The sequence below is a fragment of the Populus alba genome, chromosome 1 (assembly GCF_005239225.2).
Source record: "Populus alba chromosome 1, ASM523922v2, whole genome shotgun sequence".
Taxonomy (NCBI): Eukaryota; Viridiplantae; Streptophyta; class Magnoliopsida; order Malpighiales; family Salicaceae; genus Populus; species Populus alba.
This window is the reverse complement of record NC_133284.1, coordinates 34,288,651-34,432,829: the sequence shown is the minus strand read 5'-3', so window position 1 is coordinate 34,432,829 and position 144,179 is coordinate 34,288,651. Positions and strand designations below refer to the sequence as shown.

Here is a 144,179-nt window from a genome sequence, read left to right as displayed (position 1 = left end):
AAATAAAATAATAAAGAGCATGGAAATCGCAGCCTTCAAAAATCAAATCTCGCAATCTGCTAATGTTGACCTTCAGTCATTCCGACTTGAATATCTGGAGCTACAGAGATCCAATTGATGCAAACTTAATTATTATTTTTTTAGCTCAAAGGTCTATCAACGATCCAAATTGCTGCAAAAAACAATGTCATATGAGGGAGAGATGATTTTTCAAAGATGACAACTGAAATCTGCCAGCAAACAGGTTTCGTGAAGAAACAAGTCCAAATTACGTTCCGAAACATTTAAACCGATATCCAAGTTTTTATTTCAGCAATTTAGCTTCTCTAAGTAAAAAATTGAAGATTTCATGCAAGGCTATTTCTTCTTTTTTAGGAAAATAGTTATTGAAGTACTTAAATGTAAACTATCTATATAAGGAAGGATTATTTTGTAAAATAGAAACTAGGGTTTTCTAGGATATAAAAAGAATGAGAGAAGAGAAGGGGGGAGCCAACCAAGAAGAGAAAAATGCCCCCTTCCTTTAAGAAACCTGAAATCATGTATTCCTCCTTCTTTTTGATTAGTTGTTCAACAAACATGCAAGGCTAAACTCTTTTTCTTGGTTGCAAGGATACAAAAACCTTCGGATTTCAAGAATTATGAAATTTATTTTACCTTTTCTTTCCAGTATGTATGATGAAAATATTTGTTCTACTATGCTTATTCTTCCTATTGTTGTTTATTTTAATTACTAGAGCGGACTCTAAATTATTATTGTAGACAATAGACTGCGGACAGTTATGTTTTCTTGATTAATCAATTTATCTAGTTCTTAAGGATGCCATTGAATTAAATTACTAGTGTAGACATTGTGGTTGTTTGATGGTTAGGGTTAGTTATATGGTGGATCTGTTAACTAACCAATATTAAAAAGAGATAAATATTCTGAATATAAATTGATGTCTCATTTTCATGATCAATTCTGATTTCTGTAGGTGGACGTTTACTTGTGACCAAGGTTTGTTCTCTTGATTATTTTCTAATTTTATTTAATTTCGCTTAATAGTTTTCAGTTTTTTGTTGCTTCAACCTAGTTAACGTCCAAACTCCCCCCAAAGTATATATCATCTAGCATAAAAATCTGACTTGAACCTTCCTCATAGGATCAGCTCCTTGCTTGCTCTATACTATCTTTTATATTGTGTTTTAAGCTATGGTAATTAATTTGTACAACCATGACATCACAACATACAATTAGAGCATTGTACATCTATTATGGTGTAACCTATTACACAGGATAAATCTATACAACAACAGACATAATATTTTTCTGTTTTAAAACACATCCCATAATAGAAAGAGAAAAAATGGTGTTTCAATTATTATTGAATATGGTGGGGTATATTTGAATAGAGAGAGAGAGAGAGAGAGAGAGGAGATAATAAATCTTTTTTCTAATTTTTTTCTTGTAATTAATAAATAAGAGTAGGGATGTTAATATTTTATTATCCCATTGCAAGATAATAATGAAAAATTGAATATGGGTGGTTTCAATTTTTTTCAAGATTTTTTAAGTTGTGTTATTTTTTTAAATAATAAGATTAATTTTTTATTTGTTTATGCTCTTATTTTTTTTGCATATGTCAATTTAAGAAACATTTTTGTCCAAAAATAGGAAAAAGGATATCTATATATAAAAAAAAATGAAATATATACAAGAATATGTAAAAATTTAAAAAATCTTAAAGAAATGTCGTAAATTTATTTAGAAAAGGCAAGAAATTTGTTAATGTTTTCTATACAAGATTTTTACTTCAAATAATTAGTGATAAAATTGTGAAAATACTTTAGACATATGGGATTTTTATGACTTGTGTCCTGATTGATAAATACAAATTCTTTGTCTCGTTGAGTTGTTCCTAAAAAATCAATTTTTTTTTAAGAATATAAACACTATAATATTTAAGTCTATAAATATAAAAAAAATAGAATAATGTAAGAAAAGTTAAGGGGGTGCATATATGTCTAATGGCTAGAAATTAGATAGCTTCACTTGATTTTGGCTTAACTTTTTTTTTTTTTTTTTTTTTACGTGGGTGTCCGGACCAGCTTGCGCGCACCACGACTAATCTCACGGCTCATTGAACATCCTGCAAACCCAGTAAGCATGTAAGGCACCGCGGGGATGACAGGCGTGCACGGTGAGGTTTGAACCCAGGATGCAGAGGAAGGGAACAAGTCCCTTCAACCGCTGGGTCAAGACCTCAAGTGCATGTACCCTTGCGTGGCTAACTTTATGGCCCGGCTTTCCATGTCCTATGCCCTGTGACCGGTTATATTTACATACTCGAGCCTTAGAATTTTTTCATGAAAAATGAGAATGTATTGGTATGTTACTATTGGTTAGCCATAATGGTCATTAGTTAATTATATGATGTCATGGTTGTTATGACATGCATTCTTTTGTTGTGTTGTTAATTGTTGTGTCATGAATATTTGTTTTGCATAAAAAAAACTTGTGTGTTTATAAAAAAAAAATCATGTATATAAAAAATTTGTGTAAGTGACTGCTGAAAATCCAAAAAAAAAAACAAAAACATAAAAAGATGTCCATCAGATCAAGATTGAACAAACCATGCAAGTATCAGGTGTCAATCTAAGAATTCTAGCAGTCTGGGCTGGAATTTTGGACTGCAAGAACGGCTGGTGTTTTGTTTTTTTATAGAAAAACTAGTGCACCATGAGTTAGTACAACGTCGATGGCTTGTATCAGTGTCCACGAAACACACACCCAGCCGATACAGTTTCCAAAAAAATGGAATCTACCATGTACAGAAGGCAGTTAGATGCATAATTAAACGTCATTAATGCTCCATGCACAACACGGCCAATTATATAGCAATTCGTAGTCAAAGTTCCGGTCTGGTTTGCTTCCAAGTGTATGGGGTATCATGCTGCATGCAGCCCTACAAATATACCTCTAAAATTGGATTGCATTACCACAATCCAAGAACCAGAAACCCTCGCATACAGAGAAGGAGAGAAAGAGTTTCTTCTCTTGAGAGGGGATCGAAAATAACTGCGTAGAGAGATCATGGCTTCCACTTGCTTCGGTAGTGTTCACCCAGGTATTGCCATGATATTTGTTCAGATCGTGTTCGGAGGGATCAATATTTTCTACAAGCTCGTTATCAACGATGGCATGAGCATAAGGGTAGCTGTTGCTTATCGCTTGCTTTTTGGTGCAGCCTTCCTGTGTCCTATTGCTCTCATTGTTGAAAGGTACGTAATTAATGGTTATTATTTACTTATTTTTTTTATGTTTCAATAAACTTATAGTTCAATGACAGTACTCTTGCTTCTTGCATAACGTTAAGTCTTATATTCGAGTCACACCTTCAACAATTAATTTCACTAGAGTAAAATATGTGCGCGCGCGCGCTCAAGCTCCTTTGCTCTCGCCATGCATATATATATTCCTGTTCATTTTCCTATTCTCACTCGTGCTCTAGATGTGCAAGAGTTTTTGGGTTTCATACATGGTTATGATCTCCTTTGAAGAAGCACGTAATATTTAATTGGTTAATATTAAAACTAAGTTTTCTAAAATACCTCGTTTTTTAAAAAAAAAACAAAAACAAAAGAAATAAGATGAAAATAACAAGAATAATATAAATATAAATTGAATTGAATTATATCTTATTCAAATATTTAAATTAAATTTATTTTTAATTAAATTCACATGAAATATTATAAATGAATTCAAGTCGAGGAGATGCTCATTCCAAACAACCTGCATAGAAATTCCAACACTATTTATTGCTATTTAGGAAGATACTTTATTATGCTATTTAATTCTTCTCTTGTATCCATGAACCATTTTGTTGACATGCAAATCAATTCTTCTTGACTCATTAGGACAAATATACATACGTTACAGGAATGTAAGTCACTCGTATATATTCGTATGAACCGTTCATCCATATCCATTCCGGTATATATATGGTATCATTCCTAGTCACTCACCCACAAGAAAAATTATATACACACACTTAAAGTTTTTTTTTTTTTTTTCATAGAAGCTCGATCATTTAAAGTTCATGGAATCCACATTTTATTATAAAACATTTGTTGGTAAATCATTTTTATTGCAACTAATTAAAACCTGACAATTCCTAATTTTCCCTTGATTCATGAGTTAATATCCTTTTAATTTTGTTTTGGCAGGAACAAGAGACCAAAGCTGACATGGGTTGTCTTCTTTCAGATATTCTTCCTTGCTCTATTCGGGTATGGCCCTGCGCGTGTGCGTGTGTGTGTGAACAAAGACCATAGCTGACGTGTGTAGAATTAAACTAGTATTAAAATCTCATGTCGTTTCCAGAAAATCTAGCTTTGGGATTCTTGAACAAAACTTCTTAAGTTCAAATCTTGAGAGAATGAATTTGGAATTTAGGAATCGATGAGGGTTTTCTCTATTTTATATTTCAAACCAGTTACACCTTGTCTTAAATCAGAAAAAAAAATTCCGAAATATTCATAGATATTATAGTATTGATCATGAAAAAGATGGTGAATTGTTTTTTTTCAGGGGATCAATATACCACAATTTATACCTGGCAAGCTTAAACTTAACATCCATGACATTTGCTGCAGCTTTGTATAATCTTAGCCCAGCATTTACGTACATAGTTGCCCTCCTTTTCAGGTGAGTTTTATTATTATTATTAAATCTAATATCTATATATAAAAAAATAAGAACATTTCTATTTATATTGAAAAATATTTCTTTTGTTTTATCTTTCTTGTTGCTATCCTTTTCGTGTATCTGTTTTATAGTTACCGTTTTGATCACCATAAAATTATAAATACGGTCAAACTAGACCTCCAAATGGAGCCATAATTTACTAGAAAGGCAAAATAAAATAACTCTTTCGTTGTTTCTTCAGGATGGAAACTTTGTCACTAAATAATGCACGGGGGATAGCTAATGTGGCAGGCACTGCAATATGCATAGGAGGCGCAATGCTGCTTACATTTTACAAAGGCATTGAGATCAACATCTGGCACACCAACATTAATCTTCTGAAATATCATCATAATCCTCACCAGAACAATGTAGGATCAACGAAACAACAAATGTTTGGCTTGGCAATTGCTCTGATTGCATGTGTGTTTTATGCTTTTTGGGTGATACTTCAGGTAAAGTAAGATAGATTTAGATGATTTGGTCATATATATATATATATATATATATATATATATGCCCTTATGCTCAAGTCAAGTGATTGCCTTTGGGGTAATACATGCCGGTTTTTTTTTCTCACCATTATAATTTAGTCCTATAAATATTATACAAGAACCTTAATCGTAAAATTATAGGAAGATTTGAATAAAATCTTACAAGAGTGTAGGTACTAACATGCTAAAAAACTAGTTCAACACAAAAACTTAAATTGTTAGGTGAAGTCTCGAAATATAATTTATATTATTCTTTATCACATCATCTCAAATGAAAACTTTTTAAACTTGAAACTTATATATACTCATTCTAACTTGTGTTATTAATTAATTTTAATTAGAAGAGAAAATGAAATGGTGAAATTTAAAGTTGTGATTATTTAGTTAGCAAAACTTTAATATTATATTAAAAAATTATCTGAATTAAAAAAAACTTATATTAATAGATGATATTTTAAGATATAATTTATATTATTTCTTATTATAAAATTATCATCATCTTTTAAAACTATAGGATGTTGTTCATCACGTATATGGTAACAAGTCACCATACTATTACTTATATTTCTTATGTTGGGTTTAATGACAGGCGAAAATTAATGAGAGGTACCCATGCTTCTACTCCAGTACAGCTTTGATGAGTTTGATGGGATCAATTCAGGCTATTATTTATGCACTTTGCTTTGAAAGGAAATGGTCTGACTGGAAGCTTGTATCGAACATCCGCCTCATTTCTGTCATTTACTTGGTAAGTACCATTATAAATATTAAGATGCCTTAGAGTGCATGCCTCCCTAAGAAAAGAACAACTTATATCATGTATAATTAATTAAATTTGTAGAGTAATTCATGCCTTCCAAGCAATCTAATTACGATCCAATCCGAATCACATTTAGAGAAATTCTAATGCCTGGACTAGATTGTTAAAGAACCATCTCAACTTAATAAATAAAACTATTAGGTGATTATTTTTTAACACACCCTCTTAAGTGAAAGCCTTATGAACTTAAAATTTACACATACTCATATTACTTTGTGTTTAATTTTTATCAAATAAATAGAAATTGTGAGATTCAAACTCATAACCGCTTGGTTATAAAGGCTCTAATACCATGTCAAAAAATCATCTCAACCTAATAGCTTAAACTGTTAGGTGACATCTCAAGATATAATTTATATTATTTTCTAATATAGATGATTTTATATCCTAACCGAAGCAAACCACGATCAAACATGGGATTTCATCCAAAAAAAAAAAAGTTATATATAAAGTTGAGAATTGGGTTTTTTTGATCTTGTTGGAGTTGGTTTGCAGGGGTTCTTAGCATCTGGGCTGAATATCACTTTGATGGCATGGTGCATAGCTAAAAGAGGCCCATTATATGTAGCCATCTTCAATCCCTTGATGCTTTTGGTTGTGGCATTGGCAGGTTCCCTGATCTTTCAAGAGAAACTTCATTTGGGAAGGTGCTTAAACTTTCTTTTAACCACACAAGGATTCTTAACATTTAATTCTTACACGCTTAGACAAGTATCCCTAACATTTAATGCAGCTCACTTGTCAATGTATTTTGATGGAACAGCATATTGGGGGGAGTGTTGATCATAACTGGATTATACACTGTGCTGTGGGGGAAAAGTAAAAAAGCGAAGAACAAAAATCAACCTGCAGTGTTGCCAAACAATTCTGATCAGGAATCAACAGAGGTTGCTGTTACCCCTCAATCTGAAATCAATAAAGATAGCGCTGTGTAGATTAATTAATCTTTGTAATGCTATAGTTCATGACATTGTAATTTAATTGCATGCCTAGAAGCATATCAGCGGGAAAGAAATAATGGTTGCATTCCGTTCATCGACCGAAGAATTATATTAATAATTCTCCTTTCCAGGCCTGTAATTGCTGAATTATATACAATGGTGAACTGTTAGAATTTATAGTTTAATTTGCGTTTCATCGATGGTTAATTCTTAATTTTATGTGTGTGTGTGTATTGGAATATGTTATTTTTCTGTTATGTATTTATAAGACGTGGATTACTGTATATAGGATTATTTTTCTAATACTTTCATTTACTTGTAATTTAATTCTTAAAATTGTCAAATGCTTTGTGAATCTAAATAAATTCACTAACGTATTGAATGTAGAAGCAAAGTTTAACAAGTCCTTCCATTCCAATATTAGAAAATTTTAAAATAAGGACAAAATAATTTTTATCGGTAATGTCTGATTAATAGTGATAAAATATTTATGTTGGCAATTTCCAACATTATTACCACTGGAAAGAATTTGATTAGTAATTAAAGCTGGAATCACAAACACAATAAAATAATTAAAAAATGTATTCTATTGGTATTTATGTCGCCATTATTTTCCAACAGATTTACTAACGGTATTTTCTATCACAATATTTCATCAAAATTTTAATTGGTAAATTTAAACGTGTTATAACCGACATCAGTCTCATTCTCCTCCTCCTCTTGAACTGCAAATCAAAACAACAGCTCCTCCTAGTCAATTTGCCACAAATCTAGGCCTAATTTTCACAAATACAGCTACTCAATAGTTTGTAGTGTCAACATCATTGTCTTTATACCATTTGTTTTTAAATATTCCCTACACCAAGCAATCAAAATTACCCATTTATATTTTAAGATAATGTATTAATATTTTTTTAAGTATTTGTAGCGTAGTTTTCTTGTATATTTAAGTATTTCATAAAATTTTCATATATAATTAAAGTTTGATTTGTATGTTAGGATTTGTTTGTAATTTGGGAAAATCTAAATTTATTTGTAATTTGATGAAATTGATTTTGAATTTGATTTTATAACTTAGGTGTATTATAATAAATAAAAAATGATGGGTTATTAAATGCTTAACAATCACATTTTTTTCAATTTTATTGATATGTTGGAAATCTTGGGAAATTGAGTTTTTATGAAATCGATAACAATTAAATGGTATTAATTTAGATTGAATAAGTTTCAATTAAACAAATGATAGATGATTAGTTGGGTACCGATTAAATGTTGTTAATTGGATTTATTCATTTAATATTTTGACATATCATTATGTTTTTGTACAACAATAATAATTAGTTATTAGATTGAGAATTTATTTTTAATTATCAAAGTTGAATTTTGAATTGATTGTTACATTATTAAGAAATTTTATCATCATTATTCTATATAGGTTTTCTAAGTAATGAATGTTTGTTATCGGATGTACCGAGATTCACACTAAGGTTGTAGAGGAAACATTATTGTAAAGTGGTTAAAAGTTTTATTAATTTTGCACTTATAAATATGAAGAATATTAGTGGGGGACAAATTAGATGCCCATATGTGAAGTGTGAAAAAAAAATCAACAATAAGATGTTGTGTTGATGGATCTTCTAAACAAATGGTTCGTTAAAAAATACTTGTGTTGGTTTGCACACATAGAACCCTATATTCCTTACAAGATCGTGTTATAAAGAATTATTCGCTCAACATCTAGTTCTAGTAACATATCAGACCATGTTAGAAGGAATTGTTGGCTTAACATATAGTTTTAGTAACATACATACAGTTGTAGATGATAATAACAATTGTTACAGGAGTATGGTGATGAATGCAAAAAGAATGAATCATGATTATCCAAGTGAAGGCCCATGTGTAGAGGAAGTACTAAATTTTGATACAGTTAGCTTTTTTGAACTTTTAAAAGATTAAGATGAATCATTATGGGATAGGTGCACAAATTACAGTAAATTATCGGTCATTATACAAGTGTTTACCATCAAGTCCAATAATGGTATGAGTGATGCTAGTTATGATAGCATAATTGAATGAGAGAAAAATAATTTTACTTGAAAGTAATAGACTGAAAGAGCATTTATATACTAAATAATTCATGATGAAACTCCTTAGCATAGGAAACCAAAAAATTGATATGTGCTTAAATTTTTATATATTGTAAAACGATGAAATATAAATTTAACCAAGTGCAAAACATGTGGGCATGCTTAGTATAAACCCAACACGGATAAGGGAAGGACACTTGTCGCATATAAAAAAATGAGATACTTCCAAATCACTCCTAGATTGCGAAGGTTATTTATGTCTCTGAAAACATCCAAGCACATGACATGACATTATTCATATTATACAAAGAATGGAGTCATTGTGCACCCTTCCGATAGTGAAGCTTGGAAGCAATTTAATAGGGTGCATTCTTAGTTTTCAATGAAACCACAGAATATGCGTTTTGGTTTATGTATAGAATGGTTCAATCTATTTGGGTCATTTGCCGTATCATATTCTTATAGGCTGGTCATACTAATAATTTACAATTTGCCCTGGAGAATGTGTATGAGGTTGAAATTCATGTTCTTCTCTATAGTCACATTTGGCCCTTACAATCTAAGTAGGAATATATATTTTTTTACTTCAATTATTGATTGAAGAATTGAAACAATTATGGGCATTTAGTGCTTTGACGTGTGATGTTGTGCAAAAAGAAGTTTCCTGGTTTTGGTGTGATCTAAAATTGGGTAAAGCAAAATATATATATTTTTAAGCTTCTTTATTAGAAGACTATTTTCTTCTATCATGATTTGGATGTATACACATTGAGAAGAATGTGTTTGAAAATATTTCTAACACGGTAATAAACATTAAAGGGAAATTGAAGGACAACATAAAAGTTAGAATGTATATAGCTTTATTTTATGACCATCAGAATATGATGTTGCCTAATGATGGGGTACATATGACAAAGGCCAAAGCCATATTTTCCTTAGAAAAAAAAAGGGCACAATTTCTTGTTTATGAATGGCTTAAGAGACTATGATTTCATGATGGATATGCTTCAAACATAGTATATAATAAAGAGTCATGACTATCATATGTTTATGTAAATACTTATTCCAATTGCATATAAGAGTTTATTATCGAAAGGGATATTGGATGCACTAACAGAGATTAATCATTTTTTAGAAATGTTTTCTCGAACAAATTTATAGGAATGGATATATAGATCCTTAAACTAAGTAAACGATATATCAATTTATTATTTTTATTTTCAGATTTCATTTCTTTATTTTTTTAATTCAAATTCTCTGTTCTTTATTTTATTTCAATATCTTATAGGAAGATTAAACAAAATTTCCCTTGTGTTCCACCTAGTTTTCATGATCATATTATATAAAAAAAAATTTGTGATAGTAAAGTCAGAATTATATTTTTGAAGTTCCAGCAACCGACCATATGGCATTCACAACACATTGAGCAACTTAAAAGGAACATCACTAAGACAATTTGTGAACTTGAGATGATCTTTTCTCCCTCCTTCATTGACTCAATGGAGCATTTGCTTATAAATTTAGTGTATGAAGCAAAATTTTGAGGCTTTATACAGTATAGATGGATTAATCCTTTTGAGAGGTTAAGGATTAAATGCATCATAAGTTAGTAATGTGGTTTTTAATATTTTTAGTCATTCAATCTATACATGTTTACCTTTATGTAGGTACTTATTCAACCCCAAGAAAAATGTTAAAAACAAGGCGCATGATAAGGTTTTAATATGTAAGGCATATACTATTGAAGATATTTCAATATTTATCTCATATTATTTTGAACATCGTATGAGAACAAAAATCAACCACGTTCCAAGACATGATGGTTGTGGTGAATTGTTTTATAGTGGGAATTTACCAATATTTTCACATTCTAGTCGATCATTATTAAAGAATACAATTTTAATAATATCTTAGATAGATATAGAATTTAGACAAACATAAAATTATGTATTATTTAACTATCATGAATTGTGACCTTTTGTTAAGCAAGTCAATTTTATAATTTTTGAAATGATAAGTCATTTTATCTTGTATTCTTATTTATGTTAAATAATCATTAACCTCCTTATAGGCAACATCATAATTTTTTGTTATTCCAAAATCAGTATCTCAAGGAAACTCAAATTTTTCAGATACACGATAAACAATTAGCTACATGTAATAATTTGTAAATGTAAAAAAATACCTTCACTTTACTTCTTTTTTTCTCAACCATTGATGGTTGTTGTCTATAACCAAGTGTACAATATGGGAGACAATGCTAGAAGTTTGACATTACTATCTCTAGGTCCTAAAAAAAAAAGATGTAATGTTATAATGGGTATTTCATTAATAAATATGTATTTCATACTAAAGATTATAAAGAAGGTAGAAATACCTATAATTGTCGTGTTTGTGTTAAGAGATCAATTTTTAATGAATTTGAAGTTGATTATTATGGCAAGTTAAAAAAGGTCATTTAATTACAATACCATGGGGCACAACTACATCTTCTTTATTCAAATGTTATTGGTATGAGAACAATAAAGGAATTAGGATAGATCCTCACCATGGTGTCGTTGAAATCAATAAAATAGGTAAAATAAGCAAAATCAATATTGTTTTTGTATTTGTCAAATGATGCCAAAAAAATATATTACGCATACACTTCTTGTTTTAGAAAGGATCGTAATAAAATTAATTGATTATTCATTGTGAAAATCAAACCTAAGAATCGTTTCCATGTTGTTCATGATAGTAACAATGAAGTAACTAGGGGAGAAGATGTGTTTCAACTAGATGAGTGAGTTAATCCATATTGAGTTGCTGCATCAACCGAATTAGAAGAAGATTTAATTTTTCATGTTGTAGAGAATCTAATGTTCATATTGATATTGATGAGTTAAATGATATATTGAATACCAGTAAAAATACAAGAGATGATGAAGATGAAGGGATCAAGCAATTTCAATTCAAATTAAACAGTGGATATGAAGAAGATGATGGACATGAAAATAATGATAATGAGAATTCAAATTAAACAATGGATATGAAATGATTTTAGATGTAAAACATCATTTTGCAATTAACATATTTATTGTCAGTTTATAATATATTTAAACTTTGTACATTTATCAAGTGTTTATTGTTATGACTATGGTTTTAATGTGTTATAAATGCATACATCGTTGTTGCGTAATTAGGTTTGATAGGGATTATATCAAATATATAAGAAAATAAATTACTATAAATTTACAGACAGAATCCTTGATGGAATATAAAATCATCAAAAAAATTACTAAGAGTTAAGGAATAATTCTGGTATATAAATCAACAAATAGATTCTAAGACAAATTATTTTCCATCAGTGATATTAAATATCAATGCAATCATCAACATACAACAATATCATCAAAGAATTACAAAGAAGAATTAAGGAATTTTTATTCTTCGATGGTTTTATCGACAATATATAAAATCATTGAAGAATTACAAAGAGTTTGTTAAAGAATTCATAGGATTGGATTCACCGACAGATATACTGACAGATGAAAAGTCATTAGTGAATTTAGAAGTTTTCAAAAGAGTTTTAAAATTTTTAGATGATCAACAAATTCACTAATGATATCAAAATTTTCCTTGGTAGTTCTGTTAGTGATGTGCACTACTGTGCTCCCCCCCCCCCCATTTCTTCTCCTCCCTATAAATCATCTCTCTCTCTCTCTCTTCAATAGTAAAAGTCACTAGTTCTATCTCTTCTCTAAATCTAAATAGTGGTTTCTCTCTTCTCCAGACAATGGTCTCTCTCTCGTCAAGGTTTGATTTCTTTTAAACTCTTGGATTGTACTGTTGACATGCTATGTATTCTTTCTTTTTTTTCATCTTTTTTCCTATTACATGTTACCTATTATTTTGTTATGAATCATTCTTCAATTATAATTGCATTTTATCACTTATTTTTGTTTGAAATTGAAAAATCCAAAATTTAAAGAAAGATAAGGTTTATGCCAATTTTTGGAATTTATGTTGATTTATGACATGAATAGGCTATAAAAGAATTTCTCAATAGTTTTATTTATTGATTTTTAGATGTGATTTTGATTTTTAATAATTTAGTTAGTTAGTTGAATAAAATAATCTGATTCTTAAGTAATTACATGCATAAATTACTAATTTATTTATTTATTATTAATTAGTTTTAAAGTGTTTTGATAAACTAAAAAATAATTTATTTTAGAATAATAATTTAAATATGATATTCATGTTTCTATATTCCATTTGCCTATAATAAGGTTAGCTGGTTCAAAAATCATTCCAATTAACATGAGGTCAAATTCTCAATTTTAGATTTTGAAAGGGATGAGTTATTAATATAACATTGTTATTAAACTTAGTTTTGATTATGAGTTGAATGGATAAGTTATGAATCGTATAAGAGTATTGTAGTAATAAATATGGTAATGTATCAAATGTTGTATTGGATATCATGTTATCAATATGATAACCTTGTGACCATTTTTAATTGTTTATAAGCATTGTTTTGGTTTATTGTGTTAAATCAAATATAGTAATATCATGGTTTTTAGTAGTTCATAACCTTTAAACCTTGTTCTTTAAAAATATTTGTTTAATTCAAACATACCATTAAATTAATGATTACATGTTTATATAGTCAACCATTATTAATTGAATTTCAGATTCACAAATATGAAAGTTGTGTGAATGATAGCATCAACAATGAAATTGTCAATGGAAGTTCCTTTGTTTCAATAGAGCTAGTTTAAAGAGCATCCCAAATGGATGCCCATGATTGAGGCTTGGTAGGGGAAGTTTAAGGTTAGTACATGAATACTCATAGCACAACTAGGTAAGTCTTATCGTGTTTTTAAAATTTAGAAACTAATTAGTTTACGAAATGATTGCAAGGAAGTTTTTTATGGGACGAGGCAAAGTCTAGGATGGCAAGGCAAGTATAAGAAAATCATAGCACAACTAGGTAAGTCTTATCGTGTTAGGTTTAAATTTTTTGTTGAATTGTAATTTTTTTTGTTATATATTTTTGTTTAATAAATTTCTGAATGAGGTTGCATGATTTTTGGTATAACGCACACATCTATGCTAAGACATATGCCGAGTCAGATGACTTTGAGAAGTGGAATAATTGTAGATCTCTGTACATCACTGAGAGTAACTAAGAGAGATGTTTAAAGTTCTTCACACCAGTGGACCTGATATAAATATAGCCCATGATATGAGTTTAGGATGTAATGTCTCAATCGTAAGCACCCTACAATCCAAAGTGAGTCAGCCATCACGAGTTGTTGAGGAGTTGGTTGAATAATGAATTGGTGCTCTAAGGGCCAAAATGGAGGCAAAATATGAAGAAGAAGAAAAAGGCAACAATGAGAAGATATGATTACATATGTGTCCAGTCATTATCTCCCTTTATAGACCTTCATAAAATTCTCCTTCCCCTCCATCTGCAACCTCTTCTTAATGCTTATAAACATTTGTAATTAATTTTTATAGTTAAATTAATAATATTAAATGTATTCTTCAAGTGAAGATTTTTTTTAATGTTCTTTAATGTTGTTTAATATCAAATTATTTTGATAGCATTAAGAAAAACAAATTAGTACACCACTCACTAACGACATAAAACTCTATCGATTATTCCATCAGTAAAACATGTCAATTTTCCTTCAAAGAATTACATAGAGTTGCTAAGTGTTTTGATATAAACCGATAAAATCACTAATAAAACATGGTTGTCGGTGATTTTGATAGGTATCTATAAGAAAGATAAGATGTATTACCAATTGGTAATATGTCAAAAGTTCATTGGTAATATTTACCAACTAATATACCAACATAAATCAGTCATCAAATATTTTTATCACCAATAATAATATCATGTTGGTTTAACAATTAGTGATTAAATCAATAGAGAAATTACCAACGAATGTGAAATCACCGATGTGACTCTAGTTGATGACATGATTCTATCAGATATCACAACAAGAATTCACAGTTTTACTGACGGAAATATTCCGCCGGTATGTGATTGATAGTGTATCGGTAAATTATTTACCAACTAAATTACCGATGGAATACGTCTGTCAGCTTACCTTTCGTCGGTGATTCCACATTCGGTCACTATATCGGTAGGCAAAACAAAAAAAACCATTTACCGACGGTTTTACAGACGGAATTTGCACGCCAAAAAAAAAAATTTCCCCGCTTCAAAAATACCGACGGATTGTTATTTCATCGGTGATATCACAATTCACCGATGGTTACTTTCCGTCGGTAACTTTGTCGGTGAATTGTTGAAATACCAACAGAATATACCGTCTGTAAAGTCGTCTGTAAATCCATTGGTGAGTCATGAAAACACCGACCGAATTTAGCCGTCTGGAAATTTGTTGGTGATGGTCGCAGCTACTGTCTAATGCCGACGGATTTAGTCCGTCGGTAAATCCCTTTGCAATTTTTTTTATTTTTTTTATAATTATTTAGAATACATAATATAAAATTATATAAATTAATGGTAACAAAAACCAATTATGCAAATAAAATTTATATTAAGCATCAAAAACAAAAAATGAAAGATAAATAATATTCATTATAAAATGAAATTGTTCAAAAAAACATTAAATGAAATTTTAAATGTAAATAATGTTTATCAAAAATTAATATAAAGGAGGTTGAGGAGGATCAGGAGGAGGAGGCTGGTTGTTATGCGGCCAACTTGGATTGGGTGCATATGTTCGCCTTGTGCCATGTTGATGACCATTTGACGAAGCTCTTCATAGGCCGTTCTTTGAGTTGTGTGTATGCCTCTGATAGGTGGTCGCACCTTTGCTGCAACGCCACAAACTCCTTAGATTGGGAGCTCGATACTGATTGGGAGCTCCCGACGGTTGAAGCAGTACGGGTCGTTCGCAAGTTGTCGGCCCTAGTGTTGGAGAGCCCGTAAACCTGATTTTTATCGGATCCACCGGACGATCCAGCCTCCATCCACAAATCCGGATCGAATTCCAGATGGGTCGAAGGATCGTCCCTGTATGTCTCCCTCAACCAATTATTATATGTCTCCTGAAAATAAATAAATAAATAAAAAGTAATCATCATATTCAATTCAATAAACATAATAATAACTTACAAAATAAAATGGTTGAATAAACATACCACAAAATGTTGAGCGCGGCTGTCAACGAACTGTTGCACCCGCTTTTGGCGGTCTTGACTCCGCACGTGCGTCTCCACAAACAGCTCCATAGGGCTCGGCTCACGTCCAAAAGACGTAGCCTATAATGAAAACAATTTATTAACAACAAATTAATTTAACGATATATGTCATTTAAATTAATCTTACCATCCGTTTCGCATGTGCAGCAAACAAAATGGAGCCGCCGGTGTGCGTTGTCACCGAGCCATGAATTGGCCGATTCCAGTTGCCAGCACCGGACTGTGAGCATCATGTGAACCGCTCAGAGGTCACGTGCTCAAGATAGTGCGGCCATATATCCTCCAGGATGTATATCGGTTTGAAATCCCTCCAAACCGCAACATTGTTTCAGCCTTGGAACCCCCTATCTTTCGCATTTTGTTTTGCTTTTTTTTGGGCTTCGTACCAAAAATCACGCAACCTACTTAACGCAATCAAAAATTACATTTTGAAACATAAATTTTTTTGTAAAAAAAAGTTGTATTGTTTTCGATGTTACCTAGTTGCCGCGTGATTTTCCCGCACCCTCCTTACAACATTGTTATGTTCCTCGTTCCAGTAGAATCGATTCTGTGTATAAAAAATAATTTTTAAAAATGTCAATAATTTATTTACAATTATATTAAGAATTTATTAGAAATAAGCTGAAAATTATATATTAACACGCACCTCAAATCTGGAAAACCATGCATTGATTTGAGGCATTCATTCAGGATGCCTGGATATCTGACTCCATTGAAACAATGGAATCTCCATCGACGGTTTAAACGCCGATGATATTACTCGGGTGGCCTCAATGTTTGTGAACCTGAAAAGAATTAAAATTAATTAAATAGTGACTTCATAAATTTGTTTTAAATTTTTTTTTAAAAAAAAAAACTAAAACCTTAACAAACTTACATTGAAAGATCGTCCTTCCATTGTGCCTCGTACTTTCGGGTCCATCGATTCTGCTGCGAAGGCACGCCGCTTCTGCGATGTGAAACATCGCTGGAAGAGGCAACATCAGCTGACAGCGCAAGTGGTCTAGGTGCCTCTTCTTGAGAGGCACTTAAGGAAATATCTTCGCCGCTGCTAAACGAACTAGATGCGACCGTACATGAAGCTTTGGTTTTCATTCTCTGCATCTAACCAATTTTATATAAATAATTATATAATTCAATTCAAATATTAAAAAACAATCGGCAGCATCTCCCCTATACTTGGATACTACCCAAATCCACAAACCTGCAAATATTAACAATAGCCACAACCAATTGACCCAATCTATACTAATTATTCCAACATATTCAATTACTAATCCTAAGGTAAATTCAACATTAACAAATTACAATTCAACAAATTATTCAATAATTATGTCAATACAACAAAACTATAAATTCAAAATAAATAGAAACAATTAAACACAAATCATCAAGTTAGAGTAAAATTAATAATTCTTCCAACATATTCAATTACTAAATCTATGATAAATTCAACATTAACAATATTAATTCAACAAATTATTAAATAATTATGGAAATACAACAATAAAATATATTCAATAAATTAAAAATATATATATATATAAACTAACAATTAAAAACATATGCAATTACTAATTATTCCAACAAATGCAATTACTAATTCTAAGGAAATTCAACATAAACAATATTAATTCAACAAATTAATCAATAATTATATATGGCAATACAACAATAAATTATATTCAATAAATTAAAAAAAAATAGACTAACAATTAAAATCAATGGAAATAATTAAATACAAATCATGCAATAATAGAGTAAAATTACTAATTATTCTAACATAGTCAATTACTAATTCTAAGTTAAATTCAACTTTAACAACAAATATCCAATAAATTAACTAATACCAATTATGACAACACAACAATAAAAAGTATTCAAAAAATTAAAAAAACAAAAAACCTACATTAAGAAAAGGAACGAAATATACATACCTTAATAATGTGTCCAATTCAAAACTTTATCTACATTACAAAAAAATACACCAAAACAACTAAAACTAAAATAAAAGAAAATAAAATAAAATAGAAAAAATCACATACCTTTTCATATGATAAAGATTCACAACAACTAATCTTGCTAGAGATTCAAGGTGAAAGCCTTGAAGGATTGAGAGCAAAAAATTCAAATTTAGAGGGCAGCGGAGGAGAAGAAAAAATGAAGCGAAGCGGCAAGCGCAGGAAGTTATATGGCAGATTTACCGACGGATATTAAAAAATATTATTAATTTTCTAAATCCGTCGGTAACAGGTCAACAATCCGTTGGTAAGTCTTGAATTTCGCACCGAATTTTTTAATTACCCTCCAAATTTTTCGCGGTCCGTCGGTGATTCTGTCGGTAATCTGACACGGTCAGAGGTGCATTCAATTCACACCCTTTGGAATTCGCGCATTCCGTCGGTATTTTTATCGGTAAAATTTGCCCACCGACAACTTACCGACGGACCAATTCTGTCGGTATTTACGTCGATAACGTCGTCGGTATGGACGTCGATGATTGTGGTATTTCGGTGTAATTATTTTCGAACTCTCTGTGAGATGTCGACCGACTGGTGTCCGTCGGTATGGACGTCAGTGATTGTGGCATTTCGGTGTAATTATTTTTGCTCTCTATGAGATGCCGACGGACTGTGGTCCGTCGGTATGGACATCGGTGATTGTGGCATTTCGGTGTAATTATTTTTGAACTCTCTGTGATATGCCAACGGACTGGTGTATGTCAGTATGGACATCGGTGATTATGGCATTTCGGTGTAATTATTTTTGAACTCTCTGTGAGATGCCGACGAACTCCGTCGGTATGACATCGGTGATTGTGGCATTTCGGTGTAATTATTTTCAAACTCTCTGTGAGATGCCGACGGACTGCGGTCCGTCGGTATGGACATTGGTGATTGTTCAATGTACAAGAGGTGTTGTGTTTGTATTTTCTATTAACCTTCCTACAAAAAATTTAATGATAAACTGTCCATCGCACAAAACAATAGCAATAGTGCTTAAACAATAAATATATATTTCATATTACAAAATATATCATCCATAATGTAAATTACATGAAGAAAAGGGTTTTACACAGGGCTTCGTTTTGATAGTTAGTCAGAATTATCTTCTTCTTCGTCATCAATTGAATAGTCATCACCTTCATCGCAATCTTCAATATGGATATCATCTTCTTCATCGACATTTGCTTGTCCGCTAGAGCTCAAAACAATGTTCAACTCCTCTACGTCAACATCAACAAGACTATCATCGAAAACACGAAAATTTGAATTTTCTTCCAATTCAATTGAAGGAGCAACTCGATATGATTCAACCAACTCACTAACTTGAAAGACTTCATCCCGCACACTTGTTTCTTCGTTCTCATCCTGAACAACCTCGACACGACCCCGTGGTTTCGTTTTTAAAATGGACAACCAATCAACTCTTGATCGATCCTTTCTAAATGAAGGGGTGTATGTGTAATAAACTTGTTGACATTGCTTTGCGAAAACAAAGACATCGTTTATGTTGCGGAGTCTAGCTTTTGAGTTGATTTCGACCAAACCATGGTGTGTATCATCTCTGATTCCTCTATCCGTCGTGTCATACCAATAGCATTTGAATAAAAACACTGTATTCTGCTCGCTATGATATTGTAGTTCGACAACCTCTTCTAATCTACCATAATAGTCAACTTATAACTCACTACTTATGGATCCTTTAACACAAACACCGCAGTTGTATGTCTTTCTTCCTTACCCGTATTCTTCAGTATGGAAAACATATCCATTGACAAAATACCCGTTGTAGCACTTAACTTTTCTTTCAGGCCCGAGGCTTAGTGAAGACAATGACTTAGACACACTTCTTCCCATTTGATAAACCTTGTATACGTGTAATGTACATCAATAAATGGTAAATGAACGAGAATCTCGTAATGGCATGCATACGTACAATAATTTTTCAAGTTAGAATGAGTTTGTGATAGTGCTTACATGTGTTCTGAACCATGTGGCAAATTGTTCATCTTGTAATTGAAAGATCTGGGAGTCAGTCAGCTGCGAGTTATTGGAGAGAAAATATTGTCGATGTTGCTTGCAAGTGATAATGAGTGTATGATTTCACAATATATAATTACCAATATTTTACTGACAAAGTTTAATTAGTATTACACATATATAAACTTACTGAATAAATGGTTTCAGCTCATCACAGTTAAATAGAACATAGTTGTGTGCTTGTTTGAATTCTATTTCCGACAAATATCTTCCTCGTACGGCATTTTTAGGTGTGGGTCATCCAGTTTTGGAGAATATTGACAAGTTCCCACTGGAAGGCACTTCACCACCATCATCATGTAGTGGAACGCGATTGATTCTTGTTCTCAGATGAGGTTCGAAATAGTACAAGATAAATGTTGAGATCTCTTCAACAATATAGGCCTCGGATATCGAAGCCTTTACATGCACCTTGTTCTTAACCTTTTTCTTGAGATTAAACAAGTACCTGCATTGAATTACAATTCAAGTATTTCCAATTAAGAAAAACATATAAAATACTTTTAGATATGAATTCCATTGCAACTGTAATATTTAACCGTTCGAATGGGTACATCCATTTATACTGGACCGGTCCTCCAGCTTTTGCCTCGAACGGTAGATGTATAGGGTGATGCTCTATTGAGTCAAAAAATGAAAGAGGGAATATCATCTCAAGTTTGCATAGTGTCTCGATGATATTCATTTAAAACCTCTCAATGTGCTCAACATTCAACTTGTTAGAGCATATATCTCTGAAGAAATGATTGATCTCCATCAATGCATCCCATATTCCCTTTGGCAACAAATCACGAAAAGCTAATGGGATGAGTGTTTGCATAAACACGTGGCAGTCATGACTCTTCATTCCATACAATCTGCAGTCCTCTATGTTAACAAGCCTTAATATGTTCGATGCATGTCCATCCGGAAAACGTAAACTCTTAAGCCATTTGTAGACTAGCAATTGTGCATTTTTCTCTAACACGAAGCTTGCCCTCGGTTTTGCGACCCGTGACTCCTCATAACCAACTCCATATTTTTACGGTTATAGTATAAAGCTATATCCAATCTAGACTTGATGTTGTCCTTTTTCTTCCCCTTCACATCCATGACGGTGTTGAAAATATTCTCAAACACGTTCTTTTTTATGTGTATGATGTCAAGGTTATGGCGGAGAAGATTGGTCTTCCAATAAGGAAGCTCCCAAAAGATATTTCGCTTTACCCAATTATGGGTAAAACCAAAACCAGGAAACTTTTGCTTACCTGATTGAAGGCCAAACACAATGTCACCGTACTCTGATGCAACATGATGCAATTCTTCACTAGAAAGACGTGGGGATGCAACATCTTTTTCAATTCTACCAACAAAGAAATCTTTTATGTTCTTTCTGAACCTGTGATTAAGTGGCAAGAAGCGACGGTGACAGTCAAAAAAAGAAGCTTTACCTCTGTTTGCTAGCGTGAATGCCTTGTTGTTTTCCATGCAGTATGGACATGCGAGTTTCCCATATGTGCTCCAACCAAAAAGCATTCCATAAGCTAGAAAATCATTGATAGTCCACATCAAAGCCGCCCTCATAAGAAAATTTTGTTTCCTCGATATATCATAAGTCAGAGCTCCGGAGGACCACAACTGCGCCAGCTCATCAATCAACGGTCGAAGACAAACATCTATATTCCGCCCCGGGCTGCTTGGACCAGGTATGACAGTAGATAAAAACATGAACTCCGGCCTCATACACATTCCCGGTGGCAAGTTATAAACTATGAGTATGACCGGCCAACAAGAATAGGGAGCAGCAAATGACCCAAATGGGTTGAATCCGTCTGTACACAACCCAAGACGGACATTCCTTGATTCAGCTGAAAAGTCAGGATGCACACTGTTAAAGCGTTTCCACGCTTCGCCGTCAGAAGGATGCACCATCACACCATCAACCGCATCATGTGTTTGGTGCCATGTCATGTGCTCAGCAGTCCTTTGTGACATGAATAACCTCTGCAGTCTAGGTGTGATCGAGAAATATCTAAGTTTTTTATACGCCACTAGAGTCTTTCCCCTGCCAGTTCTGGGTTTGTAACGGGAATGCCCGCATGTCATACACTCGGTCATCTTAGTATTTTCAAGGTAGTATAACATGCAGAAGTCAGGGCACATGTCAATTTTCTGGTATCCTAAACCAAGGGGTTTCATCATGGACTTCGCAGCATAGAAGTTCTCTTTCAGCCTGTTCCCTTCAGGTAAAATGCTTCTTGCCCAATCAATAATTTTGTCATACCCGGCCTCACTCAGCCCGTGATCTGACTTGATGGTGAACACCTGTGCCATGACCGACAATTTACTGTGGTTTGTGTAGCCATCCTATAATGGTTCGTCAGAATCTTTCAACAAATCAAAAAACCTAGTTGCCTCTGCATTAGGTTCTTCTTCTACGATTGGACATTGACTAACATTACCTTGATTCATTCTCATTGCATCCATAACCATGTTTCTGTAAGGATTAGTGTTGTCATTTGCCGCTTCATGCACGTTGCTAGCACTAAAAGTTGACCCAACACCGTTTCTCCTATTCTCCTATTACTAACAAATACCTCTCCATGTGCATACCAACACTCGTAATCCTCCACAAACTCTTTGTGTAGAAGATGCATCATTACAACATCTGGATGCAGATACTCTTTATTTTGACACTTCCTGCATGGACACCTAATACTGCCTCCAGTGAAATTTCTGGGAATAGATGTTGCGAAATTAATAAAACCCTGAACCCCGTTACAATAATCCATCATCCGCAATCCTTAGGGTGAATCTAGATACATCCATGAACGATCATTCATGACTTCTATCGAACCTCTATAAAATTATGATGACATCATATATATATATATATTAATTAACTAAGTTAGGTAAATAAACTTGTAAATATATTACTTTACCTCGAGATTATCCAACAAAAAAATCATAACTTCTCATAAATATTAAATATTCATTATCATTTATCAACGTCCATACAAATTAATATATATATATATAAACCGAAATTACCACTCTGCAATACCATCGATAAAACTTAAAAAGGACTCATTAAGCAAGCTATTAATTATTTCAAAACATAACATGTAATTCGGTAATTCCACAAAGTTTTAAAAATTTACAAACAAATATAATCTTACAAAATCTAAAACAAACCATAACAGGTATAAAATTATACATTCATAAACTACAAGTTTGTTTGAGAAATAACAATAAAACATGTACATCTACTAATAAAAATACATATACTAAAAAAAAAAATTTACATTTAAATGTTAAAATTTAAAAAGATAGAATTACTTACAAAAATTGATAAAATCCGTCGGTAAATCAGAACACGGATGTTGTGACCACAAAACTTCAAGAAATACAACTGTTGAGATGAGAAAGATTTTTGTTTGGGGGCGAGGGGGGCTGGTTATTTGCAGATGGGGAGACTTAGGATTAGGAAGAAGAAGGAGAAATGGGAGGGGAGAGTGTCGGCAGGGCAGCCATATATTCACTTTTTCCGACAGACTCACCGACGGAATAACACCGTCGGTGAATACGTCGATGACTCCGTCGGTAATTGTGACGGGGAATCGACACGTCACCGCACGGACCCGCTTTTCAAATTCGTTGGTGATTCCGTCTGTATTTTTTACGGTGAACCGGTCACGTCACCCGTACGGTCCCAGGTTTTGAATCCGTCAGTGATTCTGTCGGAAAAATCACCCGCCAAAACCTCCGCCTCAGGTACCCGCCCTTTTTTCATTAATTATGAACTTTCCGTCCATAATTCGGTCGGTAATTACTAGCGGAACTTTCCGTCCGTAATTCGATCGGTAATTACCGATGGAATTTCCGTCGGTAATTACTGACCGAATTACGGACGAAAATATTTCGTCGGTAATTTCGATCAAAAAATACCGACAGAAATATTCCATCGGGGATTCTATTGGTATTTAGCGAGTTTCTGGTAGTGTATATTTTAACAGATGGATAAACAGCTTTTTTGTCGATGGAATATTCCATTAAAATAATTCATTTTTCTAGTGGTGTTCAAGCCTAGTTTTAGCTTAAAGATCATGCCAATCCTCTAAGCTCTTTTAGGGCTTGTTGTGCTATGTTTTTGTCTCTTATCTTTTCTTGTTTTAATTGGCTTATTGTCATATCTCATTTTATTTTACAAATTTACTCATTTTTATGACAAAACTAAAATCTTAATCCTTTATCATATTGATTTTCATATTTGATTTTAACTTATATCTAAAAGATTTAAAAGCTTACAATGTACTCAGTCTCTATTTTAAATTTTTCTTGTGTTATGTATTTACTGAATATGGTTTAAGATTTTATTTCTTTAATGTGTACCAAGGATAGGTAAAAGTAACATCACTTACTTTCCAATAGCATCATTAAGTTATGTCAATCTTATTAAGTTATGCCAATTTTATTACCTTGAAAATATAAAACAATTAGGAAGAGTGATGGGGTTGTCTTTCCTTCTCTTCATCAACATTAGTTATTGATGTTTGAGTATTAAATTCAATGAAACTATGTTCAAATAATTAGGTTGTGGAGTCTAATTGTTATCATGTTATTACTTGGATTAAAAAAACAATATTACATGGTCATGAAGTTTGCAATATGAATTCAATGATATTATCAATGCATGTAATATGCCTTCTTTTTTCGGTTTTTAAGCATATTTATATATAGAGAGAAAAATCATGTTACGGATCATTTTGCTAAGTAAAGAGTTCTTAAAGAAATTGATTTAATTTCATGGTTGTAACTTTTTTAACTATAGAGTTTTTAATGTTTGAGTGAAGTTGTTATGCAAGTAAATTTTATAACTCAACTGACTTTTGTATTTGTTTCTTTGTTAAACCATGTTCTTAATTGTTATAACAGCTCCTTAATATATCTCTTGTACTAATTCATTAAAAATATTTTTTTTCTCTTCAAAACTCTTTTTTCTTTTCTCTTTGATTTGAGATCGGAAGTTATTAGAAGAAAATGGATCCTACAATTTTTCCAAATAGTGAAACCAAAAAAACTAACACCAATAGACAAATTATACATTCTCTCTATTGTGCTCAACAGCTTTTTATACCAATCCGGGCTACAACCACACCTTATCTTATAATGGTGGAGACGAAAGTGTAGCTTTATTATAAGGATATTACAAGTTAAAATCCCCTTCTCCATCTCTTCCAATAGGGGGAGAAAGATGCAAATGGCTTCCAAATATCCACTTGGAATTTTTTATATATATAATTAATGCCTTTACAAGGGAATGGCCAGTGGTGGTAGCATGCATGAAAAGCAAGAACCTAAATGTTACACTAACAATGGGCCCTTTGTTTCCGCTTGCACTGCCTGTTTCAACTCCAAGCATTCTGTGTCAGCTTCAGCTTTTAAACTGTTCTCATCATTCATTTTCTCTTCTTTTCTTTTTCCCCATAGAACACTATAAAGTCCTCCGACCAGCATGAGCCCACCCAAAACACTACAACACAAGAAAGTGGACAAAAGAAATTAAAAACAATATAACAGTGGCTAATTTAGAGCATAAAATTGATGCTTGAGACAGAAAACATTATATTAATACTTATGCATGAGGGGATCCAATCGAGAATTTCTCATATATTGAGGATCGAATTGAGAAATAGTGTACAACTTAAGGTTAAGACTTCTTCCTGTGGATTACAAAGAATTGAGGTTAAGTACCTTCCCAGAGTGATGATCTCGCATAGGAGAATAGAAGAAAAAATCATTGTAAAGACCAAAGTGAATGGAGTTGACATGGCCAAGAAAACTGGCCCTTTCTTCTCTATAACCCATGCTTGCAAGTAAAATGTAACACCAGTCACGACAACTCCCTGTCACAATTTGCAGAAGTTATATTAAATTGACATATCAGTGCTGGCAAGGTTTAATAACAGCTGTATAATATCACCTTAGGGACTACAGTGTGATGCAAAGAAGATACTATAAAGAGTGAATAGATAATTTACACAGTAAGCTACAGCAAGAAGTCTGACGTTCCAGCCCAGCTCCCACTCATGAGGATCTCTTTCAGCGGCGACGGCAATGGCAAATAGCTGAATTGTGCTTAGAAAGCACTGAAGAGTTATGAATAGAAGCTTTGATGGGTAATTTTTCAAAACTCTTACCTGTCTCAAAACAGTGAGCAAAGCCATGATGAAATACGTACACAAAACTAAAAAGTTAGAACTACACTTTAGACCCTGTGTTTCACAATATACTCCTTCAGCCCTCATAATTTAAATTTCACAATATTAACCATTCTTTTCTGCAAAGTTTCAATATGGCCTTTTGTGGTTAAAACCTAATGGAAGCAAATCAATGCTCATTTTTTTCCTAAACTATTAAGGGCTGAAGATGAACCTTGTATAAAGTACAGGGGTTGGAATATAGTTTATTGAATTATAAAAACGTAGGTAGAGGTACCTGCAACATTTCATACAAAAAAAAAAAAAAAAAAGGTACCTGCAACACTAGCCATAAGCCCCATAAAATATTGGACAAGAACAAGAGGAAGCAACCCTTTATCCTGGTTTGGCTAGAAGGAATATGACTAATAATTCCTTGGCTGTTAGGGCTCCCAGAGAGATGCTGAAGGCACAAAAGATTAAAGTGAGGGCCCTTGTATAAGGCCAGGGTTGTTGCGCCAGCTATACATGCTACTATCCCTGCAATCTTGGCAATCCCTGACACCGTCTTAAATTTCAACACCTCCATCCTGTAATTTCATACTCTATAAGTTAATCCAAAGAAACCTGAAGTTTAATCGCAAAAAAATAAAATAAAAAAGTTCATATTTGCAGATACATGAAATGATAAGTAATTATTTCATTGCTTTTGTTTCTTAGCTCTAAACTACATTGGGTATCTGATGTATATGCTTCTCCAGTCCACAGCCCCCACGCTACAATACGAACCAAGGTCACTGTAATCAATCAAGTCTTACGTGTTCAAATTACAAATTTGGTCCAATTTCTATAAAGAAAAATTCGGGGAATATATAATTAAAACTAAAAACTTGCAATTGGGTCCTTGTGGAAATCAAATAAAACTAGCTTGCCAATCTCCATGCATGATGATTAATTCTTAAGAGATTACTAGCTAGCTGACGAAAAGGTAAAGTAAGTTCTGATGTTGGTGCTAGCTATAGTATAAGAATCCTAGATTTCGAATGGAGAGAAGAAAATTGACAAGAATCCTTGATTTAAAATGGATAAAAGCAAAGTTGACGAGAATAACAAGCTGATTGTATAAAATAATGGCAGTCAAAAGGACGGTTAAATTGTTAATAAATGGGGGAATTTTGATAAATAATTGATATCATGAAAAAATAAAAGCTAAAGAGCAATATTTTTCAAAGCAATTATTAACATACATTTGAATCAAATCACTTTATTAACTAACATTTGAATCCAATTCGATCCGTCAAATATATAAGCAAAGAAAAGGTGTTAATATCCATTTAATTTATTTACTATATTGTACTAATTATTATCCATCTATTATTTAATAAATGTTCTTTAAGGTATTCCTACAGAATTTATGCCCATCAAAGTTTAGTGGTAGGGTTAAACATCATAGCTAAATTCGAATAAGCAATCTTACCAAAATGGGTTAAGTGTCTTGCTCATTTTAGATGCTTGTATAGCAACAGTTTGAAGAAGCACCATGGGTTCATAGATCTCCAAGCACTAGTGCTTGAAGGTAGGTCTCGAAGTGGGAAAACATGAAATTTCTTTGAAGGTGTGCATGAACATTATGTCGTGCCAAGGTGGTGAACATCAATTTTTCTTTTAATGATGAACGTGAGACTCGAAACCTTAAACGAATCAGTGTTTCTTGCTTTTTCAAGAAACAAATCTATATATGGACTCCGAAGCTCGTTTGTGTTGATGAACAGCACCTTGCTTGTACTTAATAATGGAAGTTTGGCTGTTATTACCTGAGTAGAAGTGCCAAGAAGAAAGTGATGACAGGAAGGCAGTTTGAAATTGCAGCAGCCAATGTCGCCGTTGCATAGACGATGCCAATACCAAATATATCCAAGCAGAAACTAATTCTGATCAAATTGAAACCAAAAAAGAAAATAACATTTTCAAATTGTTTGGACACTAATTTGTTGTTCAAGAAAAACATCGAAATACTCTCAGAACATTGAATATATATTCAAATTGTTTAAAAACCAAGGTCATGCATGTTGATCATGGCAAGGACTCGTAGAACTCTAGAAAAAAAGTAGTTGTAAACTGAATTTGAATACATACCCAAATAGAGCGAGGAAGAAAATCTTGCAGAAGGTAACAAACGATAGTGGTGGTCTATTTTTCCTATAAAATTAATTCAAGATTAAATAATTATCAACTTAATTTCAACATCTTGATTAACAAAGATCAAGATGATCATACCAAAAAAAAAAGAGAAAGAAAAACATGGGAAATTGAATAGAATTATACCATTCGAAATAGAAGGCAAAAGGGGCTAAGAAAAGAGTTGCCGCAGCCTGTCTGTAGAAGACAAACACATAGTTGTTCATACCACCATTGAAAGCAGCCTTTGAGAGCATGAACATGCCACCATAGATTGATTGCACTAAAAGCACAGCCAAATAAGGCTTCTTTTCACCCATTACTCAATGAAAAGATGTATATATCAGAGCTTCAAAAGAATTTTATATAACCTAGCTAGAGCTTCAATATGGTTAAAGCTACAACAAATGTTGAAAGATAGGTTGCATGTTTGGTGATGTTGAGCAAGGTTTATATAAGTGTAACATTCAAAGGGTAATAATGAGAACATCCGATGAAAACTACTGGCCTCTTCTCTACTGGGACGTGTCTGGCCATGATAGGAGGCTACTTTATTACCATAATAAGGGACCACCTAAAGGTTTGGTATAATGGTGTCTCTATTCACTACCCAGGCAGCGATTTTATTTCGAATTGGAACCTTTGATAGCAACTTGAGTGAACCTCTTTTCACGAGGGCCTTGGTGGTATATACTACTATAATTCTAGTCTCTCATCGTGTGAGTACATTTGCATCTCGCATCCGTAGTGTATTTGTATTTTTCTCAAGAGGTACCTACTTCTCCTTCGTTTTTAGAGAAAACTAGATATGTATGACGTGCTATAATGTGGGCTAGCTCAATTTTTTCAGTGTAGAAAAAAATAAGATGATGCAGATGTTTTTAAAAAATTAAAAAAAGAGAGAGAGAGAGATTTTGATCATTGACTTCATTATTTCTAATAAGCTTGCATAATTTTCATAATATAAATAAAAACTGCAACCATAATAAATAGAGTGACAAAAATAATTTATAGCAAAAAAAAATTCTTAAACTGACTCAAGCCTATCCAAGTTAGTATGTTAAATCTATGACTTGGTCATGATATTAAGATAATCTCATCAAAAACAAATTGATTAAAATAATAAAGCTTAAAAATTAAACAATTTAATGTTGAATGGCAAAATAAGAAAAAAATTCATTCATAAAAAGCAATGAAAAAAAAAATTGAGTCAACCTGAGCTAATCTGTTAACCTTATAACCATAAGCATAAAATTAGGATAACTCCATAGACAGAAAAGCAAAAAAAATAAAAGATTGAAGATCAATTCTAAATAAATTAAATATTGAAGAATGAGATAGGAAAAAAATCAAATTGAAAAAGAACCTAAAAAAAAAAAACCAAAGCTAATTTGTGTTAATATCCAAAACTCGTGACCCTTATCATGAGCCTAGGACTAATTTCATAGAAAACAACCCATAAAAAATAACGAAGTATTATTCTCAACTATAAAATGATGAGGAAAAAAATTGAAGGAAAAAAAAAAAAGCAATCAAAAAGGGACTTAAAACAAAACAAAACATATAGCAATAAAAGAATGAAGATTAAATTTGAAATAAAAATAAATCAAAATCAAATGCTAAGGGATGAAATTAAAAACAAATTCAATTATGAAAATGATAAATAAATAGCAATTAAAATAAAAGGAACCAAATTTTATATAAAAATTAAATCAAATCAAATGAGGAGGGAATAAATTGAAGAAAAAAAATTAATCAAGAAAAAATAACAAATATATAAATAGAAATAAAAAACGATCAAATTAAATTTAAAAAATTAATTAATTTTTTATATATATTTTGTTGAGAAAAAGAGAAATAAAAAAAAAAAAACAAGAAAGAAATTCACTTGTGCGACACCACCTATCCATATAAGACTGTTTAAGGGTATAATTCAACTGGTCAGACCCTAAGTTTGCTATCTAGATATCACTAGTTCAAGTCCCACAAACCTTAAGGCTAATAAAGGCTTACATGGTTGTTAACTTCAGAGTCCGTGAGATTAGTCGAGGTGAGCGCAAGCTGACCTAGACAATCATATTAATAATAATAAAAAAAAAAAGTGTTCACAACACTATCATTTTTTTTTTTATTTACGTGGATTATCCGGACCAGCTTGAGTGCACCTCGACTAATCCCTACGGGCTCTAAAATTAACGATCAGGTAAACCTTCAATAGCCATTAATATTAACAACTACAGGGCTCGAACCTGATATCATAAAAAAAAAAAAAAAAAAAAAACAAAAACAAAAACAAATCTTTAAAAACTGGATCACCTACAATATGTACAATATGGTTCCTATCATTGATTCTCTAACTCATGTAATTAGTATATTTGAGAACATCAGAGACAAATCAGCCTTTGTATTTGAAAAATCAATCGTTGCCTGTTTTGTTTAAACACCAACATCTATGTACTTTGAATAATGTGTGTGTGCTAACGTTTGTAACAGACAAGACAAAAATCATTAAGACTTGTATACATTTGGTGTCTCCTCTCCAATATTTTTCTCTATAGAATGAATAACATGTATGCTTTTTTATCGAGTTAAAGAGGTGAGCTTGGTCTTGATGGCGACACATAAAAATTAGTTTGATAATACTTGAACATTAAAAAAAAAAAATTGTGGAGAGGTTATTTTGATATTACATAGTAACAAAAGCTGCAAATTTAACCATGGTAATTAAGCTATCTTTCCCTTAATAACTATTGATTCAATTAAATAAAGTTGATTAATCTTATATATACAAGCAAAGTTAATCCATCTAAAAAAAATCTCCCCCATATCCCAAATACAAGAAGGATTTTAAAAAAAAATTTCCTTTTAAGATTAATTAAAAACTAAAAGTTATTAGTCATTCACTAAGACATAATTTACTATAGATTAAAACACTGAAATAACTGTTTTGTCCTTCTAAAAAGACCAACAGCCTAGCTATCAAGTATAATATGATTTTCTTCATATGACTTATTGGTCATTTCAAAATTTATTTGGACAAATTCGCCTTGTTATATTTTTTTGACATAGTCAAATAATTTAATTATCCTTCAAAAAAAAAAAAAAAGAATATTAAACTTGCATAGAGGACTTAATTACTCTTAAACTTAAAAAATCTAAAGTTGTTGTCCAAGAGCTTATTCATCTTTTCATTATGTTTTATTATTATTATTATTATTATTATTATTATTATTATTATTATTATTATTATTATTATTATCATCAAGTTCACTTAAGCAGCTATTTAGTAATTTAAAAATATATAAATATTATTAAGAAAAGTATTAGATGCATGTCAATTGTCTCAACATCCTCTCTATAATTAATACAGCTACCTGTGTTATTAATGGGCCTCTAGTTTGGCATTGATGGCTTTTCTTTTTTCATTTTTTTTTCTTTCTTTCTCGATTTCCATGCTGGCCATTTAAAACTTCAAGTCAGCCCTTCAATTTCTTTTCTTTGGATTTGATTTATATTCTTTTAATTATTTTTTTATATGAAATAATTTATAAAATTGATTTATTTTTCAATTTCATTCTCTTTTATTTTATTTTTTTCATTTATTAGATTTGGTTTTCATTCCTTTTATTATCATATATTTTATTTGAGATAATTTATAAAATTGAATTATTATCTTCAAGTCAGCCCTTCAATTTCTTTCCTTTGGATTTGATTTATATTCTTTTGATTATTTTTTTATATGAAATAATTTATAAAATTGATTTTTTTTTCAATTTCATTCTCTTTTATTTTTTTTCATTTATTAGATTTGGTTTTCATTCCTTTTATTACTATATATTTTATTTGAGATAATTTTTAAAATTGAATTATTATCTTTTACAACCTCCTTTGATTTTTTTTTCTTATCAGATTTAATTGTCATTTTTTTATTGCTATTTTTTTACCTTGAAAATTTTTTTAAATCAAAGATACAACAAAGCCCCTATATGAAAGCTTCATAATTTTCCTCTTTTAAGAGCAATTAAATTATTTTACTATCTTGAAAAAAATAAAAAAAACCAAAAACCCCTCTTATAAAATCTTATTTTTCTTAAAAGGTAATTAAGTCTTTTTCCTATTTTTTTTTTAAAGGAAAAGATTGATTTACCTCTATTTAATTTATTTATACCAATTAAATGACTATGTTGCCCTTCAATTTAACTGCTTTGATTATCACCGTAGAAGGCAAGAATATTATTATACTGTAACAATCCACCTGCGACGTGGTGAATCACTGTGCTTCCTAGCTGTTTTTTACAATAAATATAATATATAAAGGAAACACTTGTCTATAGTAAGAGCAGAACATAAAGTATGATCAGTTAAAATTTCCTAACTTACTTATGTATAGCTCGTCTTCTTTTTGCTTTACAAGCTCCCCCCTCCAAACCCAGAATTAATGTTTTTTTATTGCATGTGGATTAATCACTTTACTTATTTGCGATAGAAAACTGACGACCCAAAGTCTGTAAGCCTCCACTCAACACAGGTAATATTTCTTTATAGAAATATCTTTTTTATTTTATAACAATATATGATCTCTTCCTTTCTCCATATTTTATCATTTTATGATTCCTTGTATAAACTATTATATTATTATATTAAAGAGTGGAGACCATGCACTAAAATTCATTTAATAGATAGGATTTACATGGGGTGAAATGTTCTGCTTTTGTTGATGTTTATGCGTATTTTTTGGTACGTGATTGATGATAAAGTAATTAAAGATTAGAATTCCCGATGCCCTCTTTTCATGTGGCTGTTTGCTAAGGATCCGATTTTATAAGATTACTTTTTTAAAAGGCATGATAGTTATTATTATTAATTATGTAATGGCCACATTACATATCATAAAGAACTCTTAAAGCTCCTCAAAGAAAAAAGGAATTCGATGATACCATATTTCAAGGCTTCGAGAAGAAGAAACATGTTTCAAGACATGTATTGCCGACAGGTATTGTTTGGTATATATTGACAGAAATATAAATAACATTATTTCTGTTAATAAAAATAATTAGCAAAAAGAATTTCATCAATAACTCTATTAGTTATCACTGATTTTTTAATAATGAAGTTCCTCACGGAAAAAAAAAAATCGATAATACCAATATTTCAAGACTTCAAGGAGAAGAAACATGATTCAATAACTTTCATCATTTTTAACCATCCTCGTAAAATGTGAGTTCATGGCAATGCTTGAAATTTCATATCCTGAAAATATTATATTACTTCGGAAGTAATTCTCAATATTTACTTAATGAAAAAAAGATCGACACAATTAAAAGAAAAAATCTATAATATGATACACTAAAATCCAAAAACAATTTATAATTTCTACATAGATATGAAAATAATTAATTTGTTTTATTCTTTTTTTTTCTTTTTTCTTGTCTTTATCTAACTTCTCATGAATAAATATTACTTTTAAAGTAATATAAAATTCTACCATGTATCTTTATTTGGTTTAATAATTGTGTCACTTTGAATTTTATAGTTTAAAAGAGAGCTATTGCTTTCTTAATAGTTGATAATTGAGTCAAATTAAATTGCTCCATCCATTTCATCTAGATTTACCGTTAAGATATCTTATATGGTATCTACCTGACAACCATATTCATATCATTAGTCATAACTTGTATCAATTATCAAGTATGCCAGTGTGCATTTTTCACATAAAAATTTCAAATTCAAAGGATTTTTTTTTTAGAAAATGAATGAGCACAACTTGTGTGTGTGTGTGTGTGTGTTGGGAGGGGGGGGTTATTGGGGCCTCGATCCAAATAGCTCTAGTTGTCCTAGACTTGGTCCAAGCGACTAACCCTTCTGGTCACCTTGGGCCTAGCTCGAGTGACCAGGCGTTATGTTTGCTCAAGTCTAGATGATAAGACCTGCTAGTTGTTAGGTTTAGGAGACTAGTACAATTTTCTTTTCTCTCTATCTTTTTCTCTCACATTTATTTTCCTTATACTATACTCATAATTTTATTACACAACATATATAAAAAAATTTTGTCTCGCACACAATGTTTTTGTAAGATAGACACCATTTTCTATCACCAATAACTATATTTATGTGGTGCCTACCAGCCCATATGAACACCAATAAAAATACATATACTCTGTCACACAAACACGGCATACTAATTTCTCTTCTAATCACACACCAAGCATAGAACCCATGGCAAAAGATCACACTAAGAAGGAAAAGTTTTTCTAGCATACAAAGTCTATAAGACTGCAATGCCCGAACACTCTGATGCTTGAGTGTCTCTTATCCTAACAAGAAATCAGTGTTATAAGAACCACTCATCAACAAGGTTTGCTAGTCGAGCAAATTAATTTTTCTATGAAATTTTTTTATGACTATATTAGTGGTGTTGTCTATGGAAAACATAACAATAAGTTATTTCATTCTCTTTCACTCTTTATCGAGAACACTTTTCATGGGTGACGAAACTTCAAGATGAGGGAGGGTAATTGATCTCCCTACTATAGGGATTTCAGCTCCCCTAAATCTCAAACAACTCTCCCAACAGGTACAACTGCTCAATTATATTGTTATGTTGATACAATTATATTTTGCACTTTTTCTCCTACATAACAACAAGCACCACTAAATATGCAATGACAACTCTAATTCCTTTAAAAGACAAGTTAGAATAACATGCAAGCAAGTAATGCTCACACTTCTACACTTAGAAGGAGTTACACATATTGTTCTTAAACAAAACATTTCAAATAATCCAGTCCCCATCAATCTCCATCTGAGTCTCACTCATGCACCAGAAAAATACCTAGGCATGATGCAAGTATACAACCTTTATCAAGTGGGAAACTCTCTATTTTTAATGGAATTTTACACACTCAACTCTCCAAATACCTTTTCTCTACAAAGGCTAACTTAGACAACTACAAAGGACTTATAAACCCCTGAGAACACATACAAAATGTAAAAAGCATAGTAAAGTTTGTCACACAAGATAGTGATTTTATGTGTAAAGTTCTTTCAATAATATTTTATCGATCTAAACAAGCATGGTACCACATATTAAAGTCTAGCTATAATCTTCACTTTCATGATCTTAGCTCCAAACTCATCTCTTATTTTAGCACAAGCATTTGGGATTAAAAAAAAAAAAAGCACAGGGAGAAGATGAAAGCACCAAGGCCTATATCCAAAGGTTTAACAAAGAGATGTTCAACATGGAAAGACTCCTTAAGTTGATTGCCACAAGAGTTTTGATTAATAGAGTTTATAACTATTATTTATGGGAAATGTTGTATACTCTTCCTAAGCAAAATCTTTCCAGCATCAAACACGTAATGAAAAATTATATCAAGGTGAAAAAAGCCAACCCAACCAGACAAAGACACCTTTATTTCTAAACTCTCATATAAGATCATCCAAAGACAGCATCAAGGGGCACACCCATGATTGTCTCATATTCTCCAAGCTTATGATTACATCTTTAACCACCACACGGGTTGACGTGCTAGCTGCCATCATAATAAAATAATTTGTGTAATAAATCCACCTCTCATGAAAATGGCAGGAACACGAGAAACCCTAAAAAGTTTTCTCTTTTACAAAGATCAATAGCATGACACTAAGGAATGCCACACCCTAAAAAAACATGAAAAGATTGATCATTAAAGGCTATCATCACCAGTTTACGGGAAACAAAAAAATAAACAAAACAAAACCTGAGCATGAAAGGAAAGAAGTCTACAAACTTAATGATCTACTTAAGATCAAATAATCACCAAATTAGCTGAAGAAAATTGTATCTTTATTTTTTGGATTTTTTAAATAAAAAACAATAGTGTCTCTCCATGTCTCCATCAAATCTTCATAATGTATCTCAATGGAGAGATCTTCATGTCTCCAAATGTATCTCCATAAAAAGTATCCATTGCGAGATCTCCATGTTTCCTCAAAAATCTTCATACCTCCAAACTATCTCCATAAGAATTTGTACGGTGAAATCTTTATGCCTTTAAACATTTCTCCAATATCTCTAAAAGGATCAAGGATCCTTTTTTAGATCTCTATGATCACTTATCTTTATAAAGATCAAACATCCTTCTCCTAAAAAGTTAACAAAAGCCAAATGCATGCATAACATAAAAGATGTGTGCATTTTTCTTTCAAGTGAATATTTTCACATAAACGTATATGTAACATCTATACAAATCAAGTCTTCATCCCCCATTTTTGTTTACTAAATCTTTCAAATACATTTTTAAAAAGACTTGCGGGACAATTGATGTATTAAAAAAAATATTTGAGTTGTTTAGGTCAAGGCCCAAACAACCTTGGTTGCCTAGGACTAGCCGGAGTGACGAGGCGCTAGCACCTACCTAGGCTTCTGCGATCAAACCTATTGGTCTTCAGGCACAAACGACCATTCGTCTAGGCCTCACGTAGCAATAGATATAATTTTCTTTTTCTCTCACTACATTTTTATTCTCTCTTTATCTTGTTCTCTCACATTCCTTCCTTATAATGTAATGACAAGTTTAATACGCAACACATATAATTGTTCTGTCTCACATATAAATTTTTTCTATCACCAATAGCTATATTTTTGCTATGCCTACTAGCATATATAAACACCAGTGAAAATAAATATATTTTTTCTCACATATATAATACACCAACTTCTTCTTCAATCACGTATCAGGCATAGAATCAATTATGCAATATCACATTAACTAATGAGCCATATTGGTTGACCAATAACACAATTCCATTCTCTATGAAGAAATTACAAGTTTGGGTGTATAGGTACACCTAGTTTCCAAACCAAGGAGTACAATGTTTTTTTGGCATACCAGGCCCACGATCCTGCAACGCTTAGATATGCTTCTTTACACCTTTTATATTTTATTTTATTTTTTGTTTATTATTTTCTCCATACATATGTACAAGTATTAACTTAAATATTAGAGTATCCCCTGTTCCAACAGGGACCAGTTGTATAGAAACTACGCATCAGCTCGGTTCGCCAATAAAAAATATTAATTTTTCTATGTAAGGTTTTAGATATGACTTGATTAACAACAAGATCCAATGGATGTGGTATAATAAAGATAAAGAACAAATGGACTCTTCACCCATCGAATGGATGTGGTATAATAAAGATAAGGAACAAATGGACTCTTCACCCCTGTTAAACCCATGAAACATGTGGACATACATATGGAAAAAAGAAAAGGAAAAAGGTGTAGTCCTTTAATTTAGGTCAATTAAACCTCTCTACTATAATTTTTAAGACCCTACATCCAATAACATCATAGTACATAGCATTTAGTATGAAATGGAAATCATGTTTAATTGTAAGTAAAATACTTGATTTAATCAAATATTATAACAAAGGACCAAGGGTGACACCCACTTGCATGTGTGACTTTTAGCCATATCATGTATATGCGTGGTTGTGAGATTCAGCAATATTGCCTTCAAATTCTCAAGTTTTTTTTTTTCTCCTTCTAGTTTTCTTCTTCTTCTTCTTTGGGGCGTCAATCTCAAGTTTTATGGATGATTGAGAGACAGATAGCAACAGCTTTTGTTAAAGCAAGAGAGCATCTAGTGGTCAGAAAAAAGACTCGCATCCCTGAATCTTCTTTGAAATGTCTACACGGTTTAATGATCACGTTTTCTTCGAGATATACACATTATTAGAATATGCTAATTCAAGATATAGCATCATTTTCTCATTAAAAGGACTCCGACGTATGGCCCCAAATCTTGTTTGAACATGGTCAACATAATATATATGGTTAGTTAGAAACATTGAATGTGATTAAATTTTCATGAAAGATCGATCAAATATTCTTTTGTAAGAAAAATTTGATTGCATCGTATCAGGGACAGTACCAAAAAGCAACAAATCAAATGGTCGAACAATTTTTATTCCGCTACCATGGAAGCATCGACTGATAAATTTGCAGTAGGAAACCATAGTGAAGCATATTCTTGTTGCAAGTCTTGCAGGGTAGAGAGGTTAATGGTGGAATTTCTTTCGATGCAAGGAACACCGGCATTTGAGGTTTTTTTTTTTTTTTTTTTTGGGAGGGGGGGGGTTTAAATTTTAATAAGACTAATAACTTTTTTCCTAAAACATACTTACGTACGTACACCTTCGTTTATTTTTATTTTTTTTTCATGAAAAACTAGAGTACTACTTCTCCTAGTCTCAGTATAGGATGGCTGAAGACACGTCGGTGTCAAAAGAGCGATGCTCATCAATGATCTCCCTACCAAGAAATGAGAAAAATATTGGATTCTTTTGACGTGACAAATAGGTTGTGATGGCTACACAACAACTTTAGGTTTAAAGGCAAAGGCAAAGAGATGTTGATAACTCAGAAATCCAGTTGTATACAAGTGAGAAAGCCGGTATCTTTTCCATGGCCAGCTTCAAAGCAAATTCATTAACATCCGTGTGTGTGGGAGTATAATTATTTTGTTTTTTAAAGTGTTTTTTATTTAAAAATATATTAAAATAATATTTTTTATTTTAAAAATATTATTTTTATATCTGCGCATGATCTAAAAATACTAAAAATATATTAATTTTAAGTAAAGAAAAAAATAAAAAATTTTAAATTTTTTCAAAAATATTTTTAAAACGCAACAACAAATAGATGTAATAAGATATATTTGTCAACAATGATCGATAAAAAGAGAGAAAAGTATGGTAAAGTTAAAGAATAAGGAGACGAAATGATATGGATGGATTATTATCATCCATTTAATGTGACTAACAAAAGAGAGAAGGGAATGATAAAAACCAGTAAATATTAAAAATTATATATTAAGAACGGGTAAGAGAAGATTTAGGAATTATTTGTTTTTATGTTTTAAAAATATCTAAAAAAATAAAAAAAAAATTATTTTTTATTTATTTTAAATTAATATGTTTTTATTTTTTTAAAATTATTTTAATATGTTGATGTTAAAAATAATTTTTATAAAATATTATTAATATATATTTAAAAAAAAATTGAAAAATAATGGAAACTACGTTAACAAAGATGGTATAAGAGATAAGAAAACCCATCATTCTTGTAAACGTCCCGTCTCTTGTCTCCATCCAGCATTCCCTGAATGTCTCTCTTGACAAACGTGCCTTGAAGTATCGATTTTGGCACGAGAGCACACATCCAGCCGTAAAGCAGAAATTTCCCTCCACGTAAAACCAAGGAATGTGGATATTTCCTCGAGAAGCTAGACCAGTGCCATCAACTCTTTCTTTTTTCAACACTCACCGACTTATATTCTATCATACTTTCTGAAACCTTTAAATTTTTTTAAAAAAATTAAAATTAACATTGTTAGTTTTTTTTACTTTAATATACTAATATATAAAATATAAAAATATATTTTAATGTATTATCAAGTAAAAATATATTTTGAAAAACATTCTAAATGATAATTTTAAATATAACTAGAGCATATTTGAAATTGTGATAAAAATTATTTTTAAAGATATTTTTTGTTTAAAAAATTATTTATTTTATTTAAAAAAGTAATATTTAATATTAACTTGATAATTTCTATATTCGTGACATAATCAATGAAGTTATGTCTATAAATCACAGACCACAAAGTCTTTCTTTAATTATGAAGCGTGAGTTGATTGATCATCAGGTGATTATGACACTCGAAAGAGAAAAAAGGGAGGTCGGAGATGTATATCTACAACTCATAATTTGATTCACAATTTATCTTTTAGGTCAAACTAATCTTAAATCTTCTTTTTCAATTTTTATGGTGGACGGCAGAGTTTCATACCCGGCCGAAGTCTACTCTAACCCCAAAGCCTAGGTCCAGGTTAGTTAGGTAAACTCACGTATCAGTGAATTTATTCATAAAAATTAAAATGTTATTACTTTAGAAAAAAAAAATTAAGGTTAATTCAATCAGAACTCACTCCAGTTTGATTAGGTAAACATCTATTCCAATTTTATTTTTTAAAAAAAAAAACCTTTCTAAACTGATCCCCAGTCTATATAGGCCACTAGGTTGGGCTAATTAGGTTTGATAAAAGAATATATATATATATATAGCTTATTTATTTAATTGAAGTAAAATTATTTATTATTTATTAGTCTTGATGTAAATGCACATAACTTTTTTTTTTAATTGGAAGATTTATTTTTTATACTTCAAAACTACGCTGAAAATACCAAAAGAAATTCCAAGAGACATAAAGTAGCAAATGCCATACACTTCCATATTCAAGAGAATGCGAGCTGCCGTCCAATTCAAGAATAAAAAAAGAGAGAAATCAAAATGAAGAGAGTGTAGTATACAAGCCAAAAGAAAAAAAAGAAAGCTTTGAGCATTGACAAGGAGACCTTGACAAGTGATAATTCATCACGTCTAGAGTCCATGTATTGATGTTGACACCCCATGCAAAAGACCTACTTGTATATATTATTTTCTGAACCAAGAACTAAAGATTCAAAAGATTTGAAAAGGAAATTGAATGAGGACCACCTTGTTATGTGACCCATGCATCATCATGGAACCATCATGAACCTATCCTATAGCCAATTGAAACGCAACACTTCATTCGAGGTTGAATATGCACTAACCTCCATCGATTCTTTGGCCTGTTGAAGCAATGTGATTCTTATGCGTTATATTTTATCAAAATATTGAAAGATTTGTATATATGATGATTGATTGAATGTGTGCTGATACGTTCTTACGAAAGAATTTAATTATGGCATATGAAGAGAATGTCAATTCCACTTCATTAATAGATCCATTACAGTAACCGAAAAAGCAGAGAAAAGCATTGATGGGTCCAAAGAATCAGTCCTCACATTGCATCGGGTAAGTGTGCGCTGAGGAAAGATTGCACCGGCAACTTAAAATCTAGGGCTTGATATCAAGGCTCTCAATTCCGTTTCGGTAACTATTTTATTTTTTTTAATTGAAATAAAATGTTTCAGTATCGGAGTGTTTTGACGTGCTTTTTCGGGATTGTATTGTTCATATATATATTATGTAATACAAACACAATGCCAAACAAATATAATTTTAAAATTTAAAATATTTCTAAATAGTCAAGATTAAATATATCTTTAACTTAAACAAAATATCAAAATATTATGAAAGTAAAATATTTTAACAAAAATATTTTAAATATAAAGTTAGGTCAATGTTATCAAGTGTCTAATGAAATCTAAAACATCCTTTGTTTTGCTCAAATTCCTACAAAATATAAACATGAAAAAAAAACAACATGAATATAAACCATATATATTAGTGATAAATCTAATTTTAAAAAATTAATATTATTGTTAATGAAAATAATAATAATAATTTTCAATATTACTATTAATATCATTGTTATTGAAAATAGTAATGAAAAAGAGTTTTTTTATAATCGGGTGGTTTAATTAATGAAATTGAGCAAGGTTCAATTTGATTCAATAGCTTTTCAAGAGCGGAACGGAACATATGGAATGAAACCGGAACATTTCGGGTGGAATTTAGCCGAAAAATCCGGAACGGACCGAGATTTAAAATGAGATGAAATTTGTTCCGTTTTGTTCTGTTTTTTGAATTAGTATAGAATGTTTCGGCCATTCCGGACGGAACGAAACAGAATTGACAACCTTGCTTGATATCAATGAATACATTGTTTCTGCTTCTAGGAGGCGATAATCGCCACAGCCACCAAAACCAAGGGCGGAGCTAAGGAAGGGGCAAGTAGGGTCCAGGCCTCTCCAAGATATTTTAAATTTTTTTATTAGGTAATTAAGTGTGAGTTGGAGGTGTTAACTCTCCCTTGCCAAATAGGTTTGCCTTTTAATTTTTAACTTTGTATTTGTTCTGTCTTCTAGGTCAGGGGCGAAGCTAGAAATATTTATAAGGGGGGGTCAAAATTAATATAACAAAATATAATATTTGTTTTAATTTATTGTACATGAGTTGTAAGACAAAACCTGTATAATTTAGTTTTATTCAAATAACTTACTACAAACATATAATGACCTTTATATAAGGTAAAATGTTTGGAACAATATCAAATTGAGTCAAAGTAATGAAATTAATTTCATCTTCATAATGTATCTATCACTTTAATGTTGTTAGTCTTTATACCTATCAAATATAAACATACAAAGTATATAAGAAACACTAGCTAAAGAGAATCATTATTTATGTTTGATAAACTTTGAAATAAAACAAAAAATAATAAAGAATGATTTTTACATATTTATTTTAATTATGCTCATAGTTCTTTTATAGAATAAAAATCATTAATTATCATATCAATTGTGAATCTTTCAGCAATTTCTTTTTATATATAGACAATCAAATAATTCACAAGAAAAACACCCTCCATCCGATTGCGAAGTCTTGTTATAACAACATTCATCACTAAAAAAGCTCGTTCAGTAAGTTGTGAGTTATCAATATTGATTTTTTTAAAAAAAAAATCAATTCTTCTTATTTTGTTCATGATTCAACCTAAAAAAAAACATATATCGTAAGAAAAAAAAATGATAATTTTGGTGGCTCTACTAAAAACAAAATATATATAAAAAATCCAAGGATAATCAAAACAAACCAATAAAATATATCTAATTAATTAGAAAATAAAAATCACTATAACAAGAATTCAAAAAACCAATTGATAGAACTAGCAGATCTGAGAAAACAAAAAAGCAAAAATGATAGAATTATATATATATATATATATATATATATATATATATATATATAAACATCATCAAATTATTAACAAACATCTCAAAACAAAACAAAATTAGATTTTAAATTTAAGTTACCTTATTTTGTTTGTTGAAAGATAAATTAATTGGTGGCTCTACTTTAATTTTTTTGTAGAAAAATTTTACTTGTGATTTATGTTTTTATTTTTGTTTTTAATCGGCCGCAGGATTTATATTATAGTAAATTGATGGCTCTATTTTTTATTTCACAAAATAATATTTTTATATTTTTTTTCTTTCCCACAATTATCAAAAGTAAATTCAAAAGAAATCAAAAGTAAAAAGCCATACTTAATTTCAGGCTTACTTCTTTAAAATAAAACATCTCCTCACAATTAATTACCCAATAATACCTAGCAATTAAAAACAAAATGTCTTGCAGGGGGGGCCCGGGCCCCTGCTTGCCCCCCATTGCTTCCGCCCCTGTTCTAGGTGGTTGCGTTCCATGTATGGTTCCTTTTATTGACCAAGATACACACACAAATTATTTTCCAAGTCATTTATAATAATTTTACTTTATTTTTATATTAAAAAAAATAAAAATGACATGGCAAAATTTGATTGATAGAATTTTTAATTTTAAAAAGGTGACCTTATTAACAGTAATTAAATGGAACTTTACTTTTAATTTTTTATTTACTCTTGACCGATGTGAAAAGAAAAAAATATAAGGTCATTACCTTATGTAACCCTAATATAAATATTGCAGCTAATGAAAACACAAATCATGAATAAAATTTTTCTACAAAAAGATTGAAGAAGAGTCACCAATTAATTTATCTTTCATCAAATAAAACAAGGTAACTTAAATTTAAAATCTATTTTTTTTTATTTTGAGACGTTTGTTAATAATTTAATGAGGTTTTTTATATATATAATTATACCATTTTTGCTCATTTGTTTTTCTCAAATCTGCTAGTTCTACCAATTGTGTTTTTGAATTCTTGTTATGGTAATTTTTTTTAATTAATTAGATATATTTTATTGTTTTATTTTGATTATGCTTAGATTTTTTTTTTATATTTTGTTTTAAGCAGAACCACCAAAATTATCAATTTTTTCTCACAATATATGTTTTGATTTTAGAACATGTCATCCAATCATGTACCCAATCATCAAAAGTTAAAGAACATGTCATTGATTGCTGATTTATGTCAAGGATTGGTTGAAACAAAAAAATCAACAATTTATCTGCTAGTTGACAGGTTGATTCGACTTATTTTGCCTTTTCCTGTTTCGACAACAACTACTAAACGAATTTTTTCAGTAATAAAGATTATTAAAACAAGACTTCGCAATCGGATGGAAGATGATTTTCTTGTAAATTATTTGATTGTCTATATGAAAAAAAGAAATTGATGAAAGATTCACAATTGATATGATAATCGATGATTTCTATTTTATGAAAGAACAACGAGCACAATTAAAATAAATATGTAAGTTATTTGATAGATATAAAGACCAACAACATTAAAGTGATGGATACATTATGAAGATGAAATTAACTTCATTACTTTAACTCAATTTAGTATTGCTCCAAACCTTTTACATTATAATAAAGTCATTATATGTTTGTAGTAAGTTATCTGAATAAAACTAAATTATACAAGTTTTGTTTTACAATTCATGTACAATAAATTAAAACAAATATATATCTTGTTATATTAATTTTGGCCCCCTGGCCCCCTTAATAAATAATTCTAGCTTCGCCTCTATTGGCAGCAACGTCTCTTGATAGCCAATTTCTTTGACCACTTGATTATTATTATTATTATTACTATTATTTTATAATCATCGATGGTTACATTTGTTTAATATAAGGTTCACAATCTTAAACTCTATTCAACCTTGATATTTGATAAGATATTGACTTTATTATCTGAGGATAAAAAGTTCCCCTAATTGGGATTGTTTTTCTTGCAAGTATCTAAGACTATCTTAGTAGATTTGGAGTTCTTTAGATTGGGAAGAAATCTAAATACTTAACATATAAATCAGCTATTATCTCAAAAAAAAAAAAAAAAAAACCTTTTTCTTTTTATGTTCCTAAATTTTTAACATTGTCAGTGGCGTTGTCTATGAGAAACTCTATAAAAGCCATAAAAACATTTTCCCCTGAGTACAATTATTAATGGCAGAAATCAAAACATCCTATGAATAGGATGAATTACTGATCTTCCTACTACAGCAGATATCCTAGCTCCCATACAATTGATTCTTTAACAACTGGTGGAACAAATACAACTCCTTATCTAGGCAGTCCTAGCAAGCCAATAAGTGAGAGAGAATCCACCACCACAACTTACAGCTCCCCCTCAATAAATTGTCGCATCTTAACACTCACCTCCATGATAAAAACCTCACCCAGTGTCCATAGATGACTATTATATCTAGAGGAGTGTGGGCAAAATGATCCTAAAAAGGACACTCAACTTTAGAAGTTATCAAAACATGCCAAAAAGCATTCATGTCCTTAAATCACTAGGGCACGAAGTGGTTATTCTAGGCGTCCATCTGGACAATGTGAGAAAAAGGCAGTTCACCCATCACGTCATTCTATACAACACATATGCATGGCATGAAGTTTCCCTAAACCCGATAGAAGTAGACACAATAAAAAACCAGAAGAAGAACTCATAAACGAAGGTGTTTACACTACTTATCATATTAGAGATTCCCCTCTGTGTATACGGGTTCTATACACGCACATACCTAGAGATTACCTTACCACCAAAATGGCTTCGGACAGTTATTATGGACTTATAGACCCTAAGGAACATATACAAAACATACACTGCAATCTAGAACTAGTTGTTCAGGACAATCATACCATGTGTAAAATCATCCCTACAACTTTCAGAGGCTTAGTAAGAGTATGGTAATACAACTTGAAACCAGCTTCAATCATCAACTTTAATGATCTTTGCACCAAATTGGTGGCACGCTTCATCATAAGCATCCCAGTCAAAAAAAATTCAACTAAACTCTTTGGAATCACCTAAGTAAAGAATGAATCTACTAGGGCATATCTTAAATGATTCAATGAAGAAATGTTTAAAGTTGAAGACTTGATGGAACCGGTAGCTTCGGAAGCCCTCATCAATGGAGTAAAGGAGAAAATTTTATGGAGTGTGTTATACGCTCTGAGAGTAAAAAGAACCATGGAAAACAACATACGGATTGAAGAGGTGAGTACACTACGTCGTGGTCCTTTCCATTTTACCAGAGACAAACAAGAAGAAAGCTTCCCTAGACAAGGTCGATCACCCAAGCGAGACTACTCTCCTAAAAGAGATAGTAACTCTAAGAAGAATCAGAGGAAACCAACTAAGGAACTTTCGTTTTTTTTATTTATTTATTTTTTTGTTCTAAAATCAAGTGTATCCTATTAGTAGCGGATCTTTTAAAATTTGGTGAGAAATTTGAAATTTTATAATTTATTTCTTTGCGGATAAATATAAAGTTAAAAATAAAATCACATAAGAGTTTTGTTTTCATAAATATGGTGAAATCTTTTGATTGAAAGTACTCAAATAACCTGACTTATTTGTTTTATAATAGTTTTAACATAGTAAATATATGCAAACTTGTGCTCTTTTAAATAGGAAATAGTGTAAAAATTTATTTCCTAACCCAATTTTAACTATATATATACTTTTTAAAATTTTAACAGAGTCAAATGACCACACTCTTTATATATTCGATCCATCCTTAATTTTTGTGTCAATCGCACGGTGAAACTAAGTTAGTCTTTTTATGATAATCCAACACGAGATATTTATATAAAAATTATAAGATTTATGAGAATTTTACTTTTCAAAACCTGACTGGTAAACTCTAACATACTAAAGAAGAAATATAACCCCTCAACCATCAAATCAATCCTTTTATATTTAGAATTTTATAAGGTTTTTTTAGAGCTTCGCCAACTTTTTTTTTTTTTATTTCAACATCCTCTCTTCTTTTAGGATTCAAATGTGTACAAGGTGCACGACAAGAGGAGGTTGCCTAGATGGTGCCAGTAAGGGCTGGAGCTGCATTCACAGTGCAAGATTTAATAGGCAAATTGTGCAATAATTTGTGTGATTAGCTAGTTCATGTTGGAACGAATATGGGAGGAGACGATGGACAATCCAAACCAAGCACTTGTGAACTTTGAGCCCAAAAACAGGCTAGGAGACTATAGCCTAATAGATCTAAAATATATAGAAAAACCAATCCATTAGACCCAAAACTATGGACCAATTTTCATGTAGCCCGTAATCCAATAACACTAAACCACATGCAAAGCACGTGAGTTAGGGTTTTGCAATGGGTTTAACACTTCTATCCTTTCTTCTTCTATCACCATGTGAGAGTGTTTTCCTTTCGACAAAGTTGAAAAACCCTCACCACTACCATCACCAAAAACCCTATCATGGATTGAATCAAAACCCTAAAAGAACCCTAAACCTAAACCTAAACTATGATCATCTCCAAGCCCTTTTCTTCAAAAACCCTCCTTTCACTTACTTCAAAAAACCCATCTTCTTCACCATTATTGCCATATTCAATTTTCATCTCGCACTTCTCAACATCATCACTAGCACCTCATTACTCCTACTCTCATTCGCTTTCCGACTCGAAAAATGTTAGGGTTTCAGTGTGGTGGGATATTGAGAATTGTAATGTGCCAAGTGGGGTTAATGTTTTTAGAGTGGCTCAAGCTATTACTGCAGCTCTTAGGGGTAATGGGATTAAGGGGCCTGTTCAAATTACAGCTTTTGGTGATGTTTCGCAACTTTCAAGGGCTAACCAGGAAGCACTTTCTTCGACTGGGATCAACTTGGCGCACATTCCTAATGGTTTTTTCTTTGATCATCTTGGATTTTTTTTAAAAAAAAATTTCTGGCTTGTGTATTTTTTTCATAACTGGTGGTAGTTTTCTTGTGGGGTATGTGAAAAGAATTGGAATTGGGTATTGATTAAGCTGGTGAATCGATGGAAACGTTAATGGATATTTGTGTATGGTGAAACTGATAGTGAATATTCTTGTTTAATTTTGGCCGTTTATTAAATAAAGTTTCAAGCTTTTTGTGAGTTTTTGGCAAGTGGATTTCTTTTTCTTTCAAGTGAAAAGTTTGAGTTGAGTATTAGAGTTATGCATGTTTTTATTTGATGAAAAGTGTGTCATAAATAAGAAGGGAAAAATTAACTGGTATTATGTTGCTGAATGTGCTACTGGGATATGATTTTATGAGTTTCTGCAAATACCGGGAATGAAAAATGCTAAATGGTGTGTTGTGGAAAAGCTAATGCCTTTTGCGTTGAGGAAATTGCAGGTTCATTAGAATTGTTAGAATGGCTGAGAGTGTAGGATTTTTTGATCTTCAAGAAAATACCTTGATGTCCTGAAATTTACTCAGTGTTCTAATGGCTCTACCGCTTTTGCAAAATTTCTGGTTATGCAGGTGGAAAGAACAGTGCTGACAGGTCTCTTCTCGTTGATCTTATGTGTTGGGTTTCCCAAAATCCGCCACCTGCCCATCTTTTTCTGATTTCTGGTGATAGGGACTTTGCAAATGTTCTACACCGTTTGAGGATGAACAACTACAATATATTGCTTGCTGCTAAAGATACTGCCCCTAGTGTTCTCTGCAGTGCTGCAAGCATCATGTGGCAGTGGGATTCTTTGGTCAAAGGGGAAAACCTATCTGGAAAGCATTTTAACCAACCCCCTGATGGTCCCTTTGCCTCTTGGTATGTCCATTATAAGGGACCACTGGAAGACCCCTTTGCAGTTGTTGAGCAACCAACATGTTTGAAGGTCAAGGATAAAACTGAGGGTTCAGAGTCTGCAGTTCGTCCTATTCCGAAAGCAGTTATGAAGCAGCTTTGTCACATTTTGAGTTCATGTCCAAAAGGAATGTCAATTACTGACCTTCAAAGCGAGTTGGCAAAAAGTAGTGTGCCTGTTGATAAAGACTTGTATGGATATAAAGAGTTCTCCTGCTTTCTTTTATCCATGCCACATATATTGAGGCTCAAGAGTGATGGTGATGGTCGATTTGTTGTACATTGTGCCCCTACAAAAGCTCCTGAACCATTTCAGCTCAATCCATGCAAGTCTACACCTACTGCTGTTAACAATGGAAGGCAACACATTACCAGGTCTTCAAAGTCAAATGATGAGGACATTTCTGCTTCTGGATCTGTGGATGGGAAGTTGTCGTTGCCTTCTTCTCTTAAGCCAAATTTAAAAGCGCCCCCAACAAATGTGCACCAACCCTCTCTTGCTGAGAAGTCTGTCAAAATGAATATTCAACAACCTCCAAAACAAATGGAACAGCCCCAGCCTTCAAAACAAATGGAACAACCCCCTGCAGTTGCTGAAAAGGCAGAAACGGTTAATGCAAAGATGATTGAGGATCATCTGCCTGCTGTGAAAGAACAAGTTTCTGCAACTGAAGTGGGCTTTTTTAGGAAATTCTGGAGAAGATTGTTTGGTGGCAAGGTTGATGATTCAGAATTGAAAAGCGAGAATGTTCTAGTGGAATCTTCTGGAGAAAACTTGGTGAAGAAAAATGAGAACACTTTGGCAGAACATGATCCTTCCAGTGAGAGCCCACTAAAGAATGTAGAGAAAAAAAGCGTGGATTCTACATCTCAGGGTGATGATCCAGTGGATCCCACTGTGGAAACAACTTGGGAGAATAAAACTGCTACAAGTTCTGAACCACATGCTGGAATATTGAGGAAAAGTTCAGGTTTGTTTAACCGGATATTGGATTGGTGTAAATTTGGGGGAGATAGTGCAGATGCATCAAATGATCAACGTACTGTAATACATGGGCACATGAAGAGTGATGCGGGGAAACCTGAGGTTTTTTCTGAGGATTTGTTTTGGAGAGAAATGGAATCTTTTATTGTCATGAAGAGAGGATCACTTGTTATCTCACAATCCAGGACCAGGTTTATGAATTTTACTTGTTTTATTGTTCTATTTTAACAGTTCTAGTAATAGTAGCTAGTTAACTACTTCAGTTTTTATGTCATCCAGTGGTTCAATTTCTTTCTTTACCAAAGTGAGGAGTTTAAAATATAAAACCAGAAACCCACATACAGTAAGACCTGAAAGGCATCAGGAAAAGCGTATCAAACTCCTTACTCTTCTCAAAAAATTACTTTTTGCAAAATAATTATTCTTGTTGCTTGCTATTTTGACTTTTTTTTATTCATCCAGCAAAACTTTCCATCTTCTTAAGACTCAGAAAACTTGCTAGGTTATCTCGTGAAATCTACTCTGTTTTTGTCAGGTCCTGTTCTTCTTATAGAAGTTGAAATCCTTAAACAGGTTATGTTTTTTTTTTCTTTCAATTTTCTAGAAAGGGTTGATTTTTAGAGGTTGATGAAATGTTTTAATCTTAATACGTGAATAACCTTAAAAAGGAAAAAAAAAACTTTCCCTAGTATGTTAATATTGATTTTTAGAGGTTGATGAAATGTTTTCTCTCGTGAGCTTGGTACAGTAGTATGTTAATATTGATTTTTATATCTAGAACATGTAGAAAAACAAAAACTGCAGTTGCAGCCAGTGTCATATGTTAATACTCCTGTTGTCTGTGATTTGTCAGGGAACAGCTAGCGCAAAATCTGCAAAAGGAAGGACCTTTGGTTCTTAGATCTCTGAGTGAAAGTGATGTCCTTCAACTGGTGGATATGATAATATCGGAGAAGAAATGGGTAGAAGAATGTCCATCTGAAGCTTTCCCTTTCAAGCTCTCTTGGTTTGTTGCACAGAGTACTGTGGGTGATTCTCGTGCTTCAAATGGATTGAGTTCAATATTTATGAGTGCCCTATCAGAGTCTGACTTGCGGAGACAACCAGGACATGGAGATAAAAAGAGTCAGAGCATTTCTCACACTGGAGTGTCCTCACCTGTCTCTGTTAATAAAAACCCTTCTGAAAGGTCTAGGAGTGAGATAATAGGTGACTGTCAAAAGCTTGTCAAAGAGATAGTGAAGGAATTTCCTGGAGGATATGATATGGACGCATTTAGAAAGCTTTTCCTTGAGAGGTATGGCTATAACCTTGATGCCAAAAAGCTCGGTTACCCCAAGTTGGCATCCTTCCTTCAGATAATGCCTGGGGTGAAAATAGAATCCAATCTTATCATTCCTTGCAATGAAATGGCTAAACGTTCAAGCACAGGCAGAGCTGCTCTTAAGAATACAAGTTCAGAAAGTGAGTTGTTTGATGCATCAAAGAAGGATGATGAATTGGACTCTACATGGGAAGAACTTGGTCCTGTTGACAACACGGGTTCTGGAAAAATGGCAATGCAATCAGCATTGAGGATGAAAAGAAGAGGTGAAAGAATGAGGCAACCATATCCTGAATATGAATCTCCTCTCTCGGATGATGAATATTCAGATTCAGAAGAGTCTGGTGTGGTAACTCGTCCTGGAGGGCAAGCAAAGCCTGGATTTATTGATGAAAACAGCTCACTACTGCAAATGCTTGATTCATGGGATGACAGTAAGGAAGGTGACGATAAGAATCAGCCAGAAAATCTGGAAAGCGTGCTTGATTCGTTCACAAATGGTTTGAGGTCATCTTATTCATCCAGACCAGGCACGAAGATCAAAACTTCACAAAGACCTCAAAAGAGCTATTCTTTTGTTGCAGATCCTGTAGAGAACAAAACAGAGTCGCTAGTTGATGGCATATTAGTTAGCTTGAAGAAACCAAATGAGTCTAGGGTGGAAGGTTGATAGGTCTCAAGAAGTAAATGCAACCAAGGTCTTCCTGTGGAGTGTTAGCAAAGGTGAGATTCCCTTTTTCAACACTCCCTGGGTTTGTTTATCCTTTAGCTCCATTTTTCAGCAAGTGTTTTATAATTATTTTTTGTGCTCGCGGGAAATAATTATAGGTGGGGAGATAATACCTTTGAATCACCTTTAATGTATATATCTATTTTATATTCTAAGCTTGCACAGATGTAATCTACATGCAAGGAACCCTGAGGCTTTCTCCTATTGACGCAGTCAGTGTATATGATTTTGTTCCAGATTGAGAATTGAGATGGCTATCATCAATATACTTTTGCTTTATAGATCTTTTTGTTAATGAGGAATTATTCCCATCCACACTAGATAAATCTCCGGTCAAAGTCTATGCTTGTGGCCCGTTAGTTTCATTTACTTTTATATTTGCGTTTTTCTTTCCAGGTCGATTAACAGGGTTTTCACCTATGATTTTCTTCTACCTAACTATCTGTTAATTGTTAGTAAATATTCTTCTTTCTCCTTGTGCTTTGATGAAGTAGCTTGGTTTCTCCGATTCAACTCCTTCATGAGCATCTATCACATATGGTAAAGATTATATCAGATTTTTCATGTTTCAACGTGCTTGCCATACCAGTAAAGTTGGTTAGATTACCTTGGGAGCTTAAGCACTCTTTAACCAAGGGCCAAAGACCTTGTTAACAGATCAGCTCCATGCATGTGGATAGACTAGTTAGGACCAATCTATAATCACTCAGTTCAATGGCCATTACAGTAGGAGAGCAGTGGTCTTCTCTTCTGTCTTGTAGTTGCTGTGCTGCACGAGTAATAACAGTCGATGAGTGGGGAAGTGATGTGGCAAATTTTTTGACAGTGTTGATAAAAGTTGTTAAACTTGGTCTAAATCTCGCGTTCCAAGATTACAAGTTAATTAATAATTTTAAATCAAGCTAATATCATTTAAAAAATAATAATAAATTGAACATGATTTTGACTGAATTGATTGGATTGTTGGTTGATCTTAATTAGGTTAAACTTCTTCGATTTAAGTTAATTTTTCTTTAGCATCCAGCCAAGCTGGTTGTAATAACTACGTAATTGATTTGTTTTCAAATGATGAAACCAGCAGGAAAGATGTAAACACAGCCATATTCAGTGCTTTCTGTGCCCTGCTCATGTTGTTTTACATGATTTTGCAATCAATCAGCATCAACGAGCACAATACAGAACTATTCCCGAGAAGTCTCTCTCATCAAACATTATCCAAAAGACTCCATTTAATTTTCTTTACATATTAGTAACATTGCTAGATTTGGATGAGTGGGAGTCTAGTCAATTTAATCCTCTTCAAAATTGAAAAAAAAAATATATGAAAAATAATCTTTATTACCTCACGCTCTACTGTATACAATAGTTGAAGTTGGTATTGATGAAAAAGAAAGAGTAAATTATTCATTAATCCCTCGATTTTCTAAACATGGTTATAATTTAATCCTTTGTGTTTGAATAATCGATAGCTTGGTCCCTCAACTCTTATTAACGGTTCTTTTCAATTCCAAATTTGCCCTTTAACAATTTAAATTTCTATAAAATATATATATAGTGATGATCCAGAGAAAAAACAAAACATTTTTATTATAACAATACAATACTCCATGAGAGTTAAAGGATTAAATTATAGATTTTCAAACATGAAGGATTAAGTTACAATAATAATCAAGATCCAAGGACTAAAAGATTCAACAAAAATGATCCCCCTAGGTCTGTGATTCATGTATTAGCAATTTAGAAATATTTTTATGCACTTAAAGTACTCCTTATGAGTATAAAGTCCCAAAGTCGGATCCCATAATTTTATTTTATTTTGAAAAAGGAAGGGGAATTTCATGTTCTTCAATTTTTGGATATATATTATTGTGAAAAAATAGATAATATCATGACATTTTTTTCTTTCCTTTTAATCATACCCATGTTTTTGGTAAATTACAAGGTTGCCGCGTATCATTACAAGCTTGACGACCTTATTTGATGGACAGCCAGTTAAGGCAATTTGACTAAGATCAGCCCTGTCATTACAAGCTTGGTGACTTTACTTGGTGGCTGGGAAACAGCTATGAAGCCTTAACTTTTCTGCTAAAAAACAGTTAAAAAAAAGAAGAAAAGGCTAATTCATATAACAGATTTTCAAAAAAGGAATTGAAACCCACCAAAGCATAGCAGTCCAGGTGTTCAAGGAAAGCAGTCTCCAAAAGGAAGCAATGGGCAGCCTGTTAAGGCAATTTGACTAGCACTCCCCCATCCATTCTTTTTCAAGAAACCCATTAATATTAGGATAATGGCAGGTGCAAACCTTTCCTCCCCCATCATCAACAACCCAATCCCCACCATCTTGGACCTACCAAAGTCCTTGAGCTTTAATTATCATTATCATAAGTAAAGCAATTGGTGTCGTTGTATAATCTAGGAGATGTAAACAATTTCCTTGTTATGCTCAAGTTAATGATGGAAGAATCCAGACAAACCTTAGAAAAACTTTATCTATACCGAAAAAACAATGTCCAACTAGGCCAATTAGTCTCGTCACTCACATGGCAGTTTGTCGATGAGAACCTCAACAGTATTCTATTTTCTTATGAGCTCCTTGAAGGGTTCTTTCTATGACGGGGGATGAGGGCAAATTAAGGAATATTGCTTTCCTTTTGTTTTCAAATGAGAACCTCAAAAACCTATTTTCCAATGAGCTAAATTAAGGGTTTTTTCTTATCATAAGAAAAGAATTAGAGGTTTTCCCCTCTTAAAGAAACAATATAAAAGGATAAAACGGACTCAGGCTTTCCAGTGCCCCCCACAGGTCCTTAGATTTCAAGTATGGAGGTCATTGTGTGATCTCTTTGCCAAGAATCACCAGTGCCTCCCTTGATGAGAACCACCACCTCTGTTCTTTGCAAAGAAGGTATTCTTATTCTTGGGTTTCGGTATCTCGTGAATGTCCATCACTTGAATTGTTCTTTGTTTTTTGGCTTCACAAAGCAAAGCAACATGACACCAATTACCAATGAGTAACATTGTACAATGTGAACTTCAGAAAACCAAATTCACACAGAAAACAAGGAACAGAAATCAAACCATTTTCAGCTTCCTTATAATTCGCTTGAAGCCTTTTACTTGCCGAGGCAAACTTTTGATCAGCATCAAATTTGTTCTCTTTCGGTTGTTCTCTTTGTCTCTACAAAACCATAGATATCAAGTCCTTGAAAAAATCAGTGAAATGGTGATCTCAATGACTCTGTGATCTTCAGAACAGGTAAACTATATAAATTTGCTATTTGGGATGCTCTTGTTCTGCTTCTTTTAGGCAAACATAAATGCATAAGCTTGATACCTGTACATTGTGCGGAGCAGATGAAGATGCAGGAACTGGTTTTTTAATAGGTTTGGTCAGAGCTTCATTTCGAGGAGGAGCCAGTTTCGGTTTTCTTTCTGGTTCAGAATTATTCCTATCTGATCCAGAACTCCCATCTACATAAGACATTAGCAAATAGAAGGGAAACAGACAGCAGATTAATCAAAGGCAAAGGGATAATGAAATATAAACCAAATCCAACTTTGAAACTGATTCTTCACTCACTGTGAGGATTGGGAGAGTATGCAAAATCAGGAACCTGAAAAAACAGAATCTTAGAAAGGAAACAGAAGGGAGAATTTTTGGCACTTTCAACAACTTTTCAATGGCACAAGGAAAGATTGTCTTTCACCTGGTGACGACCATTCTGGGGAATCTTCTGCTGAGGTGAGTCCCCGTAAGCTGCAGAAAAATGCTCGTTAACTTCCATTTGTAACTCATTAATCCCTTCAATTTTAATTCTCTATTCCACTTTATAACCAGTTTTTCCCAGAAAAGAAAATTTGTGAATGATGATGAATGTTACCCATTAAACCAGAGGATGCACGCTCTCCGTGTGGATTCAACCTCACCCAGTCATCTACAATTTCTTTCCATTTTCTGGACACAATCACCAAGTCCACAAGAGGAAAAACATTTTAACTGCTACTTCATTCAAGCAGATCATACAAGAAACTGCCAGAAACTCATATTTTCTACAACTTAGTATCTTCAATACCTGACAAGTTGCTTCACTAATCTCTTAACATCATTAGATGGATGCTTTCGCAATCGATTCACATGCCTTCCAATATCAGTCTCCTACACATCATTAAACAGTAACCAGAAAATTAGCAACAAAAAATTCACCAACAAGAACAAACACAGCAACAATAAAAGTTGAAAAATTGTTCAAGCAATCACCTTAAGTGCCTGAAATGTGATATCCATATCTGCTAAACTTTGAAGCAAATCAACCAAAGAATCTTCAGGCTAAAACACAAAAAGAAACCAAAGTCAAACCAAACACCCCCCAACTAAAAAGCAGCGAAAAAAATAAATCAAAACCTGGTCAAGATCTTCAAGCTGTTGCTTGATATCCAAAATCTTCTTCGGCTCATCATCAAACAACCCTCCAAACGGATCCAATTCCTCATCATCACCATCACCATCACCATTAACGGACCTTGGTGTTACTGGAGAATCTGCATACAACCTTCCCCCTTTCTCTTCCTCATGGCTACTCTCTTTCTCTGCAAGATCCTTCATTCCATTCCCATTAGCAGTATTGATAATGTCAATATCATCAAAACTCCGGTCCCTACATCTACTACATGAGCTTGATGCTGCAAATAATCTCGCCACAATATCATCTCTCTTTCTCTTCAATTCAGACCCAAAATCCAAAGAAGCCACATCAATTGCTGTATCAATAAAAGTCCAAACGTCAACACCTGAACTCTCCAATATTGATCTAAAATCATCAATATCCATCCTTTTCTTGATCCCCCTCTCTCGAGATCAAACTTCAATTCTTCAAAATTCAAGAAAGATTTGTCTTAATATATATTTATATCACTATGACCTGCCAAAAATATAGACAAATGGGCTTTCTTGTTTCTAGTAACAGAAAAAAACTGAACACACCATCAACAGATCTAGACAAGATTAGGATACAAAACAGAAAATTTGGACAAGAAAATAACAAAAAATTTGTTGTAAACAATACCCATTTTGATCTAAACCTCAAAACTTGTAACAAAAAGTTTCACCAAGATTTTCTTCATCAAATAATGAGCTTTCAAACAACAAAAGCTTGTCTTTTTATCAATGGAAGTGGAAAAAGATTTGAGCTTTAGAAGGAAGAGTTTAGACAGAAAGAAAGTTGGGTTGGGTTAGAGGAGAAACTTCTATAGTATTGTTGTGTTTGTTTTTTGAGTAGTAAATGATTAATGGCATAAAGGAATTTCTTTTTTTTTTTTTTACACTTAAAATAACATGGTTTTAATATTAAAAAAAAATAAAGCAAAATTATTAATCTGACCATGCCAATAGCATGTCTGATAAATTCTGTTTTTGAACCCTCTATAAAAATGTGATTTATTTAAAAGAATTAATAATTTAATATTTTTAATCATTTTAATGCATTCATGTAAAAAATAAAAAAAATTATATATATCTTCAAGTAAAATTTTTTTAAAAAAAATTATTCTACGTTACAATATCAAACATGAATTAAAAAATTAACTTGAATTGATATGTATTAATTAAAACAACATTTAAAAAAAAAAGTTAAATAAGATTTATTGAATCAATTCTTATTTTATATCTGTCCTTTTGATTTCGGGTTTTGCTGACGTATGCCATTCTATGATCTGGTCTCCTCCTCTTAAAAAAAGCCAACTTTGGTTTGTAGCGGATGGATAGAGAGAGAATTGTGCTTTCTTTTGCTTTCAATAATGATGAACCGGTTTTCACCTCTTGCCCATAGGATGGGTGATGCCACTAGAATCTTCAATACCATTACCTCATTTTTAATTGTTATAAAAAGTTTTATTATGGGTTCATTTTAATTTTATATTTCTAATTTATTTTTAAAATATATAAAATATTTATTTTTATATTTTTGTTATATAACACTTAGTTACTCGGCCAAATAAATATTTATCATATATGATATTATTAAATTAATACATATTTTAGAATATGTAATAGCAAATTTAATCACGCTGCGAATCAGATTATTTTAAAAAGAATATTAAGAGATTTTTTTTCAATATTATTAAATTCAATCAAACAGTTTAATCTTGAAATCTATCAACTCAGCTATATGATTAACTTAACTTTTCAATTAAACCGTGTTGGAGCTATTCCAAAGTGAATCAATCAATCTAATAGGTTCAAAAATAACTTGGATGACTGGTAAAAATATGATATATTTTTAAAAAAAAAAATTAAGATGATAATTTTTTTAAAATATTGAAACGATGCTGAATTGAATTGACCTCGATCACCTTGCAACCTAGATCATGGGCTTTAATGAGTTTAATAACTTTATTGTTTTTTAAAAATTATTTTTATTTAATTTCATGATAAAAATACAGGCTTTCAAAATCAATTATCAACCCTAAAAATGATGTTTATTTGAGTTCATGATAACCTATAAAAAGTATACAAAAATAAACCATAAATTATATTTCCCAACCAATTCAATATTAAAGAAGAGAGGAATAAAAAAATTAAAGGACCAAAACATAAATAAAAAAAACATAGCAAGTTTGATGGGTAAACTCGCCAAACCCGCGAATTGAGTAATTCAAGTCAATATGTCAAACCTGCAAATCAAATAATGAACTTCATTAGAATTAATAACTTTTTTTCTCTAAATTATTTTTTATCTAACCATATAATAACAAAAATAGACAATCATAAAATCAAGTGTTAAATCAATACTGAGTTTTTTTTTCAAAGGCTATGATAACTTTATAGAAAGATAAACGAAACAAATTATAAAACTCAATTCTTGATTAGCTCAATATTAAAGAATAAAATAAATAAAAAATTAAATTTAAAGAAAAATAGAAAAATTAAACTTGTAAAACCCATGAACAGACTTATAGACTTTCTAAAATTTAATAATATGTTTTCTTTTCAAAACTATTTTTTTAACTATACGATAGAAAAAATAATAGATGATCACATGATTTAGTTCTATTAAAAAAAAAAAGAATGTAATAACCTAGTTTTTTCGAAATCATTTTTCATTTAACTAAACTTTTAATAAATAGACTATATTGCATTGCTATGATATTATTTTTATATCAATTTGATGTTGAGATATTTTTTTTAATACCGCGATAACCATATAAAAGGTAAATTAAAATAAATTATCAACTTTATATCCCAATAAACATATAATATAAAGACTAAGTTAAAAAATTAATAACTAAGAAAAAAAAAGTGAAAATGAAGAAAACAAATTATAGATTAAAATAGTAATTTATAATGGTAATGGGTGTGGGAAAAAAAATAATATAGAGTTAAATCACTTTAAAATATTCAATATCTTTTTAAAAGGAAAAAAAATGTTATTATTGAATTAATGGATTAATTTTTTTAAATATCAAGTAACGGTATTTAATAAAAAAAGATAATACATAATTAAGTTGGATCAAATGTAATAAATATTATGATTGAAGTAGTAAAGAAACTAATGAAAAAGTTTTTAATGGAAAAGAACAATTGGTGAAACAAGTCCGTCATTTTTGTCTGTTCCCACTCACGTCGACGAAAAATGTAAAAAACAAATTCAATGATATAAAATTATAATTTTTAAACTCGAAACATCTATTTTTTTTTTATTTTATAAAAAAAATAAAATAAAAATTAACAAATGTTAACCTAGCTATTAAAACCTAGATATCAAATCACCTAGTTGACAAATCAAGCTGTGGAGTGGGGTCAAGTTTTAAAACAGATAAATGGTATTAAAAACTTGATCATGACCGTGTCTCAATCCAGTTGCCTTTCTGGCACCAAACTAGCTTAATGCTACTCAGAGCTTATAGACTAGAGAGCTCCATCTCATAATCTAATTAAATGCATCGATCCAGCCTGGACATGATGACTTGATTTTGTTTTAAGGCATTATATAGCTAATCTGGAGATCGAATTTGAATTCGATATTGTCTTTAGTAAACCTTCCATGTTTGATACCATCCTCTATTTGAAGAAATCTTACTTGGTACCAATTTGCTTTTAATTCAAATTTAAAACTTTAATATAGATAACAAATTCACTTGTATTGATATCTCAAAATTTAAACCAAAACCAGAAAAAATCGAGTCAAACTAAAACTAATCACTCTAATAAAACAATATTATATATAAAATCGTGCATGATCTGGAATCCACTGATTAAATACTATAAATGAAGATATTATTCTCTTTGAATTTGTATGATATTATACAAAAGCATTAAAATGTCTAAAGCCATTCAATGCTTAAGCTATAGAGATAGCTTTCAGCAAGCACACATGCAAGGCACCATTCATTCAGCTCATTGAGCCTTGTAATTTTCCACGCAAAAGGTCTCCACCATAGCCGAAACTTTTGATTGGCCTTATAAGGTCAAATCTATCTCATGGGTATGATGCATCATCCTTTGGCGATTTCTCCATTGTCTTTACACAGACATGTAAACAAGTGTTGTTGTCTTTGTCTTGATAACATATGTTGCCTCTCTCTCCTACCGTTTGATTGAAAGAGCAACGATTACAGTCCTATAAATTTCGTTACGTACCGTGACTTAACATAAATTTATGATGGTTTATGTTTTCAAATAACATTCATACATATTAATTCTTTTGTATATATAAAAAAATCCTTTGCTCCAACCCCACATTTCATAAAAATAAAAAATAGATTTATTCAAATTTTGAAATTGCTTTCTAGATATTACCAATTCAAATCTCATAAATTTTAGGTTTACTGGAGGTGTGTATAAGCTGGCCAAACACTCATATTATTTTAATATTTTTTAAGATTTAAATATAAAAATTATTTTAATATGTTTTTAAACAATAAATATTTTTTTAAATCACTCTACCGTTCACTGTCAAACCCGTCTTAAATCTTTATTTGATGCATTGGGTTTGACAAAATGATGTGAAAGCCAACCCTAACTAGCATAAGAGCTCCATTTTTTATCATCTAGAGCTTAATCGTAAAATTGCAAGGCTCCACATCCCACATGGATGTGGTGTGAGGATTTTAAAGGAGATAGATATATTTTGAACAGCTAGCTAGGACAAATTAATAAACAAGTAAAGAATATATAATATTTTTCTCCTGTTCAAGATATATACCACTACACACTACATGAAAGAATATCCAAGAGGTAGGTTGTCAATCAAATCTAAAATCCGATTCTCCTTTGTAGAAAAATCAAAGCCCACCCAAAATGTTTGGATTACACATAAGCTTATAGTTTTATCGTTAAGCAGAAGCCTCACCATACAGAACTGGAAATGAATAAGATACTTGCTTGCTTCCAATAAAATCTTACTCCTCCTTGAGAATGCTTGAATCATCGCTCATAAACCACAAAGCTTTACAAGAATAGGAGCCATCCTCGACTAGACATGAGAATATATATATATATATATATATATATATATATATATATATATGAGAATCACCAAGTATTATATATGAAAGTTATAAAATTGCACTCGAATGTTAACTTTAGAGTAAAGATCATGGCTCTGAGCATCAACATAGTTTGACTCTTCAATTTTTTTTAAAAAATAATAAAAACGATATTGTTTTGAATAATTTATTTTTAAAAAAATTTAATGAGTTTTGATTGAGTTTTATCCCAGAATAATCAGATCATGAATTGACCCTAGTTTTTTACTAGATCTGACCGAGATGCTTTTATTTTTTTAATCAAAACTTGTATATGTTCAAAGTTGGCCGAGTTCTAAATTAATACACTATTAGTCTAAATTTTATAACTAGAAATCAGATGATTATTACCCAATCATTTTTTTTAACTCACTAAAATTTTTTACAATTATTTATGTTTGGATTATATATTTTAATAGAAAATTAGCCTGGTACATTTGAATGAAATCTTGTTTTTATATTCAACTCATGTCATTTTCACTCTTTGATAAAATTGATTTGAGTGACATTTCTGCAGAGAAAGCAATGGCCCATTAATATACAAAATAATTGCAACAAGCCCATTATTTATCCAAGTCAATAGTGGGCCTTTTAAATCTTAAAACCAAACACCATTAAGGTTTTGACTTCGTGCACACAGATAGGCTTCCAAGCCTTATTATACCCATGCAAATTGCAACAATTAAGAGAGCAGTTCTTGTAAAGGGAAGATTTCCTCCCTCCTCCTTTTATTTTCTATTTTTTGTTTATTAAAATGGATATTCAGCCAGCTTTACGTTAGTAATAGAAAAAAAAATATAACATTTTCAAATATATATATATATATATATATATGGATAATCATAATAAAAATTGCTTGGTTCAGATGTAATCTGTCTGAGAGTGTTGTTACGGTTATTTTTTATAGTATTTTAAATTTAAAAATATATTAAAATAATATTTTTTAAATTTTTTTAAATTATTTTTGATATCCGTGTATTAAAATAATTTAAAAATACTAAAAATATATTAATTTAAAATAAAAAATAATATGATATAAAATTTAAATTTTTTTAATACACAAAAACAAACATACCATACGGAAATGAAAGTTGACAATTTCAAAACGATACTGGAATCTAAAAGACACTTCCATGGTGGAAGAATTTTAAAACATCACGAGGTCAAAAAAGGTCTCCCAAAGGAAGCCGCCTTCAATGTCTTCTCCCTCACATTCTTACTTGTCAGATACGGCAGATGCATATCCAGGTGGGTAAAGGTCAGACTTCGAGAACTCCAAGAACAACGGGCTATAAATTAGAAATAAACTGAAATATATTCCAATAAAGTTTTAAAATATTATTTATATTATTTTTTAATAAACTTTTAAATTTTTTAATTTTAAAATTTATACAAATTCATACTATTTTTTATTTAATTTTTTTAATGTTAAGGGCATGTTCTTCACTTCAATTTTTTGTTTTTGTATAAACTAGATTACTGCAGCTTTATGTTATACGTTGAATCAATTTTTTAATATAAAAAATATTTAAGTATTACTAATAAAAATAATTTTTTAAATAATATAAGGATTGATTGGATATGATCCAGTCAACTTATCAGATTTTAAAACAATTTGAATTACTAGTAAATACATAATTTGATTAAAAAAATTTAAGATATATATATGTGTGTGTGTGGAAATAGTGACAAATTAGATCAACTTGAATTAATCTGTTAAATTTATATTCCAAATCACGAGGCTATGATGAACTTATAAACAATAAATTATGAAGTTCAATTTCTAATCAACATAATGTTGAAGAATTAAATTAAAAGAATTAATAAAAAAAAACTTTAAGGGGTTAGGACCCGGGTCACACGAGTTGACCTGGGTAAACCCTAAAAAATAAAAAAAAATGTTTGAGATTTTAATATCTCACATGAAAAAGTTAAGAAACAATCCATATGGATGTAGGTTACATATATTGTAAATAATAAACTTTAAAAGATTATTTTAAAATATTTTTTTATCCCATATTAAAAAAATATTATCTTTTACTTTTAAGTTAGAGTATTTAAAGAAAATAGATTTATTATCCTACTTTGAAAACATACAACTTTCTTCTTGTGAATATAAAGTATATATAATAATGAGCTTCTAATTTTATATTGAAAAAATTAAATCTGATAATATATATATATATATAGTGCTAACCAGGTATCATTATATCAATTTTAAAGGGTGAAACTAGTCTCGTTTGGAGTTCATATCTATTTTTTTAATATAAATATATGTTGTATAAGAAAATATGGACTAATAACCAATAAAAAAAAATATATAAACATTTATAAAGTTGGATTGTATAAGAAGAAACCTCTGATTGCGCTTCTTTACATCAGGCTACCTATGTGAAAAACACCCACCCAAAAAATTCGTTCCACCCGCACAAGCAAATATTTTTCAACTCTAAAAAAATATGTGAGTCTAGGTGCATTCAAACTCTATAAAAGTACGTGGGGTCTAGGTCTTTATGGATTGATTTTTTTGTTTGTTAAGACAACATAAGCAAATATCTTCCGGTCTAAGAACATATGTTAGCCTAATTATTTTTAGATTAATTTTTTGGATTCTTTAAAAAAGGATCTTTAACGGGTTGTGTCGGGCTACCTAGATTACAGGTTCATCTGACAGGTCATCCAGGTCTCTCCATGCCAACTGCATAGTCGAGTTTTGTCTCCTACAGATTTGGTTAGAGATCTGAATCAACCCATCAGCTAGAGTCGGGCCTAATAATTATGTTCAAAAGAAGTGTGATGTTATAGTTCAGGTGTCAGAAAACAAGAAAATTTTATTTTTAGATTTCCTTCTAATGGACAGCGTTTCAGAGTTATTTTTTCAACTTGAATTGATGGGCTGACCTGTGATCAATAAATTCAAGATTAAAAATAATATTATACAAATACAAGTTGTCAGCTTCAAAATGTTATTGGAATCGTGTCATATTAAGAACACTGACAATTCAAAATGATATTGGTGGATGTCTTTCAAAGCATTAGTCGATGACCATGGTCTTCCAAAGGCTGCCGCGTTCAACGTTTTCAATTTTAATTACTTGCATGATACGGAATGAATGCATGTGTGCCAAGGGCAATCCAAGCACGTAGGGATATAAATACCCATCTCGCTATGCACATAGACATAGATGAAGGGAGAGATGGAAATGACAGAGGATGTGGTGATCGTCGGAGCAGGCATTGCAGGGTTGGCAACAGCAGTGGCTTTGAAAAGAGTGGGGGTTCGAGCTTTGGTGTTAGAGAGATCACAGGGGCTAAGGTCCACCGGTGCAGCCATATCCCTGTTTCCTAATGCTTGGCTTGCCCTTCATGCTCTTGGTGTTTCTCACAAGCTCACCCGCATTTACGATCCTTTATGCAAGTAATGAATTGTTTCACTGTATACACCAATTCTTTTCTTTTCTTGATTTTGAATTTTAAGACATATATACTTTGCATGATCGATTAATTTCTGGTCTACTTTCTTTTCTCATAATCTAGGGGATATGTAACCAATGTAAGTACTGGAGATGTTCAACAAGTCCTCTTCCCTGCAGGACAAGGACCTAGGGCAGTTCACCGTAAAGCGTTGTTAGAGGCACTGGCAAAGGAATTGCCAGCTGACTCAATTCGATTCTCGTCCAAGCTAGCTGCCATTGAAAGTCAAGAACAAGGAGGTGGTGCTTCCATTGCTGTAGTGCATTTGGAAGATGGGACTGTAATCAAGTCTAAGGTTCTGATAGGCTGCGATGGGCTGCACTCGGTGGTAGCACGTTGGTTAGGACTGGCAGAACCAGTCCATTCAGGGAGATCAGCGGTGCGCGGTTTGGCAATTTTTCCTCAAGGCTACGGATTTAAGCAAGAAGTTCAGCAGTTTGTGGATGAGGGCAAAAAGGCTGCTTTTCTTCCTCTAAATGATAGGGAATTTTACTGGTTTTTAACCAGCAAAGGTCAGCACTCTTAAACCTTTTTTCTTTCCCATTTTAGCCAGTAGCTAGCACAAATGTTGGCTCAAGCCAGATCATTTCAGTGGGAATTTATGAAGTAACTTTCATTTCAGAGGAAAACATGACAGGAGATCCAGAGCAAATACAAAGACAAGTACTTGAGAAGCACGCAGAGAGTTTTCCCTCGGTATACCTAGACGTGGTCAGACATGCTGATCTTTCGACAATAACATGGGCACCGTTGATGTTTAGGCATCCATGGGGCATCATATTTGGAAATCTTAGCAAGGGAAATATCACAGTAGCGGGTGATGCTATGCACCCCATGACACCTGACCTAGGACAAGGTGGTGGTTTAGCACTAGAGGATGCTGTGGTATTGGGCAGGCACATCGGCAATTCAGTCGTAAAAAATGAAGGACTGGTTGTTCCAGGAGACATGGCTAAAGCCATAAATGATTATGTCAAGGAAAGGAGGTGGCGTGCTGCTGGGATGGTCATAGGGTCGTATTTATCAGGGTGGGTGCAGCAAGGCGGAGCAAAATGGTGGATGAACTTCTTGAGGGATGGAGTATTTTACAAGTACGTTTTTGGTTGGGTTGCTAGACGTGTGCATTATGACTGTGGAGAACTCCCTGCTGTGTCCTCTGCTAAGGAGGACTAAATTTCAACTGTGGTAATGCATTATGACTGTGGAGAACTTCCTGCTGTGCCCATACTATTTATTTATCACAATAGAAACTATGTTTTTTTATTTTTTATTGTTTCTTCCTTTAAGGAATCTTTTTAAATGATGTTGCTAGGTGATTAAGGGTATTCAATCTAGGAGAGCAGATTAGATGATTAAGGGTTCTCAATATTTATCGGCACAAAGAGACTACACCTAAGAACGAAGAAAAGTTAGGATAACTTGGCATGCATGGATGCATTGTGGGTTGTAAAGTAGCATTTGATACTATTTTGGAATAAAAATATAAAAATAATAAGATAAAAAAGATGTGTTTCTTTATACTTCCTATTAATACATAAATTTACTTTAAAAATCATTTTGGAGGCATTTTCTTTCTTTCTTTTCAACCTATATATATATATATATATATATATATATATTATTAATTCCTTCTTTCCTGGCTGCAGTCCAAGACTCTAAAGAGATATGTTCCCTCGTATGTCCAAGTGCTGGTTAAGGATTAGTTGTAATAAAAATCTTATTATTAGGTTTTTGACAGAAAGGATTTTTTGACTTTTCAAACGATGTTTGTCTCACCGATTTTTTGTGTCAAAAGCGATATGATGATGTGCTAGATGACGTCTCAAACTACAAGAAAATCCAAAATTGTTTCGGCACTGACGTGCGTACAGTTGTGGAAATATAAGTTGTCAATTTCAACATCTTCTTAGAATCTTTTCATATATTTTTTTATTTTTAAATTAACATGTCATTAGAGCATCTCAACCGGAGAGGAGAGGTAAATGAGAAGGCTTAAAAAAGTGTTTTTTTAACTTTTGTTTATTTAAGTAAGCATTCGCAGCCAACAAGAAAGTCAAAATGGCTATTTAAATTGAGAGGAGCTATTTCTATATATTTCTGTAGAAATAGTAAAAAAAAAGTAAGTATTTTTTTTTCTTTAAAAGCAAGGAAAGAAACTTGTTCTTGTTTTAAATTTTTTCAAAGCATGAATTTTTTTAAAAAAATAAAAAAATCAAAATTTAAAATATTGATGGTTTTTTTAAAGTTTGAATTTGAATTTACTTTTAAAAAATTAAATTTTTAACAATAAAATATAAAACTAAAAATTAAAAATATTCATATAAATAAATTTTAAGTTTAATTTTAAATTATATCTTTTAACTTTCATATTATTTCATTAAATTTTATATTATTTTTATAAATTACTCATATTAATTATATAATTAATAACATCATAATTATATTATATATAAAATATCTAAATTAGTTATATAATCATATAAAAATGAATTTAACATGAAATATATTAAAATATAAATGGCTTTTCTAAATAGCTTTTTACCATTGGAATACACATAATCAGAAAAGCTATATTTATACTATTCAAAAAGCTATTTTATCAATTTGGCTTTTTGCATTAGAGATGCTCTTAAAGCTAGTTAGGATATATTTTAATTAATATTATAAATTTTAAAAAGTAATAATTATTTAAGTTTTTATTAATTTTAAAATTTGTGAGACTTGAACGAATAACTTTTAAAATACAAATTTAAAATCTAATCAGTTGAGCTACACTCCTCATAATTAATCTTGCTTGTAAGCTAGCTTGCTAAGATATTTTTCTTTTGGAATTCGGATTATATTATAAACAAAAATTATTTAAAAATTGATTTTTTAAAAAAAATTATTTTTATATTATTTCTATCATGCTAATATTAAAAATAAATTAAAAAAATATTATTTTAATATATTTTTTCTAAAATAAGTTAAATTTAATCAATTTTGAATTTATATTGACTAAAAACCCTTGATCTGCCCTTTTTATTTTATATATTATGTATTCAATCAAAATTTAAATTTAAATATATTATTCGACTTACATGTATGCTCTCGGACATCTATAATTAACAAATATATATATATATATTATGTACTTTAAAAATTAAAGAATATGACAGTATATATAAATACACACACAAAAGAAAGATTCATAGTGTAATTGAAAATATGAATAATTCATTTTTTCTATAATTGGATATTAAAATAATATTTTTTATTTTTTAAATTTATTTTTAATATTAGCATGATAACAATAATATAAAAAAATAATTTTAATATATTATTAAATTAAAAATATTTTAAAAAATAATCATTATTATTAATCCAAATATTTCATAAATCGAGTGATTAAAAACTCTGATTTTTTTTTTATTAAAAAAACATCCTCATCAATTTCTTAACATAAAAAAAAAAAAGGATGGATTCAGGTTAATTTATCTAGTCCACTATCGAATAGCCTTACATGGAGTCGATCTACGAATCCAATCATAAAACAATAATATTAGGAGCACTTGCAATTCAAAATGATAGTGATATTGAATGAATTTTAAAGCATTAATTGGTGACCTTTGCCTCCCAAAGGCAGCCGCGTTCAACGTTTTCAATTCTAATTACTTGCATGATACGGAATGAATGCATGTGGGCCAAGGGCAATCCAAGCACGCAGTAGGGTACTTATGAATACCCATCTTGCTATGCACATAGACATAGATGAAGGGAGAGATGGAAATGACAGAGGATGTGGTGATCGTCGGAGCAGGCATTGCAGGGTTGGCAACAGCAGTGGCTTTGAAAAGAGTTGGGGTTCGAGCTTTGGTATTAGAGAGATCACAAGGGCTAAGGTCCACCGGTGCAGCCATAACCCTCCAACCAAATGCTTGGCTTGCCCTTGATGCTCTCGGTGTTTCTCACAAGCTCACCCCCATTTACGCACCTTTATTCAAGTAATAAATTGTTTCACTGTATACATCAATTCTTTTCTTATCTTGATTTTGAATTTTAAGACATATATACTTTGCATGATCGATTAATTTCTATTCTACTTTTCTCTCTCTCTCGTAATTCAGGAGATATGTAACAAATGTAAGTACTGGAGATGTTCAACAATCCCTCTTCACTGGAAAAGGACCTAGGACAGTTCACCGTAAAGCGTTGTTAGAGGCACTGGCAGATGAATTGCCAACTGACTCAATTCGATTTTCTTCCAAGCTAGCTGCCATTGAAAGTCAAGAACAAGGAGGTGGTGCTTCCACTGCTGTAGTGCATTTGGAAGATGGGACGGTAATCAAGTCTAAGGTTCTGATAGGCTGCGATGGGCTGCACTCGGTAGTAGCACGTTGGTTAGGACTGGCAGAACCAGTCTATTCAGGGCGATCAGCTGTGCGCGGTCTGGCTCGTTTTCCTCAAGGCCATGGATTTAAGCAAGAAGTTCAGCGGTTTGAGGATGTGGGCAAAAGGGCTGCTTTTGTTCCTCTAAATGAAAGGGAACTTTACTGGTTTTTCGTCTGCGAAGGTCAGCACTCTTAGCCCTTTTTTCTTTCTCATTTTAGCCAGCACAGATGTCGGGTCAGGCCAGATCATTTCAGGGGAAAATTTATGAACTAATGTCCATTTCAGAGGAAAATATGACCGGAGAGCCGGAGCAAATACAAAGACAAGTACTTGAGAAGCATGCAGAGAGTTTTCCCTCGGTATACCTGGACGTGGTCAGACATGCCGATCTTTCCACAATAACATGGGCACCGTTGATGTTGAGGTATCCATGGGGCATCGTATTTGGAAATCTGAGAAAGGGAAATATCACAGTAGCGGGTGATGCTATGCACCCCATGACACCTGACCTAGGACAAGGTGGTGGTTCATCCCTAGAAGATGCTGTGGTATTGGGCAGGCACATTGGCAATTCCGTTATAAGAAATGGGGCACTGATGGTTCCAGGAGACATGGCTAAAGCCATTGATGATTATGTCAAGGAAAGGAGGTGGCGTGCCGCTTGGCTGGTCACAGGGTCGTATATATCAGGGTGGAAGCAGCAAGGCGGAGCAAAATGGTGGATGATGTTCTTGAGGGATGGAGTATTTTATAAGTATGTTTTTGGTTGGATTGCTGGACTTGTGGATTATAATTGTGGAAATCTCCCTGCTGTGTCCTCTGGTAAGGAGGACTAAACTCCAACTTATTACAAGTTACATCATAGGAAGAGACTATATGAGAACAATGTTGTCCAATGTTCTCAAAATCAAAAGTATTGACCCACACCATTGGTCAAAGTAATCTTTTCTTCTTCTTCTTTTTTTAAATGTTTTTGTTGTCCTCTGTTGCATTTGTTTTCTCCGTTTAAAAAGTCTATTAAATTATATTGGATTAAATATTGTAGCTACATGGAGTGTCTATGAAGGATGTATTGGTGAAGGTTCATGCATGAAAGTGTGCATAAAATTATATAATAAATTAAACCATTATATAATAAATTTTGATATAAGTTTGCAATCAACAAAGAAAATATGATATAGCATAAAATTAAACCTAGCAAGGAGAAAACTTCTTATAGCCCACGGCTTTGTTTTTGAGAGCACCCACTAAAGCAAATATCTTTCACTTCTGAAAAAATAAGTCTAGGTACATTCCAACTCTATAAAAGCGTGATGCAGGTTTTTGTTAATTTAATTTGTTAACTTGTAAAATATAAAATCCAAGAAATAATTTCATGGTTAAAAACCATCACTAACGCCCCCCCCCCCCCCCCAAACCAATAATTATCTCTTCTAACTTTTAAATAAAAATAAAAATGATCAAGATCTTAAAATTATGCATATATTTTCTCTACATTTTACATTTCACTTTTCTATATTTTAATTTGATATATTTAACATAATTTCAAAATCAATTTCAACTAAATTAGGCTATAGAAAGAAAGAAAAAAATCTTCTGTAGTTAAAAGACTTGAAACGTTTTGGCACTAAAATTTCAGTCATTATCCTGCGAATAAAAACACACGTTGTATGAAACACAGCTCGCTTGTTTGTCTTGAAATATAGAAAACTAAATGAAAGGATTTCTCCCCAAGGTTGTCTCTCTGCACATTTTCTCCTCCCATTCTGGGGTGACTCAAAACATAAATGCTATGGAAGAATCTTCCTGCAATTTTCAAATGTCGAGCTGCCCAAAGAAACCTAACGTCATAGCACAACAATTGTATAGTTACAAAACGCAGAAACAGAAAGAGGGAGGGAGGGAGGGATGGTATGGAAATTGTGTATTTCTTAGAGCAAAACAAAAATGAAACGTCCAGTTCCTGAACCTTTCAACCTAGGAGCATCAATCCCATTTCAGTATATAACTTAAAATCTCAATACAAAACACATTTGACCTGAGAGAAGACAGAAGAATATAAGAAACCACAAAAGTTCTGTCGAAGTATGTTTTTCATCGGCCCCAGTACTGAAAAAAGGATCCCTCCTGCTCTCAATTCCAGCATCCTCTCCTTTCTCTAGAACTTAACTGAACTTCGTGTTCCTTATTGTTTCAAGTGACCAAATACCTCCCGGCACCCCCAAAGAATGATAGGTTCTCATTATTTTTTAAATAACATGGGGTTCCATCTTCTGTGCTTAAAACAATGGAAAGAAAGGGAGAAATGGAATGGAGAGGAAGGATAAACAAAGGTATACAGATCTCACACTCAAGGGAATTTCTCCACAGTGAAAACCTATAGTAGAACTGTCAAGACTGCACAGCTAACCTCTGAAGATGCTCAAAGAAAACTTGAAGGCTCACATCATCAGTGAATATTATGTCCGACCCAGCAGCCATCTCATTGGCATTATTGTATGTAGCTGATGGGTTCAATTTTGCCAATAAGAACCTTGCCTGCTCAGTGTGACATTAGAAAAGGAAGAGAGTGAGTTTTATGAAATAACAAACCTTCCAGTGCACTAAATGCAGCAGTCCATTCAAGGCATCCAATATGAAGTTAACAAAACTACATATCACGGTATTTCATTGCTCTTTGGGCAATGAATTAAATTTTGAAGAAAAGGAGTGGGAGCAAGAAAAAACTAACCTGCGATCCATGCTGATCACATACAACCAATCTAGGAACAGGGAAACGATCATGAATGATCATTTGGGCATCTTCTTTGGGTGCTTGCAATAGTTGTGCAAATGCCTGCGGAGAAAGGAAGTGTTACAGTTACAATGAGAGTTAACAAAAGAAGGAACCAAAGACATTCCCATATCTGCACAGTACCTCCCACAGAATTGGCTTTAGGGCACTACTTACAGAAAGAATAGCTAAAACAAGAGTTTTAGTACTTCATAATTCTACTAAAAACCTGGGGGCATAAATAATTAACAATACATTAAGAAAATCCATACAAAATGCCACTTGTAACCCAACAGTTCTTGAATTCCTCTTGATTTCTTTGATTCAACAGTTCTGTAACTCAAAATTCAGGACATCCTTACTAGGAGGCACCAATTAGACTGAAGGTCCACTGGTAAAATTCTAGCCATATTGAAATTGAACAATCCAATTTGATCAAAAAAGTTTTTGAAAAATAAAACTAGCCAAGAAATTTAAAGGAAAAATCAACATGATTACATCTGTGTCATGCACTCATAGAACACACATCTTGACATTTTCTCCTAGATTTGCACATGATAAGTATGATGCCAAACAAAAGTAAATTTAAGGAGGGATTCATATCCCAGCATCTTCTATACTTCTAGCTAGTTTTAATTTCAAAACATCCTCTCTGAAATGAGAGGTTTAGTATATACAGGAGCAAGATTTTCATTATCATGTCAATAATTGACAGCAAAACTCACATCTGAGAGATCCTCAAGCAATGAACACTCATATAACTGTCAGTGTTGCTCCTAAGGACTCAAAATCTCATAAGAGCCAAAGGGTAATCAAAATACCTGATGTATGGCTTACATGGCATTGCAGAATAAATAGCTTAGGGTTCTAAGTCCATCTAAAATTTAGGCCACTGTGAAGGTACCACAAAGCAACTAGCAGCATACCTGGTGCTCTGGCTGATTCTGGTAACCCAGGTTACGCCACTGAGCTATTGTCATTCCATGAAATATGACAACACTGAAGTATGAATCAAGTAAGAGAATACGATCAGCACCAATAGAAGCAACATCCAATAATGCAGGTTGAGGCAGTGAGTTGAATGAATATGATATGAGAGATGGTTGAATCATGACAGCGGCGTTGGTAATGTTTTCACGGTTTAACAACATGCGGAAATAAGCTGTCTCATCTGGGCTGTTATTGAAAACCTGATGCAATCAAATAAAGGAGCATATAATAACCCTTAAAATGCACACGTGAAAATACTTCAATTAAGCATAAAACAAAAATGAGAATCAGAGTAGCAGATAGACTCAATGTCAATTAGTTACCTGTACAAATTGTGATCTTCGCAGATTAAACAGAAACTGAGGGAAGAAAGAGAAAAACGAGTTCAATGTAAAGGATGTTGGATCATCCTTCCGATATTCACCAAATCTGGAACAGACACGAATGAGATTGCGGTCTAACCACCTAGTGGCATCAAATCCTTCCTGTGAGAGAAACCCCAGCAAGAGAGAGTTAGGAAATAAAATCTTAGGAGCTACATACCAAAAAATTGCAAAGGAATCAACAATGAATTGCTGCTTTTACAAAGTGGGACACAATTAGCACCAAGAAAACTGTAAATAAAGGATGGTAGCGAAGATGGCATTACAAGAAAGCATCTGCTGAAACGAGGGCATATAAATATTGAAACAATAGGTAATCCTTGGGAAAAAATTCAAATACAAAACAAGTTACCTCCTTGTACTTATTTAGGCAGACATGGAACAGTAACAAACTGACAACAAACAGGATCAACAACATTACCATGGCCAATTGGATATTTAAGAAAAAGAAATGTTTAGGTAAGAACAGCATATGCAGTAAATAAAAAACCAAATAAGAAATGTAAAACAAAGAAATTTTGGAAGTACCTCTGCCTCCATTTTCAGAGATGTTAATCTCGCCATTACCACAGCTGCAGTCTCTTGGTCAAAACCTTGAACTAATTCCTGCAAGTGTGGAAAAATTCATCCATATAAACACCAATTCCTCAGTTGATCCATTTTCAATAAACGGTGCAAGATACACAAAGAAACTTAGCATTTGAGAGACCAGACACCATACATCTAAAGATACAGGCTCTTGACCGAGGGAAACATTTTACAGATTCTAAAGGACTCAAAGGACTACATAATCAAAGTTTAAATCTGCATCACCTGGATTCTATAGGGCATATCTAACTAAAGCACAGAAGCTGACAGATTGTATATCTAAACAAGACAACAAAATGGTACTATTTTTATTTTCAATCAAGCAAACGAGGCACCTCAACAACTGTACATAACCTCACACAACAAATCTGCCATATCTATAGAACATAACCAACCTCAGAGTTAGCAGCACTATCTACCCATCTTCTAGTGACGGTTGTAACCCGGAGCAACATAAGACCCTCAGGATTTTGATAACTGCAATAAAACAAAATTGTACACAGTATGTGATTACCAGATGGATGCTGTCAAAAACAGAAGTGGGCATAGCATAGAGAAGAAAAGAAAGAAGACAGAGGACACTCTCCACCACATACCTTGTGAGAAACTGTAAGTATAACTGTGGATTCATAGCTCCAGGATTATTTGACTTTTCACTCGATGAAAGATCAAAGAAGACAGTCAGACAAGTACTCTTATCAAGGCCACACATCTTCCAAGCAGTTGTATTCCCTTCACCAATGACAGTATCAGCAACACTAGGTCCTTTCTGCAAGGCTCTAGTAATAATTAGTATCAAAACCAATCTAGCTTTAATTTAATGGAGAGAAACGAACAAAATCACATTTTTTGCCTGAATAAGATCCAAAAACAAAATAAAGCAAGCAAACAAAAAAATCGATGGCTGTAGATGGTTCAACCTTCTCCATAGAGGTGCAAGGTCCAATAATCCCCTGAATTTTGATGTCCTTTGAACAGTTAATCTCAAGTGTTCCACTGCAAATATATAAGAGAAATCATATCAAAGCCTAAACATAGTCCAGGAAATGAAAGAGTATATGCATAAGCTGCCTGACTAAGGGGAAAACAAAGCACATTATGCATCCATCTGTTCAGACTTCAGAGTAAGCAAGATCAAACATCAATTCCATATCAACAACAATTTGTTTTGCAATGATGACTCACTTAAAACAGAGGCCAAGAGAATGTTCTCCATTTTCAAATACGCGCTTGAAGGAGTCCTTAAACACAGAATGTCCAAAACTTTCTGAGAGAACAACGAGACCACCAGTTCTTTCTACTGCAACTTTCATTTCTGCAACCCCAACCTGAGAAATGCAGCAGTCACAGGTCAAAATGATAAGTAAAGACACTGCCATATATGTCTTTTCTTTTTCGAAAATTAAAGAGGTTGTAGCTTCTTGTTTTCAATAAATCTTGCTTTGCATTTAATGTAAGCAGAGATGGATTCATTAAGAAAACACTTGAATGAATGAGTAAAATGGGGAAAAACAATATTTGTAGTTTATCAATTGTTTTGATAAGCACTCTCTTCCAATTGTTGTATTTTTCTTCCACTGTAGGTTAGTGGGTCAACTTTACATTAGTGAGGCGAAGTATTCTAGATGTCTTTATAAGATTTAAAGCATGAAGAAGAAATACCTGATCCAAAGCAGATGCAAAAAGGTCCAAAACATGACCCTGACTGACAAGCTGCTTTGCAAGACTATCATAAAATTTGACTGCTTTCTTAAAATATGGTGCTGCATCCTTATCAAGATCCTTGTGGGAACGTACAGGATCAGACAAGTCTTTTGATATAATCTGCAGAACTTCAAAATGATCAGCATCTTCATAATCACCAAGAAATGAAGAAACAAAAACTAGCAAATTTCGATTTGAAAAATAAAACCCACATCTCAATAAGCTATTCTCACTTCAATCTAGCACCAAGAGATTGCTTCGTAGAGATAACACAGCATAGAAATGTATTGAGGCCAAACACAGAACCTGGAATGGCATCTGATCTATGCATTTTAAAATGTCATGGGGAACATGGATTGTTCTTCCACGTGTAACAAAATCAATATGTAGGATAGTAAGTATAGCAACCACTAAATGTCGATCCAACATGGCATCCATAAGAGGTTTTAACTTTAGACCGTACAGTGTGATCCTATCAATAGTCATGAACACTGGGGAATGGGGGGACAAGGCAGAGAAAGAGAGAGCTAATAAGTTATGCAATCAAACCATGCGCTGGCGCCACCATCATCATTATAAATCTATCTTAGTTTGACTTATGATCCAACATTAAGTGAATTACAACATAACAAAAAAAAAATCATTGAGAAAAAAAAAAAGCATCATTCTTGGACATTAGGCAATAGATTTGATGTTAAAAAGGAGTTCCTTTTCCACACGAAAAAGAAACAAAAGAGAGCCATAACTCAATCTAAAAACATATCACCAATAAATAATGTGAAGCCATCAGGCAATGAGTGATGCACATTGATATTTGATTAGCATGCATTGATCAGATTTAAGAATACATTGAAAGCAATCAACTCAATGAAAATAATAAAAAATTGAAGGGAGGAGATGTGTATGACCAATGCATAATTACATAACCAACAAGCCAAATACAAACTAGATTAAATTAAGAAAAAAAAGGGGGGGGGGATCAAAAGATCTAGATCAAGTTCAAAAGGCATTACCGTGCCTGGCCCTTCAGTGCAAGGACCACCAACTAAAGCTACAATTCTAGCTCCAGTACCAGGCAAACAAGCTCCAAGCAATCCAGCTGCAACACTCAATGCTACTCCAGTACACCTTGAAGCCCGAGTTCCTGGTGCCACCGGCCATTGATCCGTTTGCAACTCATCCAAGAGCTAAAGATGACCAAAACAACCGTTTTTCCTCAATTAACAACACAAAATCTACATCTCAAATAATAAAAAAAAAACAGACAGAAAAAAAAAAAAAAAAAAAACAAAAAACAAAACAAAATTCCCAATTTTCCTTGATCAACAAACAAGTCACATCCCAAATTGTAACCAAATCAAGCCCCAATTTTCCTAAAACTACAAAAAATCTACATATCAAATTAAAAAACACTACCATAACGCACCGAATTGAGCGTAAATTCACAGTCAGATGCCGGCAATAAAAACCGGGTCACACCTGAATTCTGCACATGCATCCCCTTCTGCTGCTGATACCCACCAACACCAGCACCAGGAACATTCCTCCTGCCAGCAACACCAATACCTAACTGCTCCATAACCTGATCTTTACTAATCTCTTTAGTCCCTCTAAAAACATAAACTTTCGACATATCACTAAACCCCAATTCATGAACTTGCACTTGTGTCCCAAAAGACACAAAACCCACCATTGCATTCTCCGGTAACAACCCAATTGCCCTCTTAACCTCCGATTTCACATACTCAAATTCTTCCTCTATCATACAAGTATCCAAAACAAACACAAACGCAGACTTAGCATCAATTTCCCCAACTGGGTTATGATTCTTATCACCTAAAGTATACTCTATCGTCGTATACTGGCTATACAACTCTGCTGGGAGATTGGTCTCGGAGATCATGGAATAGTGGGGAGGAAAATGGTTGCGTTGGTAGCAGAAAGGACAGATCCAGATCTTAGCGGTGAAATCGACACGCGAGAAGCAATTCATGATGGATGTGCAGGTTTTGCAACGGAGAGGAGGGTAAGGGAGAGTAGGGATTTCTGAGTGTGGACGTATAGGGGAGATTGATGCGGCTAAAGGGATAACGCATTTGGATGCTTCGACTTTGGTTCTGGGCCAGTTGTTCCATGTCATACGGACTGAATCTATGCCTTCTGGATCTGTGTTTGGGATTTCTGACATGGTTGATGATGATAATTGAGGGGATAGAATTCTGGGGGGTAAGAATTCTGGGTGGCGACCCCAGAGCGCAGGAGGAGGGGGTCACCGGAGCGAGAGGGAGGGAGGGGGAGGTATCGGGGAGAAGGAGAGAGGTTTGGCTTTTGATTGTTTGGCGTTTCTTTCGTGTGTGTTTTATTTTGAGGGAAATTTTACAGTAAAATGTAAATAAAGTAGGATTGATTTTGATAGATTATTAATTTATTACATCATAAATTAAAAAAAAATTTGTAAATTTTTGTTTAGATAATACATGCGTTTGGTTAGTTATATTCGTAGTTATTTTTTTTAATAAAAGTATTTATTTTGTATAAAATTTTGAATATGCTTTTTTTATATATAATATTTAATAAGTACTTGTGTAAAATTAGGATGATAATAAAATGATATATTACAATGAAAAGATAATAATAATGGTTATGATAATCATCATAATGTTAATTGCAATGATGGTGTTGAAGTGATGAGATAGTAGTTATGGTGAAAATTATGATAATAATAGTGAATAACTGGGATGAAGTTGGTAATAAAAAGATAATAATAGTAAATTAATTGAAATAATTAGATAATATTATAAGTTGGTTATATTTTGTAAAATATTATATAAAACTTTACAAAGTGAAATTTTTTTTTTAATAAATAATCTAAAATAGATGTCCATATCAAATCTTAAAATTTAAAATATTTTGGCCAAATCCAATAATAAAGTTGGACACTATCCTATAAATTTTGGCCAATTTCTTTTTAGTATAAAAACTTTTTATTTAAGTTAATTAATCAAATTTGGAACCTTTTTCTTTGCTTATTTCAACCAAATCCCGCGAAAATAATAAATATTCTAAATTGGAATATGATTTGGTTCGTTGACTTTCTCTTGGATTTTTTTTCTTTTAATTTTATTAAATCTATGTTCTCCACAAATAATAAAAAAAAAAATTCTTAAAAAGGAAGAACAACAAAAGAGAACGGTTGCCTGTAACTCTTTAAAACGTTAAATACGATAAGGTAAATTGAAAGAGAGTTTTTTTTAGGAGTGTCCTGTCATTCCTTTTTGTGTGTTTGATAGTGTAGTTTTTTTTTTTTTTGGTATTGTAGTAGCTGTTATAATTATGGTTTAAAAAAATTATTTTATAAAAAATATTTTTAATTGAGATTAATTTGATATTTATATATGTTTGGTTAAAAATATGGTTAAAATTAAGGTTGAACAAAAAAAAGTTTGATGTGTTTGGTTAATAATGCTTTTGAAATTGAGGTTATAAAATAATTTTAAAATATATATATATATATATATATATATATATAATATTGATGGTTTTTAATTTAAATATTGTAAATTTAACTATTGCTATTACATCATGAAATAAATAATACTTTATATAAAATATTTTTTGTTATTCCATTAAAATATCTACAATTCCATCACGTATGAAATACATCGAACAAGAACTACAATTTTTTTAATTTTTAAGCGCGCAATAACATCAGGTAAAATATAATCAAGAACAAAATTGGGATTGCGATCAAATTCTACAAATACAACATCATCAAGCAATCTCTATCTAATTTATGTAGTGTCATTGAATATTATTAAATACTAGTTTTTCAAATAAAATATAATTAAAAAATAAAAAATAATTTTTATTTTATTGGATTAGATCTAGATTAATACATTTTAAACTTTGAACCGGAACTAATCTGGTCGAAACCAGTTCGACCGGAATAGTATAATTAGCCACACTGATCACTTGAATAGTATAGCATGCTACACTATTCATGCTAATTAATTAGCATGACCAGTGCGTAAGAATAATGTTCACCATTATTTACTGTTGAAACAAAAGTAGTCTCCCACTACTTCGTGAGAATTGTGTTTGGAAAGCAGTAGAAGATAGGATTCATGAATAGTAAAACCTTTTTTTTTTGTAACTAAACATGTATAAATAGCGTGTTTGGCAGTATGGTAGCGGTTGCTTTTCAAATAGTTTTTCGTGCCGAAATACATGTAAATGATGTTTTTTTATTTTTTAAAAATCATTTTTGATATCAGCACATCAAAACGATCTAAAAAGTACAACCGTAACTCAATTTTAGCAAAAAAACAAAAATTAAATTTTGTCAAAATGCCGATTTGGCAGCAATGCCAAACGGGCTCTAAAACACAGTCACAGTCATGTAAACAAACACAGCCTTAATTATTCAAGATTATTAATTCAATTTTTTTATTTTTTCTTTTAGATAGCATTTGGCTCACAGAACAAAACATTATCAGGCGATTTTTTTATGAGGATAATTCTCAATTATCATTGATAAAGTGTGGAAAATTCGGGATTGAATTTGGTGAAGTTACCAATAAAGTTTGGGTTTATTATGATTATTTTTTATTTAGAAATATATTAAAATAATTTTTTTATTTTTAAAATCAGTATATCAGAATAATCTAAAAACATTAAAAAGTATTAATTTAAAGAAAAAATAAAAAAAAATTTAAATTTTTTTAAAAATATTTTTAAAATATAAAAATAAACAAGATCTACTGAGTTGATACGGCAACTTATTTGTTCACTTGCAAAAATAAAATCCCTATCAGGGAAAAAAAACCCTCTGATATTTAAATTAATTAATATAAGCAGAGATGAGCGTGTTGAGCAAAAGAGGAACGCGAGAGGCTAGAAAAATATATGTATAAAGCTGTTTGCATTATGTTTTTTTTTTGTGTGTTTTGTTAAAAATAAATTTTTATATATATATTTTGGATCATTTTGATGTACTAATTTTAAAAATAATTTTTTAAAAAATAAAAAATATATCATTTTAATGTATTTTCACAAGAAAAATATTTTAAAAAATAACCACAACCATACTCTAAACAGTTTAGCGTACTCTAAACAGTTTAGCATGAGCATGTTATTTGTATATTTTGCTTTCAGCAGTATTCTATAAGGAATTAACTATTGAAAATTAAATGTTCAATCTATCATATTTAATTTAAAATATTTATAAACTTTAATCACGTTAACTTATCCGTAATGATTATGATTATTTGAAAAATTGAGGTATTGGTTATTGTATGTTAATGTACCATTGACGGAGAGGATAGTGTACGGAAGAGACAATGGGGGGAGATGATTATTTACAAGAGAGGAGGTGCCATCAAGGAGACAAGTTGAAGGAGATGACTATCGCGAGATTGTGAGTGTTATACTAACAATTCATCATAAGGGGAGGAGATGGTAAGAAATATATATATTTATTTTATTTTATTTATTAAAAATATAATAGTATTTTTAGTTTTATTTGTATATAACTTTTTTATATTTAGATTAAAGCAATACTTTAAAATATTATGATTAATAAAAATCTTAAATTTTTTTTTTATGTTCATATTTGTTTTTTATTAATTTGAATAACTTTAACCAAGATTACTTGAAAGATTGAATCATTGATGATTATGTGTCATTGTACCATGGAGTGGGAAAAAATGGGAGAAGATACTTATTGACAAGAGAGGAGAAAACAGTTTTAGCAAATATTATGTTCATTAAGATTCATGTTATTTTAAATTGGAGGAGTGTCATTTTAAATTGGAGCAGTGTAATAGTAAAGTTATCATTTCCATAAAGAAATACAAATATTATAGGGGTAGAGTAAAGTTATCTTTTCATTAAAATGTATTTAGCATTGAAATGATGGTTTAGAAAAAAACAATCAATGTAAATTCTGGTAGGGCATTGTGGGGCAGTAAACTCCAAGCTACAGACATCTGGCGTTAGAGCTGTCATGCCCTGCCACATAGAGTTTCAAAGGTTGTGAGGGGTGTGGTTCTGCCCCAAGCTATAGACACCTAGTGTCGAAGCTGCATGCCCTGGGTGCTAGGGTCAGATCCGCGTGTCTGGTTGCAGACCCTGGCGAGTGGGTCTGCAAAACCACACACTTAGGATCTGCAGACCCGCTCCACTTGGTCTGGACTCCTTGATAATGGACTTAAGGTTAATGGATCTCGTGTCAAGACCCAATTCTCTTGGGTCCGGTGTCAAGACTCAAGGATAATGGTCGTGTGTCAGGACCCAAGATTAATAAGTGTTGCAGGGGACCTAATTCTCTTGAGTCCGGCGTCCTGACCCAAGGTTCTAAAGTTTTTGGTTTTCTAAATATTATTACTTTCAATATAGTTAAAAATATTAATATTAAAAATATTATTACTATAGGTAATGGGTCCTACGAAGGATCCAATTCTCTCGGGTTCCGTGTCAAGACTTAATTCTCTTGAGTCCCGTGTTAGGACCTAATATTTTATTATTTTAAGTTTTTAAATATTATTATTTGTATTATAAATATTATTTTTTTTATTATAATTAAAAGTATTAATATTAAAAATAATATTTGTTTGTGTTATAAATATTATTATTTACATTATAATTAAAAGTATTAATATTAAAAATAGAATTATTTGTGTTACAAAAATAATTATTTTTATTATAATTAATAGTTTTAATATTAAAAATTTTATTATTATTATTATTATTATTATTATTAAACTGCTTTTAATTAGCAACTGCAGTCTAATGCAACATTGTTTGAGTTGAAAGGCTGCATGAACCCTAAATTTAAAAGAGCAGTTTTCATAGCAAAATCTGGTTCAACAGCAAGAGAAAAGCCACAGGAGGCTCATATTATAACAAGCAAAACATTGTTGGTGTTGATCGTTTTGTCGTTGGAGATCTACGACATCTGCAACAATGGTCAATCTATCAATGTATATTGACGACAGTTGGAGCACAAAAACTAAATGTTTGATGGAAGAAGAATCTAAGAATGAGTGCTGAAATAGTTGAAAATGGTGATGTTCGTGGAATGGATGGATAAAATTATGCTTAAAACAAAGCTATAAAGTGGATGAGATGTTTCAGGCATCAATCGAATACCATGCATAGAGTCTGTGGTTGTTTGCAGGGTCAAAAAACGAAGATCTTTTGCAATCTTAAGAACTGATCACGTAAGCTGATGCAAAACATATAGTTTTTTGCAAGAAGCGATGCTATGATATGAGGATGAAGAAGATGGGTGCATTTGAACAAAGCTACGTGAGGTTTTCATTAGAAAATGAGACAGCATAGTACTAGTGTTTATATGGTAAAAGCTCTGGTATGTCTGGGTTGAAATACTAAAAGGGAAGCTGTTGAGTTTGCATTGCCTGAAAAGAGAAAATAAGTGACAAAGTTATTTGCTATTTTTTTTTTTTTGAAAAAAGGAATTAATAGAAATATATCCAATTCAATAAAGAATTGGAATGTTGCAGTGAAGTGGCCATATGATAGGTCCAATCAGGCTATGACTATGTAATGTAGAATTTATTCTACCTCAGGTGAGAATTAAGCTCGAGAATTGTATTTTAATGAAATAAGTTGCTTCTTTTCTGATTTCCCAAAGGGTCTTTTTATACATGAAAGAAACTAACAAACATTCTTAATTCTGGGATCGTATCCCTCAGAATCAGGACACTATCTTCTACTAACAATCAGCAACTTCGGCATTATTGAAAGTCAAATAACTAATAGATCTATTATTAAGCACATAGACATGTTCTTAAGCACGCATGCTTTTTGGGCATGACTAACAAGTTAGACCATGTCCTTGGTCACAGGTCCATGCGTGACAGCAAACAATTAATTGAAATACTTTGGGTTTTCTACTGTTACCCTTGCAGATCTTCTTCGTGGTTCACTTCGTGGCTCATCACCATATAGGTCTACTATAGAAAACCTCGAAACTCAGAGGCACAAAATCCTGCGAAAATAGCAATGACAAGAGACTCAACAGTGGCAAGGACGAGATCATCGAAGCTTCGAGCAACGTCACCCCATAAAGTAACACGAAGCTCCTCACCTCTAAAGAAAAGAATAAAATGGTTATAATGATTATGAAAGTACCGAACTCAGAAGGGAAAAAAAGGTTACATGCTTAATATACCTTACATTCTAAAGAATGAATTCTCTTTTATCACCTCGAACAAAAACATAATATTTTTTGTGTTAAAAATATTTTTAAAAAAATTTATAATTATTTTTTAAAATATTTTTTATTTAGAAATACATCAAAATTTAATTTTTTTTTAATTTTTTTTTGCTTTAAATTAATATTTTTTTGATTTTTTTAAATTATTTAATTTAATTTAAATTTTTGTTGATGTCAAAAATATTTTTTTAAAAAAAATATATTATTTTAATGTATTTCTAAATAAAAAATATTTAAAAAATAATTATAACTATATTTCCAAACATGCAAAACTTGAAAGAGTTCTAGTAGCTATACAAGAAGACTAGCTACCGTGTGAGGAAATGTTGGATCAGTAGAAATGAACAAAGGTAATAATCATAAAGACTACACATATGACGGTCTAAATCTCTCGGGGGTGTTTGGTATTGTGGTGGAAAAGTACTTTTTAAAAAATTTAATTTTTTTTTATTTTAAGTTAATATGTTTTAATGTTTTCAAATTATTTTGATGTGCTGATCTCAAAAATAATTTTTAAAAAATAAAAAAATATTATTGATATGCTTTTCTAAGTGAAAAGTACTTTGAAAAGCAACAGCAACCACACTCCCAAACTTTGAAAAGCTTTTCTTAGTAAAGGTTAGTTAAGTGTTTGAAGAGAATATTTTTCATTAACAATAAATGGGTTGAATGTTTTTTGTATTGAATATATACGCAAATGCAATAATAGAAATGGAATGTTTAAATGCAGCAAACGACAAGGTATTTAATGAAGTATTTTTATTTCATTATTTGTTTTGAAAATAATAAAAACGTTAAGATGTTTGGAAATTAAAATACGGTTTTAGAGTGAACGCTGAGTTTTTAATATCTTCTTTGAAGAGGTTTGTTTAGGAATAGTTTGTCTATTTGAGCATGGGATAATTATAGTCAACAACAGAGGGATATCCACTGTGTGTTTTTTGAATAAACTGTAAATTTAAACCATAGAAATTTTACGAGTTTAATTGGTATTTGCCATTATATAGTTTTTGAAACAATAATCATTTCATTCTTGGATGAAAAAATCGGAATAGAAATTGTCTCACAGGCATAGCCAGCATTTAATAAAAGAAATTGTAATACACAAAAAAAAAAAAAGTTTAGTGATCAGCATCTGTGGATGGATTAAATGATGCAATAACTAATATGAAATAGAAAGATGAAGTTCATCTAATAAAGCATAAATGAATAAATACAGTAATATTAATTTTATTGACTTATTATTATCAATGAGATTAGTTTAATTTGTCTTTAATTTATTTCCTTTTATATTCCATATAAATTAGTTGTTTGTTATTATCAATGACAATTAACCTCTAAAATAAAAATAAATGAAAACACATAAAATAAAAATAAAAGGACAATTAGTGTAAAACATATGCATTTACAACTATTTTATGTTTCTACTATGAAAATTAACTTTTTATTTTAATATTTAATTAGGTTTAACAACTCGTTTTGATTTATCAATCCATATATTTTTTAATTTATTCTATAAAGTATAAACAACATCTTTTTTTTTAATTAAAAAAAAAATATGAACACATCCATAACACAATTATTTTCTTTTCTTGTGTCTTAAAACTCCACCCATAGCTTGAGTATAAATCTAGCATTTGCTAAAACAAAATGTAATACGTTTTAGTTTTATTATTTATTTTTAGGAGTGTTTTTTCATGGAAAATGATAAGATAACAATAGCATTCAATTATTAAAGTTGTTCAATTGGATCTTTCCATGGCTCCTTATTGGCTGGACCAATGCCTCTTGCATGGGTGAAATTTTTATTCGGCTACTGCATTCGTTTTGCAATGTCAACATTGTTTTTTTTTTTTTCTAATTATAATAAAAAATCTAGGCTTGTTTGTTTACTGAAAAGTTGATTGTTTTAAAAAAAATATTGTTTTTGGAAATGAATTTCTGAAAAGTAAATTATTTTTTGATATTTGATAGTATCATGAAAAATAAGTTGGAAAACACTTTACAGTGTTTGGGTATGTTATGAAAAATGAGTTGAAAAATAAATTGTTAATATTTTTTTTCAAATTTATTAAAATAATAAAAAATAAATATTACAAATTAAAAAGTTGAATGAGAATAAAATTGAAAAAAAAAATAACAAGTTCATAAATTATTTCAAATAAAATAAATAACAATCAAAAGAATAAGGATTAAATTTGATAGAAAAAAATTCAATTAAGAAAATGATAAAACAAAAATTAATAAGAATCATAAAAATGAGGATCAAAGTTGATATAAAAATCGAATTAAATTAAATTCTAAGGGACAAAATTGAAAAAAAAAATTCAAAACAAAATATATAGCAATAAAAAATTTAAGGACTAAATTTGATATAATCAGCAAATTACATGATATTTCTAAATTTTTTATAATTTATAAAAAAGTATTTTCCACCCAAAATAAAAGGAAAACATTTTTCTAAAAACCAAGTCAATTTTTTTTTTACTGAAAAATATTTTCTGTTGATCAACTTTTCTAATAACAAACAAATACAATAAAATTTAAAAAATAATTTTTAAAAAAATCACTTTTATGTGAAACAAACAAGACATTAGCTTATGCAAAGTAAAAAACTAATCATTTTCATTACATAATAATAAAATAAAATTATTATATCTTGAATTTGTTTGCTTTAACTTAGTGGGTGGATTATATGTTAGGTTGAGACGACTTCAACAAATCATTTTCATTCGCACATGTTGTAACCCTTCAATTCCTATTGGATCCCGAGTCATCGGAACACTTGTTTCCGAAGGCAGAGCAAGCTGACAGCTGAAGGATCCCGAGTCATCGGAACAATGGATAGCAGAAGTAAAGCTAAGTGATGTTTCTTACTCATTTTCATCTTTCCTTTCCATCCATTACCATGAAGATAAAAAAAACCTGCATGGCCAATTGTATCTAAGAAAAAAAAAAAAACTTTTTGTGCTTGTAATCGAAACATTACTACCAGGCGATCAGATATTATTAAAACAAACAGAAACACAAGTCCAAGGCAACAAAACTTCAAATGTTCTATCACTCCAAGGAGCACAAAATGTAAAAAGATCTGTTGCTAAAAACCTTATTAAACCTTATTCCATCATCCATGCCTCGGAACAGAGAAGGGACGGTATATGAAGCTTGGTTTTCGCTGAAAGACCAAGAGGGGAATCGAGGGCTTCATAATTGAGATTGTGACAGGGAGTTGGCCACATCAATCACAAACCGGTACCTGACATCCGATTTGGCAAGCCTTTCCATGGCTGTGTTGATTTGATCCATTCGGATCACCTCAACATCTGAGGTAATATTGTGCTTCCCACAGAAGTCCAACATCTCCTGAGTCTCTTTCATCCCTCCAATATCACTTCCACCGACTAGCTTTCGCCCTGCAAGAAGAAGATGGTCAATAGGATAATACAGATTTTCAAGCCTATGTCTTGTTTGTAAGGCTGCGTTTTAGAGGTTATGGTGACTGAGAAATACAATGAGGTTTGCAGGTGGTTTGTTACAGCTTAAGTTCCATTTACTCAAAAGTACTTAATCTTAATTCAGAAAGCACAGACCAGGTTGATGAGTCAACATTTCTCTACACCCCTTCTCATGTGTCCCTTTTTGTTAGCTCCCTGAATTTGGGGATCAGGAATGGAGAAACTTACCCAAGACCAAAGGGAAGATAGGCAGCTCAAGGGGCTTCTCAGGCAAGCCCAAGGTAACAAGTTTTCCATTTGTCTTCAGCAGACTTAGAAGTGGAGCCAAGGCATGAACTGCTGACACAGTGTCAATGATGTAATCCATAGTGCCAAATGCTGCCTGCAAATAAAGCATCACAAATCATCAGGATCTCTCGTAAATGGTAATGCCATGCAGTAAACTTATCGGTCTAAACTTCGTGAAAGATTTGAGTTAGCAAATGGTATCTACTCTAAAATCTTAAGCTATTAGGGTACGCTGGAACAGTTCAATTTATAAATAACAAATACAAGTGTGCCTCTACACATGTTAACACGGACATGTTGAGGGTAATTTAAACAAAGTAATAAGCAAAATTCATATCCTCATACAAGTCTTCTTTCTTCAGTGAGTGAATGAATTTCAAAAGGTGGAACTAGACTTGCACTCAAATTGAATACAAGCCCCAATATGTTAATATATATCCACTGCATACCAAGCATCAATCAAATTCTATGACCTTTAACAACTGCAAATAAGAACTACAAGGACACAGGCCATATTAATTAGTCACCCAAAACCTTAACTTTTACTGTGTTATTATTTAGCGGTTCAATCTGTTATTAATTTGTGAGTGATATCGCATACCTTCATTTTCTCAGGGTCACTGCTCACAACGAATGAATCAGCACCAAGTCTATCAAGTGCTTCCCTCTCCTTTCTTGATGATGAACTGATGACTGTAACTTTCAAACCAAAGGCCTTACCAATCTTCACAGCAACATGACCAAGCCCCCCCAATCCTACGATTCCCAAATGCTTCCCTGGTTCTGTCATTCCATAATATTTCATTGGGCTGTACACTGTGATCCCAGCACATAATAGCGGTGCAGCCCCATCAGCAGGCATGCTATCAGGAATATGGAGTACAAAGTGCTGGTCAACCACAATTGTATCAGAATAACCACCATAAGTTTTTGTCCCATCATAGTTGTGGGCATTGTATGTAAATATCATTTTAGGGCAGTAATTCTCCGAGTCCTGGTCGCAATACTCGCATGACTTACAGGAGTTCACCATTACTCCAACACCAACCTGATTGTCCACTTTGAACTTCTTCACATTGCTTCCAATTTTTGTCACAATACCAACAATTTCATGCCTGCAGAAAAGCAATGGCATTTATTATCTTCCACATTACTTAACATGCAATAGCACAAGAAAAAATTCAAAATTTGTTACACCTCCATCATGTCCAACACAAAGTGCACCAGGCACCACATACATAAAAGGTCAGATTTTAATCTTCACTCCATTTGTGACACAAGGAAATTACTAAGTCCTAAGAGTATTTTGCAAATAAGTTAAACGTAAGTTTAGTATCTGCAATCATAAACCTAAGAATAAAATCCTTACAGTACACTACATCTTAGCCAATCATCCAACACTCAGCAGAACAGTTCTTTGTCTGTATGTATTCAATGGAAAGAACTAAAAATGAGGTAAACAATGAAATCAATTTCAGCAATTTCAGAACTAAAAATGTAGCATTCTTGGGGACAGCATGAAAGTAAAATCATCTAGCAGCTGGCAGAACAATGGCATTGCTAGTGTATAGATAAGCGTCCCCAGCAGTTAGCATTCGGTCAGGCTAAAAGTTGTTTAAGCACCTTCTCTGCAGCCAGGGTACAAACTCTCAAGTAACAAAATAGTTCAATATCATGTCTGATGTTCAGCATTTCTTAATGTAGAGATGCAGAAGACAGCCTCAAGGCAGTTTCAGATGGTAAGCAACATAAGTGTTATTTTCTTTGGAACTTCACAAAGATCATCCTTAATACGGTAGAACTTTGACAACAAAAAGGATCTGGCTTTGCATTAGTGGCTTATGTGCAAATAACAGTTATTATGGGCAGGCTTGATTCAGCAAATAACGATAAGAATAAAAATTTTGAAAAGGGAATGAATATTGCATCATACTCTCAATCCTATTTTGAGAATGTGATATGAAGATCATACCCAGGAACCAAAGGATATCTGGAAAACCCCCATTCATTCTTGGCAGCGTGCAAATCCGAATGGCAAACTCCACAGTACAGGATTTTTATGGTCACATCTTCAACTCCATTGTCCCTGCCAATAATACAAGCAAGAACTTGAAATAACAACAATAACAGGATTGCTCATGAAAAATTGTGCCCAAAATTTTTCATGAGCACTCCTGTTATTGTTCCAAAATTCATCTGGTACAAGTCTAGAAGCAGTACAAAACAAAGCTGGTAAAGAACCAAGTATCGATATAAGCTGGTTAGTTCAGCAATTTCAGTAAAATAATCTGTAGCACCAAATTCAGTGAATAATTAAAAAAGGTACCCTCTAGTTGGTACACCATAATACAATCTAACAAAAAGAAATTACCAATAGATTAGAATAAACACGACATTCAATATATATTATTATTATTTTTTTTACATTACATCACATCATATGTTTTCTCAGCATCTGCAACATCATTTGTTAGATTTTTCCACCAAAATCATGGAATCACCCCTTCGAAAGATGACATGGCACACCATGATTCGTCTTTTGCGATGAAAACAACAAGCTAAAATAAGCTTTCCCTCAAAGGGATCGCATCAAACTTAAAAATAGAAGAGTAAAATAAAGAAAACATACCACCTAGAATAGATGCATCATATACTATCACTCTTCACAGAAAGATATTCTTCAAACAATATTTATTTATATCTTCCAAAAAAGAAATATTTTTTAATTAACACCTCAACCGCTTAAATCTCTCTCTCTCTCTATGTACTTACTTATTTACTTATTTATTATTTTTACAATTTAAAATTCTTATTCGCCTAATGACTAACCAAAGTTACAAAATCTCAGTACCCTCTTTGTGCTAAATGCTAAAGATTCAATCCTTCTCATCTTGGCATTATCACAAAACGTTGAACATCCTCTATAACCCATCAAAGTTACCATCTTTTTCACTCACACATATGTACATACAATCAAGAAAACCAAGAGCCATGTACAAACAGAAAAAGAAAAGGAAAAAAGACAATAAACAGAGAGAAAGCAATAACCTTCTTGAGAAATGAAAGGGAGAAAGGACCCCAGAACTATCTTTGGCAGCCCAGCCAAAAGCCTTATGTGGATGTTCTTCTTCTGGTGATTTTGCCATTCTCTCTGCTTCTCTCTTCCTTGATGAGTTCAAACTCAGTGCAGAACAATAACCCAGTGATCGTGTGTATATATAACCATACATGAGGAAGAGGCCTCATTTTCGCTTTTTATGGTTCTTGTTACTTTTTCTTAAAGATGATTGAGACGTGTGTCTAGTTAGCAGTCCTTTTTTTTATTTTTAAGAATTAATTGATTATGTTATGTTTTGTTTTTAAATTTGAATTACTACTCCTTTTTTTTTATTCCAATTGATTTTCTTACGTTTTAAAACCGTATTTAACAACTCATTCAAAAACCTGATTGACCGGTTCATTACGAGCCTAATCCGGTTAAAATTAGATCATTTGACTTTTTTGTGAATTTCTTTTATTTAAAACAAATGTTGTTTTGATTTTAAAAAAATTAAAGTTTTTTAAATTCTTGTTACAAGTTTATCTAAATAAGGTTTGAAATCTATGGTTTAAAATAATTTCACCATATTTTTACATGTTCTTTTAAAAATATGATTGTTATATATATATATATATATATATATATATATATATATATTAAATTGAATAAATTATAAATTAATTTTTCTAGTTTTATAAAATGGACTGAATTTTTTTTTCTGGTTAGTTTATAATTAAATTTTATTAAATTTAAATAGAACGATAGTCTAGTTTAAAATATGATAAAAATGGAAACATTATTTTAATTAAATGATTTGCATTATTTGGAAACAGTTTCCAATCTCATCATTAATTTTTAATTTTTAATTTTTAATTTAATAATTTGAGTTTGATGAGAGAAATAAAATAATAAAAAATCTAGTTATTTTTTTTTTGTAATTTTGTATTATCAATACAACTATAGAGTGTTGGGTTGGACACTTATAAAAATTAAAGAAAAATAGTTTATGCTATGTGTTTTTCTCATGCTCATTGTTATGAGAGTTTGAGAAAAATAATTTAGGCTTGTTTGAAAATAGGATTGTAGTTAATTTTTAATTATTTTTTGTATTGAAATATATTTAAAAAATTTATATTTTTTAAAAATTATTTTTTAGATTAGCGCATCAAAACAATCTAAAAGACACACAAAAAATATTTTTTCACAAAAACAAAATTGAATTTTCGAAAAATGCGGTTTGCACGTTCCCAAACGGTGTTTATATATTTTTCTTAATATAATTTTTTTTTAATTTTATATTTTTTTAATTTTTTAATATGAGATTTTTTTTAATTTTATTTTTCAGTATTATATTGATAATAAATTAATTTATATATTTTTTATTACATAATAAAAGTTTTTTGGCTTATTTTTTATAGTTTTTTTTTTATCTGTCTAATAAATAAGATCATATCAAGATGATATCAAGACAATTATCATATAATTTAATTTAAAACTTAAACTTAGAAAATAATCAATTTTTAAACTGTTATATCAAGTTTCTTAACCATGCCGAAGGTTTCCAATAATCTATATATTTTTTTATATTAAGAAAAACAATTCAAGCTCTAAAGATAGCACAGTCAATAAACTAGTTATACTCTAAATAATGATATTTTTATGTACGAGTGCATCATTAAATGTTGATAGCAATTTTTTTAAAAAAAATTGATTATAATATTGAAGTGTGTTAAATCTGTCAATGCAAAATAATATCAACTTTGCGACGCTATAAAATGTTAATTTAAGTTGATAGTGATAGATTTATTTATGCAAATAATATGTTAATTTCTAAGATAAATTGATATGATAGCCAATATGTACATATTTCAGTTTTTTTATTATTATTATTATTAACATAGATGTTCGGAACAGCTTACACGTATCTTAATTAATCTCACTAACCCTAAAATTAATTATTATATAAGTATCTAATGATCTTAAGATTTATAGGACAATATTTTACATCATAATTATGTGATAATTAATTTATTATATCAATATATTTTATCATATTAATATACCTTATAGAGCAATACGACATCATCAACCCATTAAAATGTCACATAGTCCAATGAAATAGTTACATTTCATGTTTAATGATTATAAATAACTGTTTGTTTTATAGAAAATAGTTTTTTACAAATTATTTTTTAGTTTTTTTATGTTTATTTGCTATTAATAAATTTAATCGATAAAATCTCCACTATCCAGCATGAAGGAAACATCTAGGCGCCCCATATATCCAAGAATGAGCATGATTCAACGGTGAACAAGAGAGAAATTGGCCAGCGACCAAACTGCCATGCAAGTATATTTCCTTTTTGTTTTCCAGGAGCTTTCTAATGATGATTTCTGTCAAACAATTGTGTTCCTTCCAATCACCCCGATCAGTTGGGATAAGAGTGTGATAAGAACATATCCAAAACCAAGCATGATCCAACGGTCGATTCCAGAGATATAGCCACCGGAGTATTATTGGTTTTTATCCAAAATCTGCAGCTCTCTCTCTCTTTATTTGATTTTCTCTATTTTCTCTTTTTTTTTCTTTTTTTTTTTAACTAGTGGCATCTTAGCAGTTTTATAGGCACTTTTTTTCATAATTATAATTTTTTCCCTCATTCATTCCTTTATGTATTTTATTTTATTTTTCATATAAACTATTTGGGCTTATTTATGCTTAAATCGCTAGTCTTTACCAAACTCCGATTGGGATGAGATATTTAACCAAGGTAGAAAAACATATTAATAGACTTCATGCAAAATTTCATCCCGATCCGACGATTGGATTGAGAGCTCTGCTTCGTAATATAAAATTAGCTAGTTCATGACTTTTTCGTCAATGATCCAAATTTTCTTGTTCAATCTTCACATAAAATCTTATCAATTTTCCTTTAAACCTTTAAGGTCATTTTATTATTTTTCTCATTATTCTATCCATCAAAACACGTTACCAGTTTCTCGGTTCTTATGAATTCTAAACCAAAATTCATTTTATAGAGGTCATCCCTTTCATTTTAGATCATTATTTATCTATTATTTCTAATTTGGGTTTTCATCACTCATTAAAATCATACCACTTTCAGTTTTATGTTTACATGAGGGTTTACACATCTATATATTTAAATTATAAATTTTCAAGGTTACACAAATGATATAACCAAGAAACACAACACTTTTTTTACATAACATGACACTTTCTAGTTTCCCATATAATTTAACATCTTGTAAAGTTTTAAATACAAGCCTAAGATGCTCTACATGATCATCAAAAGTTATATACTATACACCAAAATATCATAAAAATACACAACAACAAACAATCTAATATGCTTCCTTAAAATATGATTCATGAGTTGCATAAATATACTAGGTGCGTTAGATAGCCAAAATGGCATTACCAACTATTCATACAACCCTTGTTTAGTTTTAAATGTTGTTTTCCACTTATCCTCCTCTTTCATCCTAATTTGATGATAACCACTCATCAAATCAATCTTAGAAAACAACGCAACATTCTATAACTCATCAAGCAAATCATCAAGTCTAGGTATAGGAAATTCATACTTAACTGTATCTTGTTGATTGCACGGTTGTCCACACACATTTGTATGGTTCATCCTTCTTCAACACACGCAAGGTAGGCATGGAACATGGACTAAGTGACTCTTACACATAACCCTTCTCAAAGAGCTCACCAACTTGCCTTTGAATCTCCTTTGCCTCCCCTGGATTACACCTATAGGCTAGTTAATTAAGAAGTTAAGCTCTCAACACCAAGTCAATTTGATGCTCAATCCCTTGAATAGGTGGTAAACTTTTAGGTAACTCTTCTAGAAACACATCTAAAAACTCCCCAAGCAACGTCATAATCTGTGTTGGCAATTCCACATTCTCTACTTGCAATAATGGTTTAGCCCATACCATGAAAACAATCCTAATTGAAGCTAATGTTTGCTTAATAACACGATTAAAAGATTCATGTCTTATCCTAAGTGCACAAGTGTCGAAGTAATAAATAACCTAGTAAGACTAGGGTCGAACCATATGAAAGTTAACTATAACAACAACAACAACAACAACAACAATAACAAGGATGGTGGTGATGATGAGTTAAAGAGGACTTTGAGATATAATATTAATGTGAGAAATAAACAATGATAAAACAAATGTCAAGGTTAGAGGATCCACTAATAGCATTAGAGATAAGTAAGTATAAACTCTTTATAAATTATCAACATGATCATATTAATCATCTTATTTACGTAATATCATACTTATAAATTTTATCAGGTATTCATGATGTTAATTTATGTTGACAACAAATCAAGTTCCTCTCATAACAATGATGTCGATCGAAGATTATAAAGGATCAAGTATTTGGTATACCAAGTGTTATACAACACAAATCTAGATTAACCATTTAATAAGCAAGGTATTAAGAATTAATAAGATAAAAATGATAAAACATGTTAATAGCAAGTTGTTTAGGATATAAGCATTGAAGTCCATATTAAGTTTATATTATACTTATTCTAACACCATTAGTAAAATCTTTTCACCATGACATGATAAACTTAGCTAAACATTATGAAGAAGAAAAACATAAATAAACAATATAAGAACATAAACATGATATAAGTTAACTAAGTATAGTAAAGGAAATGAAAAGCATAAATAAGAGATTAATGAAAGCAAAACTTAAGCATTACAAAAATATAAAAAAAGATAGCAAGAACATGATCTTGGTCTGAAAACCAATATGCCTAAATGAATGGAAAATGTCTCTTTTTATAAGCTAAAATTCAAAATTATTCATTTGGTAATTGATTATTGATGTAGTGGCCAACTATTGATTTAGTGGACTTGGTGGACAGTAGCACTCAAGCATTTTGGCTAGATGAAATGACATTGATACAATTAGAATTTAGCAAAGTGTTCTTCATGAAAGTTGTTGGAAATTATCTCCTCTTTCCACCCACAAAGTTTAGAGCGTTTGGATCACTACAACTCGAGCTATGTCTAAAATATTGAGTAGTGCTTTTGGTGGATATGATGGATAGCCCTCAAGCTCTTGTCTGAATGAAATGGCATTGCTAACATCAGAATTTGAGTAGATGGTCTTATGAAAGTTGTTGGAAATTTTCTTATCTTTCCACCCATCAAATTTGACGTCCTTTTGCCTTTTAGAACTCTAGCTATAGGTAAAATACTGAGCAGTGTTTGGGCTGGATTGTAGGATAGATTTTGACTTCTCTTTTGTGACCAAACTTTGAATTAAAAAATAACAGATTTAGGCCTTCCGTTCTTCATGAACGTTGTGGGCCTATTTCTTAGTTTTCTATCCAAACTAAAATCTAAGATCTATAGCTTCAGATATAACTCAATGACTTAACAATGTTCCAATTTGAATTGAATTAGCATCTCCTTTCTAAGCTTAACGTTTTCTTTGTCGTTTCACTTTCAATAGTTAATCACAACAATCAATCCTTTGAATTGTGAGATATGCCTGCATTTAAAATGAGCATTTACCATAAATTAAAGTCATTTTATATTATTAGACATGTTATTATAAAACATACTCTAGTTAATGAGTTATTGATACTTCAAATACAAAATAATAATATAAAACCTCGATAAAAATACACTTTTAAATATTAATCACTTAATATCTTCCTCCTTGGCTAACATAAGCTCTTTACCCAATTTCACCTCATTTTGTTGACTTTGCAGCTAATCCTCTTTAACTTGCCAAGAACTCAATGGCAACAAATTCACCTTCTTCCCATCCAGCATAAACAAGTAAGTATTCTTCTATCCATTGTAGGTCACATATTTATCAAATTGTCACGGACACCCCAATAAGACATACCTAGCTAACATCGGAGCCACGTCACACAAAACCTCATCATGATAAGTTTTGATGGAAAAAAGCTCTTTAAATTGCTTTGTCACCCAAATCTCTTCATTCTCATTAAGCCACCATAAACTTTTTAAACCAAGAAAAAATTGATTTGATTTTTAGAAAAGTGTTTGCCTTTTATTTTGAGCTAAAAATATTTTTTAGAAGTTATGAAAAAATTAGAAATATCATGTTATTTGCTGATTATATTAAATTTAGTATCAAACTTTTGATTGCTATATCTTTTGTTTTTAATCTTTTTTCATTCAATTTCACACCTTAAATTGTGATTTAATTTGATTTTTATATCAACTTTGGTCCTTATTTTTATGATTATTATTTGATTTTCTCTTGTTATTATTTTTAATTAAAATTTTTTATCAATCAGATTTGATTTTTATTCTTTGGATTGTTATTTATTTTATTTAAAATAATTTATGATATTATAATTATTATTTTTATTTCATCATCTTTTAATTTTTTTTTATCTGTTAGATATGATCTCTATTATTTTGATTGTTATTTATTTTATTTGAGATCATTTATGAAATTATTATTTTTTTTCAATTTCATTCTCATTCAACTTTTTTAATTTATAAGATTTGTTCCTTACTATTTTAATAAACTTGAAAAAAAATATATTAATAAGTTATTTTTTTAGCTTATTTTTCATGACATGACTAAACACTGGAAAATGTTTTTCCAACTTATTTTCCATGATAATACCAAGCATTGAAAATTAATTCACTTTTTAGGAATTTATTTTCCAAGAAAATCACCTTATAAAAGAAAATTACTTTCCAGCAAACAAATAAGGCCTAAATTCGCAAGAGCTATTGATTGAACTATTTTTTATTTAAATTTAAAATAAATATTAAGAGTGTGAGGATTTTTGTAACACTATCATTGAATCCAATTAAATAGTGCGATTTTGAAATTTGTCAACTTGGCTTTTTGTCCAACTTGGATTTCATATTAAATTGCATGGAAGCTAACCCAAAGTAAATCATTCAATTTAGTGAGTTCAAAGACAACATGGATGACCAATAAAAACACGGTATAGCTTATAAAAAAAATTAAGACGTCATTTTTTTTAATATTAAGACGATGCCAAATTAGATTGACCTTAGTCTTCTATAACCTGGGCCATGAACTTTAATGAGTTTAATAACTTTTTTTTTAGTAAAATATTTTTATTTCATTCTATGATAAAATTAGATGCTTGCAAAATTAAGCATCGACTCTAAAAAAAATATTTATTTGAGATCATAATAACTTTATAGAAAGTAAAAAATAAATAAATAAACCATGAATTTCATTTCTCAACCAATCCAATATTAAAGAAGAGTGAAATAAAAAAAAAACAATTCAAAAAATTAAACAATAAAAAACTAAAAAAAAACATATCATGTTTGATGAGTAAACCACTAAACTCGTGAATCGGGCAATTTATGTCAACATGTCATACTTGCAAATCAGGTAATGAACTCCATTGGAATTAATAACTTTTTTTGTATTATTGTTTATTTAACTATATGATAACAAAAATAAACGATCACAAAATTAAACGTTAAACCAATAATAAGATATTTTTTAAGATCATGATAACCTCACAGAAAGCAAAATAAATAAATTGTAAAACTCAATTATCAATTAGGCTAATATCGAATGATGAAATAAAAAAATAAAAAGAAAAGTTAAACTCGCCAAACTCATCAATAGACCCATGAATTTTCTAAAATTTAATAGCATGTTTTTTTCATGCAAAACTATTTTCTTAACTATATGATAAAAAAAAATAGATTATCACATAATCAAGTTCAATTAGGAAAAAATATCATGCTAAATTTATGAACCGGGACAACTAGAATTACCTTGTCAAACTCACAAACCAAGTGATTAACTCCATAAAATTTAATAACCTAATTTTTTTAAAATTATTTTTTTATTTAACTCAACTTTTTTAAAAATAAACTATACCACGTTGCATCTTATTATCAATGAGAGTTGGTTTAGAAGGGTGGTGCAATGTCATTAAAACGATTTTTTTGTTATAATAATAGTTTTAAAACTATTTAGTTAATTAATATATATTAAAATTTTATGTGGATTTGAGTGCATTTTTTTTAAATCTTAGTCGAGAAAAAGTTATAATTTATAATTTTTATTAAACATGTTTTTTTAGCTTTAAATTGCAAATCACAAAAGCTACTTTTACCAAACACACATCATGTATTTGATGATACGATGGATTGTAGTTTTAAAAAATATTTTTAAAATAAAAATACATCAAATAATTTTTTTATTTTTAATATAAATAAATTAAAACCATCAATAATCATATAAAAAAACAGTCCAAGAAAAACTTAAAAAAAAACAAGATAAAAAAAAACCACTCTATCATTTTTCGGTGTTTTTAAACCTGACCTGATGATTGAATTCAGTCCAAAGTCCTAAGTCATGGGTTTTGATCGGTCACTTGGATCAACCTTAATTTTTTTATAAATCAAAATAATATTATTTTAATAAAAAATAATTAACCGATTATAATAATTTTTAATCGGATCAGATCTATTAAATCAGTTAAATTTTTAATTACCTTTTAATTTTTTATAAATTCAATCCAGTTTTAATTACAAGTCCTGGATGGACTTGCCAGACCGGCCGGAATTTAATTTAGTTTTAATTATAGATACTGTATCGACTTGCCAGGCTGGTCGTAATTTAAAACCATGTCATTTTCATTCTTTTGACGTGGAAATAAATGCTTGGGGCTGGGAGTGGTTGTGAAAGCCGATAAGTACAAAGGTCACTGGACACTCTCTCTTGTCGACTACAGTAAATTTATATCAGAGTTTGAGATGGTTGTCATCAAAGCGTGTCTGAAAAGGAGGAGCAGAAGGCAGCTGGGCATCTTAAATATGGATTTGATGTCTGATTATTGCTTCTACCAAGATATTGAATCATTGATGATTTTTCTTTTAAAACATTTAGTTTAGAATATAATTTATAATTTTCTTTTAATTTATATTTTTAAAAAAATTTTGTCATGTTTTGAAGCAGAAATAAATGCTAGGGGGCTTGTGGTTGTGAAAGCCGATAAGTCCCACGGTCACTGTTTCCTAAATTAGAAATTAATAATTAAAGCATGCCATAAATTAATACAAAACCGATTGCTGCAATATCTTCCTTTATTGATTTTTTTCCCCCAACATGAACACACGTATTTTTTTCTTTTCTTTTCCTTTTTATTTTTTTTATGAATATTTTTTTATAAAAATTTTGTTTTTTTTTTATAAGGTTAACTTTGTTTGCAAGTTTATCAAAATAATTCAAATTGCTTCAATTAATAAGTTTGGTGGGTGTTTTTTTTTAAAAAAAAATTAAACTAAAACTTTTTTATAATTTATTTTTTTTCTCATATAATTAAAAAAAAATTTAAAAAAATTTTACTATTAAACTTTATAAAGCAACAAAAATTAAAAAGATGTAGAGATATCATTGTTCACTCAACATCCATTGCACTATAAACTACAATAATAATTCATAATGTTTTGCTTCTTTTTAAATTTTTATTATGATTTTTTTTTCAAATATATTTTTATTGATTTTATCTTTTAAATGGAGATTGTTGAGAATTTAACTTTGTAATTTTCTTCATTTTATTTTGTCTTTATATTAGATTAGTATGGTTTACAAGTTTACTAAGATAACTCAGGTTGCCCCAATTTACGAATTTGGTGGATTGTCTTTTTTTATTATTCAACTTTATTTTTTTATAATTTTTTTCTCGTATAATTAAAAAAATATATTTATAGAAAAGTTTTGTTGTTAAACTTTATAAAGTAATAAAAATTAAAGAATATGAGGAAACTATTGTTCACCTACACACATTACACTATGAATGACAATAATAATATATAATGTTTTTGCTTTTTTTTTTTGGGCTGATATTTGATTTCACAATCGTTTATTTTTGTTATCATATAGTTAAAGAAAGAATAGTTAAAAAAACAAATGATAATTCTATTGGAGTTCATAACCTAGTTCACAGGTTTGACGTACTAGCATGACTTAATCAATTTACAGGTTTGACAAGTTTACTAATCGATAAGATATTTCTTTTTGTTTTTAATCTTTTAATTATTTTTTAATTTATATTTTTTCGATTTCATCCTTTAATATTGAATTGGAATAAATTGCATTATGAATTTTTGTTTTCTTTCTATATGGATAATTGTCTAAAAAACATGTTTATCTTTAAATTAATGCTTAATTTTATGATATCTATTTTTATTATATAATTAAATAAAAAAGTTTATAAAAAATATTAAACCTAATAGAGTTCATGACCTAGATCGTAAGGGGATCAAGATCAATCTAATATGTCATTATCTTAATATTTTTTTAAAATTATCATTTTGAAGCTTTTTTAAAAATCAAATTATATTTTTATTGATCATTAAGCTTACATTTTAGACCTATAATCGTTTCAAAATTAACTCTTATCATCAAGTTTAATAACAAAATTAAAAAATTCTTTCCATTCTTAATGTTTTTTTTATATATTTTTAAAAAATTAATCCACACAGTAGCGAATCACGGGCAATATCCTGTTATGGCCACTCTTGTCAACTTGTCATCAAAGCGTGCTTGAAAGGAGGAGGAGGCAGGTGGGCAACTTAAATATGGATTTGATCAGCCCAACAACTCCTTCGGCCTCGACTATAAATTTATTAACATGCCTTTACTTATGTCTATGTTAACCAAAGTAAAATCTTTTTTTTTTAATTGGTTAGAAAACGTATTTAAACGATGGCATTTAAAACAAAATATTTTTTTAGTGAAGGTCAAACACTCAAGTTTGTTAAAAGCAAAATTATAGGCAATATTTTGTTTATTTATTTTTGGATTTTTCCTTATTACCTTATAGACTTATGAATCGTAATTAAAGATTAAATCATAGGCAATCTAATATGATGAAACATTTTATTTTAATTCCTTGAGCCTTTTTTTCAAGTCCTGTAGATATAAACTAGTTGTGGAAGTGCATTATGCCCTCCGCTAAATATTCTTTTGCTTAAAAAATAATATTTAGATGTTTCACATTCATTACTAGGATTATAAACCTAGCTAGATCAAGTAAATTAATTTTATTTTTAATTAGGAAAAAATTAAAATAAGCAGCAACAACAGATAGAACAAACAAAAAAAAAATGATCGTAACCTTATTTTTTAAAGAGGACAAATAATATAATTCAAGTCCAGGCCTGTTAAATACAAAATAATTAAATTGAATAAAAAAAACTCTAAAAAATTCAATTATAATCAACTCGAGTTGGCAAGATAAACTTGTAACACCAGTAATTAAGACTGAGCCAATTAGAGTTATTCCATCAAACCCATAACATAAAAATATAAGATTATGATAACCTAAAATAAAGAAAGATGATGAAAATCTTAAAGCTCATTTAATTTTTTAATAACTAATAAGTCATGTAAAAAGATACAAATACCTCAATACCAAGACATTTGATTTTATTTTGGAAGGATAAGGATGCTATTACACTATTCTAGTTAGGGGATGACAATTCAATCTAAACTCGATGTATATCAACCTGATCTAAATGAGTAGGTATTTTTTTAGACCTGATGAATAAAGGGTATAGTATGAATATTATCAAACTCGATCCGAAATCCACCCGAACCTAATATGAAAATATATGTTTATATTATATAAATATATTTGTAGAATATTTAGATTTTTTTCATACAATATGATATATATAGACTTTAATATTGATATAACACACATAGATATGCACACACTAACTATTTTATTTTTTATTGATTAATAAATAAGAGTTAGATAATGAATATCCATTAGATACCTAAAACTTGATGGATAATTTAAGGATATTTAATTTTTTTATCTGATAAATAATGAGTAAAATATAATTATTAAAAAACTCTGACTCTCGGATATCCATTGACAATCCTAATTCCAATGAACAATGCAAATGGATATGTGTAATTTTTATTATTAATACTCAATTAGCTTTTTGTTAATATAATTCAAAATTAATCCATTTTAAGTGTAATTTTTATTATTAAAAAAAACATGGATTCATATTTTGAAAACATTCTGGAAGAGAAAAAACATATTATTCAACTACTCTGTGAAAAAAGACTTCAATAGAAGAAAAGTGTCAACAAAAGTAAGCTCTATTCAACAAATTTTAGAGAAAGTTGAAAAATATTTCGTATATTGAGAAATCAATTATAAAAGTTAGTGGGTTCATTTAATGTCTTTCGGCTAACAAATTTGAAGGAATCTTATTAATGCTTGGGGAGTTGCCTCTCATGCAATCAATTGAAATGGAGACTTTTGCATTCCTAGTCGGAAAAGATGGTGGAGAGTTGATTGTTCAGCCGATAATAATTAGTTTCAGTTTCTGGATTATAACTTTTCACTTTTTGTCAAATGGCCTCATGATTAATTATACACAAAAATATTAAATGCTTCGTGGTGTCTTAGGTTTACAATTGGCATTTAATTGGGAATATTTATTTTGTTTCTCAAAATTCTAATTAAAAAACTATAATAAATTTGTAATTTGAAGCATAGTTATTAACGCAAACTGGAGTTCAACACGGGTAGGGTTTAATTTATCATTTTGATGCATATACAAGCAAAATTTACTTTAAAATGAAAGTACATCGTGATGGATAAATGCACACACTTTAGTGAAGGTCAAACACTCGAGTTTGTTTAAAGCAAAACTATAGGCAATATTTTGTTTATTTATTTTTGGATTTTTCCTTATAGACTTATGAATCGTAATTAAAATTTAAATCATAGGCAATCTAATATGATGAAACATTTTATTTTAATTCCTTGAGTGGTTTTTTCAAGTCTTGTAGATATAAACTAGTTGTGGAAGTGCATTATGCGGCCGCTCAATTTTTTCTTTTTGCTTAAAAAATAATATTTAGATTGACTTGGATTATAAACCTAGCTAAATCAAGTAAATTAATTTTATTTTAATTAGACAAAAATAAATAAACAACAACAACAAATAAAATAAACAAAAAATATAATCATAATAGACTATAACCTTTTTTTTTTTTTTTAAAGAGGACAAATAATATAGTTCATGTCCAGGCCTGTTAAATATATAATAATTAAATTAAATAAAAAAACTCAAAAAAAATTGATTAGAATTAGCTCGAGTTAGCAAGATAAACTTGTAATACCGGTAATCAAAGCTGAGCCAATTAGAGTTATTCCATCAAACCCATAACATAGATCATAAGATTAGAATAACCTAAAATAAAAGAAAGATGATGATAATCATAAAGCCCATTTAATTCTTTAATGACTAATAAGTCACGTAAAAAGACACAAATACCTCAATACCGAGACATTTGATTTTTATTTTTTGAAGGACAAGGATGCTATTACACTATTCTAGTTAGGGATAACAATTCAATCGAAATCCGATGTATAACAACCTGACCTAAATGAGTGAGTATTTTTTTAGACCTGATAAATAAAAGATAGGATATGAATATTGTCAAACTCGATCTGAAATCCACCTGAATCAATATGAAATATATGTTTATATTATATAAATAAATTTATAGAATATTTTGATTTTTTTAATACAATATGATATATATAGAACCTTAATATTGATATAACACATGCACACACTAACTATCCTCAATACCAAGACATTTGATTATTTTTTTTTTGGAAGGACAAGGATGCTATTACACTATTCCAGTTAGGGGATGACAATTCAATCAAAATCCGATGTATATCAACCGACCTAATGAGTGAGTATTTTTTTAGACCTGATAAATAAATGGTAGGAATGAATATTGTCAAACTCGACTTGAAATCCACCAGAACCAATATGCAAATATATGTTTATATTATATAAATATATTTGTAAAATATTTAGATTTTTTAATACAATATGATATATATAGACCTTAATATTGATATATACACACACACATGCACACACTAACTATTTTATTTTTTATTGATTAATAAATAAGAGTAAATAATGAATATCCATTTAGATATCTAAAACTCGATGAGTAATTTAAAAGATATTTAAATTTTTTATGTGATGGATAATAAGTAGAATATAAATATTAAAAAATTCTGACTCTCCGGATATCCATTAACAATCCTAATTCCAATGAACAATGCAAATGGATATGTGATTGTAGTTTTTCAATACTCATTTAGCTTTTGTTAATATAATTCAAAATCAATCCATTTATAAGTGTAATTTTTATAATTAAAAAAACATGGATTCATATTTTGAAAACATTCTGGAACAGAAAAAACATATTATTCAACTACTCTGTGAAAAAAGACTTCAATAGAAGAAAAGTTTCAACAAAAGTAAGCTCTATTCAACAAATTTTAGAGAAAGTTGATAGATATTTCGTATATTGAGAAATCAATTATAAAAGTTAGTGGGTTCATTTAATGTCTTTCGGCTAACAAATTTGAAGGAATCTTATTAATGCTTGGGAAGTTGCCTCTCATGCAATCAATTGAAATGGAGACTTTCGCATTCCTAGTCGGAAAAGATGGTGGAGAGTTGATTGTTCAGCCGATAATAATTAGTTTCAGTTTCTGGATTATAACTTTTCACTTTTTGGTCAAATGGCCTCATGATTAATTTATACACAAAAATATTAAATGCTTGGTGGCGTCTTAGGTTTACAATTGGCATTTAATTGGGAATATTTATTTTGTTTCTCAAAATTATAATAAAAGAACTATAATAAATTCGTAATTTGAAGCATAGTTATTAACGCAAACTGGAGTTCAACACGGGCAGGGTTTAATTTATCAGTTGTGGGTTAACTTGAGTTGATAATTTTTTTTTTAAAAATTAAAAATTTAATTTTTTGATTTAAAAAGAAATTAATGGGTTTTGTTTTTACAAGATTAACCCACTGGTGACTGGACTATATTGAGTTACTAACTTTGTTTTTGAAGTCAATACAATTAAAATTCTTGGGCGGATCTTCAGTTTCAACTATTGTACTTCCTATCCAACAATAGCCGATAGGTTTTGTACATTATCTTACTATACTAAAAAAAACTATAAAAGTTAATAGGACTTTCCAAGAGTGTTTGTTTACGTGTTTAGAAAATATTTTAAAAATATTTTGAATTTTTTTATTTGAAAATTAATTTTTTTATCATTCTGGATCGTTTTGACGTGCTAATATTAAAAATAAATTTTTTTAAAATAAAAAAATATATTATTTTGATGGATTTCCAAATAAATTTTTTTTTAAAATGAAACCCATTACAAACAATTCTAAACACTACCTTAGTGTTTGATATAAACAATGAAACACCTTTTTTTCCTTTTCATTTCCCGCCTTTTGTTTTTCTTTAAATTTCATCATTTATTTTTCAATTTCATTTTGATTTTCTTAACAATCTTTTGAGTTGTTTTTGAATCAACCAAGATTGACATGTATCGTGTCTGAAAAATTTTCATTTGGTTTAATTTTAAAACATGGAATAAGCAAGGAGTTGAGTCTAAAGGTTTTTTTTATGTCAATTTTCATTCTCATACTTTTTTTACTAAAACAACTAGGTTTCTTTTGGAATAGCTAAGTTGATTGGGTCACGTCAAGACAATTCTCATACGTTTTAATTTTAAATTTGAGCTAGGTAAGAAGTTGGGTTAGAATATATATTTTTTTTTTGTCAATTTCATCTTCAAAATTTTATTATTAGTTGATCGAGTTGTTTTTAGGACCGAGCAAGTTAACTGGATCATGTTAATTAACTTTCATGTGGTTTAATATAAATCTGGGCTAGGTATAGGAATCAAATAAGAAAATTTCAAAATTAACATATTGAATAATAACAATATCAAATAGTTTCTAAAATCTAACTATTCTTTTTATGTTCAATTTTTTTTATCTTACCTGCAGCAGCATAGCGTATACATGTAAACTATTAAGTTCTAAATATAATATAAAATGTTAGATATTAAAAAAAAAGTTTCAGAAATACATAAGTCGAGCATTTATGTTAGTTTCTATATTTTTATTTTTCTGATAATGAGATGGTAAGATTTGTTGCTGGTCAATGAACAGCCCCATTAACAAAAGCATGATCGTAGTGGCAATAAAGTTAGCGAATCCAATTAGGTTCTCAAAAAATCATGAAGGATCTTCCATGATCCCAAAGTAAGTCAGCAAAAGGCATATCAATCTATTTAACCGCATCATCAGCTTTAAATCAAGCAAACAATAACTATGATTATAAAAAAAAACGAAAAAAGTTTTTGTTTCTTCTGTAGGCAGTTTTTCCGATTGAGAAAATAATCGCCTCCGAGAAAAACCTACTAATTAATCTTTGATCAAGGTTCCATGTGGAGTGTTCGACAAAATTCCTCACTAGAAAATGGATCACTTCTTGTTTCGTATTATCTTTGATACCATCTGAATTTCCAAGAAAAAGCAAAATGTTGATAGTTATGTCGGACGCTTTGCTTCGATAAAAAAATGGGGTCAGATTCTACATGATCAAACTTTTGGAACTTGTATTATCGGAATATTATCAGAGATGAGTCTTCCATGAAGGAAGGCACTCTGATGAGGACCAATTACATCATTCACGACAGTTCGCAGTCTAGCAGCTAGCACTTCTGATATTATTTTGTAAAAGACTATAAAGAGGCTAATAGGTCGCAATTGAATCATGTTTTTCACCACAGTACTAACCCTAGAATATTTAAGGAAGTCACAGCTCCGTAGAATTTTTCCTCCATTAAAAAAGCTCTTGACAGCAGCACGAATATCACCGCCAATTGTATCCCAATGAGCTTGGAAAAAATTTAATGTCATACCATCGCTCCCTAGAGCCTTAGTGGGATGAATGGAGAAATCAGTTGCAACGGATGACTTTGGTTAGCCTTCTATGCATTCTTGAAGATACTTTCACACGCATGCCATTAATTAACAACTGTCATGCCAAGTTCTATCGTCAAGCATATATTATAAATGGATATAGCACTTTTAAGAAAAAAAAACATAATACATTGATTGAGATCTTAATTGAATATTCTTAGTTATTTAGTTATACTGTTTAGATGCTAGGAGAAATATAGGGTCAAAAGGGAGTGCTATTACATCATCAAGCAGTAGTGTTCCTGACCCTTCGGTTTATTTAGGTGTCAATCATAAAGCATCTGATATACCATTTAATGACGTTGGCTCATTAACTATCGGTCGCAAATCTAGGATCCCATATGTTAGGGATCCATATTTCAATAAGTTAATTGCAAAATAAAAACTAAATATAAGCACGCAAAAAAATGTAATTTTGCTCAAACATAACATTAAATTAATGTTAAAACGTTTAAATAAGTTAGAGTTAATTATTTTATTTTCAGGTTTACAAACTTGAAAGCTATGAGAACAATAACATCGACGAAGAAAACATCATTGTAGGTGCTTTTTTTTTTTAATGGAGCCAACTTAAAGATCATTGAATGGAGGCCTGTGATTGAGGCTTAGTGAGGGAAGTTTAAGTTTAGTACGTAATCAATAATTTTAATGGATAAAAGATGTTTTTAAAATTTGGAAAACTAATTATTTTTTGAAAATGATTTCAGGAAAAAAATTTGGTAGGATAAGGCGTGGCAAGACAAGTCTGAAAAAGTCAGAATGTAACTAAATAAATTTTAATGTGTGATGTATACATGTTTTTTGTAATGTTTTAATATTTTTTTTAGTTTAACAAATTATTGAATTAGATTGAGTGATTTTTGGTATGAGACATACACTTATGCTAAGAGAAGAGCCAACTTAAATGACTTTGAGGTGTGGAAGAATTTTAGATCTCCCCATATCACTGAGAGCAACTAGGAGAGATAATTAGAGTTTTATTGTCTTAGGGTTTTAAGAGGCATTCACGGAGTGAGTCCTCAAATTGAAACAAAAAGACTCATGGTTTCATTATCAAGCATATCGGCAAGTCACTTCCTTTTACAAACCATATAAAGCACCTAGTAAGAGAGTCTATTTTAATTTCAAGTATTTTTCTTAAAATGATACCTATAATTTGTGATTAACTAAAAACTGGTGGATTTATTTTATAGGCTACACATCTTGGGTGCAAGCCTTCTTTGATGAAGTTGTAAATGATAACACATATATGGAGGGAGAATAGATGAAAAAAACAGTTTGTTGATAGTCGAACTGAGGCGTTTATTGTAAGTAGACTTCAAACCTTTCTGTAAATTGTTTGGACTAATGTTTTTTTCATCCATATCTCTAACTTGTTTTCTATGGTGTAAGAATAATATAACACCGCCATGCATCCAAAACATGGATAAAACCCTTCAACTGATCTGAAATATGATTTAGATTTGTGGTTGAAGGTTGAAGCAAATGGTGCGCCCGATATGAATTAGGTTTACAATATCTTTATGACTATGGCTCAAGATATAAGATTGAGTTATAATATCTTGACTATAGGCACCTCACATTCTGGCCCGAGTCAACCATCAACAGTTGTTGAGGAGTTGGTTGAACAATGAGTTAGTGCTTTAAGGGTTGAAATGGAGGCAATGTATGAAGCAAAAAAAAAAAATATAGATCATGCATATTTTTTTAGTCATTATCCTCCCCCTATATATATTTATAATTGTTTTTTATATTATGGTAAAATTTATTTTTCAATTTAAATTAGTTGTTTGATGTTGCTTAATGCCATTATGAAATTGTTTTATAGCATTAAAAAAAACAATTTGTTTTTTAAAAAAACCAATGAAATTTTTGTTGGTAAATGATCAATCTTTTTATCGGAGAATTACATCAAGTTATCAAATGCTTTGGTGTATACTGATGAATTTCTATCGGTTAATGATCAATATTTTCATATGAGAATTACAGAGAATTATTAACTGTTTCGGTAAACATGGATGGAATTTTTGTTTTGATCCACCTTAATTAATGGATTTACTAATATAATATGTTATCGGCGTTCTGTTGGTGAAAACATTAGTGAGACATATATATTGTTGATAAAAGTATCAGTCGACATTATGTCGCTAATATTCATTCATGAATTTGACTGTAAATATTGGTCGATTCATTTTTTAAGGACCAACAGCAACAATTCATTGCTATATCTATTGGTATAAAAACCACGAATGAAATTATCAATATATATGATATCAATGATGAGATAGTTCTTGAAGATATGTTTCTATAAGTAAATCTGATTTTTACACCAATATAATTAGCGTTTATAGCGACAGAATATTCCGTTAGTGTTTGGAAATTTTCTGTAGTGGCTGGTTTTCCATTGTTAATAGAATTTGACAACTCAGCTCCAAATCTCCAACATCAATTAGCAGCCTAGCGACACTGTCTCTTAACAATTCTCCTGCATTGTAAGAAATTTATCCAGTCGTTCTTCAATGTTACCATCTCCCTTCCAGTGATTATTCCATGTGAAGGGAGGACCTGTGGAGCCTAAGTTATTACTTTAATATAAGTTTTTTTCAACTCGGACTAATTTAGATTCAAAGTTGACTCACCAGGGTAATCCTGAATTTATAGCTAAGCCATTAAATGAGGTGTAAAATAAAAACCTTCATCTCTCTTAGTATCTCTAAATTTCTTCTCCTCCCTCATGAATTCTGTTCGGGAGGGGGGAGGTGAGGAAAAACTGAAATATTGGAAAAAAAAAAAAATTAAAGCTCCTTTTGTCTACTTCCATGTGTTGCTATGCACTGATATAAAATTCACATTTTGTTAAGCCTAGTTTCATATATCAAATATATATTTTTATAATTTATATTTAGTATTAACATATTAAAATAATTTAAATTAAATAAAAAAAAAAATACAATTCAATCACGCTGCGGAATATTTCAGAGAGTATTACTTTTGAAAGTAATAATTTGAATGCAATTCATCATGATAAGTTCATTTTTCATATTCTTGTGCAAGGAAGTTCATTGGCAAAACACGCGCGCGCACAAAAAAAAAAAAAAAAAAAAATATTGACGAAGAAGGTGCGGACCAAAAGATTTCTAATCCTCACATATTTCTATTGGGAATGCCCTTTTATTCCATCATCAATAATCTTCACTTAGTATTGACCAATTATATGATGTGGCATGAAAATAATTTTTAAAATAAAAAAAATCAGTTACGAATAACCAATATATTTTAATAAAAGAGAAATAATCATTTTATTCCGTCATTCTACTTGAAAATTATTGTGAATAGAACTTGTCAAATTCGGAATTATTAAACAGTGTTTTGAATGTAAAACATGGACCGTAAGGAATGTTATAATCTCATATCTAATTAAAAACAAGAAGAAGAAGAAGAAGAAACACTTCAAAATATGTGATTTGTTTGTTGTATTTAATGGTTAAATTGGACCAAATATAATTAAGGGATTGTTTGTACAATTTAGCCATGAAATGATGATAAAGAAAACTCTTATTCGGTAACCTAAAAAGAAGGGAAGCGAGGCGGCTAATACCTTGTCAAGTTTCAAACCGATTACTTTATTCTTCAAATTGTGATTTTATTTTTGTAATTATAAACTTAAAGATGTGAGGGAACCATGGCAGATCGTTATCCTCACCCTTTCATTATTAGGGTTTGAAAATAAAAAAAAAAAGAAGAAAAATTGAAATGGAAAAATCAGTTAAAATGCACCCCATAAAGTACTCAAAATTAAGTCTTAGTTTCAATGCTTAGCTTCCAAGGAGTTAACATTCATACCCAAAGTCAAGTTTTGATTTAATAATTTCTCAACATTTTTCTTCTTGTTGCTGTGTTTTTGTTTTTTGAATTAACATAACATCATGTTTTGAAAATAAATCTTACTATGTTGTTTTTTAGTGTTTCTTTCTTTTTATTTTTCAAGTTAAAGAAATATGGTTTTTTGTTATATTTCTTATGGATTAATTAGGAGTTAGGTTATTTTTTATTTTTATCATGTTGGTAAGGGGGTGTTTGAATGACATATATATATAATATTTTTTAAAAATATATTTTTTATTTGAGAATACATTAAAATAATAATATATATTTTATTTTTAAATTTATTTTTGATATTAACATATTAAAACAATTCAAAAACAGTTAAAAGTTAACTTAAAGCAAAACAAAAAATTAAAATTTTAAAAAAATATGATTGAACCGCTTGGAGATTTCTTATCCTCTCTTATTTCCATTGGCCATGCCCTTTTCATCATTAATAATCTTCCATTCCATTCCTATTTATATTCAGAGTCTGGTTCTTCATTCTTTCATTGCCTAAAACCCAGAATGAACCCTTCTCCTCTGTTCCTCAACTCACTCTACAAAAATGGCTTCCACTATTCTCTCAGCCCTGATCATATCTCTCAGCCTCACGGAGCTCATGCCACACCATGCCCTTGCTGATCCCGCAGATGGGTTCACCTCCCTTTCGTTGGGTCGATCCAACTTTGTCATTCATAAGCCTTATGACGTATCTGAAAGTGAGCGATATAGCTTCCAAAATGGCATCCACAAGCTGTGGGTTTACTCTGCTGACAAGCCTTTCATGTCCGGGAGCAATACCAGTCCCAGGACTGAGGTCCGCGTTCGAGTAAGTACCATGCATCATATATACACGTGACAGTATCCAGAAATTTGCTACAACTAAGTAAATAATATCTGAGAAGAGGATCCCTCTTGAATTTCTGGGTTCTTGCTCAAAATTATTGGTAACTTTTCTCCACTTGCTCAACGATGATGTATATATGACTCACTCAATCTATGTTCAACAGGGATATGACTACACTTCTGGTGTGTGGCAATTTGAAGGATACGCATACGTGCCTTCAGGCACAACTGGTGTGTCCATCATGCAAATCTTCGGAGGTGCTAGCGCAGCCACAACCATGATGCTTAGAGTCTACAATGGAGCACTATCTTACTACAGGGCTCCGATTGCTCAAAACATATATGATAGGTGGTTTAGAGTCAACGTAATCCATGATGCTGGTGCCCCAAAAGTCAAGGTCTACATTGATGGGTCATTGGTGCACGAAGCTAATGGGAATGGGGCTTCATCCCATTACTTCAAATTTGGAGTCTATGCACAGGATGGCGCGTCCGACTATATGGAGTCTCGTTGGAGGGGAATCAAGGTCCTAAGGAAGTAATATAATATATATAATATATATATATATATATATATATATATATATGTATATATATTATATATAGTATATATGGCGCGCGCGCGCCTTGTTCACATAAATGTACAAGGCATTATTAGTGTTGGAATAAAATTTAAAAGAAAATAATGAGGGGTGTAATTTAACTAGCAAGGCTTCAAGTTTATTTTTTAAAGGTCACCAGTTTGAGTCCCACAAATCTCAAGGCTACTGGAGGCGTACATGGTCGTTAATTTCAGAGCCATTATGATTAGTCGAGATGCGTGTAACCTAGCTCAGATATACACGTTAATAAAAAAAAAGATTATAGTAGCAATAATTAGATAATATTATCAGCCAAATCAATTTTGATTTTTTGTATCTACGAGATACTTGATACTGGTTTTTCATAATTTAAATTAAGAAAAATGTCCTATATATAAACATGTTACATTATAAGATTGTGGATTTCATGAAAGAAAATAAATTGTAATTGCCACTTCAATTAACTAGAGAGGAACGTTATATATGATTTGTATGAATGTTTTTTTGTTTATTTTTGCATTTTAAAAACTATTTTTGAAAAAAATATAAAAAATTTTTATTTTTTTATTTTAAATTATTTTTTATATTTTTCATATCGTTTTTGATATGCTAATATAAAAATAATTTTTTATAAATAAATAAAATTATAATGTATATTACGCATATCATCTACACACACAACACATGAATAAGAAAATTTCATAATAATTATTTTATAATATAAGAAGCAAATTCATTTAAAAATTCAAAACTTAAACGCTTCAAATTGTATTTGATTTAGAAAAACATTAAAAATACGTATATAAAATAAGACTTAATATGCTTATTGATTTATACATGATATGCATGGGTTTATTAATTATGTACGTATTTTTAAAATACACATACTCTTAATATATTTAATATAATTTGATTTAACAAAATTATTTAAAAAATGTTTCCATGAATAAAAAATAATATCCGATGGACCTTGAAAGTGCATAAAATACAAGCCCAATCTCCTCCACTGCGATTTGAAGGCTGTAATCTTGGCCCATTCCAAGATTCCTCTCATTCGATCTCAACCACATGTCATAAATCGTCCATTCACAATCCAATGGCTGTAAATTCATTTACACCGCAAATATATACCCCACCACACCTAATTTACTCCCTACCCTCTCACATTCAAGAGCTCCAAAACCCCGCCAAAACTAACAGAAAATCCCGACTTCCTCAACATAATTCTCTCTCTAACAGCTCCCTCCCTCCCTCCCAAGAAAAATGGAATCCCAAGACTTCATGACCATCAAATCAACGGCCAAGATTCTTCTCCACATCCTCCTCCTCTCTCTCCTCCACCAAATCACAACCGCTAAACTCACCGACCAAGAACTTGACTTTGCCCTCTTTTCCCTCCGATCACACGGCTACACACTTTTCCCCAACGCCATCGCCACATCTGATCTCCGCCTCCAACTCCTCAACCAATCAAACCACGCCAAGTCGTCATTCTCAACCTTCACTCTCTTTTCCCCGCCTGATTCCCTCCTCTTCTCTCTTGACCTTGCCTCCGCTGCTTCTCACTACACCAAATCCCTCTCCCTCCACATGTCACCCTTTCGCATGTCGACTTCAGATCTAAGAAACTTGACCGCCTCCTCCGGTGGGGCCTCCATTGACTCTTTGGTGCCGAATCACCGTCTCTTGATCAATAATTCTCTCTGGCTCACATAAACGGTACCGTTTTGGTTAATCGGGTTCGGGTTTCAGTTCCGGATCTTTTTCTCTGTCCTTCCATTGCTGTTCATGGACTTGATGGCATTATTGTTGCTGGATTCGAAGACAGAGTCGAAGACACGTCGTTTGAGGCTGCGACGTCGTCGTCTCAGATTGACGCTATTTGGTCTGAGGAGCTGAATTCTCCACTGGCGGGAGAGGAATGGTGACAGGAGAGGGAACAATCGCCGAGGGCGGATCCTTAACGGAGGCACTCGCGGTGATGTTGTTTCGCATGGTGCATTTGGAAGGTTTAATCACCATTAATTGTTTGTTAGTTTCCGTGATTTTTTTCCTGTTAGGGTCTGTTTGGATTTTGTAGCACTAATGGATTCTTTATTTCGATATTCTTGAAAGAATTCAAACAGAGCCTTAATTTGCTCTGAATTTTTTTTTTTGGATTCAGAGCCTGTTTGGATGCTGAGAAATTTGGTGGGTTGTTTTCTTGGCATATTTTTCTTAACCAAACAATTTATGACCCAAAATATTAGTTGGAAATGTGGGCCATTCAGATTCTGTAAACAAAAAGAGATTATTGCGTAAAATTTTTTGATACTCAGTATTGATATTTCATTGGAAATTTTTTTGCATTAGAACTATAAAAAAAGGAAACATGGAAACTAGGAATCGAAATCGAACTGTTCAGATCATTTTATTTAGTTTCTGAGAATAATTAGTAGAGGCTAAGTGTGGTTGGGGAAAAAAATGGGTTCTGGTGGTGGAGAAGATGAATAAGCAGTGGCATCGCAGTAGCCGAGCAGGATATCACCTTCTTGAACGGTGAAACCAAGGGAGGCAAGCATGGAAGGCCAGCAATGCGTGTCACGATGATGCGGATGGCGTAGGCAAGCAGCTAGGGCTGAGATAAGTCTCGCCGTTGAGGAAGAAGAGAAGGACATTGGAGATGCAGGATTGGAGGTGGAGTAAGGAGCCCCAGCAGGTGGTTTCTTCGTTGTCTAACCGGAGACGGGTAGCGAGAGTTGTGTGGGTGGAGACTTGAGGGTGTGCCATCATGGGCATGGAGGCTATGTAGCATGTGAGGAAGAGAGTGAGCAAGAGCTTGAAAGAGAAATCCATTGGAGACAGGGAGGAATGCAAAGGATGTTGCGTGGAGGAGATGGAGTTCGTAGTTTGATTTTATAGACGAGGAGCTTGGATTGTTTATGATTATGGGGAGCTTAAGAGACTGAAAAGGAGTGAATGGGAGATTTATTGAGGATTAGCTCGAGTAACGGTTGATGAAAGGGTTTAGCTGTTTTGTAAGTTAATGTATTATGAATATTAAAGTCATTGATGATAATGTCTGTTAATGATCACTGGGTATATGGATGGTCCTGCTCGTTCATTGATGACTCGTAGTTTTAGACATACTTGTTAAACCCGGTCAGAGTTGATCCGGTCAAGTAATCAGGTCTCGAGTTTCAATGATCAACTCAGATTAATCTGGAAAAATTAAAAAATATATATTTAAAGCTTTAATATTTTATATGAAAAAATTAAAAAAAAATCCATGTAAATATATGCTATACATATTATAAATAGCGAAGTTTAAAAGAATATTTTAAAAAAGTTTTTTTATCCCATATTAAAAAGATACTATATTTAAGTTTTTAAATTGAAGTATTTAAACAAAAAAAATTTATTATCCCACATTGAAAAAATAACTTTTTTTTAGAAAAACATATAGTATATATACTAATAGGTTTCAAATTTCACATTGAAAAAAAATATAATGTTTTTCTTGGAAACATAGAGTACATTATACTAATGAGTTTTAAAATCTACATCGAAAATATATATATATATATATATATATATATATAATATATATATATATATATATATTATATATATATTTTTTTTTTGTGTGTGAACATAGAGTATATATATGAAAGACTTCAAATCCAACATTGAAAAGATATTATGTTATCCTTTTAAGTTGAAGTATTCAAATCAAAAAGTTTTTTTATCCTACATTAAAAAAACATAACTTTTTTTTTAGAACATAGAATATATATACTAATGGGTTAAAATCCCACATTGAAAGAACAAAACTTTTTTCATGAGAATATAGAGTATATTTATGAAAGGGTTTCAAATCCCATATTGAAAAGATAATATGTTATTCTTTAAATTGAAGTATTTAAACCAAAAAAATTTTTTATCCCACAATTGAAACAAATAACTTTTTTTTCCCTAGAACATAGAGTATATATATTAGTAAATTTCAAATCCCACATCCGAGAACAAAAAAATACCGGGTCTCGTCTAGGTTCACCCGGGTAGCCAGAGTTATGAATTGACCTACCAAGGGTTTTTGACCAGGATTATTGCCATGACTGGTTTTTTATTAAATCTTACAGATCGGTCTAGCTATCAAGTTAATCTCCAGGCCGGGCTGGGTTTTTTCCAAACCAGGTTTAAGAGGCTAGCCGGAGCCACTTTCCGTGGAGCTGTAGAAATTGATTGATGACAGATGGTGCAGACACACGGTGCCTGTGGGCATGGCCATTTTTTTTTATGTTAACTGAAGAGAAAGAACGTCTCATGAAAGAGTTGGGAGTCACAGTATGCGTATGCTGCATGTGCTATTGCGTTGGATTCACTAAAAACTGAACCCGTACTTGTGTCTCCTACCATATGATCCTCTCGCTGGTCTGCTCTGTCAAGGTAGTCTAGCCGGAATTTTTGGGAATTTTCCGACGACATGATAAGCAAAACTAGTGAAAGAAATGTAGGGGGAAATTAAAGGGTGGTTTGGGAATTTTTGTTCATATCGCTTTGCATTAATTGTTGTCAAATGTTTTGTGAAGGTACATCACCGGAACAGTGATGCAAATCTAGTTGCTCAGGAATTACCCTAATTAACCTTGACCCCCTCTGTGATATTTTTGGCAAGATACAATTACCAGCAAAACTAAACCTAAATTTAACCTTGGAAATTGTAAGGATTCAAGAACCCGACTTTTGGAGAGAAAACTAAAACATTAAGAAAGCACAACTTTATTCCTCAAGTATAAACACTCTACGTACATCATGACACCAAACTTGAACAACATTGAAGACTCAAACGTGGAAAGCAAAAACAACAGATCAAACAGGCAAATTCAACAAAAACACACAAGTCCCTGGAATAGAAAGCTAGCAGACTAGATCATCATCAACCCTCTTTAAACCAGCATAGGCTGATATTGAGCAGGAGCGCCAGCAGCAAGAGGTGAAGGAGCAGAAGCAGGACTAAAATAAATAGAAGGTGAATTAGGAGAAGCATCACAGTATCCTCTAAGTATGTTTCCTTCCTCATCTGAGAAGCCAAGAGAAGTAAACATGGCAGGCCAGCAATTATGAGTGATGGTATGAATAGCGCGACAACAGTCAGGGCCAATATCAGCCTGGCCATTCATGAAAAACAAGAATATCTCATTTGTGCAAGATTTTATCTCCACGAGTGCATTCCAGCACTCCACAAGGCTGCCCTCGTCTTCAAGTCTTGCTGAAAGGCTGTTGAAGCCTGGTTTGTTAATGAGAATGTCTCTAGCTGCAGATGAAATATTGGCTGAGATCAGCAATGTGAGAGACAAGAAGAGAGCAAGATTCTTGAAAGCTGCCATGATCAAGTGTTTTTGCTTGTGTTTGTGCAAGAGGAGATGGAGAATGGAGGGAGATGGTTAGGTTTGAGAATTTGTGGGGGTATTTATAGTTTGTAAAGAGTTGGCAAGGGAGATGAGAGGGCTCGTTAGAAGAAAAAACAAAAACGGTGATTAGTGGTATTTAATCCAAATAGTTTACGAGGAGATGGTGGGTTTCTTAAGTACTTGTAACTGATAAATTATTTTTTTTATTAATTATCCTAATCCTAATCTTTTTTTTTTTTTTACCTTTTTTTTTAACAAAAACAATTATCGGTTTATATATATTAACCAAAAAGAAGAAGAAAGAAATTGGTGTGTTCCTATTTAGTTTTTTTTTTTTTTTATTATTATTAGACAAAAGATAGAGAAAATTAGAGAAACTGAAGATGTATGGCTTTTTATCAGCTTTTGTTAGTAACTTAGCATGTGTAGGAATATTTGGAAAACTATACAGAGAAATATTAGCATTTTAACTCGTGTTTTGCATGTAAGATTTTTTTCAATAAAAAATTAAATATGCGCAGTTGTTCCACTACTATTTTCTAAATTAAAAAAAACTTAAATATAAATTGGAAAATTAATACACATGAATCTAACTAAATAAATCATGAATTATTTGTATAATAATAAATATAATTATTAGTCATATTTAACAATAACTAAATATATATGAAAATAAAAACAAATAAAAATAGATATAAATCAAAAATTTTGATCTCGCAACATGGTCATTTATTATATTCAATGATTTTTATTAAAATTATTTTTATTTAATCAAATTATAATAGAAAATGACACATACGAGGAACTTATTGAATAAAATAAAAGGGAAAAAAATATTATGGCAAGGTTGCAACATGCTAAAATATAAAAATATAAGTTTTTTTTTTTTTAAATTAAGTTCATCTATATAAACATAAAAAAATATAGATGGATCAAAATAATACCTTTAAAAATTAAATACATAAAAAATATTAAAAAAATATATTAAAAAAGCTAAATAAGAAAAATAAAAAATTATAGAGAAGGGATATTAACTAAAATATAAATTTAAGAATAATTTTAAAAAAGACATTATAAAATTTATCAATTAAAATAAAATAAAAATTAGAATAAAAAAATAAGAAAAGACAGTGATGGTCTATGTGGTATGCTAACATGTTTAAAAGAAATAAGAAAAACAACAACTTAGGTTACAACTCTGACCGAGTTTAATAAGTTGGATTAATTTTAATTAGATAATAAGAAAAAAGGTAATGATAATAAAATAATAAAGTTTTTTATAAAAATAAAGATTAACGATAACTTGAAGAAAAAAAAACTTAGAAGTACAAAGGGTTAACTTCGCAAAACTTAATTACCGTAAATCATAAAATCAAAATAACTTGATAGAAAAAATAAGAAAACTATAAAGCCAAGTTTTTATTTAAAAAAAAAACATTTCGTAAACGATGAAATCATAAAAGAAATTGAGCCAAAAAAGGATGTCAACCCGTATTAAATATTTCAAACTGATCTAGGTCAATTAGGTTAGAAGTACCATAAATAGAAAAACTAAGAAGCTCAATCCCTTAGAAAATCTATTGGATGAAATTAGGATTAAAAATCAATTACAAAAAAGGGATCTAATATATATATAAGAATGAGGGTGAAAAAAAATTTAAAAAATAAATGAGAGGGCAATAAAAAATTTTCATTTGGAGGGCTAAATTGAAAAGAAAAATAACTTTAACCAAAGAAAGAGAAAATCACAAGAATGATACTAAGTTTTTAAAAAAAAATTAATGCATCATAAACTTCGATTAAATGATGAAATTGAAAAACCAGTAAAACTTTAACTAAATAGCCATTGGAAACAAAATTAAGAAAAAAAATAACGATCGAATTGGAAAAAAATAATTCATGAAAAATTATTAATTGAAGGACTACATTGAAAACAAACAAAACTTTTATAAAAAAGACTAGAAAAAATTAGAAATAAAAAAATAAGATAAAAATTGAAAACCCAAAACAAAAAGGACCCATATGCACTTTTTAAGGGAGGAGAGAGAGAAAAAAAAGAAAAGAGAAGAAGTCACTTGCAACAGATTATTCATCTAACACTAACACGTTGTCATAACAGGTGGAAAAGATACAATGACGCTTCTAACAACCCGATGAAAGAATGACATTTAATTGTTAGAATCCTTTACAATTATCACTTGAAGACCACAGGGCGGCTTCCACTTTCTCGCATAGGCATGTAAGTGCCATCAATTTTTTTTTTTAAAATTTTATATTACTAAAAAGACGGAATGCTCCTAATCTCACCTAAAAATAACAAAAAACCTAGACAGAAATGAAAATACCCTCTCTAAGGAAGCTTTAAAATTATTTGATCAGGGGGGATTTAAGTCTTTTTATTGTTCATTAAAAAAGAAAATGACCACAAAATCCTTGGACAAAAGCTAACTTTTTTTTCTTTCTAAAAAGTTATTTTAATACCTTAATTGTTTAAAAAACACAAAAAGACTTTTGTGCCTTCAATGAGTTTTTAAAAAACATGTGTTTATTACGAAAAAAAAGACCAAAATATCTTCATTGCTAGCATTTATTTTTGTTTTGAGAAGGTAAAAATAGAAAAAAAAATATTGATTCATATGTGGATATCCATAGTTGTTTTACCTATATTTTTAGAGTTTTTTTTTAATTTTATTATGTAATTTTTCAAAATAAATCAATGAGTTCATAATTGAATGGAAATAATATTTTCTTATGAGCACTCATAAAAGTGAATTTCAAAAATTGACATGGAAAAGTCTAGGATTACTAAATTATTGAGTTAGTTTATGGATTATTGGATGAACAGGTGGTTTCCTATAGATAATCCTTTTGGTTATTAGTTCAATTCTTTTATTAAAAAACAACATCATTTTATTATTTTTTTGTTTTCTTGATGTTCAATTAATGTGTTTGAATTGAATTCAACTTGGTAAATCAAGTTTTATATAATTAATATCTTGATCGAATTAATTAAAAATATAATTTGAGTAAGGTTTTTGATCATAAATATTTTAGGTCAATTTGTAAAATTAAATCGAGTTTAACATTATAGTTCAAAATGAATATTTATCAAAAATTTAAAAGTAAAATTTAAAACCGCATATTTATATATAAAAAAATTAAATAAAATTGAACCACACGCATCAAAAAATTTCACAATAAATAATTCAAAATCTACAGTATTGTGTCCTTTACTAATAAGTAATAACATCAAAACAAGAAATACCAAATAACCTCGTAGAATAACTTCTTGGTCCATATTTGTTTGGGCTAGGCCTAGTTTTTTGTGGGCCTAAGTTTGCAAATAAAAAATTAAGTCCATCTGCCTCAAACACTGTTGGTCTCCTTTCTCCCTTCTTCAGACGACAAAGCTTTCAGCTTTCTTTCCCTTCCCTTTCCCGCCCTGAAAAAACAGAAGAATCAATCAATCGAGAGAGAGAGGGAGAGAGGGAGAGAGAGATGAGCAACGTCTCGGAACTGCCAAGTAAGGAGGAAAACGTGCTGAAAGGTCACGAAGGAGGAGTCTTAGCCGCAAGATTCAACGGTGACGGAAATTATTGCCTGAGTTGCGGCAAAGACCGCACCATTCGTCTTTGGAATCCTCACCGCGGAATCCACATTAAGACCTACAAATCTCACGGTCGTGAAGTTCGCGATGTTCACGTCACCCAGTAAGATAAAATAAATCTTTTTTGTTTTAATTTTAATAATACTGGAATAGCTTTGATTTCTTTTTAATTTTAATTTTTTTGGTTTTTGTTAAAAGGGATAATTCGAAATTGGTTTCTTGTGGAGGAGACCGACAAGTTTTTTACTGGGATGTGGCTACTGGTCGTGTAATTCGGAAATTCCGAGGACATGGTAGTGAGGTAATTTTTTTTTAAGGTTGTTTAATGATTATATGGGATGTATTTTTCAGTTTTATTTATGTTGTTTTTGTTTTGATGTAGGTGAATGCTGTGAAATTTAATGAGTATGCATCTGTTGTGGTATCAGCAGGTTATGATCAATCATTGCGTGCTTGGGATTGTAGATCTCATAGTACTGAGCCAATTCAGGTGCTTTATGTTTCTGAATTTGTTACTATAAATTGTGAATATGTAGGTGCGGTGGTTGATCTTCAAAACTTGGTGATTTTTTTTCCCAGATCATTGACACGTTTTCAGATAGTGTGATGTCTGTGTGTTTGACGAAAACTGAAATCATTGCTGGAAGTGTTGATGGTACTGTTAGAACATTCGACATTCGTATTGGGAGGTATCTATAGGTGTTGGGATTTGATAAAGTTGGTGTTGTCGGATTGTTATCATTGGATTAATGATGTTGGTCTTTTGCGTTATTTGTGTAGAGAAATATCTGATAACTTGGGGCATCCTGTCAACTGTATCTCGATGTCAAATGATGGTAACTGCATATTAGCGAGTTGCTTGGATTCTACTTTGCGCCTATTGGACAGGTGAATTCTCATGCTTTTATGAATAAGTCTCATAGTTTCTGTTGTCTGATGTTTGTCTGCCTTGTCTTATTGGTTCCTGATGGCAGAACTACAGGCGAGCTTTTACAAGAATATAAAGGACATATATGTAAGGTTAGTTGGCCAAACCTCCTTTTGTTATTTTGAGATCACAATAATAAGTTGAAAACTTGTCAATGTCTCAAGTTCCATTCTCCATTGTTCTTCACTTCTAATTGTTGTTGTTGTTGTTGTTATTATTATTATTGTTGTAATTGGTGGGTGATTCTGCATCAGTCATACAAGTTGGATTGCTGCCTCACCAACACTGACGCCCATGTTGCTGGTGGCTCAGAGGATGGCTACATTTACTTCTGGGATCTTGTGGACGCATCTGTGTTGTCACGTTTCCGAGCTCATTCCTCAGTGGTAAAGTTGTTTAGCATATGTATTTGATAACTGCAGCAAATTTCCACCTTTTCTCACTTCTATTCTAAAAACCTTTTAGTTTGCTTCTTGAAATGATTCAAATTACATGTTTGTGCTTAAGTTCGTGCAGTTTTAGCCAGTTTTGCCATGCTTCAAGATGTGGAATGTTGTATACACTGTCGGTCTTTTGTAACGGTTCCAAACCATTTGTGAGCCATGTTATAATTTTTTTTACACAATATTTACCTTTTTTCCTGATTAAATCTTCGATTCTTACTATAGTGAGTTCCTGAAACTTTAACTTTCACCTTTTGTTGAATGACCTTTTTGGTGGGTGATCTGTGATTGACATCAGAAAGCTGCAACTAACTTCCCAAACCTTGTATATCATATAGTTGCTGGCATGAACTATTGAGTATCGTTAGATGGTGATCTTATAAAAAGATCATTTGGAATCACAAGACTGATCTATCTTTTTTAATTTTTTTGCTGTAATTTGTGCATAATCAAATACCATGGGTTCATTGCTGCGTACTGCAACTAGGACTATCAATTGTAGAAAGGAATTGCTATTGCATGATGGTGATTTATAGACTTTTAGAAGGAATTCACACCTGACAGTCGATGGTTTTTGTGGCTGTTTATGGCAGGTAACAAGTGTGAGTTACCATCCAACTGACAACTGCATGATAAGCGCCTCCGTTGATGGCACAATTAAGGTTTGGAAAACATGAGAAAGAAGGAAGCAAGTATTCTTGATACCAAGCTGCAATTCCATACCATTTACATGAACATAAAGAAGAAAGAAGCTAGTTAAGGTCCCAATCAAACCCTCTCCTGTAGCGAGATTCACTTGCTGCCACATCAATTCTACTTTTTTTCTGAGAATTTTGTACCCATTTGACTGTCCATGTAAAACATCGGTGTTGTATTGTGTATCACGTGTTCTATTTTAAAAGTAGTGAAGACTTGCTTTCTAGCATCATCACCTAATATACTTGTTTATCCACTGCACTTGAGCAAGTTTACTGTGCAAAAGACATTAGTTATTTTTTTTTTTAAAATTGATGGCAAGTGATATCTTCAAATCAGTTTGTTCATCGATCGGACGCGCTTTTCGTATCAGCGTGGAGCACTCAGTCTTAAGATTTGAATTCAATAAACCAATGAAGGGAGCAAATCTTTTGATTTGAATAGTTATTTATAAAATGCTTTTCCAATGTATCAAGAGTTCATTGGGTGGTGTGGTTGAAAGTATTTAGTTAATACACTATAGTTTTTCATGAGTTCAATTTTAATTATGAAAACTATATTTTTTTTTAATAAAAAAAACCAGCCGAAACAGTAAAGAATACTCCAAAATCAGCTACTTGGAATGGAAGAGTATTTAACCCCCCTAGAATTTTGCTTTTTTAGATCTTTAATTTGTTCTTTTGAGTTTTTTTACAGTTACTAATTGTTAACATATAATTAATTTGCTTAAACTAACTTGAAAACTCATATTAATTTTTTTTTAAAAACCTGCCAGATTTTCATTGCACGCCACGATGGTAAGAGTTACATTGGGGGAGACTGTTAGGCACATTGAAAGCATTATTATATGTTAAATAGATAAATTGAAAGAGAACGATCACGAAGTGGCTGTAGTTTAGTGGTGAGAATTCCACGTTGTGGCCGTGGAGACCTGGGCTCGAATCCCAGCAGCCACAAATGGTTTCCGACCTTAGCTCAGTTGGTAGAGCGGAGGACTGTAGTTGTTGCTGTCATCCTTAGGTCGCTGGTTCGAATCCGGCAGGTCGGATAATTTTTTTATTTATTTAACCTAGATAAAAATTTAATGTGCCACAACCACTCCATGAAGAAGGACACACAAGAACCGACATGTCTTGATCTTGTTATTCTCTTTTATCTAAGCAAATTGTGTTGTCCAAGCAGAAAGACACCTGCCCTCCCTCTCCTTATTAGGTGTAAGACAACAGGGCCAGGAAGCCATGCAAACTAAAGAATGGTATGTGTCATAATTCACTTACCTTTCCGACTAGCTAGTTGCATGCCTTCAACCCATAAATAGCCAATCCCTTTTGCATAAACTAGCTATTGTACCATGGCTACCTCTGTCTGTTCCTGTCATCTTCCATGGCTCCCTGGCTCAACATCAGGTGCCTACTCAATCCCTTCCGATTTTCTGGACCGAGGTTTGCAACTATAAAATAACTAATTTTTTTATTTGCTAATTAATTTGATGATATTGTAGGAAATCATGATTTGATTTGAAACTTTTCGGACAACCAAGCAGAAAGAAAAACTTCATCATTTGGAATTGAATGTTACCCATGTCTGGATTAGAAATTCTAATGGCATAAGCAATATCTTTTTTATTAAAAAGATGAACTCTTTGAAGGTGTTTGGGGGTAAACTTTCATATACAAATAGGTCATCTTGATGTATTTAATAATAATAATAAAAAAATCTCATAATCTTCTTTTCCAAATTTAAATCTGAAATGATAATTTGAGAAATAAAAATTTTTATCATCTTGCTCAAAACTTCAACAATATTAAATGACAATTTCCCATGGTGGGGATTTAAATGTATTTGAAATTGTGTTTACGATTGTTTTTTAAAAGTGTTTTTTATTCGAAAATATATCAAAATTATATATATATTTTTTATTTTTTAAAAATTATTTTTGATATCAATGTATTAAAATGATATAAAAATATAAATAAATATTAATTTGAAATAAAAAAAATAAATTTTTTTTAAAATATAAAAACAAAACCGGCTTTAATATAATTGAAGGTTAAAAAAATGAAAAGAAAAGAAAAGACAAACATTGAAAATGTCTCAATAGTTCTCAGCTCTTTTCCACCCCACAAAGGCAAAATGATTACGAGAGGACAAAGACGTCCTCGAGCATGTTCAAAAAAGCAATGGACATTGCATTTTCTTTAATTAACTGGCCATAATATTTTTGTGGAAAGTGACTCCCAAAAGTCCATGCTTCTCTTGTAAAGATATCTTGCTTCGGCTATAGATTAGAGGACTATATATTTAACATATTTATTAGACGATTAATTACTAGAAGCATATTTAAATTTTAATTCATCCTTCCTGTTTGCTTGTGAAAAATAAAATTAATTAGACTGAATAAAATTATCAAAACACCTTATCACAATCAAATTAGATGTATGCAGGAGATAATTTTTTACTTTAGAAATAAATAAAATAAATAAAATAGAGGGGCTGAGCAGTGTAAAATGAAGGAAATTCTTCACCATACACGAAAAAAGAAACTCCAATTGTATTTGCTTTTCTTTTCTTTGAGTAGAAAAACACAAGACAAGAGCGTTGTTGATGTTCAGCATCAACATCTTCATCACCTCCTTAACTATGCAGTACAAGGAATTTAGCTTCTGTTATAAATATGAAGAAGCTAGCTAGATGGGGTAACTAACTTAGTTTCTACATATGATCAGCAAGAGTAGAAAGACAAAGAACTAGGAAGGTGGTGGTGGTGGTGGCTGTGATGGCTGTGATGGGTGGACTCCTTTTCAATCCGCCACCGGAGATGAAGAAAATCATCAACAGAACACGGTACCCTTAGTGGACCTGTGGTGTGGTAGCCATAAACTTCATGAGCTTTCTCTAAAAGTCGCTTGAAAAGAGGGTGATAAAGGTATGAAATCGGAATTACAAATCTTTGAAATCCACCATCTTCATCCTCTAAACCAACTCGAACTGCAAGCCATCCTTTCTTTACCTTCGATTTCTTGTCTTCCTGCATGTTGCTCATCTTTTTTAATTAAAAAAAATGATGGATGTGATGGTGGAATATTGGTGTCGAGAGTGTTGGTTGAGAGAGGGAGAAATCTCTTGCTCTTGTTCGCCTTTGAATCGTAGTACTAGGTGTTTTTTTATATAGGTAAGAATGGGGAAGAGACTAGAAAAAAAAAGAAAAATAAAAAAGGAAGGGCATTTTTGGATAACAAATTCTTGTTTTTGTTGTAAGAAACTATAGAATGGGTCATGTAGTCATTTATGTTGTCACTTTTAATAGTGATTATTCTATTTGTTTTTTGTGTTTAAAAATATTTTTTAAAAAAATTAAATTTTTTTTTTGTTTCAAATTAATATTTTTTTAATATTTTTATATTATTTTGATCTATTTTTAAATAAAAAACTTTTAAAAACAATTATAACTACATTTTCAAACATTAATTATCTCAACTACCTCAACATAATTCTCTCTCTCACAGCTCCTAAAATTATAAACATGAACTTAGGAACATGGAAAGTAATTAATCTTAATACAATAAATAAACTAAAAATATAATAATATTATTGAACAACGTATTGTTTTAATCTCCTAATATAGATCAATATACATGTTATTCCGCAATAAATAATGGGTCTGTTTGAGAATATGGTTATGATTGTTTTTCAAAGTGTTTTTTTATATCGAAATGCATCAAAATATTTTTTTATTTTTAAAAAATTATTTTTAAAATCAACGCATCAAAACGATTTAAAAAATAAAAAAAAATTAGTAAAAATAAAATAATGCTTTCCAACCGTGTTTTTTGAAAAACACGGGTATAACCGCGTTTTCCAAACGCTCTCTAGAAATGTTTTTTTGAAATAATGTAGCTGCACATGGTGTTTATAGTTATTAGAAATAACAAGGTGAGATTATTCTTATTATCATATTTTTTTAAGAAAGAAAAACTGAGAAAGCATAAGATTATAAGAATATAATTAAAGTTTAGAATATTAGTGTACGGTGTGTCCCATGTACTTTATACGGAATCAAGTTAGAATATTATAACTCGGAGATGGAGTACCATATCAATGGAATTAATTTACTTTTATGAGCCGTCCATTTACTTTGGAGGGTAACTCGATCGTGTGGTCCGAGAAGGAGACAGCGAAGCTCCATGTTTTTCTCTTGAAACTTGTGCTCCTTCAGATTTAGGAATCTTACCTTACCTGGCTTTTATGGCACCGGATGGGTGCAAGATCTTGGTATTTCTGCAACATCAAGGATTCATACGTGTGTTCAAAGGCATGGGTTCACTTTTAAAGTTCATTTATATCGTTGTTGATTGTTTTTTAAAGGGTATTTCTTTAAAAATATATTAAAATAATATATATATATATTAAAATTTATTTTTGATATTAATATATTAAAACAATTTAAAATCATAAAGAACATAAATTTCAGTACTTTACCACCCCAGAATACTCTGCATTCTCGTGTTTTAAATAAATATTTTTAATTTTTTAAAATTGTTTTGATATATTAATATTAAAAATAAATTTTAAAAAATAAAAAATATATTATTTTAATATATTTTCTTCCAAAAAAAAAAAAGATTTCTTCTACAGAAAAGTCAAACCGAACACCAAGAAATAAATGATTAGATATGTTTTGTAGGCTAGATCAGTACTTGCCACTTAAATATTTGTAAGGTATTTTTTAAATTAATTTTTATTTAAAAGTTATTAAATTGATATTTTTTTAATAATTTTGATATACTTATATTAAAAATAAATTAAACAATATATATATTGTTTTTAATAAAAAAATTTTTAATAATTGTTTTTAGCACGGATGTTATTATTTTTTCTTAAGGACGTAAGTCGTTACGGGTACGGATGTCCTTGAGCACGCGCCCATCCGTTTTCCTTTCTGATCTTATATTTTTTCTCTTTTTATATTCATCAATTTGCACTTTGAGGGAGAAGATATGTTTTTTTTTTTTTGCTAGTTTTATTAGGGAATAGTGATGGAATCAAATATTAAGAAACTGACTAGTGGCCATTCTAGTCATAGCATTTCGTGGTTAGTGCCAACGAGGAGCACGGGCTATGTTTTTCTTAATTTCTTTTTCCAATATTCAGGGTATTTATAGAACCCGCTTTCACCTGGTATTATTAAATTTAGTTTCGTTTAATAGATTAATTTATTGATTCATTAATTCTATACTTGGTCTAAGGTTGGTTTAAATCAGCATTTAAGTATAATCTTTCTTGTAAGAAGTCTTGGAAGATGATATTATACAATATATTAAAATGGTTCAGTGCCCCTCTTATTGTTTACCTATATTTAAAGCATTGTTGATTTGAGCAGTGTAATGGCAGCCCAACCCTTACCACAAAGAATTGCAAAAACAACGGAAAAGGGATGAGGTTGTCTTTTCACTAGGATACATTCGACATTGAATTGATGGTTGGTGAAAAAATGACTGCTTCAAGCCCATGCCTCCATGTGAGGACACCTAGCGCTTGGGATGACCTGTCCTTGAACTAGGTTAGACCCGAATGCCACGTGACACTAGGGTTGGCTTGCCCTTGCCTTGGGCGTGAGCCAAGCCCACACTCCCACGTGGGGGATACCTAGTGCTTGGGCTACCTGCACTTGCACTTGGTCAGACTCGCGCGCCACGTGGTGCTGAGGCTGCCTTACCTATGGCGCATAACCAGACCACCCAACTTGGGTTCGGATAGGCCCCAAGCCTAACAACTTGATTGGGTGTGGACGCATCCAGGTCTAACTCCATGTTGGGCCTAGACACGTCCATGCCCAACCCTATGTTGAGTCTCGACTCGTCCGCGTCCACCCCATGTTGGGACTGGACGCGTCCGTGCCCAACCATATGTTGGACATAGACGTGCCAATGTCCAACGCTAGGTTGGGCCTAGATGTGATCGCGACAAACGCCATCTTGGATCTAGACGTGTGCACGCCTAACTTCTATGTTGGACTTGGACGCAACCACACCCACCTCACTTTGGGTCTGAAAGCAAACACATCCATTGCCATGTTAGGTCTAGACGTGACTGCGCCAACTCCATGATGGACTTGAACACGTTCACACCCATCCCCACTTTGGGCGTGGACCCAATAGCAATGAGTCTTGCGTAGAATCCAAGTCTAATGAGTCTTGTCTTATGACCTATTTACTAGGACCCAAATAATTTATGTTATAAATATTTTTTGGTTTTCTTAATATAATAATGTGTGTTATAAATATTATTATTTTTTTATAATTCAAAGTGTTCGTATCAAAAAATATTATTATTTGTATTATAATCATCCTTTGAATTCTTAATATAATTATTTATGTGATAAATATTATTTTTTTATTATATTTTTAAAAATTCATATAAAAAATAGTATTATTTGTCTTGTAAATATTATTATTTTTATTATAATTAATACTATGAATATTAAAAATATTATCATTTGTGTTATAAAATATTATTATTTTATTATAATTAATATTATTAATAAAAAAATTAACGAATTTTAAAAAATATTATTAATAATATTAAAAAATATTATTTTTTATATTATAAATTTTTATAATATTTTTTTATAAAAATAAAAAATAACCCCGCCGCGCGTAGTGCGTGCTTCTAACTAGTGATATTGCTAATGTAGAAAACGTTGACTCGAATGGTGTAACACGATATTGGCCACTGTTAGGTTAGGTTTCAAATACCCATATTTCCCACTGAACACAGTGCTCTCTTTACATTAAATTACGAATTCATTTTTTTAAAAAAATAAATATAAAAGGATCCCATGTTTTAATAAATTAAAATTTAGATCCATTGGTTTTTTGTGTTTTAAAAACACTTTGAAAAAAAATTAAAATTCTTTTTATTTTTTATATTTCATTTTATTATTTTTTATGTTTTTAAATTGTTTTCATGTGTTGATATTAAAAATTATTTAAATATACTTTTAAATAAAAATAATATTTTAAAAATCAATTATTACTATACTTTCAAGCAGTATAATTCATCTATACTCTATTCAAATAAGAAGGAAGACGTATGATCTCAAGTTTCATCTTCATGAAATCATCACTAACATCAAATATCAAATAGATTTGAACCATATGACTCAGCAAATATTGTGCGAACAAAGAGAGGGAAAAGCATGATAAATGCAAAGTAGTGATGTAAAGACCGCATCCTCATTTTCTTTTTCCTACCATGTGAGTATAGATGGGAGCTAAGAAATTCTCATATTAAACACAACAATAAAATATATGGCCAAAAGGATAAATATATATAATATTGCTATAAACAGATTTTTCGTATAAAGTTTTTATACAAATACATGTGAAATTTAAGTTTTTTCTCAGAAAAATAATATTAAAAAGATTGAATTTTACTATTTATAAGCTGACAAATCAATTCGTGTCAAGATTTAATAAAAAAACTTATTTATAAAATATTTTCCTAAAAGGACAACCAGTAAAGAAAACACAAATATCTGTGTATCTATCAATCAATCAATATATATATATATGCAAAAACAAATGCTATTATGAATTAAAAACCAAAAAGAGAGAATGTTGACACAAAACCGACTAGCTTGTCATGGCATCGAGCCCGTATACTTGTCAATGTTGAGTCACAATTAATCAAACCAAAGATTTGGAAGATTTCAGAAGGTAAAAAGAAGAAGAATAGGAGTTTTCATGGGGACCATGCTCTCAATGGCTCGATGCTTTACGTTGGTGGCCCTTTGTACTAAAGACTTGACTCTTGCTCACATGCTATTGGGCGGTGGTGGCGCACACTCTGTCTCTATCAGACTATCAGGCTTATCTTCCACCACCACCACCACCACCACCACCTTTACCTTCCAAGTATTTGCCTACCAGTGCTATCTTCCATTGTACCTGCAACTTTGCCCTAGAAAAAGCTCTCCCTTTAACGATTCGGGTGGTTAAGTTGCCCGTTCCTCTTTCCTCTTTTCACTTTCTGCTGAAATGTTATGCTATCTAACTAGATTCAGATGCCAAGTATAATATCTTCTGATGAGATGGTGGCTTGTCCCTCTCTCTAGTATGCGGTCGGTGCCCCTAGGGCCACCCCTAGTTGCTACAACTCGGTGTAGCTTTTTGGAACAAATTCTACTTCGTCTTGGAAGCGTAGATTTTCTACATGTATATAGAATGTTTTATATATTTCAGTGATGTTTTCGTTAAACAATCAACCAGGATGCTCTACTGAGTTAGAATATTCTTTCGGTATATACTTAAAAAAATCCCAAACAGAATAAAATAAATTTTAAAAAATCAAACGGTACAATGACTATACGTTTTTGTGTACGATGTTACTAATAAAATTACAGTTTAATTTAAATAGAAAAGTTCACTATTATATAATGATGTGTAACTTATACCGATAAAATTACCCATATAATGACAAACAAAAATATTTTGTTGGTAAATCCTTCTGTAATGATTAATATATGATTTGACCATCGACTCTCCCCTCTCATATTACTCCAGCTTCTTCCTCACTAGAACTAAACAAACAACCCTCCTTCCATCTCGACACAACTTATTCTTTTTAACTTTTTCAGTCACAACAACAATCTGTTTGACAACATTCGTGTTTTGATTGAAATTTTATTATAGATTTTTTTATTTTAGTTAAGTAAATCTACCCTTTTTCTAATTTGAACACAATTTTAAAATGTTCATTTTTTTTTATTGCATAATTTAGTAGCATATGTATTTTGCTTGGGTGTTTGATTGTTTTTTTCTCAAATAAACTTATTGTATGAATTTCTGATATTGTACATGTTATGGTTTATTTTAGATTTTGTAAAATTATATTTGTTTGTAAATTGTTGAAATTTATGTCAAATTACCAATTTAGGTGTGTTGTGATGAAATAAATAATGGCTTGTTTAATAAGTCTGTTTTATATTTTGTTAATTTTATTGCCGAGTTGTAATTTCTGTAAATGTGTACAAATTTGTATGTACGTAGATAATTGATAATGAATTAAGAGAAGTATTAAAGTAGGTTGGATAATCTTGAGCTAAACCAATATTTTTGTAAATTTATTTAGTTAACATAGTTAATTAATACATGTTATCATCATTATTTGGTATAGGTTTGATAGAAATCATGGATCATTGTTCATGAATGTATCGAGATTCTTTCAAGACTTTGACTTATGATATATCGATAAAACAAAATTTTCTTACGAGAACAGTTTTGATGTGAACTATCACTAATTTTAAGTACCTAGAAGTTCAATATTTTCAAGGGAAAAAACTATCCACACCAAATTTCTAATTATTTGACTAACAAGAAACAAAATGATGAGAGTCAATCTATGTAAATTGAAATTATTGAGAATTACAAGGATAGAAGTGAATCCTTCTAAATCAGAATGATTAATGGAAGGATCTCTCCAATCACTATTTGGTTCATTATCCTTCTTAATTATCAAGCTAAAGATATACTCAAATCACTCATCCCACATCCCTCTCATGTTATGACTATTTGAACCAATAAAACTATCAAGAGCTTTATGACTATTTGCAAAAATAAATAAATAAATAAATAATAGAGCAACTGCCTTCATATATCTTCCATGTAAATCCACTCATATTCACGTATACACACATATATATATACAATTAAGGCTCTATAAATTAATATTTTTATAATTATAAAAAAATATTAATTAATCAATATATTATTTAATTGAGGTCGGAATAAAAATATTATTTAATTGATATTATTTATTTATCAAAATTATATTGTATAATAGTTCTTTACTTCGAGAATTTTAATTTAATTAATAAATATGAAATATGTTTCCTACAGAAAGACTATTAAAATTTTAAATTGATGGACTTGAGGTATACATCTTGTTCATTTGCTTCAATTTTAATTTATTTTTTTTCCCTCTAAAAGATTTACCGATTGTCATATTTAAGTATTTTTCTCATGATATTAAATATAAGAAAAAAGATTTTTACTCATTCTTGTCTTTGTTTTCGATATATAGTTTTGCAACATATATGTTAGTTTGCAATAAATTTTATAACTAATATTAAAATGAAAAAAAATAATAACATAAGATTTTCAGATTCAAACACGTCCAACTCCAGGTAACAAGATGAATTGAAATGTCTATATCGAGTACATTAAACAAAACTCTAAAATACGTGTTTACTGTAATAATAAATGTAGTTTATTATTAATTATTATAGTGAATTTATCTTTGTGCATTTTGATGGAGAAGTTGGAAGGCTGGGATATGAGGGTATTTTAATTTTTTTACGCTGATTCATTGGTCTTTAAAAGATTGAGCATGAATATTATTATTTTTTTCAGATTATTTGGTATATAGTAAAAATATTTTTTTACCTCCAAGGTCCATAAAAGTTAAACCTGTTAACCAAGGTTTTTTTTTTTTGTTTTACTTTATACAAATTTTAAAATAAGTAAAATATTTCTTTGCCTTTAGATAAGATAAAATAGTTTCAATGCATTCAAGAATGTTTTGGTATTTTCACATTGATTTATTTGTTATTTATAGGGTTATTGAGGGAGGGGGGTTTCCCAGTAATTTAACATTTATTTTAAATATTAAATTCTAAAAAGTTATGGGTGCTTGTTTTTTACATGCCAACGTGTTGGTGGCGTCCGTGCCCTTTTGACGGTGCGTGCGACGCCACCATTTGTTATTTTTTCTTTTTGTTTTTAGATTTCAGTCTTTATATTTTTTAATGCTTATTTTCATCCTTGACCCTTATAGAAATTTTTTTTTATTTTTTTCAATCCAGTCCTTAAATTACAATTTGTCATGTATTGTTTTCACCAATTTGATCCGTATTTTTTTTATTTGTTATTTTTACAATTGGATCTTTTGTTAAAATTTTATTAGTATTCAATTTCATCATTGAATCAAACTTTATGTTTTTTTTTTCATTTTAGCCTTAATTCTTTTGGTTTTTTTTTTTCTCCTTTTGTTAATTTTTTTTCCCTTTTGATTTAACCATGCAATTTAATTTTCAAATGCCTTCAAATTTAATTTTTATTTTGGTTTCCACCTTTATTTTTTAATTAATTTTTTTATGTGGTTGGTTTTTTTCCAAATACATTTCGGTATTTGATTTATTTAGAATTGAGCTTTATAGTTTTCCCATTTATAATGCTTCTAATTTAATGACATATGTTACAAGTTTTAAGTGTTAATATGGTTAATAATTATTTTTTTCCTCATTATATATTTTGATTTCATCATTCTACATTGTTTAAAAAAAAATATTTTGTAGTTACCTTTATATTCTTTTGTATCAGTTTGTTTTTGTGTCATTACATAAACCACAAGTTTTGTGAGTTGTTTTTGGATAAAGGTTTTTTTTTAAAAAAATGTTTTGTTTTGTGTTTAATTTTTACTATTTTTTATTTTATTCTATTCTACATGTAGGTTTTGTTTTTCATGAAAAATAGTTATTTTGAAATAATATTTCTTATATATTCAGGCATGCAATTTTTTTAATTAATTTTATTCACTTTATTTCACATGTGTTTCTATTTCTATTATCTTTTATTGCTTTTGGTGGCCACAATGTTCAATGCACCTGATAATTTAAAAAAACAAATTTAGTAGACATAAACAAGTAAATATCTCATTTTGTAAGATCAAATATCTTGATTTATATCTATCTCTTTTTTTTTTTTTGAGTTTCTTTTTTAGTTATTATTAATAATTATTTATTTATTTATTTGCATAGATAATTATTAGATGTTTAGATAAACTTTTGGATTTATGCTTATAATTTATATTATGTTAAAAAGTACATTAAAACAGTCTCCATAACTGATATATTTTTTTTAAAAATCATAATTCACGGCGAAGCATGGGTTCAATGACTAGTTGGTAGCAAGGTATAATCATACTAAAAGAGAAATAAATATGTGGACAAAATTGTTGGAACCAGCCACGATCCGAGGTCAAAAAGGGACGACCAGCCTGGCTTTATTTTCAAGATCATGTAGCTTTTAATACTTTAGATTTGAGTTTCATTACACATGGACCATAGCACTTTCTTACAAAATTATTGGTCGGAAATTGATAAATGTTGATAAAGATAACATCAATATTAGTGTTCGTGAGCTTCTCCAGGGTGTTCTTCACCATTATTTCTGAGCTTCCAGCATGACCTCTTCTTCTCTCTTGATCTTGAGAATGATACTCCACTTGGCACTTTTGGCAGTGGAGAATCTAGCATGTGGCAGTTTATTTTGACAAAAGAAAAGAGCCCGTTGACAAAAATCTAAGATCCTTGATTTGAGTAAACGTATTTAGTTTTATGGCTTGATTCGTCTATGTATTGTGCAATTTCAATTAGAATTTTCTATTTGCATACATGAATTTCAAGATGTTTGCACCAATACAAAATATTTTGAATATGGTTTGTATTTCACATCAAGGATATGAGACCCTTTTTCTTGATCGAAAACCAATCTTTTGTTATGGAAATCCCGCACAATTATATAGTGAATAATCGAATTATACATCTCACTCTTTCTTTTTATATTTAGGATATGTTTGGGAATATAATTGTAATTGTTTTTTAAAATATTTTTTTATGATGAGATACATTAAAATAATTATTTTTATTTTTTAAAAATTATTTTTAAAATTAGTGCAAATGTAAAAAAATAAAATTTTTCTTTTTTATAGAAACACAATACAACGGTATTTAGCTAGGATAGACTGCAAGGGCTTGAATTTTTAGAATTAAAACTAATAAAATTAAAATTGAGATCCCCTAAAAATTATTTCCTGATCTTAACCCTAAAAAAGAATTTCCTAGCTCGGCTACTATTCTCATTCATCTTCTTCTTCATCCTTGTTTTTTTTTTTTTTTTTTTCTATAAAAGTTTAAATTATATGAATTTTTTTTTTTAATTGTAGATGTCCAGACCAGCTTATGTATATCTTAACTAATTCACTGAGATTCTAAAGTTAACGATTATATAAGTCTTTATTAATCCTGATGTTTATAACATTCAAACTGATAATTTTTAAAAAATAAATTTAAAATTTAACCAATTTAACCACGTATCTAAGAACTAATTATGTGAAATTCTTGCTGTATGACGTGAGGTCGAACATGGCTAGAGAATCCAGCCCTGGCCCTCGCACAGATGAATGTTGCTATATAACTGTAAATGGATTTGGGCAGGAATAGGATTATTCCTATACCACGAATATGTAACGGAGGACTTTCCAGAAGCACTGGAGGAGCCATGATCACATGTGACCGACCATTCTCAATGGACCACGACTTGAGTTGGACTTGTACACATCACAATATACTTTCCACTAATTGTTTTTATTTCCTTCCAATTTAAAAGATTCCTAATAATCTTATGGTTAAAAATTAAAAGATTCCTGATAATATTTTTTTTCATAAATTATATGCTGGTACGAATTTAATTATCTCATCGGATGGAATTTGGTAGCTTCCCAAATTTTAATTACGTGTCAGGCAACTGTGTTGTTTAATGGTCAATTTCGTCCCTGAACTTTTTAGAGAGTAATTTGATATTTTGGTGGGTATGATGGGCTGCTGAATTGCCACGTATCTTACTTTTTAAAGAATATCACAGCTTAAATCTTGCAATTTTAATCAATTTGTCAAGTCCTTGCCATTGAGAAAAACATACAAGAAAACCTTGAACTCTAGGTTATTTTCTAAATATATACTAGTTTGATTCATTGCACTACTACATTGCGGGTGAATTTTTTTTAAAATAAAAATTAAACTTTTAAAGTTTTAATTAACTTGAATCAATAAAAAAAAATATTTCAAATCAAGTATTAATTCAACATTGAAATTTATTCTAAGCATGTCGAGAACCTTATATAAAATAAACCAAAACAAAATATCAAACCCAATCTCAAGTTAATCTAACATGATATATTAAATTATGGGTAAATATTACAATCTATAATAGATTGTTTCTTTTTTTTTTTATTTGTATTTTCATTTAATTTTTTATTTTTTTTTCATCTCGCATTACATCGCATCTTCATGATTCTAGACATCCCTTCCATGTTTTACTTGGTTTCAATTTTTCAAAACCACATTGCAATTGTTAAATGGGAAGCAAAAATATCAAATAAAAAAATAAAAAAAGATTGAGGTATGTTAAATAGGAAGTATAATGACTTAATAAAGAAAAAAGACTTGAATGAAAAATAAGGATCTATAAAAAAAAAAGACTTAAATGAAAAGGAAAACATTTGAGGTGGTTTACTTTTCATATGAATATTGTTCATCATCTCATATGTTTTAATGTTTTTTTTTTTTTTTTTGTTAATACTAGTTTATTAACTCACGCTATATTATGGGTTATATTAGAAAAATTTTAAACATAAAAAAAATATTCAAGTCACAAGAAATTATTTGATTTTATTAAACTTGATTTAAAAGGCCAACCTTGAAACCCGACTCTTTATCTAACTTGATTTTAAAATTAATTTATGTGATAGTTACTTTAACATAACTCTGTCAACTTGGCGGGTCCAAAAACAATTCAGATAATAGGTAAAAAGAGTGGTTTGGCTTTAAAAAAATTTAAAGATGATGTCTTTTTTATTTTAATATTGAGAAAATATATTGGATCGATTTGCGACTTAATTCGTAAACCCGCGGCCCAAATCATGGACTATACCGGGTTTAACAATGTTTTTTTTTTTTAAAGACTAATTTTTACTTAATGATATAATAACAAAATAAATAATTGTAAAATTGAGCACCAATTAAATACAATGATATTTGTTTGAGATTATGATGACTTTATAGGTAACAAACTAAAATAAATTCTGAAGACTAATTCAAAATAAACCAAATTTTAAAGAATAAAATTTGAAAAGTAAATCTAAATGGACTCAATCATAAAAAAAAATTTGAAAGATGGAATTTAAATAAAATAAAAAAGGGGCCTAACCTAGCGAACAACCTTGAAATCTTTTGAACCAATTTCTTGCCTAATTTAGGTTTAAAAATAAATTGAGTCGGAAGTTGTCATAATATGATTCAATTGATTGGATATGTTTGAAGGCAACCCGGACAAACTGGTAAAAAAAATATAGTTTGGCTTTAAAAAATATTTAAGATAATATTTTTTAATATTTAGACAATGTTTTATTGAATCAACTTGGATTTTGCGGTTTAACCTGTCAAACTTACAATCTGAATCATGGACTCCATTATGTTTAATAAAAAAAATAAAATTATAACTATTTTTTAATTAATGATATGATAATAAAAAATAAAAAATAAAATTATGAAAACTAATTTAAGATTAATGAAATTGAAAAATAAAAAGGATTCAATTCGAAAAAAATGGAAGGTAGAATTAAAAAGAAAAGGAAGTAGGATGAACAGTTAAGTAGATGGGTTTGGTGAACTCTAATAAAGAGTAGGCAATAATAGCTTTTAAAGTCATTCAAAACAAAACTCGGTTTGATCCTAAGAGTTTTTCTACAATTTCAATTAAAATATTTTATTTAATTCATGTCAAGACCGAAGGTTGGGGTGGGTGATCCACTCATTATGCCACGTGGTAAATGTTTGAAATTATCTAATTCTTATAATTAAGACTTATATTTAAGCTTGTTCATACAGGTGTCCAATTTTTTATTTTGTATAATAAAGTGTCTGAGTGGATATACATTAGTGAAGTTATTAATGTGGCCCTTAAATATTTTATTTTATAATTTATAAATATTTAATTATTTTTATTTTTGAAATGAATAGGATGGAGTAGTTGGTGTGCGTTGGTAACAAAATCATGAATACGTTGGTTCTAGTCCTTCGTACCAAAGTGTGATCGTCGCGCTAAACGATCGGACATCACATGCTGGATATATTCCGTCTAGATGGCCTCTGAGATGTATTGGCAATCTGAAATCCTTCCAAACTGTCACCTCCTTCTAGCCTGAAAGTTCTCTTTCTTTCAAATATTTTTTTGGGTCTCGTATCAAAAATCACATAATTTATATGGTACAAATGAATTATCTATTAGTAAATGAATAATTAAATTAAATAAAAGGATTAAAAAAATTATCTTGATTTTTATCTTGACTAGTTGTAGCATTATTCTTCCAAATTCTCCTTGCAATAACGTTGTCAGCTCTATCCCATTCAAAATTTTTCTTGCAGATAAAATTCTTAGAAGAAGATTTTTATTAATATTAATAACGTAACTGAATTAAGATAATAAAAAATATATTTAAGTTAATATTAACATTAAACCTTCTGACCATACATCAATCATAGGTTTTCATTAAGGATGTTTGAAAATCTGATTTTATTGAAACAATGAAATTTCCATCGATCATTTCATCAGCGATGTTATGGTTCTGGCAACCTCAATGTTTGTAAACCTAAAATTGACAATGTTGCTTGAAATTAATTTTTCAAAAATTATTAACATGTCACTTTGAACGTAAAACAAATATACATTGAAATGTCGTTCTTCCATTAAGCCTAGTACAGCTTGGTACTTTCGAGTAAATGGATACCATTATGAAGGGACCCCTTTGACATGGTAGCATCGCACTCAACAATCCCGCGTCGAGCATGGTTAACGGTTTCTCAAGTGCTTGTTCTTGGTCAACCTTAACAACTCATGGTTATTGAAAGCACTACTAGTTAGCATAATCCTGTCTGTACGACGTGCCATTGACTTTTCAACAAATCAATTAGTTAACCATATAAATAAATAAAAAAATTAAAAAAACAAATTGCCAACAATCTATATACAATTATTAAAGAACATTAAAATTCAAAAAAAAAATTAAAACAATTCCAACAACATTTATACAATCACTAAATTTATGAAAAAGTTAACAAAAAAATTCAACAATCTATATACAATCTTTAAAGAACAGAAAATGTTTTTTTTAAAAAAATTAAAACTTTCCAATAAAATTTATACAATTATTAATAACAAAAAAATTCAAACAAAATTAAAAAATTACCATCAATATTTATGCAATTATTTATAATAGAAAAAATAAAAAATAAAAAAATTTCAATAAATATTTATACAATTATTTATAACAAAAAAACTTAAAAAAAAATTCCACTAACATTTATACAATTATTAAAAATATAAACAAAATATGTATAAACAAATTGATAAAAAAAAAACACAAAAAAAAGAGAAAGAAAAAGAATGATCTTACATTAATGTTATGTTTTCCCGAGCCTGATAAGAGGAAAAAAAATCCAAACAGATAATTAAATAACAAGAGAAGAAGAGAAAAAAAAAAAAAAGGAGTAGCCAAACCTACACGTGGAGGAGAAGAGAATGAGTTGAGGAGAGAAGGCGAGAGAGAGAAAGAAAGAAGAAGATTTGGAAGGAGGAGAGAAAAAACTACAGAGAAAGAGAAAAAAAAAGAGGTGTGCATGTTGATTTTGATTTTAAGGATTTTGGTTTTATAATTTGGGGTCTTTTTACCGATGAAAAATTAAATATTAATATTTTATTTTTTCATTTCATGTTTCCATCGGTCAAGTCTAATTGAGATTTTTTATTTAATAAATAATTTTAAAAAACACGTCAAGTATTACCAACATCTTTACTGTTGGAAAAAATAAAATTTTTTATTTTAATTATTCCGTCGGTGTTTCCATCTATCAAGTCTAATTGAAATTTTCAATTTAGTCTAATTTTTTCAGAAACCCGCCACGTATCACCAATGGTAAATAAAATATGAATTTTTTTTTTTTTTTCGTTGGTGTATCCATCTGTAAAGTCTAATTGAAAAAGTTGATTTAATCCAAAAAATTTTATAAATTCGCCAACTATCACTGACTCCTTTATCGATGGTAAATAAAAATTAATATTTTAATTGTTCTATTGGCGTTTCTGTTTGTCAAGTTTAATTGAGATTTTCAATTTAATCCAAAATTTTTAGAAACCTTCAAACTATCAGCGACTACTTTTTAGTTTTTTGGTGATTTTATCTATAAATTACAATAATAAACAATGCAAGTAAGAAATGAACATTACCTTAGTTATTGGTAAAATACCGACGTACATTAACAATCGATAATCCCGTATGTAATGAACATTAATCAACATTGCAAGTGAGAAGTAAGCAATACCTTAGCTCTAAGGAAAATACCAACGTACATGAACCATCGATGATCATGTATGTACTGAATGGTAATAAACAGTGCAAGTGAGAAGTGAACAGTATCTTAGCTCTCGGGAACATACTGATAAACATTAACCATTGGTGATCTCGTATGGATTGAGCACAATGAACAATGCAATTGAGAGGTGAAAAGCTCCAATGCTCCCTAGAATATATCGAAGACTTTAATCTATTGTTGTGTTTGTTTATATTTTCATCATCATCATATCCATCACAATTTTTGTATTTCATTATGTATCTATCCTATAAATACTTAAAATCACAACAATACACACAATAATACCAGATATGTGTAATAATAAAATCACATAAAATAAATGTTTTATTATGATTTAATAATAAATAAACATCATTGTTATTACATTAAAGTTAATTTAATCTAGAAATATTACATTATAAAGTTAAGTTGATCCATCACAATCTTCAATTTCATCATCATCATCATATCCATCACAATTTTGTACACCGATTTCTTCGCTATCATCATCTTTACTAACTTGTGTATGTTTGTTGGTTCTCAAAACATAATTTAACTCATCAACGTTAATATCAACAAAAATATTCTCAACGATGCAAAAATTTGAATTTTCTTCTAAGTTATTAGATGAAACAACTCAATATGGATTGACTAACTTATCAAGGTGAAAGACATTATCTCCCACAATTAATTAATCGTTGCCATCATAAACAACTTGGACATAACCCTTGATTTTTCTTTTCATTATGGAAAATCAATCAACTCATGAATGATCATTTCTAAAAGAATAAATGTATGTATAATAAACTTTCTAGCATTGCTTGGCGAAAATAAAGACATCATCAACATTGTGGAGTCTAGCCTTTGTATTAATTTTGACTAAACCATGATAGGGATCTACTTTGATTCCTCTGTCAATGGTACCATACCAATAGAATTTGAATAAAAACACTATATTCTACTTGCTATAATATTGCAATTTAATGACCTCTTTTAACTTGTCATAGTAGTCAACTTCAAACTCGTTTGAAGTCGATCTCTTAACCCCCACTGTTATATGTCTTTCTACCTTGATCATACTCTTCATTATGAAACATATTTTCGTTGATGAAATACTTGTTATAGCACTTCACCTTTCTTTTAAGACCTAGGCTTAGTAGTAATTCAAAGTAACACTAACATTTCCTCCTAATTGATAAACTTGGTACATGAATTACATTAACAACATATAGAGTATTATACTTACTAAATAAAAAGCCTCAGATCATCGTAGTTAAATAACATATAATTATGTGCTTGTTTGAATTCTATTTTTACCAAATATCTTCTCCTCGCAGTATTTTTTGGCACGGGTCATCCAGGATGTGAGAATATTGACAAGTTTATGCTCAAAGGCACTTCCCCACCATCGTTATGCCTTGGAATGTGATTGATTCTTATTTTCAAGTGAAGCTCAAAATAGTATGAAATAACTATTGAGATCTCTTCAATAATAGTATCTTCGTATATCAAAGCCTTAACA

The 144,179-nt window shown here is 30.9% G+C and overlaps 12 protein-coding genes and 2 non-coding genes across 16 annotated transcripts; 9 read left to right on the top strand and 5 right to left on the bottom strand.

Annotated features, from left to right (window-relative positions):
* Window positions 1-3,076: 3,076 nt before the first annotated feature.
* On the top strand, window positions 3,077-6,978 carry LOC118055399 (WAT1-related protein At1g25270). Its single transcript, XM_035067296.1, has 7 exons — window positions 3,077-3,264; window positions 4,210-4,286; window positions 4,639-4,690; window positions 4,932-5,184; window positions 5,813-5,971; window positions 6,539-6,690; window positions 6,807-6,978. The coding sequence occupies exons 1-7, from the start codon at window positions 3,077-3,079 to the stop codon at window positions 6,976-6,978; spliced, it is 1,053 nt and encodes a 350-aa protein (XP_034923187.1).
* An 18,521-nt stretch (window positions 6,979-25,499) lies between these two features.
* On the bottom strand, window positions 25,500-29,135 carry LOC118055371 (WAT1-related protein At5g64700). Its single transcript, XM_035067253.2, has 7 exons — window positions 28,852-29,135; window positions 28,663-28,725; window positions 28,341-28,457; window positions 26,864-27,116; window positions 26,368-26,526; window positions 26,081-26,232; window positions 25,500-25,859 (listed from the first exon to the last, which is right to left on the bottom strand). Exons 1-7 carry the CDS (start codon window positions 29,022-29,024, stop codon window positions 25,691-25,693), a joined length of 1,086 nt encoding a protein of 361 aa, XP_034923144.1. The 5' UTR covers window positions 29,025-29,135; the 3' UTR covers window positions 25,500-25,690.
* An 18,697-nt stretch (window positions 29,136-47,832) lies between these two features.
* Window positions 47,833-52,594, top strand: LOC118055346 (uncharacterized). Its single transcript, XM_035067225.2, has 3 exons — window positions 47,833-48,343; window positions 48,950-50,450; window positions 51,113-52,594. Exons 1-3 carry the CDS (start codon window positions 47,965-47,967, stop codon window positions 52,251-52,253), a joined length of 3,021 nt encoding a protein of 1,006 aa, XP_034923116.1. The 5' UTR covers window positions 47,833-47,964; the 3' UTR covers window positions 52,254-52,594.
* A 2,194-nt stretch (window positions 52,595-54,788) lies between these two features.
* LOC118055347 (probable mediator of RNA polymerase II transcription subunit 26c) lies at window positions 54,789-57,597 on the bottom strand. Of its 2 annotated transcripts, XM_035067226.2 has the most exons (10): window positions 57,377-57,595; window positions 56,716-57,232; window positions 56,572-56,640; window positions 56,387-56,469; window positions 56,195-56,268; window positions 56,021-56,070; window positions 55,894-55,927; window positions 55,648-55,784; window positions 55,392-55,491; window positions 54,789-55,285 (listed from the first exon to the last, which is right to left on the bottom strand). In XM_035067226.2, exons 2-10 carry the CDS (start codon window positions 57,139-57,141, stop codon window positions 55,167-55,169), a joined length of 1,092 nt encoding a protein of 363 aa, XP_034923117.1. In that variant the 5' UTR covers window positions 57,142-57,232; window positions 57,377-57,595; the 3' UTR covers window positions 54,789-55,166. The 2 variants fall into 2 exon arrangements, with proteins under 2 accessions (XP_034923117.1, XP_073267857.1); XM_073411756.1 differs by lacking the exon at window positions 54,789-55,285 and having other exon boundaries at window positions 55,392-55,515; window positions 56,716-57,597.
* Window positions 57,598-65,004: 7,407 nt separating this feature from the next.
* Window positions 65,005-66,827, top strand: LOC118055348 (monooxygenase 2). 2 transcript variants are annotated; one of them, XM_035067227.2, is made up of 3 exons: window positions 65,005-65,253; window positions 65,373-65,821; window positions 65,932-66,827. In XM_035067227.2, exons 1-3 carry the CDS (start codon window positions 65,021-65,023, stop codon window positions 66,480-66,482), a joined length of 1,233 nt encoding a protein of 410 aa, XP_034923118.1. In that variant the 5' UTR covers window positions 65,005-65,020; the 3' UTR covers window positions 66,483-66,827. The 2 variants fall into 2 exon arrangements, with proteins under 2 accessions (XP_034923118.1, XP_073268262.1); XM_073412161.1 differs by having other exon boundaries at window positions 65,042-65,253; window positions 65,429-65,821.
* A 1,944-nt stretch (window positions 66,828-68,771) lies between these two features.
* Window positions 68,772-70,692, top strand: LOC118055349 (monooxygenase 2). The gene is made up of 3 exons (XM_035067228.2): window positions 68,772-69,292; window positions 69,416-69,861; window positions 69,966-70,692. The coding sequence occupies exons 1-3, from the start codon at window positions 69,060-69,062 to the stop codon at window positions 70,514-70,516; spliced, it is 1,230 nt and encodes a 409-aa protein (XP_034923119.1). The 5' UTR covers window positions 68,772-69,059; the 3' UTR covers window positions 70,517-70,692.
* Window positions 70,693-71,592: 900 nt separating this feature from the next.
* LOC118055350 (protein transport protein SEC23 E) lies at window positions 71,593-78,448 on the bottom strand. Its single transcript, XM_035067229.2, has 12 exons — window positions 77,545-78,448; window positions 77,132-77,305; window positions 76,077-76,238; window positions 75,600-75,742; window positions 75,335-75,410; window positions 75,011-75,183; window positions 74,810-74,891; window positions 74,355-74,432; window positions 73,767-73,928; window positions 73,380-73,643; window positions 72,412-72,516; window positions 71,593-72,218 (listed from the first exon to the last, which is right to left on the bottom strand). The coding sequence occupies exons 1-12, from the start codon at window positions 78,304-78,306 to the stop codon at window positions 72,072-72,074; spliced, it is 2,328 nt and encodes a 775-aa protein (XP_034923120.1). The 5' UTR covers window positions 78,307-78,448; the 3' UTR covers window positions 71,593-72,071.
* An 8,880-nt stretch (window positions 78,449-87,328) lies between these two features.
* Window positions 87,329-91,332, bottom strand: LOC118055351 (probable cinnamyl alcohol dehydrogenase 9). The gene is made up of 5 exons (XM_035067230.2): window positions 91,149-91,332; window positions 90,073-90,186; window positions 88,702-89,215; window positions 88,041-88,194; window positions 87,329-87,770 (listed from the first exon to the last, which is right to left on the bottom strand). The coding sequence occupies exons 1-5, from the start codon at window positions 91,328-91,330 to the stop codon at window positions 87,562-87,564; spliced, it is 1,173 nt and encodes a 390-aa protein (XP_034923121.2). The 5' UTR covers window positions 91,331-91,332; the 3' UTR covers window positions 87,329-87,561.
* A 21,083-nt stretch (window positions 91,333-112,415) lies between these two features.
* Window positions 112,416-113,311, top strand: LOC118055352 (citrate-binding protein). Its single transcript, XM_035067232.2, has 2 exons — window positions 112,416-112,745; window positions 112,927-113,311. The coding sequence occupies exons 1-2, from the start codon at window positions 112,482-112,484 to the stop codon at window positions 113,302-113,304; spliced, it is 642 nt and encodes a 213-aa protein (XP_034923123.1). The 5' UTR covers window positions 112,416-112,481; the 3' UTR covers window positions 113,305-113,311.
* Window positions 113,312-114,588: 1,277 nt separating this feature from the next.
* LOC118055353 (fasciclin-like arabinogalactan protein 19) lies at window positions 114,589-115,901 on the top strand. The gene is given in 2 exon segments (XM_035067233.2): window positions 114,589-115,041; window positions 115,044-115,901. Coding segments are annotated over 2 exon segments (663 nt in total). The 5' UTR covers window positions 114,589-114,606; the 3' UTR covers window positions 115,272-115,901.
* A 2,370-nt stretch (window positions 115,902-118,271) lies between these two features.
* LOC118055400 (egg cell-secreted protein 1.2) lies at window positions 118,272-118,712 on the bottom strand. The gene has a single exon (XM_035067297.1). The coding sequence runs from the start codon at window positions 118,710-118,712 to the stop codon at window positions 118,272-118,274; it is 441 nt and encodes a 146-aa protein (XP_034923188.1).
* A 3,405-nt stretch (window positions 118,713-122,117) lies between these two features.
* On the top strand, window positions 122,118-124,667 carry LOC118055354 (uncharacterized). The gene is made up of 8 exons (XM_035067234.2): window positions 122,118-122,446; window positions 122,542-122,644; window positions 122,726-122,833; window positions 122,923-123,032; window positions 123,124-123,231; window positions 123,318-123,363; window positions 123,526-123,657; window positions 124,308-124,667. Exons 1-8 carry the CDS (start codon window positions 122,235-122,237, stop codon window positions 124,389-124,391), a joined length of 903 nt encoding a protein of 300 aa, XP_034923125.1. The 5' UTR covers window positions 122,118-122,234; the 3' UTR covers window positions 124,392-124,667.
* Window positions 124,668-125,294: 627 nt separating this feature from the next.
* Window positions 125,295-125,366, top strand: TRNAH-GUG (transfer RNA histidin (anticodon GUG)). Its single transcript has one exon. It is a non-coding gene; the product is annotated as a tRNA-His (tRNA).
* An 8-nt stretch (window positions 125,367-125,374) lies between these two features.
* On the top strand, window positions 125,375-125,458 carry TRNAY-GUA (transfer RNA tyrosine (anticodon GUA)). The gene is given in 2 exon segments: window positions 125,375-125,411; window positions 125,423-125,458. It is a non-coding gene; the product is annotated as a tRNA-Tyr (tRNA).
* Window positions 125,459-144,179: the final 18,721 nt, after the last annotated feature.

Bases quoted from the DNA above. Each gene is read 5' to 3' on its own strand.
- LOC118055349 (XM_035067228.2), top strand. From the start codon at position 69,060: ATGAAGGGAGAGATGGAAATGACAGAGGATGTGGTGATCGTCGGAGCA. The intron at 69,293-69,415 runs GTAATAAATTGT...CTCGTAATTCAG, and splicing joins ATTTACGCACCTTTATTCAA to GAGATATGTAACAAATGTAA. The intron at 69,862-69,965 runs GTCAGCACTCTT...TGTCCATTTCAG, and splicing joins CTGGTTTTTCGTCTGCGAAG to AGGAAAATATGACCGGAGAG.
- LOC118055347 (XM_035067226.2), bottom strand. From the start codon at position 57,141: ATGGATATTGATGATTTTAGATCAATATTGGAGAGTTCAGGTGTTGAC. The intron at 56,641-56,715 runs GTTTTGATTTAT...TTTGTGTTTTAG, and splicing joins AGCTTGAAGATCTTGACCAG to CCTGAAGATTCTTTGGTTGA. The intron at 55,928-56,020 runs GTGAAAGACAAT...CTGTTTTTTCAG, and splicing joins CCCAGAATGGTCGTCACCAG to GTTCCTGATTTTGCATACTC.
- LOC118055351 (XM_035067230.2), bottom strand. From the start codon at position 91,330: ATGTATGGTTATATATACACACGATCACTGGGTTATTGTTCTGCACTG. The intron at 90,187-91,148 runs GTTATTGCTTTC...TATTATTGGCAG, and splicing joins CCCTTTCATTTCTCAAGAAG to GGACAATGGAGTTGAAGATG. The intron at 89,216-90,072 runs GTATGATCTTCA...GCTTTTCTGCAG, and splicing joins AGATATCCTTTGGTTCCTGG to GCATGAAATTGTTGGTATTG.
- LOC118055352 (XM_035067232.2), top strand. From the start codon at position 112,482: ATGGCTTCCACTATTCTCTCAGCCCTGATCATATCTCTCAGCCTCACG. The intron at 112,746-112,926 runs GTAAGTACCATG...TATGTTCAACAG, and splicing joins GGACTGAGGTCCGCGTTCGA to GGATATGACTACACTTCTGG.
- LOC118055399 (XM_035067296.1), top strand. From the start codon at position 3,077: ATGGCTTCCACTTGCTTCGGTAGTGTTCACCCAGGTATTGCCATGATA. The intron at 3,265-4,209 runs GTACGTAATTAA...TTGTTTTGGCAG, and splicing joins ATTGCTCTCATTGTTGAAAG to GAACAAGAGACCAAAGCTGA. The intron at 5,972-6,538 runs GTAAGTACCATT...GTTGGTTTGCAG, and splicing joins TCATTTCTGTCATTTACTTG to GGGTTCTTAGCATCTGGGCT.
- LOC118055371 (XM_035067253.2), bottom strand. From the start codon at position 29,024: ATGGGTGAAAAGAAGCCTTATTTGGCTGTGCTTTTAGTGCAATCAATC. The intron at 28,726-28,851 runs GTATAATTCTAT...TTAATTTTATAG, and splicing joins TTTGCCTTCTATTTCGAATG to GAAAAATAGACCACCACTAT. The intron at 26,527-26,863 runs GTACCTTTTTTT...GTTTTGAGACAG, and splicing joins GCTTATGGCTAGTGTTGCAG to GTAAGAGTTTTGAAAAATTA.
- LOC118055348 (XM_035067227.2), top strand. From the start codon at position 65,021: ATGAAGGGAGAGATGGAAATGACAGAGGATGTGGTGATCGTCGGAGCA. The intron at 65,254-65,372 runs GTAATGAATTGT...CTCATAATCTAG, and splicing joins ATTTACGATCCTTTATGCAA to GGGATATGTAACCAATGTAA. The intron at 65,822-65,931 runs GTCAGCACTCTT...CTTTCATTTCAG, and splicing joins CTGGTTTTTAACCAGCAAAG to AGGAAAACATGACAGGAGAT.
- LOC118055400 (XM_035067297.1), bottom strand. From the start codon at position 118,712: ATGGCAGCTTTCAAGAATCTTGCTCTCTTCTTGTCTCTCACATTGCTG.
- LOC118055346 (XM_035067225.2), top strand. From the start codon at position 47,965: ATGATCATCTCCAAGCCCTTTTCTTCAAAAACCCTCCTTTCACTTACT. The intron at 48,344-48,949 runs GTTTTTTCTTTG...CTGGTTATGCAG, and splicing joins CTTGGCGCACATTCCTAATG to GTGGAAAGAACAGTGCTGAC. The intron at 50,451-51,112 runs GTTTATGAATTT...GTGATTTGTCAG, and splicing joins ATCTCACAATCCAGGACCAG to GGAACAGCTAGCGCAAAATC.
- LOC118055354 (XM_035067234.2), top strand. From the start codon at position 122,235: ATGAGCAACGTCTCGGAACTGCCAAGTAAGGAGGAAAACGTGCTGAAA. The intron at 122,447-122,541 runs GTAAGATAAAAT...TTTTGTTAAAAG, and splicing joins CGCGATGTTCACGTCACCCA to GGATAATTCGAAATTGGTTT. The intron at 123,232-123,317 runs GTGAATTCTCAT...TCCTGATGGCAG, and splicing joins ACTTTGCGCCTATTGGACAG to AACTACAGGCGAGCTTTTAC.
- LOC118055350 (XM_035067229.2), bottom strand. From the start codon at position 78,306: ATGTCAGAAATCCCAAACACAGATCCAGAAGGCATAGATTCAGTCCGT. The intron at 77,306-77,544 runs GTGCGTTATGGT...GGTCATCTTTAG, and splicing joins GTGAATTTACGCTCAATTCG to CTCTTGGATGAGTTGCAAAC. The intron at 73,644-73,766 runs GTAACTAATTGA...TGATTGCATCAG, and splicing joins GAAGATCACAATTTGTACAG to GTTTTCAATAACAGCCCAGA.